The sequence below is a fragment of the Gossypium arboreum genome, chromosome 7 (genome assembly GCF_025698485.1).
Source record: "Gossypium arboreum isolate Shixiya-1 chromosome 7, ASM2569848v2, whole genome shotgun sequence".
Classification (NCBI taxonomy): domain Eukaryota; kingdom Viridiplantae; phylum Streptophyta; class Magnoliopsida; order Malvales; family Malvaceae; genus Gossypium; species Gossypium arboreum.
The window spans coordinates 3,387,408-3,531,586 of NC_069076.1; the positions used below are offsets into that span (position 1 = coordinate 3,387,408).

A 144,179-nucleotide genomic window follows, 5' to 3' on the forward strand; every position below is an offset into this window, starting at 1 on the left:
ATCACGCAAATATTTTATATACATTAGATTATTTCACACAAAAAATTATTTAACAATAGTCAAAACTTTGTATATTAAATCTTTAAATTATTTTATTTCAACATCATATAAAATTATTAAAACGTAAAAATATTATTATAATAATATAATTTATTATTTAGAGTATACTAATTTTCTTCGATTGAATTTGAGTTATCATTTTTTTTACTACTGAATTGATATCCAATTAATTTAAACATTAATACAATAAAAATTTTATAATAAGTATACATAGGATATATTTCAAAATTTGACTTTAGCAACTAAAATACATTAGGGCTTGGCCCCAAAATGGAAAATTTGTTATGCAGGTCCATTAAGAAATGTTTAAATTAGAAATTAATATATAGTGAAATCCTCTTAAAGTAAAAAAGATTCTAGTAAGTCCTTTTATAAAATAATGAAATTATAAAGTAATACATGATAAAATTATATTTTGACCGCTCAAAAATTTATAATTCAATTCCTCCCCTTAAAAAGATTTCTGAATTCAACCCTGACACATAATATGATAAATATGTTTGGCTACAAAGGTTATTAATTTGATTTCTTTTGCATTTGGTCACTATAAAGTTTTTCAATTTAATTTCTTTTTATAGAATTTTAATTATTTAACATGAAGGGTGGTCATTGGATTATTTAAGGGTTTGGACCTAATAGACGCTCTCTATATTTTTTTCTTTTTCTCTTTTCGATGAAAAAAAAAATTTCATTGTAAAGTCGTATGCAATGCACAAAAAAATTTATACATTTGTTCAACTCTATCTTTTTTCTTTCTTATTATTTTTTAGTTATTTTTAGCTTTTCTTCTCGTCTCATCACGTGAGTTAGAAAAACATTTTATTATGTTATATCATTAGGATAATGATCCATCAATCTGTTAGTTCATTTTAAGAGGCACAAATAAAAAAATTTGTTTTAAAAGCAAAAAAAACTACTAAAATTTCACAAAAACCTCACAAAAATTTATGTACAAAGAACGAACAAATTCTTATAAATTATCCGAAAACATAGAAAGAAATATTTACAGATGACCCTAAAATGTGATCTAATTCTCATGAAGATAATTTGAATTTCCGATCACATTGTTTTGAGATAACATGAGAAACTACCATCCTTACTAAATATGAAAAAACATATAGAAGAATAAGATGACGTACGGCGGCGGGGTTGAACATATGGACCCATAAGTGCACAAAGAATGATGCATTTGCCATGTTAAACATGGTGCTTTCTTACCAAAGTGGAAGCCACTTGTTAGTGTAATAATGTAATTAATTTCCTCTGAACGAGGAAAGTGGTTTGAAAAACCATAGATTAGGGACCGACGTTAAATCATTTTTATATTATTACTTTAAACTACAAAATCTACTTTCATCTTAATTTATATAACTCATATTGAATTGAAAATGAATAATTTTTTGAATTCATATAATGGTATGATGGTTAAGTTGTTTATCATCTTAGGTGTGATTTGAATTTGAGTTGCGTTAGTCATATTTATTGCTTGGGCTTTACCCTGGTATTGTAATTCACAAAAAAAAGAGTAATTCTTTTCTTATTTTAATTTTTACATGAGTTAGTCGATGAGTAATAAATTGTTAAAAGTAAGTATTATTTTGAGTTTTAGAGTTATGATTAAATTGACGGGTTTTGTAAATGTTAAGAGCCAAATTTATTGAATTTTTAGAATTAGAACTAAAATAATAAATTTTGTAAACATTAAGGGCTAAATTTGTTAATTTTTATATTTAGGATCAAATTGTTAAAATGTGTAAACATAAGAGCGCTAATTTTGTTACTAGACCAATAAAAAAGCCAACATTAATTCAGAGTGGCTAAAATATTTAATTTCGAATAGTTTAGTGACTAAATTAAAATAAATTAATAGTTAAGTGACTATTTTTATAATTTAGCCATAAATATGATTTTTAACATGAATTTAATGTTCCACGTCGTCATTTAATAAATAGGTTAATTTTCAAATTTAGAAATATATAACTACTAATTTAATATTTTTTAATAAAATGACCGAAATAAAATTCATTTTAAAATATAAGGGCTTTCCTGATACTTTTACATTAGTTTAACTGAATAGGAAACATATGTTACGTGACAAGAGCATGGTCACGTGTGAAGGTGAACAATGGTGTCCCGACCACCATATGTTGACACAGTCCATGCTAATTTGACAATTTATAATTCAGTCCAAACAAGGTAATAAGAATTATGCCCCACAAGACAGACGACTCCAATATTCAGGTTTGTCGTAAATGGTCACTTCCTAGGTTACAACATAGTATATATATATAGTTTAATCACCCAAAGTTATTTCTTATTTAATTAAGTCCTCCATCAGGACTTGACTGCCTCGCATATCCCATTATTATACCGATCATGCGCCGCCATCATCATCTCTGGCGACCAACTAGGGCAACTGTCTTTTTCTTTCCTTTTTTTTTTTTTTTGGTTCAGTAATTCAGCGGTGATGCTGGCTCGTTGGTGACGTGATTGCTGAGTAAATGGGGATCGGTTGGGCTGCCCGCCGGCCGGCTGGGTAAACTTTTATTTCAATTGTTTAGGGCAAGGGTGCAGGAACCAGTGTTTCAACGTAGCTTCGTTTGAGTAATAGTTAGGAGCTTAGCTAATCCATCCATTTAAACAAAAGTCATTTCCATATCATATTAATTCCGAGAAAATATTGTATGAAATAGAGATATTAATATTTTTCAATAGTTTTATATTAAATCAATAATTTTATCTTCAATTTCAAGATTTTTAATTTGGATTTGATTTTTTTCAGGATGAAAATATCAGTAATTCGTGATGAAACGTCACTGTTTCATACAATTTTTTCTTAATTTATACTCCCAACAAAATAAATAATTTTGATTTAATCATTCTAAAAGGCTTAATATATTATTTCATACTCAAGTTTGACACTTTTTTAATATGGTATCTAAGTTTTTTTGAGTCCAAGTTGATATCTCAGTATTTTACAAAAGTTATATATTTTGATATCTAAAGGTAACCATGTTAACTTTTAGTATTTAATATGCGTTTTAGAGTTGATTTGATGAAAGTTAATTTCTAATATTGTTAGGTTTGAATTTTTATGATTTTGTTAATAGAATAAATTTAGTATAAATTGTGAATTTATTTAAATTTGTGTTTGATTTGTTAAATACAGATGATGATGTGATCTAATTCGGTTTTACAGCTTGATTTGATGAAAGTTAATTGCTAATATTATTAATTAATTATGAATTTTCATCAAATCAACTCTAAAATCCAAATTAAAAAAAAAATAAAAAGTTAACATTGTTATCTTCATGTACCAAAATGTATAACCCTTGTCAAATATATGTATCACATTAGAACAAAAAATAAGGCAAGTACCACAATAGAAAATAATGTTAAACTCAGGTACCAAATTATGAGAATGACAACATGAGAATGACAAATCAGTTTTTTCTTCCTTGATTTTTAGCATTTTTAGTTATATTTGATTTTTTTAATGGAAATCAGGAGAAAAAATCTGATTTGTCATTCTCCTATTGGAAAAGGATAGGGATGACGTGGAATCATAGTTTCATACAATCCCTTCTCCCAAATTATGCATTAAGAATTTTTAAAATTATAAAAATATATATTAATGCAACATTAATCTCTACTCCTCCAACAAAATTTTCCGATTTCGCCCTGATTTATCGGTACTAATAACCAAATGACACCCAGAATTTTCTACTCAACTAACCATACAAGAAAACTTTCTCAAAATCCACCTAAAACACAAATTCCATTGCTTTTTATTCTTCTTTTTCCTCTATCAATTTCTCATTTTGTATTGCTTTTTTTTCAATTGCAAAGAGAATTATTCAGTTTAAATGGATTCTTCGGGGTTCAATGAAATTAACCTAAGTTTTCAATTTTTATTTTTTTATTCTGAAAGTAAAATGAAAATTACAATAATTTTTTATTTGTATATTTAATAACGTGACAATAAACATGGAAGGAGCTGATTGGATGAGACTACCAAATCAACAGGATTAACATTTTAGATTATATAATAGCTTGATGTATTTTACAAGCGGCAGATGATACATGGTGAGGTTCTTATCATTGGTGAGGTGATAGGTCTCGACAGGATAAATATCTAGCACAATTCCATCAAAGCAACACAGAGAAGGTAAAACATATAACAATTACCTCCCCTCCTCTAGAGAGTTATAAAGTAGTTTATCTTTGAAAGAGATCAGTTTTCCCGCCGATGGTTCCGCATCGACACCAAGCAAGTTCGGTGGCTCCTCTTCGTGATCCCGGTAAAGAGTAGTCAGTTGCTTCCAAGAATCATTGTTCAGGCTAGAAAGCATTTTATGCTAACTCTTTTTTCTTTTTGTTACTGATCTCACTATTTCAAAGATTAAATAATAATAAATCTAACATCAATTTTTGGCTGCTTACAATTAATGTCAACAAGCGCAATGGCACACATCATTATTTTTGCAAAGAGCATCTCAGTGGTACAAAACTTAAAGCAGTCGCCGTCAGGAGATTGATCATCTTTTCCATGCGTACATGGCCCACGGTGATAATCTGCGCAACATCCCTCACCAACTACTCCCATAATGTCTGTAAATTCAAATGCAAGAACTATTATTTTCCCTGTCATGACTAGGATTGCATACACATGCATCTATTCCTGAATTATATATTCAACTAGAAAATACATCAAATTAAAAAAATTAAATTAAATTAACATGTTTATACAATTTTGTCCACAAAATAATGTCACATACCTACAGATAGGACGAGGACAAAAAGAAGAACAAATAATAAAACTTTTGTTTTTACCAAGTTCATCTTGAATATGCAATTTATAGTACTGTTAAATTTTAATAAATTTCCTTTGATAAAAATTTCAAAAATCCCAATTCATAGCCATAACTACATGCTGGTTTTTTCCAAATTTACTACTCTTGAAAGCATGTGAAACGTAAAATCAACATTTCTAGCTCTAAGTTAATGAATTTGAATAAATAGAATTTTTTTTTTTAAAGTGAGGACTTTGAAATCAATATATATGCAAGTCGCGATTATTCATTTGCTCTGTAGGTTTGGCAAGAGCTTAGAATTAATTGGAGGGTGAATCAAATAGAAGATTCTATGGCTAATTGAGTTCGACCGTATATTCTGGGAACAGTAACCAGCCAAAATTAATAGTCATAACTGCAATTTGGGCAATTTGGCTTTCGAGAAATAAATTAGTTCGTGAAGGAAAGCAGCAATCTAAGATTGAAGTTGGTACTTTCATTTTGGGATACGCTTATGTCAAACATGACATAAGGGATGATTACAGTAAACGTAGAGCCGCCGCCCGCCGAAGGAAAAAAAAAGCCTCATCAGAAATAGCTCTCATGCACGCACCCTCACAAAATTTAGTTCTGAAAAACATAAAACTAGTTATTTTACTACTCTATTCATACACCAGTTTTCAGATATGGTATTGGTGAGCTGATTTTTATAATTAAAGTGGACTAAATCGAAACTTTTGTTCCTCGCCTGAGATTTCAAGGATGTGTGAGAGGAAGTTTCATAACACCCCCCCCCCAAAAAAAAAAAAAAACAAAAATTCCAAGCGCCAAGTATGACTCATCCCATAACTTTATTCACATGGCACATGCATTTGGGGGGCCAAAGACAGTGACCACAATCCATGTCATATATATATAACCCTATACATGTTCTTCTTGATTCATATACTTGAGAAATTGAAACAAAATGGAAGCATCCCAAAGAGGGAAGAGGAAAATGAAGAATGAGATGGAAAATGGGGGAGTTCGATACAGGGGAATCCGCAGGCGACCATGGGGAAAGTTTGCAGCCGAGATTCGTGATCCGACGAGGAATGGGACTCGGCTATGGCTCGGAACTTTCGAGACGGTTGAGGAGGCTGCTAGGGCTTATGACAGGGCTGCTTTTGCTTTCCGGGGTCACTCGGCTATTCTCAACTTCCCAAACGAGTTCCAATGTCAGAATCCAAGCTTACCAGCCTCTTCATCTTGTAATTCAGTTGGAAGAGTAAATCCCCAAAGAGGAGGAGGAAGTGAAGTAATTGAATTTGAGTACTTGGATAACAAGTTGTTAGAGGACCTTCTTGAAACGCAACAAAACATGCATGGTCTATAAAGCAAATCAAAACTTTGAGTTACAAGTTTATTACATTGCATTCATTAATTAACCTTGGAAAGAATAATAGTTGTTGCAATATTTTCTTTCTTTTAAAATCTTTTGTATTCAAAAGGATTTTACATGAATTTCATATTTTTGTAATTTTGAAATTAAAATTCAAAGTTGGGTGTTGAATCTTTTTTTCAAGTGTTGGTTGGATTTTTGCTTTGAAAATTCTTATCGTATGTCCAATGTTCATAACTAATTAGAAATTATTAAATTTTAGATTTGATGAGACTTAGTACCAAGTGTTAATCTAAGTTGGATCAGCTTGTTTAAATTCAAGTAGTTGCAATATATAAATTTATGGATTATTTTATGTATATATTTAGCATTTATATTTATTAAAAATAATTTTATATATTTTGATTATTTTAAGTAAAGATAGAAATGGCGGGGTGGATATTGCTAAATCCTTCACTGCTTTTCGTTATGGATATATACAGGCCCGTTTATGATTGTTTTGGACCTTAGGCAAAACAATAAATTGGGTACCTTTTAAAAAATATATATAAAATATAATATAATAAAACCTGAAAATTTTTGGGCCATAAAAAATGAAGTATTTATGGTGAAAAATTGAAAACCATAGACATTTAATTAATTTATTATAGGTTGAATATTTTTTTCCTCACATTAAAAGTAGAAATTTTTTTTGTTGCCCCTTCCCGTCTTAGGCGACTGGACTCTCAAACAACTCCAGGGTCAAGCCTGGATATATAATATTGAAAATTACTACTACCTTCATGGATGTTGGATGTGTCCATCCTCACCTCATCCTGTGCTGCTTTCAATTTTAATTTTTTATTATTTAATTTTAAAATTTTCAGTCTTTTTAAAGTAAAATAAATATTTAAATATAATTCTTAAAAATAATATATAATTTTTTTATATTATGTTATTACATTTTTACTATTTTAATAGTTTATATATACAAAGATAAAATAATAATTTTATACAGTGAAGTCAGTCATTATTCAAAACAAAAAATTTACCAGGTCTTGAGTTCACTTTTCAAATAAAAAAAATCCAATCCAATCAGAACAGGTGGTTCAAGTTCTAATTTTAATCTAACTTTTTAAGGGTTTTAGTAGTAGGTAGCGGTACTCTATTGACATTACATAAAAAAAGAAGAGCAAAACGAATGATAAAAACTACTGGGGTTCGGTGGCTTGTAAATTGCATTTATATTGTACAAGGCTAGGCAATGTCTAGACTAGGCAATGTCTGTTTTGTGATGGCTGACAAGAATGGAAATGAGTTGGCGTTTACTCTGGCGGTTGCAGGTATTAGAAGACCTGGTTTGTACAAGGCTTGGTGGTGAGTTCTCATTTTGGTTTATGGTAGCTGATTCGGTCTCTGCTGTTTTGAAATAGCTGGTTTCTGCTCCTAGTCTGCTGATTAGATGCTGGTTTTTGTTTTGTGCTCTGTTGTTTTGAAGGTAGTGTTTATGCGGGGGGTGTGATGGCTTTAATGTTTTTCTATTGTATTTAGTTTGTGAGTTTGGATTATGAATTGGGTGTTGGTTTATTCGTGGGGGTGGTCGGTTCTTATTGCTTGTTTCTTTTAGTTTCGGTTTTTATATATGATCTTTGATCGAGCGAAAAAAAAAAAATTTATTATCTTGTCCAACTACATGCTTAGGCACATCTCCTGCTTCCCCTTTAATCTTTAAGTGCAGTTTGTGCAACACTATTAACATCATCTAGTACCAATCTGCATATATCCAAAGGGGTTGACCGAATAATTAAAGATGAAAGATATTGGCATTAGCAACTTTGGCAGATGATCCGCAAGCTAATTGGCCTCTATAAAAATGTGCTTCAACTTGACTTGCAAATCTCTATCGCACAGCCTTTGAACTTCCTTCAGTGTATGTCGATCTTCAAGGCCATTGTTGTGACTGGCAGTTTATAATAAAGCAGTTGATTCTGTAACTCGAATGAATGGTCTTAATCAAAGGCATATTTGAGCCTCCAAGATGCCAAGCATCAATCGGAAGCACATTATAAATGATCTTGTTGTAGTAGTATTATCTTCACAATGGATTAGAATTTATCTTCACAATGGATTAGAATTCTTCAGGAGCCTTCTGTAAACCTAGTCCACAAATCCTTCAACTGCACCTATAAACTCCGGCATAACGGGAAGCCCTTGGTTTAATCTCTCATTTTTTTTATTGAAGTTATATTATCCATTTTTGAGTAAATTAAAAATATTTAATTATTTTAGTCAAGTTAAAAAAAGAAAATAACCCAAAAAATTATAAAAGATTTTATCTTTTATCAATATAATATAATACTAGATTCAAGGGTTTACTTGACCACTATTATTATATAATTTGATTTAATTATTAATTCGTTAAGATGTCGACGCACGTCATTATATAGAATTATAAGAAAAATACGTGTAAAGGTAATTAATATTACGTAAATATAAATTTAATAACTCTTTATCATATATAATATAAGCAAGATTTGAAATTTTATCTTTCAATGCTATTATATAATCAGATTAAACTATTAATTTATTAAGCTGTTAGTGAGCTGTATATAAAATTATAGAAATATACTATTCTGCAGTGAGGGAAGTAGCTTACCAAAAAAAGGGGATGTGAACATAAGAGGTGAAATTATTGTACATTTCCATTATGTGTGAGAAGAGATCCAATACGAGATGAGATGAGATGATGATATAAGGAAGAAGATTGAAGAGTGTGCTTAAATCAATCACCCCACTAAAGCAATGAAATTGACAATAGAAAAGAAGATAGGAAATGGGATTATAGTACCCAAAGCAACCAAGGAGCTGTACTTTCACTCACATGAACTCATTAACAGTTGTTCTAGGTAATCAGCTGTTTTGCTGTTGCCTTAATGCAGCGTCCTTTGGCTTGATTTTCTTGTTCTTGGATCTTTTCCTCAATGAATACCGGTTCTTAAGATCCACCACAGGGGCCCAACCCTTGTCTTCATCACATCGAAACTTGAGTTCCTTAAGCGATGCCTTGACAGCTTCAATGGGGAAATTGAGAGTAGCCAATGCTCCTCTCATTGAAAATGCGGCTTGGTCGTAAGCTAAAGCAGCTGCTTCAGCGCTGTCGAATGTACCAAGCCAAACCCTGGCACCATGTCTGGTTGAATCCCTAATCTCAGCGGCAAATTTGCCCCATGGCCGTTTCCTCACCCCTCTGTAACTCTTCGTTTCCTTTGGGTTCTTCTGAGCTAACCTCTTCCTCCTTTACGCCATCGATGGAGTTGTCGCTACACTCTGACGATGCTTTACCTCTTTCTTCTTCTTCATCACCCAATAAGTCCATCCAAGCCGTTTCTTGGGAGATATTGAACTTGAGAAGGAGCTCATCCCACTCACAGCCGCTGGAAAACACCTCCTCCGATCCAAACGCTAATAATTCTGCATTATTTGAGTATTGAAACAACCAAGACTCCTCCCCCTTAACTGGGTGATTTTTTGCCCAGCTTGTTTTTTTCCTCCTTGACGAGTCACAAACTAGGTTTTGTGTCACAAGATTTGAAGTATGGCACCCTCTATATATACCAGAACTTTGCAGATGTGAACACACTTAAATTATGAAACTATCACACAAATTATTTCACACCAAAAATTGTTTTATTTTTAGAAAATTATTTAACAATAGTAGAAATTTTGTATATTAAATCTTTAATTTTAAATTATTTTATTTAAAGATCATATAAAATTATTAAAATACAAAAATATCATTATAATAATATTAGTTATTATTTACAGTATACTAATTTTCTTCTAATTGAGTTAGCGTTATCATATAAAAAATATATATTAATTTTTGTTTACTACTGAGTTGATATCCGATTAATTTATACATTAATATAATAAAATTTTTATAATAAAGTAATGAGATATATATTATCTTAAAATAAAATTTATATTTACAATAATTATCAATATCTATGATTATAGAAAATTTGCTATGCAGGTTGATTAAGAAATGTTTAAATTAGAAAATTTTCTCTAAATTATGTTAGACTTTTGTGTTTTAAAATTATACGAAAAATATTTAATTTTAGTGTTTTTAGTATTCAATACCTTCTGTCGTTTAAATGCAATGGTAAAATGCATTTTATTTTTAAAGAACGAATTTGAAATTTTCATTCACAGAACATAACATTATTTGAAAATATAGTTACGAGAATTTATTGCTGACAACAGTGACTAATTATTTAAAAAAAGAAATTTTGAAATTGCGAATCACAACTAAATAAATATATAAAGTAATGGAGTTATCATAATATTTTAAACTTTTTCGAAAAAAGAAGAAGGATGGTCATTAGATTATTTAAGGGTCTGGATCTAATAGGTGCATTCTGTATTTTCTTTTTTTTTCGATGAAAAATAGAGAATTTCATTGTAAAGTTATGTACAATGCACAAAAATCTTATACAGTTGTTCAATTTTATATTTTTCCTATATTATTATTCTTTAATTTTTTAAGTTATTTTTCTCGTCTCATTACATGATAGAAGAACTTTTATTATATTATATCATTAGAGTAACGATCTATTAACTTGTTAATTTTTTTAATAAGGCATAAACAGAAGAATTTATTTTAAAAGTGAAAAATTACAAAATTTCATGAACACCTCACATCAGTATATGTACAAAGAACGAATAATATCCTATAAATTGTATCTGAAAATACGAAAAGAAATGTTTACAAATAACCATAAAATGTGATGTAATTTTCATAAAGATAATTTAAACTTCCGATCACATATTTAAGAGATAACATGAGACACAATACTAATTATGAAAAATCATACAGAAGAATAAGATGACGTACGGCGGCGGGGTTGAAACATAAGTGCAAAAAGAATGATGCATTTGCCATGTTAACTTGGTGCTTTCTTACCAAAGTGGAAGCCACTTGCTAGTGTAATAATGTAATTAATTTCCTCTGAACGAGGAAAGTGGTTTGAAAAACCATAGATTAGGGACCGACATTAAATCATTTTTATATTATTACTGTAAACTATAAAATCTACTTTCATCTTAATTTATATAACTCATATTTGACTTTAAAAAGCAATTTCTTTTGTTGCTTTAATTTTCGTATGGTTAACCGATAAGTGATGAAAGGTTAAAACGAAGTTTTCTCTAGTTTTAGAGTTATGATTATATTAGCAGATTTTGTAAATATTAAAAGTTAAATTTATTTTTAAATATTAAAGGTTAAATTTATTAATTTTTTATATTTAAGATAGAATTATTAAAATATGTAAATATTAGAGGCTAATTTTGATACTAGACCAATAAAAAAGTTGACATCAGTTCAGAGTGACTAAGATATTTAATTTGAATAGTTTAGTGACTAAATTGAAATAAATTAATAGTTAAGTAACTAAAATAAAACAAATAGCATAATTTGATGACCATTTTATAATTTACTCATAAAAATAATTTTCAACATGGATTAAATGTTCCATATCATAATTTAACAGATGAGTTAATTTACATTTCATTATGTATAAGAATTAATTTAACTATTTTTGATAAAAGACCGAAATAGAATCAGTCTCTTACTATACTTTTACCTTCATTGAACTGAACAGGAAAATTATGTTACGTGACAAGAGCGTGGTCACGTGTGAAGGTGAGCAATGGTGTCCCGCCAACCGTATGTTGACAGTCTATGCTAATTTGACAATTTATAATTCAGTCCAAACAAGGTAATAAGAATTATGCCCCACAAGACAAAGGAATCCAATATTCAGGTTTGTCGTAAATGGTCACTTCCTAGGTTACAACATAATATATATATTTTAATCACCCAAAGTTATTTCTTATTTAATTAAGTCCTCCATCAGGACTTGACTGCCTCACATATCCATTAAAAAAGAAGAAGAAGGGAAGTAGCTTTTGGCATATCCCATTATTATACCGTTCACGCGCCGCCGTCATCATCTCTGACGACCAACTAGGGCAACTGTCTTTTTCTTTCCTTTTTTTTTTTTTTTGGTTCAGTAATTCAGCGGTGATGCCGACTCGTTGGTGATGTAATAACTGAGTAAGTGGGGATCGGTTGGGCTGCCCGCCGGCCGGCTGGGTAAACTTTATTTTAATTGTTTAGGGCAAGGGTGCAGGAACCAGTGTTCCAACGTAGCATCGTTTGAATAATAGTTAGGAGAAAAAACAAGTGATTTCCTAATAGTTTTTTCTCCTAATAAAGTTTATATCAAATCAGTAAATATATCCTTAATTTCAGGATTTTATTTTGACTTTGACTCTTTTCAAGATGAAATCTCACAAAGTAGTTTATCTTTGAAAAGATCCGTTTCCCCATCGATGGTTCTGCATCGACACCACCCACGTTCGGTGGCTCCTCTTCGTGATCTGGCTAAAGAGTGGTCAGTTGCTTCCAAGAATCATTGCTTAGGCTAGAAAGCATTTTATGCTTATAAAATAATACTAAATCTAACATCATGGATAAATAAATAGATTTAAAAGATTTAAAAAAAAGAGTTTTAAACTTTTGGTTGCTTACAATTAATGTCAACAAGCGCAATGGCACACATCATTATTTTTGCAAAGAGCATCTCAGTGGTACAAAACTTAAAGCAGTCGTCGTTAGGAGCTTGATCATCTTTCCATTCGTACATGGCCCACGGTGATAATCTGTGCAACATCCCTCACCAACCACTCCCTTAATATCTGTAAATTCAAATGCAATAACTATTATTTTCCCTTCCATGACTAGGAATACATACACATGAATCTATTATTTTCCATTCTCAGATGAAAGCATTGATGTGGGTAAGGGCGGTGTATAATGAAGTAATTTTAACTGAAAGTTCTTTTTGGTACCGTCCTTAAAATGCAGGTCTCCTAACAAAACTTATAAGGGCTTGGAGATGAGTTGGCGGTTTCCTCCAAGGGGTTGGCTGAATTTTAATGTATGCGGGGTAGTGTTCGAGGACAAAGCTGGAGGTGGAGGGGTATTGAGAGATGCAGATGGAGTGACGCGATTGGAGTCACGCTTGAGTTATATGAAGGTATGGGATGGGCAACATGTTGTCCATTATTGATTGAAGTTGGTTCCAATGTGGTATTTAAATGGCTTTCAGAAATAGAGTTAAGACCAGGAAAATTACACTATATTTTTGTTGAAATTGAGAGAAGATCGTATTTATCATTTGGGAAAGTAAAAAATATAGGGAATGAAATGATTTTTGCACTGGCAATAGCAGGGGTTAAGCCTTCGGATACCTCTAAAGCATGGTGGTGAAAGTGTTGAAGAGAATGGGAGTATTGGTCTTTGTTTGATTAATTATTTTATTTTTACCGTTATGTATTCAATTAATAAGGAGATTTGACAGAGTTGGTTTTATTGGCTTTGGTAAAATTTATTGTATGCTTCAAGTTTTTGAGATTGGAATGGCTTGTATTCTCCATGACTTTTTTTTTTTTTTTGTAATCGTTAATAATTGAGAAAAAAAAACTACAAAAATACATCAAATTAAAAAATAAATTAATTTAACATGTTTATGCAATATTGCCTACAAAATAATGTCACATACGATAAAAATTTCATAAATCCAATTCATTGCCATAACTACATGCTGGTGCATTTATTTTCCAAATTTACTACTCTTGAAAGCATTTGAAACGTAAAATCAACATTTCTGGCTCTAAGTTAATGAATTTGAATAAATAAATAAAATTTAAAATAAGCCTTTTGTTTGAAGACATATATTTTCACCTTTTTTGAAAGTTATTTTTTAATCAACTTTCAAGAATACGGACAAATGCAATTTGCACCAGATGTGGTGAAGACTTTGAAACCAATATATATGCAAGCCGTGATTATCCACTTACCTTGAAGGTTTGGCAAGAACTTGGAATTAATTGGAGTATAATACCTCATATCCGGCCTAGACATTACGGTCGGATTATGAAAATTACATCGCACATGAGAAATACTGATATCTAATTTTGATGAAAAATTAACTTTTAGCGAATAGGAAATCAATTTGAATAAATCTTTGAAAAATATACCAATTTCTGAAAACACATCTTTAATGGTTTTACTAAAATCAAATCCAATTTACTCAAAACGTTTGCGAGTTAAAACATTTTAGTGATTTTTGACAAAATTTTGGCAACGGACACATTATAACAATTTAGTCTTTATTACCTTTAGTTTATAGTTAGTCGTCTTGTTCCAAATGCCGGTTAAAAACTAAAACTTTAACAAAACAATTACTGAAATAAATCCAAATGTCCAAAACAAGATTAAAATGTCCAAAGTTCCTTAAAAGTCCAAAAATATAAAGTCCGAAACATACAAAATCCAAAAAAGTGTGAAACCCGAGCTCTAATGTCGTCGTTTAATCCTAAGTCTGAGGATCACCTGAAACGAAATATACAAAAGCGTGAGCTTTAAGCCTAATGTGTGGTTTGGCCCACAAATTTCAATACAAATAAATATATATCAAAACGTGACATAGCACAACAGAATTCAAATCAGAGCATAACTTTTAATATTTCATACTGTATTAGATTTCAAGCTAGCTCATATCTTATCATATCATTCGTATCATATCATATCGAATCAAAACATATCATATCATATCATGTCCTATCATCATCCACTACACACCATATCCGACTAGCTAGTCACCACAAATAAGACTACAAGAGTCCATCCATCCAATCACACCAAAATGTGGAGGTGTGCTACTCATAAATATGCAACTAAGCAACCAGACATAAATTTGCGGTCTAACCGCTATAATTATAGTAAAAACTATCATATAATACTTCCTTCATATATTATAAACCACCCAAAAACATAAGCATACTCGTAAACATAATCATAAAATCAACATATACATATTATAAATCATATGTCATGCTTACACGTATATTTTTCTACGGATAATTGTATAGCATATGGTTACTTCAACATAATTTACTTAACATACCTCCTAAGCTTACCCATGTATGTTTATGTGTTAAAACTTACACTTTTCCGGCCCCAAATTATGCCTATAGGCCCAATTTTCTAGTCCCTTAAATGACCCTTAATTTGGCCCTAAATTTGGCCAAAAAGGCCTACACGGCCCATAAAGGCAACCCATATGGCCCACACAGCCTACCTACACGGGTTGCAAGATTTCACACGATTGTGTGCTCCACACGACCAAGCCACACGGGTTGCAAAAACACACATGGCTGTATGGCGCTGGGCAATTTCAAAAACAACTCTTGTTTCACATTTTCTCGAGTTTCAAGCGATAAATCGAGTTAGTCTTACACACCTAGTTACTGATGTGAATATCCACACAACTAACGCACTCCGAAACCTACAATAACTTTCAACGAATTGATTAAACTACAATTCCATCCCGAATTCTCATCCAAGAACACCCATTTTTTCCAAAATTAAACAGCCCCAAAAATCAAAGTTTGGATACTTACCCACCGAAACAGCAAGCAACACAACAATCACACCTTTGGAGGATCCTGATCTCCCAAAGCTTCGCCTATCAAACCATTATAAAAAGCACTAATCACCATATGGAATGGATTATACTAAAAAAAATCCCCTTTTATCCAACGAGTCAAAACTTAATATCATTAACAAAGATCGAAACAAGATATCAAATAGAACTTACATAGCGAATAAGGACGACCCAAACGTAACACTACCCAAGTTTCAATCAATAAATGCCAGAACCACAAGAGTAAGAAGGAAGAAAATAAAGTAATCAAAAGGCAAAAGAAAAAGAAAGAAAAAAAAAAATTTTGGCAAAATTCTTTTAGAATTTAAATTAAACTCAATAACTAGCAAGAGCCTAAGCAAAAATATTCCATACCACAAGATTCAAAATAGGACTAAATGATAAGCTAAAGCCTTACCACTAAACTAGCAAGCTCATTCTATCACAATTTAATGAGAAATAAATGATAAACCCTAAGGCTTAAGCTTAACATAAAACCAAAATAAATAGGGAAGAATTCAAAACATGGTAATCTAACTCAAAACCTTAAGCAAACATTCATGGCACCTAACCACTAAACCAAATCAAATTATTTAACATACTTGCTCAAATTAAAACAAAAAATTTTGGGGCGTTACATGGAGGGTGAATCAAACAGAGGATTCTATGATTAATTAGGTTCGACAATTAATTTTTGGGAGCAATAACCAGCAAAAATTAGTAGTCATAATTGCAATATGGACAATTTAGCTTTCGAGAAATAAATTAGTGCATGAAGGCAAGCAGCAATCTAAGATTGAAGATGTTACTTTCATTTCGGGATACGCTTGTGAGTTGGAACTGTTGACTGGGGAAAGAATTGAACAAGTGACAAGGAGACGCTGGTGTAGTGGTCTCCCTCGAAGCCTTTTGTCTGAGTAAATTTTGATGTAGGTTTCTACAATGAGTTGGAGGCAACGAGTAAGAGGATTATCATTAGAAATAGCACTGGTTTGATAATGGGAGCAACTTGCCTATGGAATAGATATGTATTGAATGCATTGGCGATGGAGGTGTTGGCTAGTACTTAGGCTCTCAAATCCGCACAAGAGTTGGGATTTTGGGCAATGGAGGTTGAAGGGGATTCCTTGGTGGTTATAACGAAGCTTCGAGTGACATATATTGATCGATCGAAAATTAGTAACCACATATGGGAAGTGAAACAGATTGTGCTTGGTTTTGAGAGATGTAAACTTTAACATATCAAGAGAGGGGGCAATCGGGTTGCTCACTTGTTGGCCAAAGAGGGGTTTCACCGGAAACGTGATGTCTGGTGAGTGGAGGATGGCCCAACGATGATTAGGGTCTGGTGGAAGAGGAGAGACAATCCACTCTTCATATCAATTGAGGTCTATTGATACGGCGACAGAGAAGGCTAGAAGATTCCATTATAGGTAGCAATGTCAAATTGCTTCAGAACGGAGCGATTCAACACTAATTTTAAGTATCTGAATCAATATATGACGTGTGGGTTGTGTTCACATATCCTCAATGAATCTTCATTACATGTGCAACATAGGCATTGATTTTGCCAATTAAATTTGATAACGCCAATTTAGGAATTTTAAATTCCAAAGTGTAATGGTTTAACTTATTTGAATGATATAATTGGATTTGAATTGAATTGATTATTTTTTAATGTTCTTAAACATTAAATAAGGGATGATCACAATATACTGTGAAATTAAAAAATTAACATGAATTTGTTCTACTTGCAGGTCCAAAAGGAGATACCAATCCGCTCACCGTAAACGTAGAGTCGCCGCCCGCCGAAGGAAAAAAAAAAAAAGCCTCATCAGAAATAGCTCTCATGCATGCACCCTCACAAAATTTAGTTCCGAAAAACATAAAACTAGTTATTTTACAACTCTATTCATACACCAGTTTCCAGATATGGTATTGGTGAGCTGATTTTTATAATTAAAGTGGACTAAATCGAAACTTTTGTTCCTCACCTGAGATTTCAAGGATGTGTGAGGAAGTTTCATAAACCCCCCCCCCCAAAAAAAAAAAAAAATTCCAAGCGCCAAGTATGACTCATCCCATAGCTTTATTCACATGGCACATGCATTTGGGGGGCCAAAGACAGTGACCACAATCCATGTCATATATATATAACCCTATACATGTTCTTCTTGATTCATATACTTGAGAAATTGAAACAAAATGGAAGCATCCCAAAGAGGGAAGAGGAAAATGAAGAATGAGATGGAAAATGGGGGAGTTCGATACAGGGGAATCCGCAGGCGACCATGGGGAAAGTTTGCAGCCGAGATTCGTGATCCGACGAGGAAAGGGGCACGGCTATGGCTCGGAACTTTCGAGACGGTTGAGGAGGCTGCTAGGGCTTATGACAGGGCTGCTTTTGCTTTCCGGGGTCACTCGGCTATTCTCAACTTCCCAAACGAGTTCCAATGTCAGAATCCAAGCTTTCCAGCCTCTTCATCTTGTAATTCAGTTGGAAGAGTAAATCCCCAAAGAGGAGGAGGAAGTGAAGTAATTGAATTTGAGTACTTGGATAACAAGTTGTTAGAGGACCTTCTTGAAACGCAACAAAACATGCATGGTCTATAAAGTAATTTATTACATTGCATTCATTAATTAACCTTGGAAAGAATAATAGTTGTTGCAATATTTTCTTTCTTTTAAAATCTTTAACTCAGACTGCATTTGTATTCAAATGGTATTTTACATGAATTTCATATTTTTGTAATTTTGAAATTAAAATTCAAAGTTGGGTGTTGAATCTTTTCTTCAAGTGTTGGGGATTAAATGGGATTTTTGCTTTGAAAATTCTTATCCTATGTATAATGTTCATATTAAATTAGAAATTATTAAATTTTAGATTTATGAGACTTTGCACTAAGTGTTAGGTCTAGTTTAGCAATGTTTTTAAAAGTATTTTTAAAAGTTAAAATTTCAGCCAAAATCAATTTATTTAGTACAAATTTTCTTTAAAAAGTACTTTTTTAAACACTACTTAACAAGCCCTTAATCTAAGTTCAATTAGCTCATTTAAATTTAAGTACTTGCAATATAAAAATTTTATTGATTAATTTATGTATTTATTTTGCATTTATATTTATTAAAAATAGTTTTATATATTTTGATTATTTTATGTAAGGATGGCAATGGCAAGTGGATATTGCTAAATTCATTACCGCTTTCCATTATGAATATATAATATTGAAAATCACTACTACCTTAATGGATGTTAGATGCATCCATCCTCATCTCACCCGGTGCTACTTTCAATTTTAATTTTTGCTACTTGTTTAAATTTTTTTTTTAATTTTTTTAAAGTAAAATAAATATTTAATAAAATTTTATGTTTTTAAGGTAACTTTTTTAGGGTGTTAGTAGTAGGTAATAGTACCCTATTGACATTACATAAAAAAATGAAGAGGAAAACGAATGATAAAAACTATTGGGGTCCGGTGCCTTGTAAATTGCATTTATATATGTTATCTTATCCAGCTCCATGCTCAGGCGCATCTCCTGCTTCCCCTTTCATCTTTAAATGCAGTTTGTGCAATACTATTAACATCATCTTGTAACAATCTGCATATATCCAAAGGGGTTGACCGAATAATTAAAGAAGAAAGACATTGGCATTAGCAACTTTGGCGGATTATACGCAACCTTATTGGCCTCTATCAACCTGACTTGCAAATCTCTATCGCACAGCCTTTAAACTTCCTTCAGTGTATGTCTATCTTCAAGGCCATTGTTGTGACTAGCAGTTCATACTAAAGCAGTTGATTCTATAACTCAAATGAAGGGTCTTAATCAAAAGCATACTTGAGCCTCCAAGATGCCAAGCATCAGTCGGAAGCATATTATAAATGATCTTGTTGTAGTAGTATTATCTTCACAATGGATCAGAATTCTTCAGGAGCCGTTTGTAAACCTAGTCCACAAATCCTTCAACTTGCTGTTAACTCGGGCATAGAACGGGAAGCCCTTGGTTTAATCCCTCATTTTTTTTTATTGAAGTTATATTATCTGTTTTGAGTAAATTAAAAAATATTTAATTATTTTATTCAAGTTAAAAAAGAAAACAACTCAAAAAATTATAAAAGATTATATCGTTTTTCAATATAATATAATACAGGCTAAATTTAAAGGTTTATTTAACCACTCGATTTAACTATTAATTCGTTAAGATGTCAGTCACAGGCATATAAAATTATAAGAAAAATACGTGTAAAATTAATTAATATTACATAAATATAAATTTTATAACTCTTTATAATATATAATATAGGTTAGATTCGAAATTTTACCTATTCAATATTATTATATATTCAGATTAAACTATTAATTTGTTAAGCTGTCAGTAAGCTGTGTATAAGATTATAGAAATACATTATTGTGCAATAAGTGGGTGAAGTAGTTAAAAAAAGAAGAAGAAAAAAAAGAGGGATGTGAACATAAAAGGTGAAATTATTGTATATTTCCATGATGTGTGAGTTGTTTCAACTTTACATGAGATGAGATGATGAAATAAGGAAGAATTTGAAGAGTGTGCTTAAATCAATCCCCCCCCCTCCCAACCAAAGCAAAGAAATTGACAACAGAAAAGAAGATAAGAAATGGGATTAAAGTACCCAAAACAACAAAGGAGCGGTACTTTCACTGACATGAACTTATTAACAGTTGTTCTAAGTAATCAGCTCCCAAATCTTCAAAGACCAACAAGTTTTGCTGTTGCCTTAATGCCGCGTCCTTTGGCTTGATTTTCTTGTTCTTGGATCTTTTCCTCAATGAATACCGGTTCTTGAGTTCCACCACAGGGGACCAACCCTTGTCTTCATCACATCGACCCTTGAGTTCCTTAAGCGATGCCTTGACAGCTTCAATGGGGAAATTGAGAGTAGCCAATGGCCCTCTCATTGAAAATGCGGCTTGGTCGTAAGCTAAAGCAGCTGCTTCAGCGCTGTCGAATGTACCAAGCCAAACCCTGGTACCACGTTTGGTTGAATCCCTAATCTCAGCAGCAAATTTGCCCCATGGCCGTTTCCTCACTCCTCTGTAACTCTTCACTTCCTTGGGTTCTTCTGAGCAAACCTCTCCCTCCTTTACACCATTGATGGAGTTGTTGCTACACTCTGACGATACTTTACCCTTTTTTCCTTCTTCTTCTTCTTCATCACCCAATAAGTCCATCCAAGCCGTTTCTTGGGAGATATTGAAGTTGAGAAGAAGCTCATCCCACTCACAGGTACTGGAAAATGCCTCCTCCGATCCAAACCATGATGAATCTGCATTCTTTGAGTATTGAAGCAACCAAGAATCCTCCATATCTGAGTGACTTTTTATTTTTTTGCCCAGCTTTTCTTTTAGTTCTCTCTCATTGAAGACTCACAAATTAGGTTTTGTCTTGCACAAAATTTGAAGTACGGACACCCTCTATTTATACCAGAATTCTTCTGATGTGATCATAGACAAATTAAGAAACTACTATATATGTTGACAATTTGTATCCCGCCAGTCGACTAATAACCAACAAATTTAATTATTTAGAAGCCTGTATAATTTTACATATTATTTGTATTGTATTAGTAAGTATATAATTTTGAATTTTAAAGAAAATATTATTAAAAAAGATTTTATTTTAATATTATTTTTAAGGTAAGTTTGAACGGGCAGTAAGCTGCGTTTAACTTATTTTTTATCTCCCATCGCTATTGTTGTCTTTACGCTAACCGCATCCTCAATCCTAATACTAAGCTTATACTATAAAACAAATTAGAACAATTATTGTCTTACCGAAAATACTTTACTTGTCCTAGTCTATAATTGATAAATTAAAATAGTTTTACAATTAAAATTTTCATATTGATCGAAAATATAATCGGATAAAATTTTAACATTCTCTTTAATATTAAACCGTTTAATTTTATAATAAAGAGATTAATTTATTCTTTTATCGAACTTACTAAATTATTTAATCTATTCAACTAACTCATAAAAAAATGTTTAAAGACTGGATTTTTTAAAAAAGATGTTTTTATGGAATTTTAAAATGTTGATTAACGAAGTGATAAGATTTAAATTAGTAAAATAATATGTGAATGTATATCGTTAATGCAACAAATACATAGTTTTATAAGAACGAAGTAAAAGGAACATAGAAGAATAAGATGACGTACGGCGGCGGAGTGTGGAAGCCACTTGTTAGTATAATATAATGTGTAATTAATTTCCTCTTATGATGGTCGGGTTTGAAGGTTGGTTCGAAAAATGAAATAGTTTAGACAAAAACAATAATGTTTAGCTTTTAAACGAATCAGATTTCGGGTAAGATTTTAAGCTTGACCCAGCTCGATTTTGTTTAAAATTTTCTCCTATTGTTGTTTACTTGTTGTTTTGCTACCATTTTATTATTATATTTGTTATTATTTTATTATTATTTGCTTTCTAAGTTGCAATGTGTTATTTAAGTATAAAAACTTTTTTAATGTATTTTCAATTTGCAGGAAATATTTATTTTAATATTTTAATATATTCGATATATTATATTTTTAAAATTTATTTTATATAAAAATTTAATATGAACTAGCCGAGTTGAACTCAAGTTTAATATTTTTTATTTAGGTCGAACAAATCAGTCAGATATTCAAGTTCAAAGTACACTTCCTAGGTTACAACATAATATTTCTTTTTAATCATCGAGTTTTTCCTTTTATTCATGAAGTCCTCAATCAGGACCTGATTACACTACCTCTCATATCCACTTAAAAGGTATAAATAGTGATGATCCATGTATTTTGAGATTTGTTCTAATACAATACTTTTACTTTTAAAATGTTTAATTTAATACTTAAATTTTAATTTTGTTTATTAACATAATAATTGACTCTTTAACATTGTTAAAAATATTATCAATGCAATCGTGACATTGATTTAAAGAGCTTAGAAGCAAAAAATTGTGGCACGTCTCAATTTACGATTGATTATCATGTCATGTAGTTAAAGATTAGTTATCATCCTGATAAAATTGGATTAAAATTTAAATATTAAATGGGAAGAGATGTCACATTACCTGAATATTATCTCAAACAATAAAAACTTTTGGCATATTCCATCATTTTACCCTCCACGCGCGGCCGTCATCGTCTCAAATTTCTATCAATTTGATCATTTTATGTTATTTGGTACAATACTATATTTAGTCCTTAATATTTATACAATCTATCAATTTGATCCTAATTCTAGATCATTTAACAGGTATAACTCTTACCATTTACAAATTCTATCAATTTGGTCTTCAAATACATCATCATAAATCAAAAACAAAACCCTATAAAATTAAGTATAACTGCAGCTTTGCTTAAAGTTAAAATTTTATCACATATGTTATTCAATATTTTTATTAAAAAAACCTTAAAAGAAAGTATCGGGTTTTTATGATTTTTCTTTTGCAATTCAACCCTTCGAAACGGACTGAATGAATCTTTAAATTATAATTTTAACAGAATATTCAATTTGTTGATCTAACTTTTTAAACATTTCTAAATTGCAATCTATACTTTGATATTAATAGCAAAATGGGACTTGACAACTACTATGTTCGAGCAGGTAATCAGGGTGTAATTTGAGGGGTGGCAGTAGCCTCGGCTCTCCTTTAAAACTTTTAAAATTTTAAATTAGTAAAGGTAAAATTACACTTTTACATTCTTAAAAATAATAAAATTTAATTTAATCTTTTAAAATTATAAATATATAAACTATTAAAATGTTAAAATTATATTTATACTATCATAAAAGTTATAATCTAATTTCTACCCATAAAAATATTTTCTGATATATTATATTAATAGGGACAATCTTATTCAAATTTGGTTGGTTTGTGAAAAATATATAATTGCTTCTCTGTGGGCGTTGAGCTCACATTGGACCTTTCTTTTTGAAGTTTGATTCGAACTGTACGAACATGGGATTATTTTAGCCCCAGTTATTCTTCAAAAGGCTTGGCTTGGTCAACGTTTGACCATATGCATAAATTTTGATCTAATATATAATTTGATAAATGTATTTTAGTTTTGATTCAATTATATTTATTAAATTTTTATTTTGATTCAAATATATATATAGAATTTTGATTTTGATTCAATTATATATATACGGGGTATCTAGGGAGTCTGGCAGGGGCCCGATCTCCCTTAAAATGAAAAATTTTCCATTTAAGCCATTTAAAATTTTTAAAATTTTAAAATTTTAAATTAGTAAAAGTAAAATTGTATTTTGGCCCCCTAAAGTTGATAAAAAATTAATTTAATCCTTTAAATTTTAAAAATATAGGGTATTCAAATGGTGAAATTGCATTTTTACTATCATAAAAATTACGATTTAATTTCGGCCCCCTAAAAATTTTCTGGCTTCACCCCTGTATACACATTTAAAGAAACGACTAAATTAATTTAATTTTATATTATATAAATATACTTATTTGTATATGCAATACGCAAACAAAAAATAGTATTTTATCGATAACAATGCTAATAGTTTATGGAACTCATCAGAAATGGCTCTCATGCATGCACCCTCACAAAATTTGTAGATTCCCACCAATGGCGAAGTCAGTGGGAGTTGGCAAGGCCCCGGTCTCTCTAAAATGAAATTTTATTCATTTAAGCCCCTTTCTAATTTATACAATTTTAAATTAGTAATAGTAAAATTACACTTTGGCTCTCAAAATGATAAAAATTTGATTTAATCCTTTAAAAGAATTATAAAAACATAGGTTATTAAAATTGTGAAATAATATTTTTACTATCGTAAAAAAAAAAACTAATTATTTTAGTACTTTATTCATACACAGTTCTCATATTTGGTCTTGGTTAGCTGATTTTATAATTAACGTGGACTAAATCGAATTTTTATTCTAAGGGCACATGCATTTGGGGGGGGCAAATACAATGACCACAATCCATGTCTTATATAGATATAACCCTATCCATCTGCATTTTCTATACATGTTCTTCTTGATTCATAGACTTGAAATTGAAACAAAATGGAAGCATCCCAAAGAGGGAAGAGGAAAATGAAGAATGAGATGGAAAATGGGGGAGTTCAATACAGGGGAATCCGCAGGCGACCATGGGGAAAGTTCGCAGCCGAGCTTCGTGATCCGTCGAGGAATAAGCACACGGCTATGGCTCGGAACTTTCAAGACGGTTGAAGAGGCTGCTAGGGCTTATGACAGGGCTGCTTTTGCTTTCCGGGGTCACTCGGCAGTTCTCAACTTCCCAAACGAGTTCCAATGTCAGAATCCAAGCTTTTCTTCATCTTGTACTTCAGTTGGAAGAGTAAATCCCCAAAGAGGAGGAGCAAGTGAAGTAATTGAATTTGAGTACTTGGATAACAAGTTGTTGGAGGACCTTCTTGAAACGCAACATGCATGGTCTATAAAGCAAATCAAATTTTTGAGCTAATTGTTTATCATATGGCATTCATTAATTAACCTTGGAAATAATTCTAAAAAAATTAAGGAAATGATATATTACTGTATGTATATTTTATTTGGATTAGTGATTAGAAAAATTTTACTCGGAAAATTAAAAATAAATTTAAATTTTGATTAATTAAATCGAATTATTTGAGTTATTCGATTTTTGAATGAACTCAAATAAATAATTTAGTTTTATGAGTTTAAGTCAAGTTGAGATTTTACAATTTGAATAAAGTAAATTATAAATTGGTGTAAATATACCTTAGGTCACTATCAATTTTGAGAATGAGGATATTGGTCTCTCTCGAAAAAATTACAAAAAAAAACTCAAAACAGTCTTTGTTAGTGACAATTAGAACTATCAATTTTGATGCCAATCACAACTTAAGAAAAAATCGATAAAACATTATAACTTGTCTTATTTGATTGTCTGCTTTAAGAGATCAGTTTGGGCAATTAATTGTTGAATATCAAAGATTATTAACAACTTATTTGAGAAGATTTTATGGACAAGAATCAAGACAAGTAAGATCGAATTTAGACTTTCAATGTAATCAAAGTTCTCCTAAATAAAGGATCTAATTTTTATAGGAGTTTAATTACTAGAAGATTACTGCTAGAGGTGTTCATAGGTCGAGTCAGGTTGATTTTGGATTTGGCTTAAGTATGATATTAACATATTTTATACTTGTCTAAGCTTAATCGGGCCTAAAATATGGACCTAAAATTTTGTCCAAGTCTGTCCATATTTATAAATGGTTAACCCAAGCCCATATAAGATAGCCCATACTAGTTTTTAATCTTTTTTAAAAAAATAATAATTATTTAACAATTATTTTTTTCAATTAATAATATTATATTTATATATATAAGCATCTTAATATTTTTTAATGTTTACATTATAATTGTATATATTACTAAAGATTAATTTTTATATGTTATAAATTGCATAATATATAAAAATAACATAATATAATAAATTACGAACGTAGAAAAATAAGTTTAGTAGGGTCGGGCTTGGGTTGGCCCTTGAGTGCTCAAGCTCAAGCCCTATCCATATTTAAGCGGGCTAATTTTTTTTGCCCAAACCTATTTTTTCAGCATAATATTTTTCTTAAATCGTCCTAAATTTTAAATGAGCTTTTAAGCTTAGACGAGTAACCCGACACATAAACAAATTTAATCATTGTCAATATGCTAATTATTGAAGATCCTTTTAAGCGACTATTCTGAAGGAGTTAAGTGACTATAATTGATTGTATTTCAAGTTTTCACTTTAGTTTTTAAGTACGAATGAAAGAGCACATTACTTGTTTAAGAACTATTTTATTAGTGTAAATTTGTAAGTAAACTGTTCTTTCCCAACTCCCGTGCAGGCTGCAACATCAACCCCAGCTTACGCTCAGCTTTGCATTGCTCCTGCCACAAATTCGGTGATTAAATGTCATTTTTTATTAATTGGATGTTGAAAATAGTCTAATTGTTTTGTTTGTTCTTTTATTAATTGTGAACTACTTAGAGAAACGGGTGGGGGCTGTGATGGTAAAAATCGCATTTTATGTAATGTCTCTACTAATCGAAAGCTTTATTTCTTTTTTTTTTATAATTTAATTTTTTTTATAAAATAGCTTTAAATTTAATGAATATGTGAATCAAAATTCAAACAAATTTTTATTTTGATATTTGATATTGACTGTCAGATCGACTTGGATTGAAGATGTATTTTTTTACTCATTGATGGGTACTAATCAATTGTACCAATCGTCACTTGTAATTCACTGATAAAATTTTTTATAATAAAAGAAATTAACAATTCAATGATTTAAATAAAAAACTTTGAATAGCCGAATGAATTAAATGAAAATTTAGCTTACCTGAAAAACCAAGTATAATAAAGTAGATAAACTGCAAAATCCAAATCAACCAAAACTGCAATACGGGGTCTCCATATAGGCCCCTGTTATGTTACACTACTTTTTTACAATAACTAAATGCAAAGAGGTTATACAGATGGTTTTTGCTTTGCTGACAAAGAAACCATGTTATTTCCCAGGGATAACAACACCCCCTGCTTTATTGCTGAAGCAAGTCAGAGTTAGAGAAAGAAGAAACCACGTGTTTCAGTCTTTCTTAGTGTCTTTATTATCAAAATCAAGGAGTTGCTCTAACAATTCGTCATCCAAGTACTCCAACTCCAAAACTTGTGTGTCATGCTCTCTCTTCCTTTCTGCATTTTCTATGGCTGAAGAAGAAGAAGAAGCCATTGATGAAGAAGGTGGAGGATTGGTGGTGGGTGAAGCCATATGTTCATCTGGGAAGTTTAGAATTGCGGAGGCACCCCTCATTGCAAAAGCTGCTCGATCATAAGCTCGAGCGGCGTCTTCCGCTGTATCAAAGGTTCCTAGCCACAACCGAGGTCCTCCTAGCCTCGTCGAGTCCCGAATCTCCGCTGCGAATTTCCCCCATGGTCGCCTTCTAACACCTCTGTAACGGATGCTGGAATCTCCCTCTCCCGCTTTCTTCCTCTTGTCACCTTCCATGGCCACCTTGAATAACAACCGTGACTTACACTTTGCCATTTATAGTAGGTGGCAATTGGCCCATATTATAACAAAATGGAAGATCCGCTTAAACCTATCCAATTAACCAATGCCAAGAACTTGACCTTTCAATCACATAGATTTTGGTGCAACGAATATGAACGAATCACACCAAGGGAAAAGGTGAATTTACTTTTTGTGTATATTTTAAACATCCTGTCTGCAATTGTTTATTCTTATTGTTCCTTTCCACCAAAAAGTAAAAGAAAAACAACTCTTTATGTTCCTTTATCAATTCCTTATTTTATTTTTCAGTTTGATTCCAACAGGTAAGTTGGTGTTGATGTGAGACGGTAATTATTTCAATTAATTAATTTGATAAATAAACAACTCGAATGGTTCCATAGATTTTTAATCGGTTCGTGCTAAATGGAGTAATTTTTGTTTACAAGTAAATGCGATATGAAGATTTTTAGACACGGTCAATGTATAACTCTATTCTTGTATTAATTTTTAAAGCAATTAAATTCAAATCCTATTATCTTGAGAGGTTAAAATATAATTTTATCATTGTATTAACTTGTAATTTCAAAAACTTTAAAAAGGTTAAAATGAAATTTAATCACTTTGGGTGTTGGGAGAGAGAGAGGCACGACTCCTACATACTCTCTTAGGATTGCGGTTTGATGGTGGACATGAAGCAATTATGATAATTATGGTCGCTTTATCAAATTATCACCCTTATATATATAATTATTAAAAAGGTAAAAATATAAAAAAAAAAGTATTAAAAATCTATTACATTAACAAGGTAGAACAGTGATAAATGTATATAACTCTCATGAAGGTGGTAATAATTCTCAAGATTATACATATAGTAAAGTGGGTGATGAGTAGAGATGTTCATGTGTCAAGTCAGTTTGGCTTAAGCATCATATTAATATACTTTATGTATTATAAAAATTTATATATAGGAATTTAAACATTTTTTAATGTTTACATTATAGTATTATATATTATTGTAAATTTAGATTATGTGTTATAAATTATATAATATATAAAAATAATATAATATAATATAGGAATAAATATCAAAGCTACACATGAACATTGATTTAATATGCAATGTTATACATAAAACTTTAGTTTTATGCAATTTTATATATGAAATTTTGATTTGATTTAATTTTTATAAATCAACGACACCATTATCAAAGTAACACTTTTTATTATATGTTGCATACATAAATAATTATATTTATCTAATGTAAAAATTGATATATTTATTTTTTAATTATATATAATTGAACCAATATCAAAGTTTCAAGTATATATCTGAATCATAATTAAAGTTTCATGTGTATAATTGCATCAAATCAAAGTTGATTTAGTAAATTGCACATTAAATCAAAGTTTATATACAATTTTAAGCTTTATCCGTGTAATATATTATTACAAACTTAGAAAATAAGCTAGAACTGGTGGAGTTCGAGTTTTAAGTATTTGAATTTAAGCACAATTCATATTTTAAATAGATCTATTTTTTTTGTCTAAACTCATTTTTAAACATAATATTTTGCCTAAATTTTTTTCAAATTTTGAATAAATCTTTAAACTTTTTCAAATTTTGAATAAATCTTTAAACTTAAATGAATAACTTAACTTTTGAATAGGTATAATGATAAAGCACAACATATGAACATTAGCCTCCCTTACATCAAAATCCTTAATAGATTTAATAGCAACAACTTTTAAAAGTAAATTTGTACTTTTATTGGTGGGATAATTTCTATTTGCATAAGCATGAGTGATGTTACTCATGAGGTCAGTCCATTACGTTAGCTTAATCCATCGTCATCTTCATAACATCATCTTTATTCTTTAGTTATGGTTTTCACTTTTCATTAATTAAATCGAGAAAACAACAATAATAATAAGATTAAAGAAAACACACACACAGACACACCTATATGTGTAGCATCTAACGAGGTTGGATCTAGTCCTCGGGAAGACTAATTTCTCAATTAAAACAGCATCTGAAATCTGATATTCCGGAGGCGACAATTCTATGGCTTACCTAAGTATATGATTCGTTTGATATACATGGTCATGCTTTCGTGTAAGTGGCTGAGGTAATTTGATGGCGTCAACACGTTTTATCACCATGGTTATGCCAACTGATTCCTTATGTCACTTGATGAAGGGAGTAGGATTTTGAAAGAACCACAATTATTTGTTTAATCGGTTGATTGATTAGTGTTTGATTTGAAATCCTGATTGTTATAGACCAATATAGCAATCAAAATCGAAATGCAAAGATAATATAGCTGAGGTGCTAAAAGCTTTGTTGTCATTAAATTAAATGGAGATGCTGATGTTAATTGCTGGAATCCAACTAATCACGTCACTGATTTAATGATAAATTTATTTAAATTATAATTTAATTAACATGAAATTTAAGGTTTAATCTCTATATTTATATTAAATATTAAAGGAATCCAATACCCTAACTCCCTTCCATACAATATTTGGATGTACTGTTGACATAATAATGGTGGTCCTTCCTTTTTTTATTCGATTTTGCTCTTAAAATTATTTAATCATTGTGCTTTGTATTATTAGAGTATTATATAATAGAGTTGACCCATTAGCAATAATGATCACCCAAAGAGAAGTAGCTCTATAGTTTAGGCAACCCCTTGCATGAATCTTTTTATTATTTTATCCATGGTTGAATGGGGAAATGTTCTTATATTGAAAATAGGGTATAGTGGAAATATAAATGGATTATAATAATTGGTAGGCTGATAATCAATCTATGAGAAAAGGGTCTGTTATCAGTAATATGCATGCACTTGAAATTTGTAAATGCAATCTTCTTTACCATGTGGGCTATTCCACATGTTCCAAGTTCAATGCAGGTTGGCGCTGAGCATTACAAAAAACAAATCAGGAATTTAGCAATTTGGTGGTGGCTTGCAGGTCAGATTTGAGTATAGGGATTTCTATAATATTTTTACCACCTAAAAAGCTCCGCATCCATGTAAAGCCTACCTGCAATCATCTGTTGGAACTAGATGTAAACAGATCATTTACATGGACATTAATTTTCTGTTGGCGTAAGCAAGAGTGATGTTAGCGATGAGGTGGGTCCATTACGTTTGCTTAATCCATCGTCATCTACACAAGCATTATGATTCCTCGTTATGGTTTTCATATATAATATATATATATGTTGGATCTTGTGCTGGGGAAGAGTAATTTCTCAATTAGTCTAACAATGGCTTACCTAAGACTATGATTCGTATGATAGAGATGGTCGTGCTTTGGTGTAAGCAGGTGAGGTAATTTGATGACGTCAACACGTGTTATCACAATGGTTATGCCAATTGGTTCCTTATGTCACTTGAAGAGGACCATCAAAATAATCAAAGTTATCCAACAAGCTGTAATGTAGACCCAAACCCAAATAAAAATAAAGGAGATCACACCAAAAGTCAAGTTACAGAACTAAATCCAAATGACAAGAAAAAAACACCTCACCCTAATATAACATCTCATATTTGAGCTTAGATGCATAAAAGAAGAAGAAGGTGAACATCCAAGCTAGATCCCCACAATTTCATTTTGAAAGTTTCTGGTATGCCTTCAGTACCTACCCACAGCCAAGATCAATAGCCAACTTCCTCCATTAAACAGCCTTAAGTTGAGACCCCAGATGAGAAAACACCCCCAAACAATCCAACCAGAAACTTACAACCATTTCTTAAAAAAAAAAAAAAAGTCCTGCGAAAAAACTCAATTAAGCTATTGTATTAAATTTGCATTCAATTAAGCTCTTTAAAAAAAAAATCAATTAAGTACTTCCGTTAACAGTTTTCATCATTGACAATGTTAACCGTTAAAAAAATTGACAGACCAATCGAATGATGACATATGACGACTTCTAATTTAATCTAATATTTTCCCATAAAAATATTAAAAATCAGAAAAGATAAGAAAAAATCATAAAAATCATTAAATATTAAAGAATATTAAATTTGATATAAACTTATAAAATTAATAAAACTTATAATATTATAAAATAATAAATTATAAACAATTTTAAAATTAATAAAAACATATTTACAATTTTATTAAAAAACCTATAAAACTTCTTAAAACTTATAAAAATCATAAAAATATTGAAAAATATAAAAATAAAATAAAAATGATATAAATTATTAAAAATCATAAAAACATGAATTATGCGAATCAATTGGTTGGACTAGTTGGATCGAAATCGGCAAAGGTACCAATCCAAAGAAAGACATTAGATTGGTTAACCTATAAGCCGAGTAGTTGAACTAATTTTTTTAATATATTCTTTAATTAAATTGGATGGACTGGTCAAACCGACAAACCGGTAGCCTAACTAATTTGACCTCGGTCTAATTTCGAAAACCTTGGTCAATATATTTCATATTGACATACACTAATAGTTGGATAGTGAAATTTTATAAAAATTAATAAAAAAAATTCAAAATTAAGTTTTTTTTAATAAAGTTAGATCAGTGATCAAGCCACCGATTTGTCAATTCATCCAGTTTAATTAAATAAAATATTAAAAATTAATTCAATTTCCTGGCTCCCAAGTCGACCAATCTAATGGCTTTCTCTAGATTGGTACCCTTGTTGATTTCGGTATAATCTGTCCAATCAACTAATTCAGTCTAATTCAAGTTTTTATGATTTTTTAATAATTTTTATAAGATTGTATCGATTTTAATGTTCTTAATATTTTTTATGATTTTTATAAGTTTTAAGAATTTGTATACGTTTTTATAATATTTTAAATATTTTCATTAATTTTTATAAAAGATTTATAATTTATTAAAATTTATTAGATTTTTATAATATTTATAAGTTTTTATTATTTTTTATGATTGTTATAAGTTTATATTAATTTTAAAATATTTTTAATTTTATATTTTATATTTTTTAAGAATTTTAATTATTTTTATAGGAAAATATTAGATAAAATCATAAATAGTCACATGTCACCGTCCGATTGGCTCGTTAATTCTTTTTAACGATCAATATATTCAACGATAAAAATTGATAACAGATGGGCTTAATTAATTTTTTTTTGTTAAAGACAAGACTTTAATTGAATGCAAATTTGATATAAAACTTAATTAATTTTTTTCGTATTTTTTAAGAGCTTTTCAACATATAAACCAAAAAAACAAATAGAGAAAAATTTTATTAATTACTTAAACAAACTTCCATTGAATGAATTAATTGAAGTTTTAACAATTACCCAAACCGAATTTATGAATTAACCCATTCCAAATAATTTTATTTTTGGTTATTTTTGGTTTTACTAAACAAATATGTAGTATCCTATTGAAATCCACGACCATGTTGGCCCATATATACATAAGTCAAAACTAGCTATGAAATAGAAGTTTAAATGTTTTTTTAACTTCATCAATCCGGCCTAGACGTTAGAATTAAACTCGGAAGATTACTTTAGTCACCAATGACTTAGTAAACTATCGGAGTTTATAAAACAATCATATTAAATCATTTGTTTAATTTAAAATAAAAAATTAAATTTTCAGAAAAACTCATCAATTAATTAAAAAAGGGATTAAGTTATATGTTTTCGTATAATGGTGAAACTTAACTAATTCCTAATTTATTTATTACCCCAAATTCAATTATATCCCAGCAGCAAAAAGTGATATTCAATTTAGTTTTTAATAAAATTCAAGGTTCATGTATAAATTAATTAATATTCATAATTTGATATCCTAAAATCAAAATAAATGTCATGCAAGCGATATAAAAAAAAACTCAAATCTTATGTCTTATGTCATAATCCAAAATAAAATAATACAGTCTCTGAATAATAGATGTCGAAACCTTTTTTTTTTGAGAAAACGAGGTCGACTTGATTTTTGAAAAGAAAACGAAAATTGGGAGTCGCCACCAATCTTTTTTTGTTTAGGTGTGATCAGATCACCTAGAAATTTGGTCATTTTAATAAAACATTTTGATTTACTAAAACAACGATTTTGGTCTACGAAATTTGAGAAAACGGGTTTGGGAGTCAGTTACATACGAGGAAGGATTAGCACCCTCGTAACGCCCAAAATCGGTACCTAATTGATTAATTAATGTCTTAATTTCGAAAGTTAAAAGTTCGTAAAGAATTTAAAAATACGATCCTCTCTTTTCATTAACATTAATTTTGCAAATATGTTTAGATAAATAGAAGCAGATGTTAAAGACCTTCTCGTCCCGAAGTAATAAAATGTCACATCCAACACGTTAGGACACAACACTTTAAACCCTCGAGAGTAAGCCAGTCTTTGGATTTTCAAAACTCATGCACCTTAATTTTAGAAGGTTATTCGGTTACTTGGGTCAAACGAAAAAAAATCGAAACTCAGCACGTTAGGGCACGATCTCTCGAATCCCCAAAAAACAGAATATTGCCTTTATTTTTTTAAGAATCCTTTTTATAAGAATTTTGATGAAAGTTGGTGAAATACTTAAAAATGATATACGAGTAGATTATTTAATTATACCTAAAAAGAAATCGTTTCAAACATGAAGAGGGTCATATGTGACTAATAAGGATAGTGCAACATAGATTTGAAATAACAATAGCACAATATGCATAATAAAATATCACATATATAGCCTAAATATTAATAAATCACAAAGTTAATATGCATGAACGATAATATTTATAACAATGAAATAATAACGATAACAATAATAATAATAAATCTAAATTTTGAAGGTACATGAAAAGTAGTAAGTAGATAAATAAAAAAGGGAAGTAAAATGACAATAGCAAAGGCAAAAATAAAATAAATAAGCTAATTTAAAAAGAGTGAGTAAATAAATAAATAAAAGCTAATACAAATTTGAGTTAAGGAGAAATCAAATAAATAAATAAATAAAATATTAAACAATACATTAAATAAAATCATACATTAAATAAAATCATCTTTAAAATAAATAACTAAATAAACAAAAGGGATAAAATAAATAAAAAGAGTCCAAATCTTAAGAGAATAAGGACTTGATTGTAGTTAAAATGAAATTTAGGGTCCAGAATTAAAATAAAATAAATGCAAGGATATAAAAGATTAAATTGGAACCTAAATAAAACTTCAGGTAAGCATTTGAAATAACAAAAACGAAATAAGGGACCAATTCGCAATACGCTAAAAATTCCAGGGAGCAAAAGAGCAAATGTCCCTAGCAACTATGAGCAGCGTTTTATCTGGCAAGGCGACGGATTAAAATAAAAATGAAACAAAATTAAAGGGGCAAATTGGTAAAAATAAAAAAAGAAAAAAAAGGATTAGATTGTGGCGCGCCGCAAAAGCAGAAGGGATGATCACGTAAATAGCCCAAATGTTGCAAAAACACGCGAATCTCTTTGTGGAGTGGGTCGGATCTCGGGTCACCATGCCAAATGGCGTTGTTTTGGCGCTAAAACACCCTAAGTGAAACAACGTCGTTTTGCTTAGGTTATAAAAGCTAATTTTTGACTCAAAAAATTGACTCAGCTTCCATTTTGGAAAAAAAATTCAGAAGCCCTCTCACTCTCTCTCTCGCGCTCCCTGGTCCGATCACCGGACCAACGTCATCCACCGCACAGGCCACAGAACTCGGTGGCCGAAAATCGAAAAAAAAGGTAAAATTTTATTTTATTATATTTATATATAAATATATATATACTGTTTTTAAAAGATAAACTAGAGAAAACATGTATAAAATAGATTCGAAAAGAAAAGAAAGAAAATAAAATAAAAAAGAAAGAAAAAATAATAATAACAGTAACCTTTGGTTTTTTCTCCGAATCTGTTTTGTGGATTTGCTATTCATGTTTTTTAAATCTCCTTTTTTTTTTGTATTGATTGTCTAAAAAAAATTCCCCTTACATTCGAAATGTGATTGCCTTTATAGCCATTTTACAATCCATTTTTTTAATCTATTGCTTGCGTTTGTTTCATTTTTGCAGTTTAGTTGATGGCGGTGGAGCAGGTGGCTGATAGAGGAGTGGCGGCAGGTGGTGGTGGTAGACCTAGGTGCGGCGCACCTAGGGTTTTTTTGTTTTTTCTTTAGTTTTAGGTATTGGGCTAGAGTTTAAAATTGGGCTTAGTTGGGTTTAGGTAGTTGATTTAGGTTTGGGTTTTGGGTTTGTAATTGGCTGATGGGTTTTTAATCTGGGTTTAGGATTGGTTTTGTTCATGGGCCCGGGCAAAATTTGGGCTGTACAATAGAAATATCAAATAAAAAGCCTAAAATATTTTAATAGATAAAACCCGAGCCAAGACCATCCGGATGTTGTGTTCGCATCCTAACTTGGTGAGTTATCTATAGAGAAGGAAATAAAAAGAGAGTAAGCTATGAAGCTCAGAGTGAGTTCCATCATAAGAAAATCAATGCAAACGATTAAGCATATAGAAACAAGACACACAAAATAACTCACAATAGCAATTTCAGATTATCGATATTTCAGATCACTCAACAAAATATATATATAATAACATCATAAATCCTATAATTGTATGCACATGCTTTATGAATGCAAATATAGTTTCGATTTAACAAAACTTGTCTTACCCTACCGCTACACACCACAATGGGAGTTCCCCTGAGCTCCAACCACCTACACATCAGGTTGTGGTTTTAACCACCAATGGTTTGTAGATAAACAACCAATGGATATGAACACACAACCAAAACACCGCCGACAAAATCTTCCTATGACTATGGATACACAACGAAAACACTGCAGATGAAATCTGCCAATGGTTGTGGTTACACAGCAAAATAATGCAGATAAAATTTGTCACTGGCTGTGGATGCACAATATATTTGTAGGTAATAGTTGTCGATGGGTTGTGGATGCATAACATATTTACAATTAATAGGAAAACATTGTCAATGGCTATGGGTGCATAGAAAAATTTGTAAATAAACTACCAATACTTCCTCTGTACATATTGTCCCACCTCATGTAACGCAATAAGGCATGCTCAAAACAAGTTAATACGGTGGCATTTAATATGCTTTTAACAGAACAATATGGTAGCAACCATTATACTTATAACAATTCTATACAGTAGCAAATAATATGTGTATAACCGATAAATTCAATAGCAAAAGACATATTATCATGTGTTTGGTTTAACGGTAACATAATGCATGTTGAACATACAATCAGTAGTACAAATGCAATAGGCATATGTTATTCACATTACATATACAATAATAGTTTGGTTAATTAGAACATGTGTGCATTTCAATATTCATATTCTCATAGATTCAATTAAAATAAATAAATCTCTAAAAACAATTCGGGGACTATCCAGAGACTAAACTGAACAAATTATAAATTTCTGGGTACAATTATAAAATACGAAAAATAGGGATTACGCAGCCATGTGACCAGGCCGTATGAGAGTGGTTGAAGTCGTGTGGAGGAGTTACATTGCCGTGTGGCCAGGCCGTATAACAAACTGTGGCCGTGTGGAATTTGCAAAGTTAAGCTATAGAGGAGACACGACTGTGTGAGAAGCCTAGGGTTTCAGAGGCACATGGTCGTGTGAGGGGTTGTGTGGTCTACATGCCTATGTAGCCCTAATCCTAGGCATAGTTTGCCCTAATTCACTTGTAAAAAAACACACACCTTTCACCGAAAGCCTGAACGACATCCCTTGCAGTCAACTCTGATTCGATGCACCTAAAACAGGTCCTTCAAATGGCGTATTCGCACGAATTAGCAATTGATTTTAAAACTTGATGAGATTAATGGAAAGATCCGACAATAATCGCAAGATAGTGTAATCGAATTGAAAGATTAGCGTGGATCGACGTTATTTCAGATTTTATGAGTTCTACTAATTGATACGAGAATACTTACCGAATTTTTAACGAAGAAGAGCTATGGATGTTGAATTTGACAACTGGTAGAGAAATGGTTTAACGAAATTTGATTTTGATTTAGGAAATGTCAAAATAATTATCAGCAATAAAATGGAGATATGATGAAAAAAAGGGGGGGAAGAAAAGAAAATAAGAAGATATAGAGAAAAGAAGGAGCAATTCTAATTGGAATGAAAAATAAAACAAATTATTGGTTTGTTTGAACTTATTTTTTCTATATAATCAATATTTTTGTTTTCATTAGTCCTTTAATCGATATTTTGAGAATGCATCTTATATAAAATATTTAAAAATCCCAACCAAAAAATATGAATTTGATTATTTGAAATTCAAAAAAAAAAAAAGTTGAAGCATTAATAATGTCACAAAAGGGAGCTCTTGATAAACAAAAACCTCTAAAAAAAAAGTAGATTAGAAAATTTGGGTCATTATTCTATGAATGAGAAAGTTAACAATATAGATATAGATAATAATGAGATTTTACTTTAGAAGAAGAAGACGAAGAGTTATTAGTTAACAAAAACACTTATGTTGATCCCGAAGCTCATTACGAAGACAATCAAGTTGATGAATTAGATGATTCAATTCCTAAAGCAAAAATTATTTATAATCTTCGTAGGTGGACAAATAGCATTGATACAAGCTTGAAAAACCATATAGTAAAAAAAAAAATCCAAATAAAATTGTTGACATAGACTTTCCAAAGAATAATTTTTCAAGACATTTTTCAACTATGCATTATATTTTTTTTTATCGAAACTACGCATTATATTCAAAAGTTGGTAAATTGAAAGAAACATGAAAGAAAATAGTTAGTTTTTTTCAAAGACTTAGACAAAATATTTAATTTTTGTTGTAAATTGTTTAATGTTATGCCTAGTACAAGTAAACTAGCTAGTGAAGATACTAATAATTGCAGAAATCTTAGTATAAAGCTTTAAAACAAACATGAAATAAGTAATGAGCATATTACTAATATGAGTTTGTAGATAGATTTAAATTTAAGATTATTAAAAAGTAAAACAATTGATAAACATGTCCAAGATCGAATAAATAGAGAAAAACAACATTGGTGAAATGTATTTGTAAGAATAATTGATGTTGTAAAAACTTTTGATAAAAATAATTTGGTCTTTCGTGTAAAAAAAGCAAAGGTCTTTTGATACAATTAGAAAAAGTCTTTTTGATGCTATTGTAGATGAAGTAAATAATGTTGGACTTGATATAGATAACATAAGAGAACGAGGATATGATAATAGATCTAATATGAAAGGAAAACGTCTAGGAGTGCAACAAAGATTTTTCAGATATTAATCCTAGATCATTTTTCACTCCATGTGATTGTCATAGTCTAAATTTAGTACTTTGTGATTGTTCCATCCTTTTCTTTAACGAAAAGATGAAAAATTCTATAAAACCATATACCAAGCCTAACTCTTAAATCATTGTCACAAACAAGTTGGGAAAGTTGTATTGAAAGTAGTAAAACTACATTTTAATCTCCATAAATAGGAGATGTTTTATTGAAATTAGTTGAAATTAATGATGATCCTAAAGTCAAATATGAAGCTTGAAATTTGAGTTTTTGTTGTACACGACTAGTTGGTATGAAATAATATTTGCTATGAACTCGATTAGCAAAAATTTACAAACTAAAGATATGCTAAATAATGTAGCTATAAAACAATTAAAAGGTCTTCTTTCATTTTTGTGAAAAATATATAGATTCCAAAAGAGTATGACGTGTGCTAAAGAAATAACTATTGAGATAGCAATAGAACATAAATTTCATAAAGAAAACATATTGTTCGTAGAAATAAACCATTTGATGAGAATGTTGATAATGAAACAATAAAATCTGCTCAAAAAATTTTTAGGATTGATTGTTTTTTATACATAGTAGATCAAACAATTTTTCTCTCCAAAATAGATCGGAACAATTTAAAATATATGAAGATATTATAGCATGATTGAATTGAAATTTGGTTTTTTGTTCTTGCTTGGGGATTTGAACTTGTTGCAGGGTTTAGAATAACGAAGTAGCCAATTTTTGGAATGGAAAAATGTTTTTAGAATAATTACAGAAAAGCTTGTAAGCTTTAGTAATGAATTGATAAAATTTTTAAGGGTAATAATAAATTGAACATTTATTTTAATTAGAGTAATTAAATTAAGAAAAATTAAGTGATTAAAATAGAATGACTCTATTTTAAAGTGATCTTACGTATAGTGAATTCAAAAAATTCTTAACTCATACTAAAAAATAACATTAACATATCAACTTTTGGGTTATCCATTAATGTCATTAATTAAACTGAATTAACTTATAATGAAAATTTTTAAAAATCTCATCAATTAATCCAACAGTTTTTTTAATGGTTAACTCAAATGGCGTAATCAGAAATTTTTTAAGGAAAGTCAAAATTAAATTTTAACTTTTAATAACATGTATCTTTATAATTTTTAAAATATTATATCAAATTTTTATTATTTTTAAGAGACTAAATTATAATTTTATCTTTATTAATTTTAAATTTTTGAAATGCTTAAATCAACCATTTTTTATTTTAGTGGCTAGGCCCGCCAGCCTTAGATACACGACTAGTTAGCTCAGTAACTAAATCGAATTAAAATTTGGTTGGTTAATTGGATTAAAACCAAATAATGAATCCCACACTCACAAACCAGCAAAGACCAACTCCCTTAATGCAATGAACTCACCTATTAGGTTAGTACAAAACAACAACAGTAAACCACTAATGTTACTACGCATTTGTCTTTGAGATTGAACACCTCACCACTTGAACCCGTCTAGAGCACCTTATCTTTGATAAACTCGAGATCGGCCATGGCCAAAACAATCTTTTTACCACGATGGCTATTCCATATGTTCCAAGTTCAATGCACATGGCTGCATGTTGGCCGCTGAGCATTACAATCAAACTTGGTGGGAAAATAAAATTAATAATTGAGAAATGATGGCTCCATACTCAGATCACATGTATGGATAACCTGAACTCTTAACAAAGACATGGCACGGTTGACTCTGGAGTTATGTGATTATAGCCTAACAAAATCTATGTTTTAAGATGGGGATTCTGCTCTTCTTCAACCACCCTTTACCATGCTTGTTACCCTTTTGTTGCATTTAGAGAATTTCATGAGGATAAAATGCAGTTTTAACCCTACCAACCACAAGAAGATGTTAGCTTTAACAATAACTGGAGAACTGAAAATCAAAAGGAGAAAGAAACAACACAATCATCAGTTCTAGATTAAAAAAATCAAAATCACAAACCTTATTTTTCTTTTCAACTCAAATTTTGATCAATACTAAAATTTCATTTCATACTATGGAAGTTATTACATTACAGACAATGGCAATAAACCAAAGACAATGATTCTCAACAACCAAGAGGAATCATCACCAGTCACTTTCGCGTCAGTAGTGCGTATGATCTCCGTTATTGAGTGACCGTTTCCACTGAAGACCTTCCTTACAAGAGAGGGAGAAAACAACAGAACACGAGATTCATCAATCGCTAGTCAGGAGACACCTTGGAGCCACCTTAGAAGATAGTGAAAGCCACCAGCAACAGGAACAGCCACCAAACGGCAGCTGGCATCTGGGGGCTTTTGGGCGCCACCATCCATCCACCACTCGTAGCTGCAGCAAAACTCTCCCCTAAAGCGGGGGACATCATCGGCAACGGAAGACCCCCGGGATATAGAGATGAGCCACGCAAGCTCAGATTCGTACTTGATGATACGAGATTTTGTTATTTTAAATCAAATTTTGATAATTTGTGTCTTAATTATTTTTATTTTTATAATCATATTATAATTGAGATATATTTGCACTGTGTATAGATAAGAAAAACATATAAAGGTAGTGTTAGCTAAGCTTGCAATTTAAAACGCCCCATAACGACTTCGTTGTCTTCCAAATTGGGGAAGTAGTGAAGTAGGAAGTCTTTGAATTCAAAAGCTCTATAGAATGGAGAGTCGTCAACTAGAGATTTCTCTGGCTCTATAATGCTATCCTCGGAAGGGCCAATGAATAAGCCAGCTGAAGTTCTAGCAACCCTCGAGTTCGTTACAACCCGATGTTCAACGCTCTTCAGCTTGTTGTTACTTATAATCTATATATGCATAATCAAGGAATCAGTCTGTATTTCTATATGCTAGTTTTTAAAAAACTGGGGGATCGTAAAACAGATATATACCCACCTGTAACTGGTTGCCAATGTTAACCACAAAAGCATCGTGCAACGGCTCCACACCAATCCATTCCCCATTGTTGAAGACTTGAAGCCCACTTACATCGCCCTGGTGGAGAAGGGTTAAGAGATTAGGGTCGCAATGTTTAGCTACTCCTAGAGTCAAACTCGGGTCTGGACAGGGTGGGTAATGGTTGATTGATAGTATCTCAGATTCACTTAATTTATCCCCAAAGTATCTAGATTCTAGCCCCAACCCTTCTGACACTAACTCCAGGATCCTTAATCCCAATTTCTTCGCTTCAATCGTATATGTAGCCACAACTTCCCTGCAAAGGTTTTTGGTACTGAGAAAACCAAACAAGAGAAAAAATTCAGGGGGGGTTACCTTTACCTGTATCGAGTTGGCTTTTGAGGCCAATGCTTGATGCAACTTTGTAAAGGATGACAAGGGTGTCGCAAATTATCACGCCAATGGTGAATCTTTTCCCGGGCATAGTTTACACTGCTTGTGGAAAGCCTGCAACTATTTTTGGGATCCTCGGAATAGAGCATGGCTTTGTCCTCCCAAGGCATCTCAAAGAACTCCTTGAACACATCCATGCTTTCATTCATCAGACTTTCAGGAACTCCATGGTTAACAACCTGTTTACAAAGATCAATGACGAAGCAAGTAACACTTTAAAAAAAATCAAAATCAAAACAGTTATGGTGATTAGAAATTGATAATAAAGCTTCTTTCAAACTCGTGTTTGACCTGGAAAAATCCATACTCTTGGCCGGCCTTCAAAATCTGTTGAACAGTATGGGTTCGATTTTGACCCTCAGCCTTACTGAGATCGATGACTGGAATGGAATTGCAGGTAGGAACAACGAGATTGCCGGGTCTTGTTTCTGGTGGGAAGATATAAGATTCAGGCAAAGGTTTGTTTTTGCACCAGCTTGAAACTAGCTTCTCCATCTCTTGAATGTGTGAATTTATGATAGATGTTGTTGCAGACAACTTAAAAATCTGGTTAAAGATGAGACTGATCATATAAGAGATCTACAAGTTGTTGTTGAACACAGAGCCAATAAAGAGATAAACAGATGATTTAGAAATTCATGGGCCCCAGCTTTTGTCTTGCTTCATGCTTCGCTCATCCATCACATCACATTGCTGTAAGATATTAAGAAGGGTAAATCACACAATTAGTTACTCAACTTTTAGTAAATTTTCGTTTTAGTCATTTAATTAAAAAAAGTTACAATTTGATTGTTAATGTTCTTTTTTGTAGGCTAACGATGATACTTTTAATTGGTATAATAATAATTTTATTCTTTAATTTTTATATTTTTATTAATTTAACCTTAATTCTATATAAAATAATCTATCTTTATCATTTGGATTTTTAAAATTAATTTAAATGACTTGAATTTGGAAAAGAAAGTTTTGAGGTTATATTAAATTTCAAGATATTATTAATTTAGTTTTTCTCTTTTTAATTAGTTATCGGATTCTATTGAATGATCATTTGCATTCTTGTGCCTCAACTGTAATGCCTTAAATTTATTAACTTTGTTTTTGTGAATTTTGTTATAAATATGTATTTGCTTCAATGGTTAAGTGTTTTGAATGTGTATGAGGTCTTGGATTTAAGTCTCATTTTAGGCAAATTTTGTTATTTTTTATCCTAGCTTTATCTTTGTTGAGTGGGCTTATATTTTATTTTTAGTAAACTCATATTAGAATGAACTTGTTGGTTCAAGTGATAAGGAGTTAGCTTGCCTAAAGGTCTTGTGTTTGATTTTCTGTGTAAGCATGGATGATATTTTTGCTTCGGTTGTGTGATAGAGTCTGGGTGGAGTTAGAATTCTGAGGTAGTTGGTTGTGGTTAGTGGGTAGAATTTTGGGGGATAGGGTGGCTAGTCGATGGAGTGGGGGAATTTTGTTAAAATTTTAATTTTTATTTATTTTTATTATTTTTTTCTTTTCCCAAAAAATTTCCTTTCCACATCTGACGTCTTTTTTTCTCCAAATCCTTCTTCCAACCGTTTTTCCCTGTTTGACTCTGTAAACTTTTTGGGTTCTTCTTTCTTTGATTTCTATTTGCAATACATTCGTTTAATAACTGCGTTTTGGTTCCATGATCCCTATTCGAATTGTGGTAGGTAAGTGTTTTTGAAGTTCGTGCAATTGTGGGTCGTTTTCGGATGTGTTAATATTGTGAATTCTTGTGGTAGGTGTTAATCAAGGGGATCGAAATTCGTCTTCGATCGTGTACTATATGTGGGCTGTCGTAACTATTTTGGCAAGTGATTGAGCCTTTCGATTAAGTAATACTTTCAAGTATGCCGATTGAGGTTTTGATAAATTGGAGTTTTGGTACTTAGAATTGATTGCTTGAATAGTGTTTTTAGGTTTCAGAGATCTCAAGATGCTATAGCATCAGAAACAAACTAGGTGTGTAACAAAAATACGAGAAATAAAGGTTCAGCAAAAGCCAAAAAGTGGCCAGTCGATGCCACATAGGCGTGTACTGACCATGTGGTCGGCCGTGTGCGACACATAGTTATGTGATGGATAAGTGTGTGGCCATGTGGGCCATACGAGCAAGGCCAATTTGGGCGTATGGGCCAAAAATTCTGAAATTATCCCTAGGGTTGCACGTGTCATTCCGATCGACTGTGGGCTTTCCATATGATCGATAAGGGCTAACTAAACCCTATCGCATGAGATCTGTTAATCTGATAGATTAATTGAGTATAGGAAAACCGATATGTATGTCTGACTGATTTGCATAAGTTTGTATGATATTTGTATTCGAGTATGTTAACACTGTTATGTTCGCATATCTGTTTTCTGTATCTATATATGGGGTAGGATTGTATATGTAGATGAAGTGTTTTTTGAGACAACATTTCGCCGACATTTTGACAACTTGACTGTATATTATTTTCATAAGTGTCATACAGACGCTATGTGGTGTGTAGGGATGGGTCGGTGTTTTATACCCCACATTGTGTGTTGGGATAGACGAAGATAGTGTGTAGAGGATAGGGGTGGGATTCTGTATATATGTATATTTCTGATAATTTGATTCTGATATGATCTGATTCTGTTGAGGAATGTCTGCTTCCGTTTTGATATACTGGAAATCTGAATTTTATGCATGTATGTTCCCGTGAGTTACAAACTGAGTTTATGAAAACTCACATCTGTTTGTTGTTTTGTAACATTCGGACTCTTTTTAACAAGTAACTATTCAAGGTTGTATTGAAGTAACATTAGTTTCAAAACTCTTTTCCGTAACACTCCCTGATTCGGCCATAACATCTAGGCCGGGTTTGGGGTATTACATTAATATTGAATGATCTTGAGCTTTATTGCAGTAGAATCTTGAGTTTTCTTATATGAACATTAGTTTTTAGTCCTATTTAAGCTTTATACCATATGAATGTTATGTTAAAGAGATTGAAATTTATTTTTATCCGTTTTCATTATTTTATGGCAATGTTGGAAATTCTTGATTTTTCATATAATTTAAAAAAAAAGAATTGAGTTTTTTATATAATTTTATATAAAATTAAGGTTAAATTGATAAAAAAGTATAAAAGTTAGGACTAAATTTTTTTATACCAACGAAAAAAGTGCAACAATAAGTCGTTTAACAACAAGGTGATTAAAAATAATTTTAAAATATTAATGATCAAATTGTAATTAATTAATAACCAAAATGAGAATTTGTCTATAATTAAGGGATTAATAATGTAATTCACACTATTGCTAATGTGTTTGGACTTTCATGTAATTTCTTCGATTTTCACTCTTTTGCAGTCTTCTCTAATAATAGGAAAGTGCTAATGGATGCTTTAATTACATCTAATTCGGTAGATACGTTAATTAAAATAGAGAAAATATTTAATACATTGTAATTAGAGATTTTAGACTTCACAAGTAAGACCGAAAGTTGAGAAGTGTTTTATAGAAATATAATAAAATATTAAAATAAATAAATACTAACAAAAAAGACATGTGATCATTTTTAAAACTACTTATAGAATATAAAAAAATATATGTTGCTAGTGTATTAAATATTAACCCGTTAAAATAATTACTTAAATATGTCATTGATATATAATTAGAAATAATTATTACCTAATGATGAATTTTCAAAGGGTAAACTACACGATTGATCATCTAATTTTTATAAATTTTCATTTTGAGCATCGAGTAAGAAAGGGCACCGTTTTTACAAATAGTTTTCATTTTGGGCATCTAACGCTAATTTGTGGTTAGGCAATATTATTATACACTCATTTTAGTCACTCAACTTAAATAAGTTTTTATTTTGGTCACACATTTTCTTTTTTAAAATTAATTTTATTTTTTTTCAAAAAAACTTAAATTTTTACGAGAAATTGAGTTATTCAACTACAAAATGGAACATCAGTTTTCCCTATAATTCAATACCCCATAAAAACTCTGGTTTTTCCTAAAAACTCAAGTTTTTCATGTAAAAAACCTAAGGTTTTCCTATTTAATGAAAATTTTAAAATTAATTTTAAAAAGAAAATTTTAAAAATAAAATAGTTTTTCCTATAAAATTCAAGTTTTCCCCATAAAATCCCAGTTAATTCTTAGCGTTTTACTAGAAAAAAAACAAAAATTAATTCTAAAAATAAAAAATTAAAAAGATAAAATAATTTTCCATGTAAAAGCTCATGTTTTTCTCTTTATTGAGAAAAATTAAAATTAATTCTTAAAAATAAAAAATAGAAATTTAATAAAATAAAAGAGTGACTAAAATAAAAACTTATTAAAGTCGGATGACTAAAATGAGTGTATAATAATATTGCATTACCCCAAATAAACGGTGAGTAACCAAAAATTAAAATGGTTTGTAACAACGGATCCCTTTTTATAACTTTATTTTTATTTTTGATGCCCAAAATTTAAACTTATGAAATTGACTTACTAACTATTTTCAAGTGGTTGGATGACTTTTTGAAAAGAAAATTTTTGTTGTTTGACAGATTTTCTTAAAAATAAATTTTTGAAACAAGCACACATTAGAGATTTTCTTATCCATGAAAGTAGGGGTAAGCAAAACTCGAATTCTATTTGAAAGAATCGAAAAAAATTTGAATTTTGAGTTATTAGAATTTTTCGAGTCAACTCAAATAACTCGATTCGAATTTCAAGTTTGAGTCAAATTGAATTTCACAATTCAAATAATTCTGTAATATCCTGATTTTGGGCCTAGTCGGAATAGTGGTTTCGTGACCACAAAATCCGAGATAGAAATAATTATTTTATGATTATTTTAAGGTCTATGATATGATTGCATGATTGTGTGAAAATTTCGTGAAAAAATTTTATGCATAAAGTGCCTAATTTGAAATTTGGGACTAAATTGAATAAATTGCAAAACTTTGTTCTAGAAGTATTTTGCATAAAATTGAATTAGATTATTAATTAGAGGTCCTTAAAGAGTAATTTTACCAATTTCTAAGTCTATGGACAAAATTGGACATGGATGGAATTTTGGAAAGTTTAGTAGTAAGGGCATTTTGGTCATTTAGGGTAAAATGAATTAAAATACAAAATTAAAAGCCAATTTTGCTCATCTTCAACCCCATGGCCGAATATAGCAAGGAGAAACCATGGCTAGGGTTTTCAAGCTTCCAAGCTCGATTGTAAGTCCGTTCTAGCCTCGTTTTAATGATTTTTACGTTTTTGGAGTCCGTAGCTCGATTTAGCTTATGCTAGCAATAATTTAACCTAGGGTTTATATTTGGAAAAATACCCATAGGTGAAATTTGTGTATTTTGGTGTTTTATGATAGAATATGAGGTTTTAAATTATGTTAGACAACTTGTGCTACTCGGTTTTAAGTGAAAAGCGAGCAAAAGGGCTTAATCGGTAAAAATACCTAATAGTCATAAGTACATGTTAGAGTGAGAATTTGATGTTGCCATAGAAGGAAAAATGATCAGCATGTCATAAAACATAAGAAAATAGGCTGAATTTTAATTTACGAGCTTTGGGGCAAAAGTGTAAATATGCAAAAGTTTAGGGCAAAATTGTAATTTTTCCAAAATATGATTTTGGGTCAATTTGAATAATGTGAGTCCTAATTAGACTATATTTTAAATGATAGAGCAAGGAAAACTGAAATTGAGCTAAAATGGGGAAAATACCAAGTTGTGGACGAAATGGTAAAATAGCCATTTTCGCATACGAGGTAAGTTCATATGTAAATGTTGGTAACATAGTTATTATTTTAAATGTTTTAATGTTTTTAAATGATATGATAATTATTATGAAATATTATACTTGTGATAATTGTTTGATAATATGTAATTATGTGAATTACTTGATGAGTATGAACTATCACCGAAGTATCGATTTCGATATTCCGTGGAAGACGGCAAAGATGTGAGATCGAGGAAAAAAAGCCCGTTTGAACCTTAGGAATAGATTAGGATACAAGTGACATGTCACTAGGATGGTTGAGCATCCGAACTCGTTGAGTTGAGTCCGAGTTCACTTATGGATGCGAGCGTCCGAACTCGTTGAGTTGAGTCCGAGTTCATGAGATGTAACTAGGCATCCGAGCTCGTTGAGTTGAGTCCGAGTTCACTTATGGATGCGAACGCCCGAGCTCGTTGAGTTGAGTCCGAGTTCACTTATGGGCGGGTTACATGGTAGCTTGGCTACATTTGTGGCACTTATGTGCAAGTTATCCATGTATCCAAATTATATTCTGATGTGTTCAACGGGTAAAGTTCTACTCAAATGGAGGAATACTCAAGATGAAAGGGACGTATTGGTAAGTGTTGTGAAATGGATAATTTGAACAGGTATGTACTTAACCCTCGGGTTGAAAACTCGATATAACAACAATATGGTAAGATGATAAATGAAAAGGTGATATGAATGTCTTGGTGATGATTATGCAAATGATGTTTTATGTTTGCTTATATGGTTATGTTACTTGCTATTTGCATGTGAGCTTACTAAGCATTTATGCTTACTCCCTCCTTTTCATTCCTTGTAGTGTTGACAAGCCAGCTCGGAAATCGGAAACGGTCGGAGGCACGCTCACACTATCCGTATACCATCTTGGCATAATGGCTTGTATATTTTGAGTATGGCATGTATAGCATTATAATCATTTTGTATATATGGTCTTATGATATGGTTATTGAGTGGTATGGAAATAGAAATGCTTGGTAATGATTAGCCATTGGAATGGCTAATCATGATCATATTTGGTATTATGTATGTCAAATTGCTAGCTAATCCATGGAAACCATGAAATAGGTAAAATTTACCATAAAATAGATTCAGACAGCAGCAGTGACGTGAGTTTGAAAAATCACTAAAAATAGTAGAAATGGAATTAAATAATGAATAAGTTATGGAATCGAAGCTTGATGAGTCTATTTTCATATGGAATAAGCGAAACAGGTATATGAGCTATATTTTATGAGATGTTTAAATTTTTGTGAAACAGGGCCAGAGCAATTTCTGGATCCCCTGTTATGACTTTGGAAATTCACCATAAATTTTACAAAGATAATTAGAAGTCACGCTTTATATGTACAGATTCCTTATTGAGTCTAGTTTTATTAGAGACAAACGGCATAGTCATTGAAGGTCTGTATAGGGAGATATCTGATTCGTAATACACAGAGGTCAGAGTAGTTGAACCCTGAAACAGGGAGACTTTAACTAATAAACTGTACTAATTGGCCTAACCAAAATTCTAGAAAAAATTAGTAGATATATATATGAGTCTAGTTTCAGGAAAAATTTACGGAATTGGATTTCGAGTTTCGTAACTCGAGATATGATTTTTAAAGCGACTGTGATGCAGTTAGCCAGCTTGTCTGGAAATTTTAAAATGAATTGTATGAGCTGTTTAATTAATGAATTAAGTCCGTTAACACCTCGTGTTCAACTCCGGAAACGGTATCGGGTATGGGGTGTTACAAATTCGAATAATAAATTAGTGTAAATACCCGTTTAGTCCCTATCAACTTTGGAAATAAACAAATTGGTCTCCCTCATAACAAAAATTACAAACAAAAATAAAATAATTTTAAAAATTTATAATTTATAATTTATAAAAATTATAAAATTTAAAAAATCTAAAATATATAAAAAGTTAAAATTTTAAAAATTTTTCTAAAATAATAATTTTGGGACCTAATTAATGATTCAAATTTATCATACTCAAGTATCTTATTATTTTATTGTTTTGCTTTGGAATTTGAAAGATTTTTCAAATATATATGATTTCAGATTTACGTACTCTAACATGGAATTAGTTATAATATAACAATATTTTTATTTGATATGTTTACTTTTTTTAATTTAACTCGAATAATTTCACTCGACTTGATTCGAAAAAAATTTAAATTGAATTAGAATGATAAAATAGGAGTCGTGAACTCAACAACTCAAAAAAAAATTACTCGATTAGTTTACCCTAAATGAGATGAATGTGCTTTAAAACTTACAATGAAAACTAAAGTCGCACCACCATAACATCCAAAGAACACAAAACGTACAGTCAACCATACAAGTAATCTATTTCTGTTCCATCTATATGTGCTTTTCACCTAGTTTATTTGCTCTTAATATGGCGTTCAAAATAGCCAAGAAAGCAAGCAAAATTGTGATATCCTTTTACTTAGACCACCAATGGAGGAAGTTGTTGCGCCTTTTGATCTTTTTTTTTTTGCAATTGGCCATGGGTGGACAACCAGGAGCATAGATGTCAACAAGGGCTATTCTACCACAACCTCTAACAACACAGCTCGAGTAGCGGTTGTTTCCACCACCATTCGCACAATTCCCCATAGAAATCACCCGCTTAGGTTTCGGTATTTGGTTGTAAACCCAGCAATAAATCGGAATCAAGTTGAATATTTATAGTGTTTTAATAACTATAAATAAAATTGTATAATTAATTAAAAGTTAAAATTTTTATTATCAGTCAAGAATTATATTATTCAAATAATATTACTTGAATATCTGTTATATTAAATGAATAATTATGTGTCCTTTTAAAATATTATTATTCGAAAAGACACCTATTGAAATATGTTTATATGAAAGAGATATAAAATTCGATAAATAGGAATGAAATTTCATTTGAAAATCACACTAACAAATTCTAATATTCTTTCTGTCCTTCCTTCATTCTTTTAATATTATTAGATTATTTTATAAAGAATTTCTTTCTGTAGAAATTATTTGTAAAAATTGAGTTTCTTGTTATACATTACTCAATGCTTAGTGGACTATTCTCGTCAGTGTAAAATGCAAATAGATATCGGCTTTATTGTATCATCGAGGTTAATTTACTTGAAACTCATTTGCACACCGAATATAGGTGGGGCGGATATAACCTTAAAGATAGTAGCTTGATACACGCTTTGGAACATTGTCCTATTTCTTTATTTTTTGTTCGAGTCTCATTCGTGTATTCGAAATTTTCCTCACCAAAAATTTGCACTGACAATAATAACTCTGAGCAAACGTGTATGAGTTACCGGCAAGGGTAAGATATTTATTTTGTACTAACTCAAAACAAAATGCAAATCTAAATTCATGCAAATAATTAATAAACTCGATCACAAGCAAGGTGAACTTAGGTTTGAGTAGTTTTCTACATGTTTAGACAAACCACTAACAAAGGTTTGAATAGAATAAACATCAATGTTGATACTATATATTGATTATTATCAACCTAATTACTAACACATCAAGCTTATTAGATAATATTAGACTTTATCATGGGTCGAATAGATGCAAAATTTTAGATCCGTTTTCTAGATCTGAGCTCAACCTAAAAATAGGCCTAAAATTCTGTCCAAGCTCTGTCCAGATTATAGATGCTACATTCAAGCCTAACCCGGTTCGCCCGTATTTATTTTTTTAGATTTTTTTTATATAATAACAAACTTAAAAAGTATAATACATCATATACACTAAAAAATATTAAAATAATCTTTTTTCTCAACAAATTGAAAATATATTAAAAAATTCTTTATACTTAAATAACACTAAAATAGTTACAACTCAGCAAGCAAATGCCTTTAAAATAAAAACAAAATTAATAATAAAACAAAAATTGTATAATATCCAAACAATAACAACAAATTAACAAAAAAAAAACAGTAGTGAAACAACAAAATAGTAAGAAAACAACTTATTTGGGTCGAATTGGGCTCGACCTAGACAAAAAATTCTACTCAAGGCTCGGTCCATTTAGAAAACGAGCTTATTTTTTGTTCAAACCTATTTTTCAAGCCTATATTTTTACCCAAACCCTCTTACTTTTCGAGCGTGCCTTTGGGTCTGGACGAGTAGTCCAGCGCATGAAAAAGTCTAGATAGCTCAAACTTAGGGCCCTTTTGGATGGACAGTGCGATTACCTGGTACTAGTGTAAAAATAGTGGTGGCGGTGAGAGTAAATATTGTAACGATAATGCAGCATGAGATAAAAAAAAAAACACTACGCATCGCACCTCACCGGAGGTAAACACTCGGTGCCTTATTCAATGACATGACAAATTTGATATTTGCTAACAAATTTGAGCATGAATAAAGCAGGAAAAATAAAAGCAGTACAATAAATAATGTAAAACAAAGAACGAAATTAAGGAAATGGACTTATTGTTAAAGTCAACAGGAGTACCGTTAGTTAAGCTTTGGGATTCAAAACGCCCCAGTAGACTTCATTGTTGCCCATGTGGCAGAGGTAATAAAGTAGGAAGTCTTTCTATTCAAATGCTCTATAAACTGAAGCTTCGCCAACAAGAGATATCGCTGACTCTATAATGCTATCCTCAGAAGGGGCAATGAAGAAGGCAACTGTTGTTCGAGCGGCCCTTGAGTTTGTTACCACCCGATGTTCACCACTCTTCAGCTTATCGTTACTTATAATCTATATATAAGCAAAAGCAACCAATATATTTTAATCAATGAGTAAACTAGGCTTTTTGGTGTGTTTGAAAATTTCGAATCACCACAGGGGAACTAGCAGTACCTGTAACTGGTTGCCGATGTTAACCACGAAAGCATTGTGCAGCGGTTCAACACCAATCCATTCCTCACTATTGAAGATTTGAAGGCCGTTTACATCTCCCTGGTGGAGAATGGTTAAGAGGATAGAGTCGCAATGTTTGGTTATTCCCAGGGTCAAACTCGGGTCAGGACAGGGTGGGTAATGGTTAACAAATAGGTGCAGAGATTCACTTAATTTATCCCCAAAGTATCCAGATTCTAGCCCCAACCCTTCAGAAAATAACTCCAGATCCTTAAACCCAATTTCTTTGCTTCAATCGAAAATGCAGCCACAACTTCCCTGCAAAGCTCTTGTACTGAGAAAATAAAACAAGGAAGAGGGGTATACCTTTTACCTGTATCGAATTGGCTTTTGAGGCCAATGTTTGATGCAATCTTGTAAAGGATGACAAGGGTGTCTTAGATTGTCACGCCATTGATGAACCTTTTCCCGATCATAGTTTAAGCTGCTTGTCAAAAGCCAGCAAATTTTTTGGGGTCCTCGGAATAGAGCATGACCTTGTCTTCGTCAGGCATTTCAAACAACTCCTTGAACACATCCATGCTTTCATTCATCAAATTTTCTGAAATTCCATGGTTAACAACCTGTTCACAAAGAACCTTTTATGAGGACGAAGCAAATTCAACACAGCAGTTGGTCATAGGAAATTGATAATAAATCTTTCATTTGTGTGTGTTTAACCTGGAAAAATCCATACTCTTGGCTGGGCTTCAAAATCTGCTGAACGATATCGGTTCGATTTCGACCCTCAGCGTTACGGAGATCGATGACTGGAATAGTTTTGCAAGTAGGAACAATAAGGTTGCCGGGTCTTGTTTCCGGTGGGAATTTATAAGATTCAGGCAAAGGTTTGTTTTTGGACCAGCTTGAAACAAGCTTCTACATCTCTTGAATGTGTGCTGCTTTTTCTTTTTCGTTTTTGAGAATTATAAGTCAATGCAACGAAATATTTTATATTTTAATCGCCCCTGCTATAAGATACAAGAAACATTCATGGCGGAAATTATAGATATAGTCGTTTTCAAATAACCTAAAAAATATGAAGAAATTGCATTCTGACTCTGCAAGGACAAGACCTTGATGGTTTTTTTTTTTTAATAAGAAGGATAAAATTAAGATAAGTGAAGTTGAGTTATTCCAGAATAATCATTATGTAGAGGACTTTATCCGAAGATTATATGTAGATATAGGTCTTTTTATCCAATTAACCCCTCAAAAAAATAAATATTTATAAGAACGAGTCAACTTAAAAAATAATGATGGGAATGACTTAAAATGAATAGTGTCAGGTAGTGCCAATAGATACCCAAATCAATCATCCCCCAATCATTAGTTGTTGGTTGTATGGGGGTTTAAAAAAATATTTTTTTTGGTGCTGACACTACAATGTTGGTATTGTGGTGGCTGACACCCATGGCAAGAAAAAAATTTTAGTGTCGGCCTTTCCTCCCCCAGCGTCGGTGTGATTTTTAAATTTTTTTATCAGTGCACTCTAGTTGTCAGGATTAGCCTGTTTGGTTCTTCTTCAAGCTTGGATAATGTGACTCTTAAGTCTTCAGTTGCATGAGAAGAGATTTAAAGAAAATATGCAATATCAGTAGAGAAGAAGCACTGAATATTTGATAAGAAAAAGAAAATGCTTTTGAGTTTAGTTTACTTATTATAACACTTAGTGGGCAAATAAAACAAAAGAAAAATATGGAGAAAAAAAATTCAACAGTCAAGGAAACAAGAGAAGAAAATGAAAGAAATGAAGAATTTGACATTTACGGTTTCATCAAAGAAAAAATAAAGTTGTATATGAAATTGCATTAATAAATTTAATTAGCGGTTTTTTATGGTTTCAGGGCAAGAAGAAATTTAATGTAATTTTATAGTTTCAATGAGAAATAAAGTTGTATATTGTTTAGAATATTTCAATAAAAAATTTGTAATACATTATTTAGAAAATTTCAAATCATACTATTTAAAAATAATAATGCAGTTATATTATATATGGTCCTGGCAATCAGAGCACACCAGGAAAAAAATTAAAAATCGTATCGGTGTTGGCAGAGAGAAGGCGTCAGCTAAAAAATATTATTTTTCCTGTCACAAGTGCTGGCACCAAAAAATTACCAAAAAAAATTAAAGAAAAATTTCTGACGTCGGCCACCTAGGCGGTAACACCTAAAAAAATATTTTTTTGAACTGAGAAATACCCATATTTTTCAAAAAAGTACATAAAAATATATACGAGTGTCGACCATTATAGTGCCAGCACATAAAAATACATGCGGGTGCCGACCATTGTAGTGCCAGCACCAAAAAATATATATTTTTTAAAACTACCCATGCAATGATTGGAGGATGATTGACTTGGGTGCTGGCACCACCCGACACTGTTCATTTTAAGTCATTCCAGTTGTTGTTTTTGAAGTTAGGTCATTCTTGTAAATATTTATTTTTTGGGGTTAGTTGAGTAAAAAAATAGTAGATATACCTACTTAGAGACCTTGAGGACACTATTGATGCCAAACCATCGGCTACATTGGATACCCTCTCTAAATACATGTGTAACCTGAACCATCCAAGAAAATTGGAATAGATTTTTAATAGCTTGTAAGATAGTTAAATGATGTTGTTTTGCTGAATTTGCTTGAATCAAATGAATAGTTGCTGTACTATGCATCTCAAGCACCACCCTTTAATTTTAACCTTAGATTTCAAGCTAGTTGTAGCTCCTCAAGAGCACCCCAAAGCTTAGCATTGAGTACAAAACAACGTCCCATATTTTTAGAAAAACCAACAATCCAATTGCCATGTTGGAAATGAATTAAACCACCAGTTGACACATTTCCAGACACATTGCTAACAACACCATCAATGTTTACATTATACCATCCATCATTAGGTGGAATCCACCTAGCTAATCTGCAAATTTTAGTTTGTTTATGGCTAAATATCTCATATTCATTAGCTCTTCTATAAGAAATTATCACATTCAAAAAAATTTGCATTAAAAACAAAATTGTTTCTTCTAATATAGAGATGCCAGCAAATGACACTAAAAAGGATCAGTCAAACATTAAGATTGTTAGCAAAATAATCGGAATCTAATAGGTTAATATCAAACCAATTCTCCAAGCTAATGTTAAAGAATTCCTGTATTTTATTTTGTTTGACCACCGCCACTCATGTCGCCACAATTGGGGAACAAAATCTCAGAACATGATTAATGGTTTTTGTTGAATTTCCACACACCTTATAGCTTGCATCGAATGTCAAGTGCCTTCTCGCTCACCATCATTAGTAAGGACCCTATTTAAATATGCAAGTCAAAAGAAGATTCGTACCTTTGAGATCCCGGTAAGTGCCAAATTTTATCACTATTGTCCCTCTCCATCTCACAAATAAACACATAAGTAGAACGAACCATAAATGTACACCCCTTATCATTACACTATCCAACAAAATCATCCACGTCATGAACGGAAGGAGACTTATAGGCTGAACTTCTCAAAACCATTGGAGGCGGCAAAAATATTTAATCACATTCCAATTTCAGTCCCCACTCGATGATACCATATCTATTATGAATATGTGGTGAATGCATATATAATCGGGTTAATGGATAAATGATAGATTTTGACAAATGAAAAAGAAATTTTGATTGTAAATTAGAGATAAAAATTTGATTTGATCCCTTTTGTAATATAGGTCTGATTTTAGTAAGGGCCAGTTTGGAAATATTTTTGAGAAGTGCTGTAGAAAAGTGCTTTTAAGAGTGCTTTTGAGAAATGCTTTTGAAAATGTTAAGTGTTTGGTATTCATCACAAAAGTCTTTTGAGAAGTAAAATGTCTATTTTAGACATGATATTATAAAGTAACAAATATGTATTTAAATAATATTCAAATTAGTTAATATTATGGTATTTTAGCAAAAATATAAAAATAATTTATTATAACTTATTGTTAATATTTTAATATATAATATTAATTTTAAATATTTCTAAGTAATTAATATTAATTATTTATTAAATTTAATTAGAATATATAAACAAAAATGGTTGATCACTCAGATATCTACCACACAAATACAAGCCAAGATTAGACCATCACAACTTATTTTATGAGCAAGAAAAACACATCTAGCTAATGGCAAGAGTTACACTGTGTATATTATTTTCACAAGAACAAATAAATTAAACTACAAAGACAAAGATAAATGTTTCTCTTTTAAGCATAATCCTTGCATAACAATGAAAACAAGGGTGAAAGTTCTGTCAAAGATGAAAAGGATAGAACCTCGAATATGAAGAAAAACAGCAGTTGCAGAATGTTGAGAAGATCGAATATGAAGAAAAACAGAATGCCGACGTTACCGGGCTGAAAAAAATGTGAAAAAATTAAACTATATTTCATAATTATTTCATAAAATCAAAGAGAAGAAGATGAGAAGGAAAAGATAAAACTCACTGGTGGTGGAGAAGAAGAACAAACCAGAGAAGAAAAGTAAAGTCCAGACAAGAAAAGGGAAAAAAAATCTTCTAAAGTCTAGAAAAAATAACAAGATTAAAATAATAAAATACCAGTCAAGAAGCACTTTTAGCTAAGAAAAACCAAAAATTTCTCATTTTTCATCTGTACAAAAGTGCTTAATTTAAGTTAAAAAATTCTAACACTTCTATTTGTTCTCTATTGCTTTTAAAGAAAAAAAACTTTTTTGAGTAAAAGCCTACCAGAAAAAGAATGAAGAACGGGGCCCAAGTGCATTTACATGAATCGAAACCTTTGTTAGAACGGGTTCCTCTTGCTCCAATTCCAAGACATACCTTAAAAGAGAACCCGCGGGACGTAACGGGCCAATTTGGCGGGAATACACGTGTCAAGTATAGATAGTAGTGCCAACTTAGATTTCCCGCCACATTATTGCCCTCTTATATTCTCCCACCCTTTCTCGTTCTCCGCCGTAAAGCCCCTCCTCTCTCCGCCGCTAACTCCCACCTCTCTTCGTTATCTTTTGTAATTTTTCCAGACATGAACTCATCAGATTCTCTTCAATCCACCTCTCTGAAATCCAAAAAGTCTCTCAATCTAACCTCCAACTCACCCGTTTCTAAAACCCCCGCCAAGCGCGCCTCTCAGCTTCCCAGTCGCGCTCGCGACCGTAACGCTGCTCTCTCCATCAAGGAGGTCGGGCAAGCTGCCCAGATCCAGCCCCAAACTCAGACCAACCAGATCAAATCGGCTCGAAAACAGATCTTATCATGGACAGCCGAATCTCCCCCTCCCAAAACCTCCAGTGACAGTTCCGATAAGCTCCCTGAAAAGTAAGTCTCACCTCTTCTGACCCAATTTTCCTTTTAAACAATGTATGTTTTTATTGATTGAATATTTGTGAAACAGGTACGAGATTTTGTGCGGGTTTTTCGATAGCTTGGATTCTGCAATCCGGCTGCTAAAACTTAAGGGTTCGATGCCAACTTTTACTAATATCTGCCCCAAAGTAGAGTGCTTAACCGACAGGTAACTCGATTTGGCTTTATCATTTTTATTCTGTGTAAACTGCGTTCTTTACTTATTCATCTTTTGGGGGGTTGATTTACAGGAGGTTTTCATATGGTCACTTGGCCCAATTGAAGCATATTCTACCGGAGGCGATTGAGATAAAGAGATTGCTGATATTTGATGAGAGAACTAGTTGTATGAAACCAGATCTCCACGTTAGCATCATTGCCAATGCGATTGACTGTGGGGATAACTCTAAGTCTGAGACTAAGAATCCGAACATGAGGAGGGTTTTTCGAGCTCGGCTTGCAGGCTATCTCGACGCTCATCCTGAGGTATTCTCTTCAGTTTAGTAATCTTTGTGTGGTTCTTGCTATCATATTTGGATTATTTGGCTTAGTTTTATAATATGAGTAACTCTTTCTAATTAAGCTGTAACTTTTAAGATTGAAGTTTGCTAGATGTAAAATTAAGTACTCAAACTTCATTGTAAAGTATGTGAATAGCTCCCATGGCTGGTATAAACTACCCTTGTTAGTAAGCTCACATTTTGAGGCCTACAAAACGTCTTTAGTGGTCTGGAAACTAAAACTTTACTAATGTTGTTCTAACCATTTTTTTCATGTATCATGTTGTGTTGACTTTAATTGTTGTGCTTTCAGGTTGATGAAATTCCGGAAGATGATCTCCCAGAGCCATTCAATCGTTCAAAGCAAAATTCGCAGTGGAGTTCATCAGCTGAGACAGTGACAGAGCAGCAATCCTTGACATTGCAAGGTGAAGTTCTTAAAGAGGAAGCTCAACCACAACCATCTAAACACACAAATTCCAACTCAAAACTGGATGTGGAGACATTACCTGATGCAGTTAATGACCAGCTACCTGTGGTAGCATCTCATGTATCGAGATCATTTCGAAAGCGCTTTTCCAGGAAAGCCACAAGCAAAGCGCAAGAGGTTGTCGAAAAATGTTCAAAGGTTTCTCTTCAGTCTTCACAAGTTGCAGAAAAATGTGCTCGCAAATCTGTCAACGGCATTGAAACTAACTCTGCTCCAATTCAGTCCCCAACTAAACTTTTATCTAAACCAACTATATGTGAGCCAAGTTCCAAACTTTGCCTCCCTGCAACTCCAGTCAAAGAGATAAATTCACTGGAAACTGAAGATAAGTCCCCTACAAAATCTGGCTGTCTTCAGTCCACACCTGCAAAACTAGCTTCAACTCCTGCTAGGCTGATGACTGCCACACCTACTCTGCAGCCGCAAAAGAGATGTTACATGAGCCCAGATGAGGTTTCTTCCAATCTATCAAGCAAGTTAGTCAGGCGGCCACCGCGCACCAGGTCCTTGAAATTTGACACTCCTGTTAAGGAAGAGAAAGTTGTTGATGAAGTGCGTAAGATTGAAAGCATTCCTGTTGATAATGATGACGACATTCTGTCTACCCTACCTGAGAGCCTTCTGCATTCAGTAAGCCCTCTCTGAATTCACTTTTCTATCATCATTCTAGAGCATGAATTACATCTGCATACATTACTAACTACTCCAAGTAATTGGTCACCTACTGTCTTTTCTTTTGCATTTCCTTTTAGATACAGAATTAGGGACAGTTAATCAATATATAAGATGAGACACCCACTATTCTTATCCTATCGTAACAAGAATGAAGGATCTTCGACAAATGCACTTCTGCATATTAGTTAATGAGCTTAGCAACTGATATATCCTGCAATCTTACTCTTTATTGGCATCATTTAGCATAGTATCTAGTTGGAAGTGAACATTGAATAGCATATGGAACCGTGTGAGTTAGGCTTTGGTATAATTTAAAGTAACCATTAATTATCTTTGCAGATAAGGGAGAAAGAGAGGAAAGCAATGGAGGAGCTAGATCCAGCAATCTCACAAGCAAAAAGACGACAACGGATGATTGCCTGCCTACCTAAGCTCTTCAACATGATTCACTATCTATTTCAGTCCTTAAATCGCTCTGTTATTACCAAAGAAGAGCTAACACACAAAATGATTGCTGGTCATTGCGATATTGCTGATAGAGGTAAGTTTTTATGCTAAACTGATAGCCCAGCTCGTGATATTTGTTTGGTTCATGAAAACATTAGTTGAACCATGTCTTGCCCTGCTTTCCCAGGAGAGGTTGAAGAGCAGCTAAACCTGTTGCTAGAACTAGTTCCTGAATGGATATCTGAAAAGACTGCCTCTGCTGGGGATTTACTTGTTTCGTGAGTATAATTAATTTGATAACTACTATTGCCACCTTTTCCCCTCATTTGGCATGGTGATAGTTGCTGGATTATTGTTCACATATTTACTTATAAAACACAAAAATATTTTCTAAGACATTTAGCACAAAATGTGCTTATTAGAACAAATCATATTCATCATAACATATGTTGGTGAGTTCTAAGAGAACTAACTAATTGACTTTCCATTGATTGGTTTTCCATTGATTGGTTTCAGCATCGATAAAATGTCAAGCCCTGAGTCAATACGAATGCGACTCCAAGAAGCAAAATGAGCTGGGAAATCAGTGCTTAGGTTCGTTAAATTATATAAGAAATCATGTCGTCAGCTGGAGTTCATCCATCATTCAGCTTTTGTGAAGTTTTTGTACAAAGTTTAATGTATGTAGGACCTTATTTAAGTAGAAGATTTATGAATGGTAAGATGAACCCTACTATTGAGTTTGATTAATCTTGTCAAAGCAAGTGCTTTACTTGACTAATATGTGACTTCATAATCTGCAAATTATTCTGAGATGATTTAATAATACTGAATGCAGTATTTCTGATTAACAATTCTCTTCTACTTTAAGAAAAATAGCAGCACTTAAATTTTCATCTTGTTGCTTTGTCTTTTCTTCCCATCCATCCATAACTTTGTTTCTTCAGATTGGTTGGCACCTGAATTTAAACATTATATTTATCTTCCCAAAATAAAAATGGATGTCTACATCATTGAGTTCTTGAAAGAATCGTCTTCCTTTGTCTCCTGTGAGACTAAAAGCCAATTCATATTTCATGTTTCCAAGTTTCCATTTCTACCAAAACACTGGAAAAAGGCCTTTGAATTTGGTTTTTTATCTTTGGTATATATTTCAAATTGGGAGAGGGGAATCACTGGGGTGCCAATAAGGTGTTTAATTAATCACTGCTAATTTATGTTGTTGGCGTTCTAATTTGTCAATTACTTGCAACACTGTAAGATGCTTAATTAATGCAATGATCAGTTTAAATAAAATTTTAGTCATTAAATGTTTAACTTACCAACACTGTTCATTCTATGTTTGCTAAAAGCTGCTGCTGCCAAATTTGGGTTTCCATCCAATATCACCAACCTATAATTCGTACATGGGACTTGCACATACACAAGTTTATCTACATTCGTTTTCGTAAAGCACTCGTATCCGACATTTGTATTCAACACATAGTTGATATGTGTAAGGTATAATCTTTTAAATATATTACAAGCTGTTAAATTGAGTGTACTGTTGTTGTGAACAAACTTAAATTGACACTAACCTCAGAATCTTGATAACATAGGGTTAACATAAGGGTAATAAAGTGAGTCTTGAGATCAAAAGTTAAATATTGGAGGTAAGTCCAATGCAGCCTTGAAATGTTCTCCCATAGAAGATACCAAAGATACTGGTACAAAAGGCCTGGAAGGTGGGCCTAAATTTAAGTACCAAAAAGCAGGAATGAGGCAAAGGGAACTTTTGGAGTTCAGAACTCCACAGCATCCTTCTTTGGGAACCAACAACTGGGGGGGTGCTTCTCCATTGTTAGCAAGAGACATACCAAAGGAATCACTTGAACAAAGGTATCTAAGGCTAAATTCTATTCGCAATCGAGACGAGATCTTTCCCGCCAATGCCGATCATTTCAACTGCAACACTCCAACTCAAGCAGCCAAACATGGACAAGCCCCCACACCAAGCCGTAGAGGCAGAGGCTTCCTATCCAAGCTTATGTTCCCACGGAAAGAGACTGCAACCTTGGGTGCAAATTCGAGTAGAAGGCGATGGTTTCCAAGATGGGATCCCAAAAATAGGTGGCCTCAAGGCTGGTGCTAGAACAGCACATGCATTCAAGTAGCTGCTAAGATCTGTTCTATTAGAGACGTTTTCATTAGCTTTAATTTCCTACTTCTATGTTCCCCCATGTTAAAGTATTACAACTAATGAATGGTGATTGAATCAAAAAAAAAAAGTTCATCATTTGACATATAGAAATTATGCAAATCCCAGGAGTAGACAGACACAATCCTGATTGTAAAAACCAATATATGTGACAGTGAACAATGCTGCTGAACATGTGTCAAATTCATAACCATACAACCATAGCCTGCCATGGGGGGTCCCAAATGCCCCAAAGTGCATTAGGACCTTAGAGCTACCCTACACATGTTTAAGCCTAACTCTTTTATGTTCCGTAGGGAGAAAACGTGGGGGTGGGGGCGGAAGTCAAAGAAGCAAATGATGTATAATCAAAGATGATCTAAAGGGGAATAAAATGGTGGACTTTTGCAGCATAAGGTGGCAAATGTGAAAACTGAAACCGGATTTAGGACAAACTACAAGTGCTTTTGATTGGGCTATGTATTTAAAAATTGGGTTCAGTTCAGCTCTCTTCACTACATTATTAGGTCACTGCTTATGTCAGACTTTGGTGCTAAAAGCAAAGCAAAGCAGCTTCTGTGTTTCACTCTTACAGTTCTTTTAAAAGCATGCATTTTGCATTGTTGCACAGATTATCAGGAAATTGCAAAGGTTATTCATAATTCATGACCAAAAATAAAAACTCCTTGGAAATATGATATCCTTTGTAATACTCTTAAATATAAAAAAATATATATATAACACAATGAAAAAATATCATAAATAATTTTATAAAATAAAATAAAAAAGCCAAAAGATAAACATTGGCATGTCAAGTGAAAGGAAAGACAAGAATTCCTTGAACCCATGTGATGGCTTAATGGTTAAGGTTGTTCACCAGCTGAAGTGTGACTTGGATTTGAGTCACATTAGTTACATTTATTGTTTAGGTTTTGTCCTATTATTATATAAAATTTATATTTATGTTATGTTAGGTAAGGTAAGGTTGGTATTTGAGACACACCCTTAGTGAAAATTTTTAATTTAATAAGAAGTGTTCCAATAGTGCCATGTGTTCCCTTTTCCAATATTATTTTATATATATATATTAAAAGTATATGTCATTGTGGAATATAAATCTTAATTCAAATTTTAGATAAATAATTTTAGAGTTAAAATTAAATTAATATAATAATATTCTACTAATTATGAAAGGAAATAGAAAAAAATTAAAAATAAAATAATTATGACTTAAATACATTGAAAATTGTATAAAAATATCGATTGGGCCTTAACTCTATCAACATGAGTTTGTTGTCAATGTAAGAAGACATGAGTTTGAGTGCACTGAAGCGCATTATTATACTATTTATGTGTTGGAAAGGGGTTACGGGTAATTTTAGGTATTGTCTCAAAAAGAACATATATGATCGAATTTATAATGAAATTATTCAAAAAAAAACTACATAAAAACAAATTAGTATCTTTTAAATTTACAATGTTATTAATTAGTCCAACTAATTAATATTATTAATTATTTGATTAAAAATTACGTAGTTATATAGAATACACGTGGTTAAAAATTACATGGTTAATAGTTAATATGTCTAAATATACATGGCTTCCCATTTCCTTTAAGACAATGGTCAAATTTCAATTTTGGCCTTTAAACTATATTGAAACTTGAGATTTAATCTATATACTTAAATTTTAACGTACTTTAGTCCATCTACTATTGTAAAGTAATTATTTAGTCTAAATAGTTAATTTTATTAACTATTTCAATTAAGATGTTGAGGTCAATTTTTCTTAAAACAATATAATTCCAATAGGAAAAAAATTCTAAGTAAAGGACTATATTCTTGAAAATAAAACCATAAACTAAATTCGAATGTAGAAAGTGTACGGAGACTTAAAACTGATTTTAACTTTTAAATTTTTACTCTACAATTTGAAATAAACAAATAATTAACCTAATAATAATAGAGTTATCTAAAATGAAATTGATAGTATAAATTAGGTTAAATTTGGCCATTAGTCCTTATACTTTGTGAATATTGTGGATCTAGTCTTTATCCTTTAATTTGGTCAAATTTTGTCATTGTACTTTTCAAATATTAAAATTCCAATATTCACCGAACTATAATCATTAAATTCATTAAGTGAAATTTTGCTATTTCGAATCTAATGCGACAAACATACTATCATATGTGTAATGTCATGTCAAATTATTATTTCATCTATTACTTACTAAAAATTAAATTAATGGATTAATAACTATCATATGTGTTTAGATTGAAATTTCAAAATCCCAAAAGTATAAGAACTTAGAATGATCCAAATGGAGAATATGGATTAAATCTACAACTGTTGACATAATACATGACTAGTAATTAAAATTTGACCAAATGAATTTAACTACTATTGTTTGGGTCAGAACTAAAAGTTCAACATTTGAAAATTAAATGGACTACAATTGACCAATTCGAAAAATACAGAGATTAAAATTGATCAAATTAAAATATAAGGACTAAATTCATAACTTTCATAAAGTATAAAGACTAATAGTAGAATTTAACCGTATAAATTATATTCAAGATAAAACATAAAACGGATAGCTTCTTCCCAAATCATAAATAGGAGCACAATGCGCTTTAGTACACTCAAACCCATGTTCTCCTACATTGACAATAATGTCTATACCAATTAAGTTAAGACTCAATCAACAATGCTTTTTTTTTTTAAATGCATGAACAATGGTAGATAAATATATTTGTTTGATTGCAAATTTTTATTTTTTTTCATTAGTTTTTAGAATAATAGTTGTTAATTAGCTTTTTTAGGAAAATGGTTGCTTATAAGAAGTGAAAGTGATTGTTAAAAATAAGCAATTTTTCGATTAAAGTATGTTATAAGTTTTGTATTTTTAGTACATTTAGGATTTAACTTATTTACTTTTATTTTAAAGAATTTAGTCATTTTATTTTTATTTAAAAATACAAGTTCAATTGTTAACATTGATATATATTTTTATTAAATTTAGGTTCATCGTAATATCTTTTTTTTAGTCACTGGCTATTAAAGGAGTATTTTTCTTATTTTAACATGTCACACCAACAAATTTAATTAAAAAATTTAATGTTAACAATAAGACCGAAATTTAAAATCTAAAAAAAATAAGGAGACTAAAATTTTGAAAACAAAATACGAAAACTAAATTTTAAGTTTACAAAAAAAATTATAAGGATTTATAGCATACTCTAAACCCTTTTTTTTTCCCTGACTTGAATGCTCAAGAAGATATGGAACACCTACTCAATGATTGTCAATTTACTCGTATTGTTTGAGATTCAATTTTTGCCTTTGCCAAAGTTCTCCTCATTCCTAGCATAGAATGGGTAGACTGGCTATTAGGTAATCTCTTTGTTAAGTTCTAGCCTTTGAAGTCAAAATTCCCTTGGAATGCGATATTTGTCTTTGCCCAATGGAAAATTTGGCTTACTCGCAATGTACTAGTATATAAGGGTGTTTAATCGGTTAACCGACTCGAATAATTGTTAACCAAATTAATTAATCCTTTTAAACCTTTAACCGTTAACTGAACTACATTTTTTTCAAAAAAAATAACCAAACTAAACTTTTTCTGTTAATTTGATCGGTTAACTGAATTAACCGAAATCTATATTTTTTTTAGTTAAAACATGTATAAAACATATAAAAAATTAACCGACTTAACCGACCGATTAATTTATATTTCTAAAAAATTAACCGAACCGACTGAATACTTATATATTATAATAATATTTATTAAATTTGGTTAATTCGGTTAATCGACCGATTTTGAATCGAATTAACCGTTAACCGAACTTTCAAAAAATTATTAACCGACCCCTGACCGAATTAATTCGGTTATCCGACAGAATTTGGTTAATTGATCGGTTAACCGAATTAATTTGATTTTACCCGAAATTTGCATACCCTTACTAGTATGTAGAAATGATCGCAATAAAGAAAAACTTATTAAGAGAGTCTTTACTGCGGGAATAGAATTCTGTGCTATTTCTCTAGTGATAAATAAGAAAGATTTACCTTGTTTTGTTCCTATGTCTTGGAAACCACCTATGGTGAACTGATTCAAACTTAATATTGATAGATCTTCATTAGGAAACCCTAGTAAAGCGAGGGTTGGGGTTCTCATAAGAAACCATTTTGGTGATTGGATAGTTAGAGCTTATTGCAAGAGTCACAAGTGTTGAGGTGGAATTTTGTGCATTGAGAGATGGTTTATCTTTGGCTAGGGACATAAACATTACTAATCTAGAAATAGAAGTGGATGCAATTACCTTTATACATTTTGTCTCCTGGTAAAGTCTTTAATATTTATTTACCCTCTCTTATTATTAAGTGCAAGATGCTCCTCCATAGTATGACATCTAGGTCACTTAAGCATGTCTATCAGGAAGGAAATAAGTGTACAGATGCTTTAGCTTGACTTGGAAGTAAGTCCCAACATGATGTTTCTATAGTTGAATATGTTTCAATCCACAATTAAATTTGGTTATCTAGCTAGGACTCCTCCTAGTTGTTTAATTTCTTTATTAACTAGTGATATGCAAGGTAATGTCTTGCACCGAACAATATATTAATTTCGATTTAATCACATCTTCCTTTATTTGATCGAACAAAAAAGTATCACTTGTTTATATGGTATAAAGAAAAAAAAAATTAACTAAATATGACATGAGCTATCAAAATTACATATACTAAATTATAGAACACTTATGATATGAATGAAAAACGTTAACTGAAATGGTAAAGTTAATAGTCTAAAACTTATAATGTTTTAAGTTCAAGCTACATCATGTGTGGATTTTTTAATTGAATTGGTATTTAGTTGTCTTATGACACCAACTCAATCAATAGCTTTAAATATAATACGAATAACGTAAACTATAATACAAATATTATATAAATATGAAAATTTTATATAATATGAATTTATTAACATACCTTAACAGACTTTAACACCCTTTTAAACAGACAGGGTGAGATCAAATACTGTAATGATGTTATAGCATAAGACAAAAAGAAAAATTAAACACACTATATTAAAAATAAACCTTCATTCAGAAAACATCCATAATCTTATCAGAAATTATTGGTGGTTTCCAAATTTCTTGTACCTTCCATTTCTATGGTGGGTAGGAGATCAACTTCTTCATTAATATAAAAAAAAAATTACTACAAATATTCAACAGAGCAAATCCAAATCAACTCAAGGTAAATAATAAAATAATAATTTAAATTCAAATCGATTCACTTTCTAATCCTATTATTCTGTGTCATACGCTGATATCAAATCACAATGTTTTTACCTACCTTCAAACTTTTAACCCTACACTATTATTGCTTTTATCTTCTTCCAATCATTGTAGTAAAAAAAAAAGATTAATTGAAAGTTTAATGCAGGTCTTAACTTTCATCTGTTTATTACTACGTGGCTTGGCTTTGTATAAATTACTGTTTTCAATCACACTAATCATGAACCTTTGCTTTATATTAATACCAAAAGATATGTAAATCACAATTGCTAATCATAACTAGATTCCCCCTAATCCATAAATTTATATATTGGGTCACCACCTACTATTTTCTCAGTTTAAGTAGACTAGTTTGAGCTTAAAAGCTTGTGAGAAAGAAAAGTAGGAATGCATAAATAATTTTTTCGGGATCAAAATGTAATTTTATCGTATATTAATTTGAAATTTCAGTATTTGCAAAAGAACTAATCAATGACAGTTTTCTTTTTCTTTTTTAGGAGGTGGAGTTAGGAGTGAATCTAGGGGCTGACGGGGGTCCTGACTCTCCTAAAATATAAAATTACTATTTAGACCCTTGAGATTTTTAAAAAAATTTAAATTAGTAAAGTTAAATTTGTACTTTGGCCCCCCCTAAAATTATAAAAATTTAATTTAATCTTTTAAAAATTATAAAGATATAGACTATAAAAAATTAAAATTTCACCGACTCCCTCTAGAAAATTATTCTGGCTTCGCTCTTGGATGAAATACTAGAGCTTGATAGAAGACACACACGTTAACTTGACATACTAATTAAATTGTTCTTATATTTACCCTATATATACTAACGATATTAATTATTGGAATAAAATTTTTAAATTATAAAAATTAAATCTTAAATTTTGTCACTAATTAGCAGCACATTTTGACCTTATATATAATTCATAATTAAATAACTCTTGTAACTTTTCTTTCTTTCTTTTGAATTTAGAACTTTTGAACTTTTATTTGAAGGATTGGGGTTTTGTTTTTGTTATTTATTAATCTAATCTACTATTTTGATTAAATTTAAGGGTCAATTTAGTATTATTTTAAAAAAATATTTTTGGGATAAAAATATTTTTAAGACAAAAGTATTTTTAAATAAATTAATTTTTAGAGAAAATGCTTCTCTTAAGCTAAAATTAGCCTCAAAATATGTTTTTAGAAACTGAAAATTTTAATTTTTCTTTAAAAACATTTTTGAGAAGTATTCCTAAACTAAGTCTAAATAGGATTAAAAGTTGAAATTGTGAAGCTGATGAGTTGACTACTGTGGATGTTTAAGTAAAATCTTTTTATGTTATGTTTTAAAAAGGGAATTAAAAGGCAGCATGCAGCCTCTAAATCCTTAAGAAGGATAATTAAATTATGGGGTAATGGCCACTAAGCTCACATACATAGAAATCATATGAAAACATTGGATTTCAAATGGGTGGTTCCATTTTCTCGCCCATCTATATTGACCTAAAAAACCCCAAAAAATAAGACTAAAATAAATGAAAAAGCATCAAAACCAACCACTCATGACTATAGAGGCTAATGTGTCAATAGTCATCCGTTTAGATTACATGTTAGTAAAAAGCTAAGCTACAAAATCTAATTGGGATGATTATGGTTTCCCAACCCTCTAGCAACAAAGGAATGAAAGGAAGAAAGAAAGAAAAATTTAAAAAAAAATTAAAGAAAAGAGAAGATTGAATTGATAAAAAAAAAGCTTGATTTTCAAATATATGTATTTTGAAAAAAAAATTTGTGGGTTCAATTCTTATATTTTAATTTGATTATTTTTAGAAATGATAATGGTTAAATTCATTAAGTTTTGTTAATTTCAAACTTTGATACGTCAAACATATTATCATATGTGTAATGTCATATTAGCTTGATATTTTCATATATTACTTATTAAAATTTCAATTAATGGATTAACGTATCACTGCATCTAGAGTGAACTTTCAAATTCATGACTTAGAATGATTCAATTGAAAAATATGGACTCAATCAATAAATAAATTTAACAAATACTATTTGAGTCAAGACTAAAATTTAAAATTTAAAAAGTATAAGAATTAAATCTATAAATTACCAATCCTACTAATTTTTTTGCAGTCACATCTTTTATATATATATATTTAAATCTTTATATATTTGGGAGCATTACATTAGCACTTACACCATGTGGGAATTGAAAGGGCAATAAGGAGGTGTAATGGGTTTATTCAATAAGAGATTAGAAATAATCAAGTTTTTGAAAGAAAGTGAGGTGGAATAAAAGATTGAAAGATGGAGAAAACATGTCTTTACTTGTCTCTTGACATTCACCATCATCATCCTACTATTTCTTCCTATAAACATGACTTCTTCTTTTATCATTTAAAGCCATTTTTGGCTTATTTGTGCATTAAGCCCGCTAGTGCTAGTTGACTCTATTTCTACATGTTAAAATCAATGAAAATCCTTTGGTAGACATTAAATTCATGATAGAAATCAACTGGGGTTTCCCAACTAAGAACCAATAGCAAAATTTAGCATTTCTAAAGGGTTTAATTGGCAGTAAAATAGCAAGTTAAATCAAAGATAATTAATGGTCAATCTTTTACATCATGATTTTGGTAAGTTGATGTTTTGACCCAAAGAAACTTTTTGGATGATAGCAACATCGACAGCAAGTTTATTTCTATCCGATCATCGTATTTTATAAAAATTAGTAAGTTATTTTTATCGAACCCTTGATTTTCTAAAATATGAAAGAAAAATTATAAAAATTTTCCTAAAATAAAGGGATTAAAATTTAAAATTCAATGATTAAATACTTTTAATTTTAATTTTTAAATAAATGTTTTAATTGATTTAGTGTCCCTTTCATGATTTTAACTAAAAATATTATGCCAATAGAAATTTGACTGCAAACCCTATGACTGATTTGAAAAGATAATAATGCTTTCAAAGATAAGAAGAAAAAGTTACATGAAAATGTGCTTTTATAAAAGGATAGATATAAATAATTTTTTTCTAATTTGATTTTATTCTATAAGTTTATGTATCAATATGGTGTTGGGTATAATGGTCATGTACATTATATTTTAAAAGGAGAACGTAAATTTAAATATTAAAAATAACGTTATAAAGAAGAGTAGTTATAAACTTGAATATAAACCGTAAAATGGATAGTTGAAGTTGAATATTATGATTGGAAAAAGAAATGTTTTTATTTGGTGCATGGCTATAATGGCATGCATGGAAAAACATATACATAATGAATAAATCATGATTAGGCATGTTAATATAGGCAGTAAACTAGGTAAAATCTCTTAAATTACATCCGACAAAATTGAATCTTTTAGGCTAAAGCTATTATATATTTATAAAATTGATCACATAATCATTCCATTTTAATTTTTGTTTTGTAATATTGTTGTTGATGGTGAGTAAATTTTGGCCCGACTCTCTTATTTTAATGTCACAAATGGGAACATAATAATAATGAGTTTAGGAAAAGGTGAAAGAAAATGAATAGAGATGAATGGCAATAATTATCAATAAATGCACCACTGAAAAAACATATACTATCATGGGATTCAAAACAAATGATGTTGAATTGGTGTGGTGCAAGAAGCTAAAAAAATTGAATATGTCATCAATTTGAAGATAAAAATATTGGTTGATTTTTAGATTTTATAAATGAGACTGGTTTTAATGTAACTAATTGTTATAATAAACGTCGATAATAGAGGTAGAAAATTTGTAAAGTAATAGAAAAAGAGAAAAATCAGAACATACAAATTTTACGTTAAAACTTTTTTGGAAAAAAAAACCATTAGTAGAGGAGGATAAATTCACTAATGTTAAGAAACGAATGATACAAGAGAAGTTTCGAATACATATATTTAAGGGTTGAAAAATCCTTCTAATCAAAATCAAATAAAAAAAGAACAATTCTATACGGATTCAACTTGTGCTGTATGGTCTATACCGCAATGGGCGGTTGCAACCCTAATCTAGTTTTAAAACTAATTTTTATTTAAATTTTATATTTAAAACTAAAAGAATATATATTTTAACTTTTTTTATTTGTTTTCATATAAATTCATTTAACAAAAGAATTTTTAATAAAATTAGAAATCTTATTTATAAGTAGGGATAAATCTCAAAACTATACATAAACTTGGTTTAATGTGTATACATGAGTTTTGATTTTGTGTAATTTTATATATGAAATTTTGATTTGATTTAATTCTCACAAATTATTAACACAATTATTGACATAACATCATTTTATGTTTATATATTGCATACATGAATAATTATACTTATCCAATATAAAAAAGTTGATGTATTTATTTTTTAAAATTTGTATGATTTAATCTAAATTAAAGTTTTCATGTATACATTTGAACCGCAGTTGTATTTTCATGTGTATAATTATACCAAATTAAAGTTCATGTATAAAATAAACATTAGACTAAATTTTATATATAATTTTGAAATTTATCCCTTATAAATATGATAAATATTTTCACCAAATAATCAATAAAACTAGAATACTTATTTACAATTTCAAAAGGAAATTAAAATGTATGATATAACTTCAAATTTGAGTTGTGTCGAGTTAACTTGTGACATCAATTCAATCAATAACATTATCAATATATGCAATTGATGATGGTAATAACATGTGCATGATAAAATTAAAATGAATAAATAAAACTTCAAAGTAAAATTTTGATTGAGTGATAAATTTAAAGTTTTACTTATATAATTGGTACAATGTAATTGGCACGAGTTCAAATGTCATTATGTGTATACTTTTATTGGTTTTAATAAAAATTAAAATACCATTGAATAATTTAATTTATTTTAAATACGAAAAGACGTCAAAGTAATTTTTCTAACTGAATTGGTGCTCGATTAACTCGTAACACAAATTCAATTAGGATTTTAAACCATGAAGGAAATGAAAATGAAAATTTTTATTACTTAATGTTTTATTTTAATATTTTTATTTAAAAATATTATTTTCTAAATTCTTTGAAAAGGAAAAAAGTGAAAATGAAAATAAAATACATGATATAAAAGCCAATCATATTGAAAGAAAATATTGGTATAGAAAGGAAGATAAGGTGCAAAATCCTATCTTGCTTGGGAAATGATTTTGTTGGCCATAAAATCACCCTTCTTAGACTTACAAAGTGTACTCAATTACTCCCATTTCATAAAATTCTTTTCTTTATACTTAGATTTTCACTCTTATGGAATAAAAATTTATTTTTTAACATAATAATTTAAAATATTATATAATAGATAAATAGTTTTAAAATATCAATCTTGAAATAGATAAAATAATTTATACTTAGATTGTTACAGGTGATGTACCTAATTTACCTTTTTTCTCAGGAAGATACTTTCGTTAGTCCAACCATTAAGTTTATTTAGAAAAAGAGACTTAACCTACAAATTAGTGCCTAAAATATGTCCCTTTTCTTTTTCCATTTTGGTACTTAAATAGTTTTTTGGTCACAACGGTTATTCAAATTCTTAAGTTTAATTAAAAAAATAACCAATTAAAAATTATCATGTGGCAACAACTTCTATATCTATGAGCTTTTTGGGCTTCTTGGTTTTGATCAATGTTTTCAAAATAGAAACTTATGTTGAACCAATTAGGCCATCAATTCTCGGTTTGATTGGTTTATTCAATTAGATCAAATAAATTGTTAAAAAATTACAAAAATAAAAAAATGGAGAAAATCAATTCAACTGGTATTTTAGCTCGATTCAATCAGCTTGTGTCAGCTTGTGAGTTAATCGATTCAACCCCACCCAATTCCCAATCCAACTAGCCTATCAAATTATTAAAACACTAGTTTTGATCGATGAAAGGACTTTTTTAATCTTATTATATCAAGCAAGTAGGTGGCGAAGTTCAAAAACAGAATTAATTGCTAGCGTCTTGAACTTAGGAGGGCAAATTTCGAGCATTGCTGACATTGGTAGACATTATAAAAGAAGAAGGAAAAAAATAGAAAAAATAAAAATAAAGAGAGCTAAATAATGTAAGAAAAAATAAAAAAGTATTTTTAGAGTTTATATGACATGAAAATCTATTATTAACTAGAATTTTTTTAACGGATATAATATTTTTGTGTAAAATGGGTAATGGAAAAATAGTTTAGGTACCACAAGACAAAAAAGTTTAGGTACTAACTTGAGAAAAATGGTATAGTTTAAGTACTAATTTGTGGGTTAAGTCATTTTTTTTAAATAGACTTAACAGTTTGACTAATGGAGGTACCAACTTGAGAAAAAAAAAGGTAGTTTAGGTATCACTTGTGACCCAAAAACAATTTAGGTACCAAGATGAAAAAAATGTTTAGCTTAGTTACCAATTTGTGGATTAAGCCAAATAAAAATATAAGTTTTATAAATTTTAATATTTTTTAAATCATTAAAAAATCAACCTCTTTAATTCTAAAATCATTAGCATGTTCTAAAATTTATCTCCATATTTTTACCTTAAAATCACCATATTTTTAAATTATTGTATTTTAAAAGAAAAATAATTTTTTAAGAATAAAAATGGAGTTAAAAACAAAAATAAAGGTTTATGAGTTAAAAAAAAACCCTTAGGAAAAAAAATAAAAATGCAATTAAGCCTTTTGGGTTTAAGTTCATCCTATTGATCCCTCATGAGAAACAAAAAATAATATGTCGTCTATCAAGTCCAATTGGGAAAATGTTTTGTCTTAAGCTTCGGAGCGGATGACTCCCAGAAGATAGTGACATAGATATGACTGATTGAACTGACAATACATCAGACATGACCCAAGTAGATTATATCTTGAATCTGTTTATGGATTTATTCACTTGTGACGTTTATAGTGTGACATACCTAAATCTTTAGTGGATGATGGACTATGTACACGTAACTCGTATACTTTGATATAAGTAAAAACTTGAGCTCACATAGGTAAGGAATCAAAAGCTAGTACGTTAGGTATACAACTTCTTTAGTATGTAGCATCATTCACAATAGTGAAATTCATAACCCAAGAAATAGGTAAATGATATCCTCTCAATGGAATTACATTATAGATGAAAAGTAAACGTGGCCACAAGTAATTTTTCTTTGTGATAAATGACTTGATCACTAGTTGATAGTAATGATTACCATATGAGTCAATATAAGATCATGTTGGTAGAACAAATTTATCCCAAAGAGATTAAGAACATCCTATGAAGGAACACACTTATGATAAGATCATTGGAGGAGCACTGATAGAGTAGCTTTCATAATAGTAACTAATTAGGGAGAACTTAGTCACGATACTACAGTGGAATAGATTCGTTACTAAATGAGTTCAAAGTAATAGGCGAAAAGTTGGAACTTAATTATAAATCATTTGAGCCCTAATTATACATGTCTAATCGATACCTCTGCTAACTCGATGAAACCAATGGAATCAAATGAACATAAATGGACGAAAATGGTAAATTTAGAAAAATGGGTCACATTCGAAAATGATTGTGTTTTTCTACTAAGTATGTGTAGCACCTCAAACCTAGCCTAGACGTCATGACCAGATCTGGAAGTGTTACCTAAATTCATTCGGAAATCCAGAAACACTTTTGAGACTTATAAAATTAAAAGTATTAGCTTTTGATAAAACAGTTCCATTCATTTAGAAAACACCTTTTCATCATCAAATCATTAAGTTTTTTTTAGGCTAAATTCTTATAAAATATCTTAATTTTACAATGAAATTTCTTATCCAATAGGAATTTTGGAAAACACAATTTGATTTTGGAAATTTGATATTTTGCAGACAAAGTAATGTAATTTTGAAAACGTTCAACCAGTATAAAATGAAAGTATTACCCAAGAATTAAAATAGTTTTAAATGTCCAAAACAGTCCAAAGAAATAAAACAAATTTATCCGAACAAACTTTAAAGAAACACATATTTAAAATGTTTAGCCGAGCTCCTTTCGCACTGATCCGCCTTATGTCTGAGGATTACTTGGGAATCAAACAAACAGAGAGTGAGCTTACAAGCTCAGTGTGTAACTTAAAATAAAATCAACAGTTACAATTTCAAACATGCTTTCAGATTTCAGTTAGTCATATTTCATATACAGAAACATAATCAGAATATATCAGATGCAGATATACAATCCTACCCCAATCTACTACACACCATCTTCGACCATCCATACACATTATATAGGGTATTTAATACCCATCCAGCCCTACACACCGCTAAGTGACTGTATGTCACTTTTCAAAATATTTGCGATCTAGTTGCCAGATCATTAGGCTGCAATCTGCTAGAAATCGATATGCCACCAGATACGACAGATAAATTTAACTACACACACTTCCTCTATAAACATATCTCCCACCCCAATGCACATGTAGAACTAACAGATATCAGAAATGTATATGACATACATGTTTTTTTATAATAGATTCAAATCATATTTACATAATACAGATCAAACCTAACATAGAACTTGTTAATCATGTGTAAATAACTCGTATTTAGCGCTAATAGGACATCAAAAATCATCATTTATAGTTTAATTCATACCATACGGACCCTATGGAAGGCCTACATTCAACTTGAACGACGAGTACAACCATAGGGAAGAATTTCATAAATTGGGCCCACATGTCTTGACACACGATCTCACATATGCCCATGTGACCTACACGGCCTAATTGGCCTAGACTGTATGGCTCACACGATCTAGCACACGGCCGTGTGTCATACATGGTCTACCACACGGCCTGGCACACGATCATGTGGCGTCAACAGTCCCATATTTTGATTTTTTTACGTTTGATATTTTCTCGAGTTTTTGTTACACGTCTGGTCAAATTCCGATGTTGATTCAAAAGTCTAGTAATCCAGTACCTAAATTAACAATTCATACGAACTAATTAACACGATTCTACCAAACCCAAACATTAATTCAATAACCAAAATTGACAAAATCAACGTTGATCGAAGTCGCTACAGAAAAATCAGTCCTTAACATAGCGAATAACCACTTACCCCAGCGAAGATAGCCGCCCACCAACAGGTTCTAACTCATCAAAAGATTGATCGTCTCGTGGACTTCACCTAGAAGACCCAAATGATTATTTAATAGAATTCATAACAACTAAAAATGCTAATTACGAGTAAGAAATCAACTAAACATTGTTAATGGAAACAATGACACTTACGCCAAGATTGCTTATGATCAAACTCCTTGAAAATCGCATAACCACCACACCCAAATCAACAATCATCAACCTAAAACAAAAGCAGAAGAAAAATATTTGAAGGCAAATGAGTGAATGTAAAACAAAAGAAAGAAAAGAACTAACATAGAAACAAAGGCTAAAGCCAAAAGAAATGGCAAAAGGGGAAAGAGGGAAAAACGTGAAACCTGTAGAGAGAATTAGAGGGTTTTTCCTTAAAAATCAAATAAAATCAAAATTGGGATAAAAACTAAAATTTTAAAAGAAAATCTCAGATTTTCTGTTAGCTTGTCAACTGGCCAAAGTTTAAATTTTACCCAAACACCAACCACATGGGCGGCACACGAAGGAATTAGTAAAAAATATTCTCAATTGCTCACGTAGAGATTTGAACACAGAACCAAAGAGTAAGATGAAACTTAACCACTAAACTGGTAAGCTCATTTTTAGCATAAGTTGTGCAAAAATTAATATTAGCCAAATAAACAAAGATAAAACTAAGAGTAAAAATAACTAAATTTTCCCAAAAGAGATATTTGAACCCATGACCTCCAACACACAATCAAGGCCCTTAACTACTGAAACAAATACTTAATTATAACAAACTTTAACAAATCAAAAATTTAAATTTTGGGGCGTTACAGTATGGAAATGACTTGAGAATTAATTTAATTTTTTCAAATTATTATTTAACCAAATAATTGAAGTTTGAATATTGAATTAAATTAATTGTTCATTGTGAATCCATTGAATATGAAAATTAAATATATTTTTTCATAGATTCTCTTACGGTAAAGTTGCAATGACTTTAACAGAATTAAAATTGGATTGAGAAAATTAATTTAATCTAATTAAATTAATTTTAGTAAATAATATTTATTTTAGAAATAGAAAAACATGTATTGGATTGGATTTGATTATAAAGTTCTGGGTTAAAAGCTCAAGAAGTACATATAATTGAACCTAATATAGAAGAGGCCCAAAATCCTCTCAGAATACATATGAGGGATGACAACCCTAGTATATTTAACTAGGCTGTGCCACCCCTTCTCCTAGATAAACTAGGAGACTAGTTTTTCTATCAAATAAGTATTATTTAAGCTCTATTAATTCAACTAGAATTCTCTTATCTCTTCCAATAAATAGATGACATTAGAGGAGCTAAAAACACACAACTTTAAGATATTTTATTCAGCCCGAAAAGAGTGAAAAAAGTATTTTCTAAGTATAAATTATATTTGCTAGGAATAACAATTCTGCCAATTTCTATTGAGAGAGAATTACTTTCCTACTGAAAGTAGGAGATTGTTTTTTGGTTCTATGTTTGATTCAAGATTGTTTGAGCTCACACTCGAAATGATTCATGGTACAAGAATTGCAGAGAAAACTGTTTGATTGAAAGCCGGGAACATCTAGGATCCATCTCGCTCAAAGCAGATATACTTTTCGAGAAAAGTTTATTGCTATAAATATCACAAACCGACTCGATTTTTAAAATTTTAATTTTCCACTGTGACAGGACACCATTTTTAAACCTGATTTTTTTCCAATAGTTGGTTTAAAAAAGAAACCCTATGAGTGAAATCGAATAAAAAAAGATTGTTTGATTTGTGGATTCAAAATTGAAAGTGCAAAATAGATTTAAAGAACCTTAACCCCTTTTTTTTAAATCATTTGAAAAACCATAACTTCTTTTTTTGTACAATTGAATCAGAAAACCCTAACCCTTTTTTTAATCTTAATTTAACTAACCCTAACCTCTTTTTTAATCTTGATTTGATCAAACAAAAACATTTGGATTTCATGAATTGACAATGAAATGCCAAAAAAAATGTTTTATACTATTATTGTTGTTCAATTAATCATGTTAAGTGGCTTGGAATATGTTGGTATTGTTCATGTATGAATGTTATATTTATGGAAAAAGTCATAGTAACCTTTTATGCTTGGAATATCTAGGTTCTATTCATGAAAGAATATTATATTAACCTGTTATGTTAACTTATTGCTATTTTGTTTTGTTTGTGGTTTAAAGTTACACAATATAATGTATACAAACTATTATGTTAACTTAGATAGTTTGCTTAATCATGACGCATTTGACAGTTTTCATAATAAGACTTGGAATTTTTTTTAAAACTCGTTTGTATGTTGAATGAAAGATGAACTAGAAGTCATCTATGTTTTAAATTATTATTATGGTGGGAAATTTGTAACAAAACCTAATTTTGAATATATTAATGGGTTCATAGATAGATCTAATGTTGACCTTAATTTGCTTTCTTATTGGGAATTATTAGAGCATGTTAAGACATTTATGGTACACATTTAAGAAAGAGGAAGAGCCATATTTTTGTTATAGGGTCTATGGTAGTCAATTAAATGGAGTTGGGTTTGTGTTAGTTCACAATGATGTAACTGTGAATCAATTAGTTAAATAATTGACATAAAAATAGCAGTGTAGAAATATATATGGATAATAGAAGTAACGATGTAAAGGTTGGTAAGGGTATTGAAGATACTGGTTAGTGTATGAAAAATGTTGGTGAGGGTATTAAATATGGTTATTAGTGTAGTAATGAGGGTGTAAAGGCCTTAATAAGGGGTGATTGGTGTACAAAGGGTAATAAGGGTGAGGATGTTGACCTTGATACTAATAAAGGTGATGAAGAAGTGTTTTTACATAATGCGGAGCTAGGTGGGGACATTGATAATGAAGTAGAGGAAATTAGATATAATTTGAGAAGTAAGAAAAAAAAAAAGCAAATCTATGAGAGAGCGAGATGGTTTAGAGTCACAGAACAGTGTTAAAGGTTTATGTGAGGGGGATGATGGGTTAGGTCATACTATTGAGGGTAAGTCAGTTTTGTTAGATGATTTAGGGCTTAACGATAGAGGTAGTGATACTAATGGTAACATTGAGGATAAAGGAAATCGGTAGGTTCATGAGAGTGAATACATGTCATCATTTGACCTTGGGGAGTATAGGGATGTTGATCAGTCAGATGATGACATTAGGAAGTTAACAAAAAAGGGGTTGTGGGATGATGTATGATTCCTAATATGTCATTCCTATGTGGGAACAAGGGACGAAGTTTGAGGACAATAATCAATTTAAATAGGTAGTTAAAAAGTAAGCATTTTTAAAAAGTGTCCAGATTAGATTCAAGAAGAATGAACCAAACAGAACTAGGGTAGTTTGTTGGAATGGTGTCCATAGTTCTTGCATGCTAGCTATGATAGGAAGCAATATAACCCTGTGCATAAATGCTTTAGTAGTAATAAGAATATGCTACTTTCATGTATATTTACAAAGTTTTATAGGGATAGGATTATGGATGATCCAAAATTAAAAATTAAGACATTGAAAGATATATGTAAGAGGGAGTTAGGGGTTTATGCTAACTTCAATATGAGTTAAAGGGCTAGGAGGGTAGTGTTGATAGAGATAAAAAAAATGCATATGTAGATAAATTTGCCAATTTAGAGGGGTATGTTGTTGAACTAGTTGGAAGTAACCCTGGTAGTATTGTTTCTATTCAAATATATAAGCATGGTAGTGGTCAAATAATGTTTTATGAGATATTACGTCTATTTACAAGCAATAAAGGAAGGGTTCAAACAAGGAAGTAGACCTTTCTTAGGAATAGATGGATACTTCTTAAAAACTGAGAGAAAAATGGGAGTTCCTTATGGCAATTGGTAGAGATGCCAACAACCAAATGTGTCCACTTGCTTTGGTTATGATTGAAGGGGAATGTGCATCATCATGGAGGTGGTTCTTGAAGAAGGTAATGATTAATGTAGACCATCCAACTAGAGAAGGGATAACACTAATGATAGACTAGCAAAAGGAATATTCTTATATGTTTTAAGTCTTTTATTAATGATGAGTCATTTCTAAATTATCACATGGTTTAACAGGCTGCTTATTATGTTCATTTATTCTATGTAGCACTTAGTTAAATTTCTTTTTAAAGAATATCCAAAAACAAAGTATAGAATGTCTGCAAGACACATTTATGCTAACTGCTAGAAGACATGAAAGGGTATGTATACAAAAAGAAATACATTTCTAGAATGGTGTTAGAAGCACATATGTGGAAGAATTTAATGATAATTTGAAGTAGTTGGAGTCTCTAGGAAAGAAGTCTAAGAAACACTATTGGCCACTCCTGTCCATCATTGGACCAAGGCATACTTCAAAATAACATCCAAGTGTGCTATTGTAGGCAACAACCTAGAAAAGGCCTTTAATGGTTGGATTGTAAATGTAATATGCAAAACAATCATAAGCATGCTTAAAGAAATAAAGGTGATTGTAACACCCCTCGCCCGTATCCAATGCCGAAACAGGGTTTAAGGTGCTACCTAAATTAAACAATAATAGACGAACAAAACCGAGTCATAAATTTGTATTTCAATTTGAAAATTTCTTAAATTTCATCTTTAAGTCCCTAATATGGACTTATGAGGCCCAAAATATGCTTAGGAAGTGAATTGGGACTAAACCAGGAACTTTGGAAACCTTTCCTTGAAAATAGGGGCACACGCCCGTGTGGCCTAGGACATGCCCGTGTGGCCTGCCCGTGGGGCTCCCATGACCGTGGGGCCAGCCCATGGGCAAATTTATCTTATTCACACGACTGTGGGATTAGCCTGTGGGCGATTCTGACTTTCCCACATGGCCTGGGCACACGCCCATGTGACTTGGCCGTGTGAAAACCTGATTTTTCACCATTTTAAAGCAATTTTCACATATCAAACACCTCTAGTTCATGCTCAAAACATTGACTTGTAAATCTTGATCAAATAACATTCATTTATCCATTTCCTGTACTTAAACACAATTATACACTAATAGAATCCAACCTATTAATTATTTCAAGTCAAAACATATATATTTTATTTTCAAACACAAAACATCACATTCAACATACTTTACATACTTAATCATTTACACAATTACATTATCAAATCAACTCCTATACATGCCATGTAAATCAAAAAGTTGTTTAACAAAATCTACCGGAGTAAATCTGGATAGTGTGATCTTTGATGTAGATCCGATTCTCCGTATGTATATAAGTCAATCTACAAAACAAATATCACACACAAGTAAGCTTATATAAACTTAGTAAGCCCATAGGCATAAAAACTAATATCATACACAAATCTTACCAAATATTGTACACAATCATATATTTATTAGTTTAACTAATTCATCCTGCAAATCATAATTTCATTAATAAACTCATTTGGATAATTCCCATGTTACTATTCACAAATTTAACTCCCTTGGGCCCATTTCTCATTTATTTCCATTGTCAAATTAGGGAACAATAAAGGAATTGAGTGCTTCATTATCATATTGTCATAGTAAACTATGAAATTTCACATTGTCACACATCACACACTGAAGCCATAGCCCTGCCATGGTCTTACACGGATCACATATCATACCGATGCCATATCCCAGATATGGTCTTTTACGGAATCACATTATCACATCATACCGATGTCATAGCCCAGCTATGGTCTTATAGGGGAGTACGAATCACATTGTACCGATTCCATAGCCCTGTTATGGTCTTATATGGAAGCACATATCACATCTTTTCCGTCAAATCATTGTGGTCATAAAATGAAAGCACTCAAAACCATTGTTCCAACTAATTTGTTCTTTTAGTCACACATTATTTATTAATTAATACAATTTGTTAGTATTCATCTACAATAAAATACTTTAACAATCATAAGATTTTCATATCAATTATTGAACTTTGTCATATGAACTTACCTGGGCTAATTTTCAAAAGTCGTAGAAATTCAGGGACTATTCTTGAATTTTCTCCTTTTCACGATTCACTTCGTTTTCTTGATCTATAATTATAAAACCATTCCTTCATTAGCATCTATTTCAATTCCATTCTATTTCACAATTTATGCCCTTAAATTTTTAAAATTACACAATCACCCTAAACTTTTCAATTTTTACAATTTAGTCCCTGTTCAACTCATTCATCAATTAAACTAATTCATTTCAAATATCATTTTATCTAAACACAAAAAACTACTTCACAGACTTTGACATTCCAAGCTTCAGCACAAAACCCTAATTCTAACAACTTTCACAATTAGGTCTTAAAATAAATTTCTATGCAAATCTCTTCATAAAATCATCAAATAATAAAATTAAAACTTCAATTCCATGATAAATCATCATAAAATTTCAGCACTTATTCATGGGAACTTTCAAAATTACCCATGAAATCAAAAACTAATGAATTAAACAAGTGGACCTAGTTGTAAAAATCTTAAAAACACAAAAATTACAAGAAATAATCAAGAGTTGAACTTACATACTGTAGAATAGAAAAACCAGCTTCTTAAGAGCTCTCTAATGGTGTTTTAAGCTGATGAAACTTTTAAATTTTTACCCTATTTCCAATTTTTCCCTATTAAATTTTAGCTTCTTAAGAACTTACATCATATTTAACTATTAAATTTTTACCCTATTTCCAATTTTTCCCCTTGTTCACACTTGATGTTTATTTTTTTTGCACACACATTCCGTCCAGCCCAATAATAGGTGTTTAATTGCCTATTTATTTCTCCTTTAATTATTACTAGAGCTATTTAATCACATCTCATAATTTTGCACTTAATTCAATTTAGTTCTTTTTACCCAATTAACTACCGAAACCTTAAAATTTCTTGACGAAACTTTAATACTAACTTATTAACACTCCATAAATATTTATAAAAATATTTATGGCTCGGTTTATGAATTCGAGGTCTCGATACCTCATTTTTATCCCATTTTATATACAACTTCCTTTAATTCATAATTTCACTAATTCAAAATTATTTCTAAAACCACACTTAACATTTTCTTACTAATATCTAAACTCACATGTCAGATTTAGTGATTTCAAATCACTGTTCTGATATCACTTAAATTTGGGCCGTTACAGTGATGATGATGACAAGGATGATTGTAAAGAGGAAATGGGTAGACAAATGGAAGACCAACATCTCATTAGTGGCTTCTAAAACACCCCGTGCCCGACTCGAACTCCGGATTTGAGTATGGAGCGTCACAGGTTGATTCAATCTAAAAACACGTCTATTTACTTTTTCTTTCTAGAAAAGAATATTATCCATATTAGTGGATACCCTCTCTATCAAAGCGATACTCCTTTAATCTAAGTTCACCTATATTTGGAAGCAAGATTTTAGTGTAATAATCCGCCACATTTAAAGAATTAATTATTCTTGGATTTCCCTTTTTCGGCTACTAAATTTACATCTATAAATCATAAATATTGTTATGCCGTCAAGGCTTCTATTAAACATTCAACGTTTCCAAAATTACATTCAATACAAATTAAAATTCTCAACTTGGTAGTTTCTAACAAGTAACCTAACACCCTTAGCAAATACATGTTAACCCCCAAAATTAAGAAGGCTTACAAATAGCCATAGATCTGGGTGTGTCATTTCAATCACCACGCTTAACTTAGGAACCTAAAAGGAAGAAGAAATTGGGTATGTTCATAATGTTCATAAGAACTTAGTAAGTTCATGGGAAGGTCAATATCAGACGTTACAAAAATAAAACAAGGACTTGTCTAGTTCGCCACAGTTGGTGGATACAATACTTAGGTTTTCAATTCAACTAGAGGATAATACCGCAATTCAATTCAACCTATTAACGAACAAGACCAGTTTCTATATTCACATATGACAATCATGGGAACATCTGCTCCGTGAATGCCCTACTTGTGTGGTTTACCCTCTATGATAGACATACTTACTATTCATGCACTCATGCAACGTGCAATACCACATGCACCTTTCTTCTACGTACTCCCTTCCTTATGCTAGCTTTTGATCCTCGGTTCTAAAAGAACCTAATTTTTCATGTACCTTCAAGTCTGCTCATCTGAGCTATATGACAACATGTCCTTCGTATCCTCCTAACTCCCCTCATTGTATGAACACACAAGTGTTCTCTTGCAAGGTCGAGTTTTTTCCAATCACGGTTTGCAACAAATGCTATACTAGAGACAAATTGTATTTTTATGTGTCTTATTTATCATTATATACAACATACCTCTGACACCTCCTTACACTCATCTGGATATGAAGCTTGTACACCAAGGAAGGAGTACTCATACTGTATATATCCAGGTTTTCTGGGCCTGTTTAACCAAAATTAACCATGTATGCATTGACTCTTTGAATGAGACTTCTTAGACATATACATCAGAAATGAATGACTAAGCGACTTACCTAGTTGTATAGAGTTTAAGAGTAAATGAATGAAAACATATACCAGGCATAGGGTACAGAGGAACTTACCAAGATACTTACTTAAAGCTTTATCTACTCTACTGGTTCTTTTCCTTTATCACGGGGAATTTCTCTTATTTTTTAGCTAAATAAAAAAAAAACTTATTTAATCATAAAAACAACCAAAAACTTAAGATACAATAAGAATCTATAAGCATCTAAACGATTTCTGGATAGGAGTTTCCTTTCTACCCAGTATTCAAAGAAATCCTACCAATCATTTCTTATGTTAGTCTCTATCTATCTGGAAAAACTTAAAGTAAGGTTTAAGAATTTACCTGTAGACAACTAGAACAGAAGTTCTCCTAACTTTTGCAGTTAAGAGAAGATGAATCAGAAATATTCTCTCTACTACTATGCTAACCTATTTATAGCTAACCCACGTCCAAATCCCGATCGGAATTATCTCTAATCATTACTTTTTCTCACACGCTTCCATTAATTAATCACATCCTATGAGACTTTACAAGTGTCCTAATTACCTAAACGTTGTCTCACGAGGATGTCAAATGGTTTAAACGTATCCTACAAGCCATCGTACTTACTCAAGTAATGATACTAAAACACGGGTAGTGATCTTATTAGCAGGAAAGTCTGCCTAATAAGGTCTTCACCCTGACTATAGCCTCCCTATCGCTAGGATTGGTATTTCGCAGAACTGGTGAAGTTCTTCATAGCTCTCCACCACGAAGTTATCAAACCGATCCAGTTCACTTAACCAAGGTGTGACAGCTCCGTAGAAGTTGGATAAGAACATGGATACATCAACCCATTTTAGCTTAGCTTGGAATGGTGATATATGATTTGAGGTCATTCATGGGGAAGACCAACACATTGTTGATATGAAGCTGCTTAAATTTACATGCAAGGATAGGAATTGACTGGGATTTCCTACTGCCATGCAATTTGTGCAATGTACCATAACAACCTAAACCCTCAAGAGTTTGTATCTGAATGGTACACTAAATACAAGTATCTTGCAGTTACAATCAAGTGTTGCAACATGCTTGAGGGAATTTTGTTTTTGGCTAAGGACAAATGATCTAATATTACCTCTAGAAGTTAAGGTGCTTCCTAGGAAGCCTAAGAAGAAAATAAAAAAAAAGGCCAAAGATGAATCAGTGAAAAGGAAGCCTAATAAAAAGTGGGGAGGTAGACACTGCAAGGGTTGTAGTAAGGTCGACCATAACATCAAACGTGTCCAACTAGATCCAACCTAAGGCACACTTCAAAACAGGTAAATAACTCAATTTTGGATTTCAAAATTCATTTTTGGAAATGGTGATGCTTTTTACAAACCATTTATTCATTGCGACTAGCAAAATAGTTCACAGTTCACAATAGGTAGTTGTTTAAGGGTTGTTAGACCAAATCCCAATTCGAAAAAGGTGAACAACTCACTCATTATAATTTCATATTTATTAACCAAATTAACTGAAATCATAAAAGTCTTAGGCGTTAATCGAACCAAATTTTTTTCAAAATCTTTTAACTGACTAATATAATTTCAATTAATTTGGACGATTAACCGAATTAAGCGAAATTGTAACATTTTTTTTTTGTTTTGTTCAAATAAGTTTGGAACATTAAAAAATACCATTGTAATGTTATTTTTCTTTGCATTTAATTAAAAAAAAAGGAAATCAAAAGCAACAAATAACACAATAACAACACTAATTTAAAATCATTATAACAAACATTGCATTAAAAACAAAAAAAGTTTGAGACTTGAATGATGAAATGAAAAAGAAAAGATTCAAAGAAGTCGAGAAAAATAGAAGATGGCTTGGTATCAAGCGGTGTCTATCTAGACATTATTTTGAGTTTGGTGATGGAGAGAAAAAAAAAGTTTAGGGCTTCTTTCTTTTATATTTCTATTATCATTTTATGTCCATTATAATAATTTGTATAAATCCAATTAGTTTGAAGTCCGTTCTTTAGTTTTTTATATTGGGCTTATTTAATATATTAGACATATAATATTTTATTGATAATAATTTTGGTTAATAGATTAATTTGGTTAATTATTTAATTTTGAATCGAATTAACCGTTAATTGAAATTTTAAAAAACTCTTAACTGATTCTTAATCGAATTAGATTTGGTGGCTGACCAATTAATCAAAATAATTCAATTTGGGTGTTTATTTCGATTAAAATTGAATTATACACACCCTTAATATTAAAACCTAGAAGCTTTAACATCCCAAGTTTTATTCTCACTCTTGTGAACTATTTGTGGATTCTTCATCCATATTTCATTAGGTTTTTTGTCTCATTACATGTGGACCACATATAAATTTATTTTGACTTAGGTCTAAGTATATTTTGGTTAACCGTTTAATTATACTTTACAATAATTATTTTTGATTATAATTATTTGGATGTATCTTTTGTAATTGTTACTATGCTTAAAATATGCTTATATTAGAATATAGGATAAACTACAAGTATAGTCACTCAACTATTAATTTTCTTTTATTTAGTTACTCAATTTTTGAAATTAAATATTTCATTTACTCTTCTGTTATTTGTGTTAGATGAGTGATGAAAAGTTGACGTGGGCTTTTTTTATTGGTCTAATAAAAATTTACCCTTCAAATTTTATATATTCTAGCAATTTAATCCTAAGTTTAAAAAAATCAATAAATTTAACTCTTAACATTAACAAAATTATTTAATTTAGTTCTAAATCTAAGTTTCAAAAAGAAAAAGAAAAGAAAATATCTAAAAATTTAGTTTTGGATAAAATTATTTAAAAATCTAAAAGTATAAATAAAACCAAAACATATGTATTAAAAAAATAAAAAAGGAAAAAAAGGAAAAAAAATATTAAATGATTCAAAAGAAATGAACATGAAATGCATTGATGGATATGAGAGACACATGAAGTCAGATATCTTATGGGACATGGAATAAACAAAGTTATCTCCATTAATTCAATTTAGCTCGTATTTTCAATTCTTAAACTAGATTTTTTGGGACTTCGGTTGTTTGGCCAACATACTTCGACTACTCAAGTTTGAAATTTATTGATTACATATCCGAGCCGAAAAAATAAGGTGAAAAAAACTTTTTAAAATTTTTCATTTCATGAAAGATTTCATATTATATTATTTTCTTTACTCAAAGATTGCATATTTTTATGATAAGAAAAAAATCAAAATAAGTAACAATTTAAAATTGTTAATTTTTTAGAGGAGTTTAATTAAATAATATGATATTGATCTAAAATATGGCACTTAGTTAGATTTAAGCCAACTTGATTTTTTATCATATTCACCAATGTGACATTAGTTTAAAATAAGTAAAATACGAATAATGTTAAATCCTCTTCTTGTTCAACGAGTTTTGGAGGCATGTTAAGAAATATTTAAAAAATATTTTTTTTTTTTTTTTATTATGAAATTTCTAGAATTAGAACTAAACTGTCAAACTTTGTAATTGTTGAGGTTAAATTTATTGAATTAAAATGTGAACTACAATAACAAATTTTGTAAACATTTAGGATTATATTTGTTGAATTTTTAGATATAAGATCAATTTGATAGAATTTGTAAAGATTAGAAGGTTAAATTTGTTATTATTATATGTGGTCCTTAAGTACTAGGTTCCAATCCCACCATGTGTGGGTATACAACCAAAATTTGAGCTGAATATATATTACAATCTCTAGATAAGTACTTTGATTCTTCTATTTGGTGGATTATCTTGGATTAATGCAAATTACTTCAAGAGTTGTCGAGACTTCATCTTGAAATTGGGTTTGAAGAGATGTTTACTTGATAATTAAATTTGATTTATATTCAAGGGACTTTGGGACTCAATCTTGAATAAAATGTTACTTGATCTTGAAAATTTATTTGGAGAGAGTTTGGATCTAAATATCTTTGAGAGTTAACCTTAGATGAATGATTCTACTTCAAGAGTTTTAAAGATTTGATCTTGGACAGTTGAGTCAACTTCAAAGATCTTTTGGACTATAGATCAGGAATTATCCTTTTCTATAGTACCAATAATTTGAGTAAAAAAAAGTTTTCAATGAATGCAAACTCTACACCTGAAGTAATCCATAAATATTTAAAATTTTTATTTATTATTTGTATTATATAAAAAATATTATTCAAACAATTGAAAAAAAAATTAAGGGATCTAAAATGCGCCGGGTGCGTAGACAAATAAAGCAGCCCAAGGCCTGCGCAGGTTATAAAAAGTTACGCCGCGCCCATTTTTGTCAGATTAATAACCAAAAACAAAAGAGCAGACTAAATGTTGCAGAGAGATTTGGATTCTGTCTTTGTTGAAATTCGCTCCTTTCAACTCTCCATTAACCTTTGATCTTCTGAATTTTGTTCTACTCACTTTTTTCCTACATCTACTATTTCAATTCTTTGTTGAATCTCGTGTCAATTTGAAAAAGATTTGATTTTCAACGAGTTCAACTATCCATGTCGTCAGATATTAGCTAGACTTCTCTGCCATATTTTCCGCCGTCTGTAGTTTTTCACTTGATCTTCAACTACTCGAAAATATTCTCGTTCTAATCCAAAGAAAAGATGGCTAAATGCAGTAACGTCTTCAACGGACTTAATTGCGACGAGAGTTTCATGATTGATCTCTCGAGTTTGATCTTGTAATTGGCATCTGCGACCAAACCATTTGAAAGATCTTTTTTTTTTCTGTTTTTGTTATTGGGAGTAGAGGAATGGGAACGGATAGTTTGTTACTGCCAACGGTTGGACCTCCAATTAAACCGCGAGCGGGGTTGAGGAGAAAACAGGCTGGAAGAGGCTCTTACAGAGGAAGCTAGGGGCTTTATTGCGAACAAAAAATAGGTTGGGGGTGATTTTGATTGAAAATTTGTTGCTTTTAGTTGGAGTTTGGGGAGGGGGAGTTTGAACAAAATAAAAAGTTGGGTTTCTTTTTTTTCTTTGAGGAGAGATAGGGATGGGTAGCAGTACAACTAGCAGTGGATTGTACCAGATACTCAGAAGTCTCTGTCTCAATACTGAGTGGAAATACGCCGTTTTTTGGAAGCTTAAGCATCGAGCTCGAATGTCAGTAAACTGCTTCTTTCTGACCTTTTTTGTTTCTTTTTATTTGATCCCCATTTTCTTTCAATTGATTGATTTGCAGTATCTTGTTTTTAGCGTAGTTTACAAAAAAAGCTTAATGAACATTTTGTCGTGTCCCTTGAGGTCACCTAATTCTGAGTAGGCATGTTATTTAGGGTAGGATGGAATGATCTTTTTTTCCCTTTAAATTTTCAATTTTTATGATTAAAGCATAGAATGTTGGTTTCATTATTTGTTTATTATCCTAAATAAAATGTTATTTAGGTTAGGATGGAATGGCTTTGACCCCTAGAAATCTCCCAACTCTTCAGAAGTTCTTGAAATTGACATATTTGCTTTTAGGGTTATCTTGGGTTCCCCTCCCCCTTTTCACTAATTAGAAACACAATAAGTGGACAAAAATACCAATTGGTTATTTAGGGATTTCCTTTTATGGCGTTCCTTTTAAGTACTAAGATTTTCAGGAGTGAGTTAATCTCTCTGTTTTACCTTTAATTTTGTGGAATGTTATGATGGCCTTGGTGAACATGGGTTGATGTCTTTGCTAAATCTCATTCTTAGTATTGACTTGTTGCAGGGTGCTGACTTTGGAGGATGCATACTACGACAATCATGACCAACGTGATCCTTCTGAGAATAACTGTTTCCGAGATACATTACAAAACTTGCACACAGGATGTTATTCACATGACCCCCTTGGTTTAGCAGTGGCAAATATGTCTTATCATGTATATTCGCTAGGGGAAGGGTATGACTCAATTCACTGATAAATATATTGTTCAGCGTTTGGTATGTGTTTTTGGATGAAATTTATACATATCTTAGATATGTCTAAAATTTATACTGCAATAGTTTGAAAAATATGGTACCAGGATGCAATGGGTTGAAAATAGTGTGTTAAGATATGTAGAAATCTTTGATATTGATTTAGGATTACAATAGGCTGAAATTTAGGTAATTAGTAGATTACCTTTCCTTTTTATGTATAGTTTATTTTCTCTATGTTTGAGGGTAAAGTATGATAAATACATTCGGATTTTCTCTCTTTTTCTCCTTTTCTTTTCTTCCTCTCTTTTCCTCTCACGGCAGCAGCCACTCTTTTTTTGTTCTCTTTCTTTCTTGTCAAATTAACATGGGGTCTTATAACCCCTTCAATCCTATTGCATCTCTTTTTTATTTATCACATCTCCCTCCTTTAAGTATGTACTAATGAAACAATCTCGGTTTATGAAACTCTTGTTTTAATTTTAATTGTGATTATGATAAGAATCAAATTTCTGAATTTGAAAAGAAGCGGGTAATAAACGAGTACATGTAGCTTATGCAACAATTCCCATTAGTATTCATTGCTTGTTTTTACAGGATTGTTGGACAGGTGGCAGTTTCTGGAAAGCATCAGTGGATATTTGCGGATGAGCATGTTAACAGCTCCTGTTCATCATTTGAGGTAAGGAGCTTCACCAAGCGCTGATATCAAACATACTGTTTCAGAGTTGATTTTGTTTTCAATACTCGCATACTCTGTTTTCTGCCTTAATTTTGTTTTAATTTCAGTTCTGTGATGGTTGGCAAAGTCAATTTGAAGCAGGGATCAGGGTATGCATACTTTTAATCCGATCTAAAGAATAGCTAGAGTTCAATGTATTTGACTTGTGAATTGTGATGAACTGATGATTACCGTATTTCAACACATGGAAGTCAACAACTGATTTTTTTTTTTCTTGGACAAAGGTCAAAATTTTGGTAGAGCTTGCATTTTGAGTGAAGGCATTAAATTCCACTTCACTTTTACAATTCATTAGGCTTATTTATTTGACCTTAGCATAAAGTGAATATAAGTTTCGGCTCTTTTAACTTGTATTCTGGGTGTTCGGAAGTAAATGTCTTTCCTAGTGTTTTCTGCAACTGTCTTTTGCCTGAAGTGTATTTCCATTCCATATATATATGGTTATGCTATTAATAGAGGTATTTCTCATTTTGCCTTGTAGACCATTGTTGTTGTTGCTGTTGTTCCACAGGGAGTTGTGCAGCTTGGCTCCTTAAATAAAGTAAGATGAGTTCCAATTATTTTGGTGCTTTCTACTTTATGAATGTTTGTCTAGGTCTTCACTTTAAGTTGATGTTTGTGCAACTTCATTTTGGGGTTTTGGGATGGATATCTTTGACCTCCTAAGATTTTTGTTTTATACAAAAACATCTTGCTTGCTTGAACTTTTTGGTAGTGTCAATGAAGTAGTTGACTTCTGAAAAATTAATATTTTTGTGGCTGGCTTTGTCGATGTAATTTCGATACATTTTCTCCAGCATTTTTGTTACTGCTTGAATTCTTTTGCTTCTGAATTCTGAACTCTATATTTTTGTTTATACTGGATGAAGCACTGAAAAGTATGGGTACGAAAACTCATGCCTTATTTGTAAAATGTGTTTTTAACATGATAAATAGTTACTAAAGTATGTTTTAATATGGTCATGTCCTAGAAGCCTTTTCTGGATTTGAAATTTATCATCATTGGCAAAAGAGTCTGTTGCGTTTTGCTCTAGTTCTTTGAGCTCATAATCTAGACAGCATTATAGTAAAAAAGTTTTATTTATCTGAATGGAGCAGGTATTTGAGGATGTGAAGCTTGTGAGTCACATCAGAGATGTATTTTTTGCTCTTCAAGATTCTTCTGTAGGGCATATTGCCAAGCCTATAGAATGTAGCATGAAGAGTTCAGTTTTTGAGGTATAATTCTCTTTCACCCCCATTTTGTGTATCAGCATGTCTACATGCATGCAGCCTTGCACAAAACTACATATGAATTTACTTATGGTATTAATATTTTTGGATCTTTGTTTTGCAGCCCAGATTACATACAAAACTATTAGATTCAGAAATTATTTCTTTAGATAAAGCTGTAGACAAAGAAGGGCCAGATTTTTTGTTGCCTGAGTTTTCACTTCACCAAAAATGCAGTGATAGTTCATTTGTTTTTCCACTGTCCAGTAATCCTCAGAAAGGGCTTGAGCTATCCGCAGCAGGGCGTGATGAGAGTGCTAAATTGCTGACACCAAGATCAAATGTTTCCAACTTGGAGCATCTAAATCAGTTGGGGAGGAATCTGATAAACAATGTGGTATGCAAAGGGGAGAGTAGTGGGTGGAAAAGTGCACGAATAGGACCAGAAAATGTTTACACAAGCCATCCTGTTGTGGGTAGTACAAATTTATTTAATGTTACAATTCAAGCTGAACAGTCTGGAGCTGAACGTACATGCGGCTCAAACTTCCTTCAACCTGCAATTAGTGATACTGTTAAGTTGGGTGGTTTGAATTCTTATCAAAATGAAGTGTTGGACATTCCTGAATCTTCAGATGTAAAATTTCAAAAGGACCTGAAGTTTGGGAATCTAAATGATTTAAGTGACTTGGACTCTATAAACACTTCCTCAAAGTTTTCTGCTGGTTATGAGCTTTTCGAAGCACTTGGACCAGCTTTTCTGAGAAAGAGTATCTATACTGATTGGCAGGTAGAGAAAACAGAAGCTGGAATTGAAATGCTAGAGGGGATGAGCAGCAGCCAATTAACTTTCGAATCTGGTTCAGAGAATCTCCTAGAAGCTGTAGTGGCAAATGTTTGCCATAGCGGCAGTGATATCAAATGTGAGAGATCATTTTGCAGATCAGCACCATCATTGGTGACTACTGTAAATACACCTGAGCTTTCAAGCCAAACAAATTTTACTATTAATTCAGCAGGTTATTCAATTAATCAGTCTTCTCTAGTGGAAAATAACACACAGCAATTCCTGAATTCGTCAAAGTTATGTGGTGCAATTTCTTCAAATGGGTTTTCTTCTGCTGGCCCTAGCAACTGCAGTGAGCAGTTAGAGAGGTCTTCAGAGCCAGCTAAGAACAATAAAAAGAGGGCTAGACCTGGTGAAAATCCCAGGCCTAGGCCAAGGGACAGACAACTCATTCAAGATCGTATTAAGGAGCTAAGGGAGCTTGTGCCAAATGGAGCAAAGGTAAATTTCTTGCTGTTCAGACGAGTCTTGGATTTTGATAATTTCCTTTTCCATCCTTACAAATGTCACTCTGCTAAAATTTCAAGAAAAATATGCAGTGCAGTATTGATTCATTGCTGGAGCGCACAATCAAGCACATGGTCTTTCTGCAAGGCATCACAAAGCATGCTGACAAGCTCAGTAAATGTGCTGAATCAAAGGTATTGGCCCAGGCAGTTTACTGGTTAACGATCGTTTTTGCTCATATATTAATGAAGATCTCAATGCTCTGTTTGAGTATTGGGGGTAATGAATTAAATGATCTCATTTGAGTTCTATTGGAATTATTTTGTTGGGGGGGGGGTGCTTTACCATTGGGCTTGTAGGCATATATATGTTTGTCATGAAAGGGCAACATAATTACTGTACACCCGCTGAAATAAAGTATTGTCACAGATTTTTGAGCCCCTCTTACTGCAAAACTCGTTTCAAGTTGTCATAAATAATTAGATGTAGTGGAAAAGCTTACCTATTGGAAGGGCCTACCATGTTTTCTTCTATCATACATCTTACTGCTGATTTTGTAGATGCATCACAAGGGAGCTGGCATGCTTGGATCATCCAATTATGAACAAGGTTCAAGCTGGGCAGTGGAAGTGGGAAGCCATCTAAAAGTTTGCTCAATAGTAGTGGAGAATATAAACAAAAATGGGCAGATGCTTGTAGAGGTATGTACAGAGTCTGTGTAGGTTCATGATATTGTTCCAGTTGACTTGATTATTAGTTATTGTTTACTAAGTTTATGATTTCATTGGTGGGTTCAGTGCTTGATGTATGTTATTATTTCACTGGTTATAGTTATTGGTTGACTCGCTGCTTACGGTATTTTAGTTTAGGATATTTGTTCATTATTTCACCTGACTGAAAGAAAAGTAAGAAGACTTGTATAACAAATAGGGAATGAGATTTTATATCCGAATCAAGACTTCACTTGTTACTTTTTTAAATTGGTTTTAATGTTATTTTAGTTTATCCATGCAGCTGTTGTGTGAGGAATGTAGTCATTTTCTTGAGATAGCGGAGGCCATCAGGAGCTTGGGCCTTACAATTTTAAAGGGGGTTACAGAAGCACATGGTGAGAAGACTTGGATATGTTTCGTGGTTGAGGTAGGATTTACTTTCCAGGTTGAGTTCTGGCATTTTATGACATATGCATCAATTTAATTTCCTGTCTATATGATCATTTGGGCATCTTAATTTCCACATTTATTAGTTTAGTATTTGCTAGCCTCAATGTCCAAGCTTTTCTTGTAAATTTATATGTTGAAAAAGTTAGATCTCCTACATGCTGGATGCTGAAGATTGATTTCAAAATTGTATGCATTCGTGGAAGGAACTTGTATAAATGAGTAGAATAGAAAACAAGGGGACATTTTCAACATTTTGTGTTGTGTCCTTTTGCCTTTGCATTTGAGGCTGTGTGTTCCATTGGTTATGTGCCTGCCCAAAACATACTCATTGGCTGCTAATGGTACATGCCAATGACTTCTATTGATATTTATGATATATATTGAATCTGTTATAAGATATATCTCCCCCATGCACGTATGAACTAAATTTTAAGTGCCAAAAGAGTTCAGTTCTTTAATCCTCTTTCAACTTTGTTCCCCGTTTTATAAACTAATTCCAATTATTTAAAAATTACAGGGACAGAACAGAGTTATGCATAGAATGGATATCTTATGGTCGCTTGTGCAAATTCTGCAATCCAAGGCTACAAGCTAGCTGCAATGGCTTGTCAACTCTTGGAAGTAGTAACATTGGCTGTTAGTGTAACATATTGTGCGTGTTTTGAGATTTTAGATTGGCTTTATGGTTTTTGGACCTAGTCTTTGCCCTCCAGCCCCTAAAAGAATATCTAAATTAGGGGAAAAGAAGAGAAGGCATACTTACGAAACATTTACTGAAGATTATTTTTGCTTTTGTTCTTCATGGTTTGTGGAAATGCCATCTACCATTTTCTTTTCTCCTTTCCCAATTTATATTAGACATCATCAGCTATTTGCAAGTTCTGATAATGATCCAATCTCGGGTGCCTTAAGCTGGATATTTTCCAGCAGTTTCTACTTTAAACTTTGGTTCTTTACTTATGAACATGTAGATTCAACATTCACCATTAATGCAGCAACTGCACATGAGAAAGAGGAAATTGGATATCATAGAGTGTTATTAGCTAAGTTAACAGACTACTTTACATCCGTGCTTCTTAAAATGATGGTTAAGTAGTATAATTGCATTGTAAGTTGAAGTGAGGAAGACTTGAGTTTCCGTCCAGACCTTTGGCTCTGAAATAGGCCATGTATTCAGTAACATGAGTTTCCCGATATATAGGTGGATTACTTTCTGTCAGAAGCTCTCTTATTGGTCCATATGGTTTATGTTTATTTTCCGTGCTTGGATAGAAAAAACAGGCCACTGATACCCTTGGTGCTTGTCCTGCTAGCACCCTATGCTCCACACTTTTGAATTTGTCATTTGTGATGAGCTAGTAAAGGAAAAGGAAGAGAAATCTAGTTTGTCATTCTAGATTGGAGAGGAAAAAGAGCTTGCATTTACATATGCATATTTTTGCATTTATTAGGTATAAGAATCACTTTGTAGTGATAATTATAAGACTATACCTGAATGAAGTCGCCAATGTTAATCACAAAAGCGCCTGGAAGAGGAGGAACATCAATCCAGTTACTCTGATGAAGAACTTGGAGGCCTCTGTTATCGTCTTGAAGGAGAATGGTCAGGAAAGATGGGTCCGAATGCTTGGTTGCACCCAGCGTTAATTCTGGCTCAGGGCAAGCAGGATAGTAGTGGCACACAAGCGATTCGGTTTCCATGCACCCTATGCTGGCGAGGTAGTCACTGTGAAGCCCCAAAGTCTCCGATAGAAGTTCAGCCAATGTCGTTCTTAGCTCAATCACGTGTTTTATGTATTCACTTACAGCCTCCCTGAAAATGTTTTTTTTCAAGAATTTTTTAAGTTTGCATCTGTTATTACACTCTTGGTGGTTAAATTGCATTTGTTACAGTAGTACCTGCATATTGGAGGAAAAAGTTGGGGGTCAAGTTGGCCATCATGAAAATCAAATGCTATTGAATCCCTCCAATTTGCAGCTCCTTTGTTTACAAGGAGATCTCCATTGCAGAAATACCTAACAGGTTGCTGCTTATAATTCCTGGAGTACCATTTCATCTTCACATCCTTTGGTTGCTCATGAAATCGGCGTACGGCTTCAACCATGTTGTCCATAATGCCAACAGGAACTCCATGGTTAACCACTTGAAAGAAACCCCATGTTTCTGATGCTGCTAAGATTCCATCCAATATCTCCTTCCGTCGTTGGCCACCTTCGTAGCCTTCCAGATCTATCACCGGAACTTGGAAACAAACTTCACTACTACTGGTAGTATAGTTTAGGAGGCTTTCAGGGCGATGGATGAAGAACTTGGGAATCTTGACAGCACCAGAGTCAACAAGTCCTTTAACCCCAGCTTTTGTTTCATCAAAGTCCTTGACTTCCTTTGCTCTGTCATAACTTGAATCTTCTTCAGAAATCACCTTCAGCTCCATGTCCACAGATAGTACCTGGAAATTGGAAGAGAAATAATGTTAAGCAGAAGCGAAGAAGAGGACCAAAGACGCTTAGACTGAATGAAAAAGAATGGTGTTTAAAAGGGGCACTAAGAAGTGACCATTCATGCATACAATTACGAAGATGCTTAGTTGAATGAACAAATACCTTTGAAATTTAAACAAACTTGGCATGAGAACTGAGCCACTACTACTACTATTATAATAAAATACTGAAAGGAAAGGAGCAGTGGAAATTTATTTAATTTTCACAGTAGGCAAACTAGCGAGATATCCGCATAAGGCATTTCCTTGAAACTCGCACAATCTTTCGTGAGCAGGGTTTAAACAAATAATAAAAATTGTGTATATCTGGCCTTTTCCCAGAATAGAAACACTTCCCCTTCACAGGTTTGGCCTCATATATATAGATTCTGCAGGAAAAAAGAAATGGCATTTTCAATCAAGACAGACATAATTGTTGGCTCTTTTGTCCTGAATGAGCATCTCACATAAAAGCATATAAATATTATAATATGAAAATGAGAAAATGGAGAATGTAATAGCGCAGGCTTTGACTTACTATTGTGAATGAGTTGAGTCCAATACCAAACGACAATTTATAGGCTACATGAATTCAACTTTTATGTGCTTGTAGGAACTGCAGATAAATATTACAATCTTTCTTGCACAAAAGTACTATAACATTATTGTTATCTGTTTTTTCTGAGGGTTTCTAGCGTTGAAACAATTGCTAGAAAGCATTTTGTTGATGAGATTATCAATAAGAGAGAAGATAAGGGGGAGGATGTGATGAGCTGAGGAAAGCCGGTTCACGTTAGCAGCGCGGAGAGCCGATGGTGGTGTATGAAGGTAGGAAGGAGGCTGAGGACTATAGGTATGCTATGTATGCTTAAGAGTCAATCCCCTTTTCTTCATGCTAAATGGTATATACAGTGAAGGTCTCATACTTGGAAGTGTTGACGTGTTAAACCTGCTATCAATAAGTTATCCTTGCGGAGTGCATAGGGGGATATACGTGATGGGCCTCATTCTGTCAATTCTTTTGAGTTGTGGTATAAAGTTGTTACATTCAAGTAGGGTTTGGTGGCCTAAAGGGCATGTTCACAGTAGGAGTGTTCACACCAAAAAAGCGAGTACCTTGAGGAATAGTGGCTTGTTCATAAAGACGGATGGATAAGATCTTTCTGAAGAGAACGGACAATTTATTTGCAAAGACGATTGAGCCGAACCCTTTTGAGAAAATTGGGAGGTTGGATGAAAGTAGGCCTTCCGGGATGTTGTTCATTCGATGACTAGCTGAACAATTATTTTTATTATCGTAAAAGTATACAATTTAATTCCAACCCCTCAACAATTATTTTTTCCTTTTTAGCTTAGCCCTTGAGTAGAGGGTTGCTTGTGAACACTTCTCAGATAGCTTGTTACATTGTCACATATCCGAAGGTATAACACATTTCATTCCATTTTCTATTTTTTTCCTGTTAGAATTAAGTGACCCAAATTCTTATTTAAATAAAATACGATGGAAAATAAAATAAAAGTAAAATCCATATAGAACTAGACTTCTTTTATTTTATTTTAGAATAAGGTTTTTTAAACCTTATTAAACTCCATCTATTTTATATTGATTAGGATAAGGTGTTTCAATCCTACTAGAATATGGCTTTGCAAGCCTATAAATAGACATAGTCTATTCCTCTTGTATTTGAGTAAAAAAAATTTTCGACATAGTGAATTTTCTTCTCCTCTGCCCGTGGTTTTTTTCCCGAAAGGGTTTCCACGTAAAATTTATGTGTTCTTTATTTTTATTTATTTTATTCTATTTTATTTTTCACAAATTGGTATCAGAGCTTCCGGGTTATTCATATCGATCACGGTAATGGCGTCTTTGAAGTATGAAATTCATTGTTGGATCGCAACACCGATTTGCGTTGTGGCAAATTAAGATGCAAGCGCTTCTTGCACGATGGATCTAGAGGATGCCCTGCTAGGATAGATAAGATGCCTTCGACATTAACAGATGAAGAGAAGAAGCGTAAGGATCGAAAGGCATTAACACAATTACATCTCGCATTTGTCCAACGAAATTTTGCGGATGTCATGAAAGAGAAAACTGTCATTGCATTATGGAAGAGGCTAGAACAAATATGTATGTCGAAAACTCTAACAAGCAAGTTGCATATGAAGCGGCGTCTTTATGCTCATCGTTTGGAGGAAGGTGCGTCAGACACGAACACTTAATGTGTTTAAAGAAATTCTCTCAAACTTGGAGGCCATGGAGGTTCAAGATGATAAGGAAGATCTAGGGTTGATTCTACTTTGTTCGTTGCCCCGTCTTATTCAACCTTTAGAGACACGATTTTATATAGCCATGAGTCTCTCACAGTTGATGAGGTTTATGATTCTTTAACCTCGTATGATAAGATGAAGCATCTTGTGGTTAAACCCAACTCTCAGGGAGAGGGTCTCATTGTTCGTGGGAGACAAGACCGGAATGTTGATGATGATCGTGGTAGAACACAGGAACGGAATCCTCGTGGTAAATCTAAGGGTAGATCGAAATCTTCAAACAGAGGTAAAACTTGCAACTTCGCAAGAAGAAAGGGCACATTAAATCTGAAAAGCTATAAGCTACAAAATAAGATTAAAAGGAGGCTGCGAATCAAAAGGGAAAACAACGAAAATTCGATGAAGTGATGTTGTAGAAGACTACAATGATGGTGAACTTCTAGTTGCTTCATCAATGATTCTAAAGTAAGCGAGGAGTGGATACTTGATTCAGTCTGCACTTTCCACATGAGTCCCAATCGGGATTGGTTTACAACTTATGAAACAATGTCTCAAGGTGTTGTTTTGATGGGAAATAATGCTTCATGTAAAATCGCAGTGTTGGAACAATTAAAGTTAAGATGTTTGATGGAGTTGTCGAACACTTAGTGACGTGCGGCATGTTCCGAATTGAAAAGAAATTTAATTTCCTTGAGTACTCTTGATTCAAAAGGGCATGATACACAAACCGAAAGCGGGTTTTAAAATTTCCAAAGGGTCCCTTGTTGTGATGAAAGGGCAAAGAAAGATTGCCAAGTTATATGTTTCTGAGGTTCTATCATTCGGTGATACAAATTGCCGCTTCCTCTTCCTTGTCGATGATGATATTACTAAACTTTGGCATATGCGCCTAGGGCATATGAGTGAGAATGGCATGGCGTAATTAAGCAAAGAGGACTTCTTAATGGGCAAGGAATTTGCAAACCGAATTTCGTGAGCACTGTGTTTTGGGAAGCAAAGAGAGTTCGATTCACTAGAGGAATCCATAACACGAAGGAAACGTTGGAGTATATCCATTCGATCTGTGGGGCCGTCCAGAGTGCCTTCGAGAGGTGGAGCTAATTATATGCTAACCTTTATTGATGATTTTTCCAGAAAAGTTTGGGCGTTCTTCCTGAAGCAGAAAAGCGATGTGTTTTCCATATTTAAGTCTTGGAAAATTATGATTGAAAAACAGACGGAAAAGCAGATAAAATACCTCCGCATGCACAATGGCTTAGAGTTCGCTCGATGAGTTTAATAGATTGTGCAAGTCGAAGGATCATGAGACACTTGACGTTCGTCATACTCCACACAAAAGCGGCGTTGCGAACGAATGAACAGAACGATCATGGAGAAGGTTCGATGTATGTTGTCAAATGCCAACTTACAAGTCATTTTGGGCGTAAGCCTCTCATCGCATGTTTTTGATCAACCGATCTCCATCCGTTGCCATTGAGAAAAAGACTCCACAAGAGGTATGGTCTGGTAATCCTGCTAATTATTCTGATTTAAAGATTTTTGGGTGTCCTGCGTATGCTCATGTTGATAATGGAAAATTGGAACCGAGATCCATTAAATGCGTTTTTCTTGGTTATAAAGCTGGTGTAAAAGGCTATAAGTTATGGTGTCCTGAAAATAGAAAAGTTGTGATTAGCAATGTTGTTTTTGATGAAACTGCTATGCTACCTAACTTATCTCTTAAAGACTCTTCCAATAAAGAAAACCAAAAGCGGTGGAGCATCGATTAATACGTAATCAACTCCTCAAGCCAAGACAAAAATTGAGAATAGAGTTGCTTCTTCACCGCAATACTCTATCGCCAAAAATAGGACAAGAAGAGAAATTAAACCTCTAAAGAAGTATGCCGAGGTTGATCTAGTTGCTTATGCTTTAAATGTGGTGAAGATATAGATGCGAATCAAGAGCCATTTAATTATTCGAGGCGATTAGTCGTGAAGACTCGAAAAGTGGATGTTTGCTATGCAAGAGGAGATGGAATCACTCCACAAAAACAGAACATGGGATCTTGTAAAACTTCCTAAAGGTAAAAAGGCAGTTCGTTGTAAATGGGTGTTTAAAAAGAAAGAAGGGACTCCAAGAGTTGAAGAACCCGGATATAAAGCAAGGCTTGTTGCAAAGGGTTACATCAAATTCGAGTGGACTTCACGATGTGTTCTCTCCGGTTGTTAAGCATAGTTCGATTCGAGCTTTGCTTGGTATTGTTGCCATGCATGATTTGGAGCTTGAGCAGTTAGATGTAAAAACTGCATTTTTGCATAGAGAACTTGAGGAAGATATTTACATGCAACAACCAGAGGGTTTTATAGTCTCAGAAAAAGAGGACTATGTTTGCTTGCTGAAAAAGTCCCTTTACGGTTTGAAACAGTCACCAAGACAGTGGTACAAGAGGTTTGATTCCTTTATGACTTCTCATGATTTCAAAAGAAGTAGTTTTGACAGTTGTGTCTACTTTAAGAAAAATAGTGATGGTTCTTTTGTGTATCTACTTCTTTATGTTGATGACATGTTGATAGCGAAGAAAAGATAAAAGAGAGATAAGAAAGGTTAAAGCCCAACTAAGTGAAGAATTTGAGATGAAAGATTTAGGACCAGCAAAGAAGATACTTGGTATGGAGATTCTCGAGATAGAAAAGCAAGTAAATTGTACCTAAGTCGGAAGGGAACATTGAGAAAGTTCTTTGCGGGTTCAATATGCAGAGTGCTAAGCTGTTAGTACTCCTTTAGCGACCATTTCGACTTTCATCCGCCTTATCTCCTCAATCGATAATGAGATTGAGTACATGTCACATGTTCCATACTCTAGTGCAGAGGATCTCTCATGTATGCTATAGTTTGTTCACGCCCGATTTATCATATGCGATCGGTCGCGGTTAGCGATACATGGCGAATCTCGGTAAAGAACACCGGAAAGCGATTCGATGGATTTTAAGATACTTACGAGGCACTACTAATGTTTGCTTACAGTTTGGAAGAACTAAAGATGGAGTTATAGGGTATGTTGATGCTGATTTTGCTGGAGACCTTGATAGAAGAAGATCTCTCACAGGTTACGTCTTTACAATCGGAGGTTGTGCAATTAGTTGGAAAGCCACTTTGCAAACTACGATCGCTTTGTCTACCACTCGGTGAGTACATGGCGATTCCTGAGGCTTGTAAAGAAGCTATTTGGTTGAAGGGACTATTTAGTGAACTCAATGAAGACCTTCAAATCAGCACAGTATTTTGTGACAGTCAGAGTGCCATCTTTCTTACAAAAGATCAAATGTTTCATGAGAGAACAAAACACATTGATATTCGGTATCATTTTGTTCGTGATATTATTGCTCGTGGTGATATTGTTGTGAGCAAAATTAGCACTCATGAAAATCCTGCAGATATGATGACTAAGTCACTTCCTATAACCAAGTTTGAGCATTGCTTAGACTTGGTTGGTGTTCATTGTTGAAGTTAAACCCTTAAGGGGTTTTTTGGAAGAGGTGAAGAACTTGTTTATTGAAAGTTCGCGATGAAGAACTTGTTCATTGAGAATTTGTGTCAAGGTGGAGATTGTTAGAATTAAGTGACCCAAATTCTTATTTAAATAAAATACGATGGAAAATAAAATAAAAGTAAAATCCATATAGAACTAGACTTCTTTTATTTTATTTTAGAATAAGGTTTTTAAACCTTATTAAACTCCATCTATTTTATATTGATTAGGATAAGGTGTTTCAATCCTACTAGAATATGGCTTTGCAAGCCTATAAATAGACATAGTCTATTCCTCTTGTATTTGAGTAAAAAATTTTTCGACATAGTGAATTTTCTTCTCCTCTGCCCGTGGTTTTTTTCCCGAAAGGGTTTCCACGTAAAATTTATGTGTTCTTTATTTTTATTTATTTTATTCTATTTTATTTTTCACATTTTCATTTTTAATTTATAGTTTGTAAGTTCATATATTAAAAATGCTTTTGTGCATATTGAAAGGGGAACAAATAAATGGAAAGATAAAACCTACTTTAAAACACCAATAAAATGCTGGAAGAGCTATAAATTAACTACAAGGGACACCCATCAACTAGCAAATGCCAAAGTCCATAGATGTTCATTTCATCAATCCATCCTCCCAAATTCTTGTAGCTACTAGTAGATACCATCAGTATGTTCTTTTCACATGCATGTCCCTGTGAAGGTTCGGCTGAAAGCTAGATTTGCTGTTCATGCAGCCGACAAAAAACCAATCCAATAGCATTGCCGGTGAACTCTCAATTAGGTGGTGGCTAAGTGCTACTTGCTTATAAAATTCACATGAATTCGAGTCTCCGAACTAGTACATCTATAAGATGATCTTTATTTGGGCAGTTCTCTTTAGGCGTAGTGTGTGCGTGAGTAGTACGTGTATATCCCTATCATGTATGAGTATTAACTTTTTTATTGTATAATACATAAAAAAAAAAAGTATGGTCGACGATTTTGACTTCTATATCTTCATAATTATCTCTATTATTTTCTTTTGAGTAATTATTGTTTTGTCATTACTTATCGGAGTTAAACAAAATTCACAAATAGAAATAAAAAGATGTCAAATGTTCTTTTAATTATTTAATTATTATTTTATTACACCTAAAAATAAATAACTCGTCTTAAATTCATTTGTGAAGTTTTTTTTATTCCACCAGTGATTTATAAGATAATGATATTTTTTATTTTAACTATTCCAACATGTCTCACTTGATAAACTAAATCATCTCATAAAAGTGGCTTCGTTTGAATGATCAATTACTACGAGTCAATTAGAATTTTAGGGTATAATATTTTTTACACCATGTCACCGCAATGCTTCTTCACTTTTATAAAGATAAAAAGACCTTTTTGATCCCATCCAATTTTGATATTAAGTAAAATGACTTCTCTTAAAAACCGAAACAATTTAGTTTTTTTCAATTTAAAAAATGAGCAACTAAAGATCATTAATCGTGATGTTCACTTCTTTCCTCAGTTTGCCCTACTTTCAATTGGTATAATAACCTCCATTGATTACATATTTTTGTCAAGTTTGTCCTAATTTAAAATATTTAACCCTCAACATTTATATATTCTACCAATTTAGTCCTAATTTTAAATTTGTTGATATCACGTGGGGGTTAAATTTGTTGAATTTTATTCACTAATTATTTGTTGAATTTTATTAGTTGAATAAAATTCAATTATTTCTCTTAAAGGTCACTAATTACACTAATTTAATCACCAATTATTATTTTTTCCTCCTCCCTCAATTTATAAATAATTTCAATTTAATCCTCAAAGTTTAACTTCCTCTTCTGCTGTTGTCTCCACGAAAAGTACGGTGTAATTTACCTTAAACTTAATTCACAATTTATCATTGATATCTAAATTTTAGCAAGTAGAAGAACAGCAAATGGCATGTTTTAGCTAATGATAATTACATTTATTTAAAAATCATTAAATTTCTTATTTGTTATTAGGTTTAACCCACTTAACCCTAGCCATTACTCATTGAGTTACTACTTCTCTACCCTGCATGGATTAGATTAAATGTCTAAGCCTAAAAGCTCACTCAAAATTTAGAAAAATCTGAGTATAAATATTTGGATAATGTACTAATAAAGACTCATTTTCAAAATAATTTATAAAAATAGACTATTTCTAAAAATAATTATGGGCATAAATTAAAAAACCTAAAAATGCGTTGACATGGACACATTTACAAGAAATGACTTAGAAAAATATTTCCACATCAACACTTATTTTCTTGTGTCAAGTAAAAGCGCATTGACTTGGACACACTTTTGCCCATGCTCAGACTAAATTTTCAAAAAAGCTCATTTTTTTTAAATATTACCAAAGTAGACTAATTTTTTGAAAACTTACGAGAATAAACCTTTATATAAACCCAAAGTAACAACACCATTTTTTTTGTGCCACCAATTAATGTAAAAATAAAACTTACAAAACAAATCTTTACCTAAATTCAAAATCTCATTTCCCTTATTTTCTTCAACAATATGAGATGTAAAATATGTGTATATATAGACTCATGAATAAATTTACAGCTTGTTCCTAGATAATGTGAGATTCTTTCCTATTTTAACTAACAACAAAAGATTAAATGCTACACTATATTTTATATTTTTTACAAAATAATTTTTATTTTTATACATATGTAATATAAAATTGTTTTATAAAAATATAAAATATATTTTAGCTTTTAATCTTATGTTTTTAGTTTTAAAAAAAGAACCTCACATTATATAGAAACAAACTGCAAACCAATTCATAAGTTTATATATACACATATCTTACATCTCACATTGTTTAAGAAAACAAGAGAAAGTTATATGAAAATCTGTTTTATAAGTTTTATTTTCATATTAATTGGTGACACAAAAAAAATAGATCTGTCACTTTAGGTCTACATAAAGACTTATTCTCGTAAATTTTAAAAATTAATCTATTTTGTAATATTTAAAAAAATAAACTTCTTTAAAAATTTAGTCCAAACATAAACAAAAATGCCTCTACATCAACATGCTTTTTCCTGACACTAGAAAAAAAAATGAAATAAAGCATTAACATGGAAGTATTTTTAAAGGTTATTTTTAAAAATAACTCATTTCCATAGATAATTTTAGATATAAGAAAATTATCCAAAAATATTAACGTCGCTACAGCTGGCCGCTAATTGAGGCGATTATTTGAAAATTTAAAAATCGACTTTCGATTTTATTAAAAAAGGGTGTTGATTTACGTTCGGTTACTAATTAGAAGAGTTTAGCATGGAAAAAAGGATTTCTTGATAGAATGGAGGATAATGCGGCCGTCCGAGTGTGGTCTGAGAGAACGCAACAAGAGAAAGGAGATAGTTTGACCGAGGGATATGAATCGGAGTTGTGGGATTTCACTCGCATCAGTGTGACTCAGAACGACCTGCAAGAGTTAAGGGATATATGGAATAGTTGGAATGGCAAAGTCAAACAACTCTTTTACTGTAACTACGGCGACCTACCCTATTTGCTTGATGTAAAGGTGGACAAGTACTTGTTCCGGGCCCTCGCCCAATTTTGGAACCCCGCTTACAGTTGCTTCACTTTCGGAGGAGTTGATTTAGTACCTACGGTGGAGGAATACATGGCGTTACTTAATTGCCCGAAGATTCAGGTCGATAGGGCCTATTCAAGACCTGTTAATGTCCCTCCCTTTTTGAAGAATTTGATGAATATCACGGGGATGAGCGAGCAATGGGTTGCGGCCCGCATCAAGTAAAAAGGGGATAGTAAATGTATTCCTTGGAGGAATTTGAGGGATTTTATTCTTGCGCACCCGGATTCGAAGAAAAGGGTTGATGTTTTTGCCTTAAGTCTCTACGGTTTGATCGTCTTTCCTAAAGCACTTGGACACATAGATGAAGCCGTCTCAGATTTATTCGATCGACTTGATAAAGGTACCACACCCGTCCCGGCAATCCTAGCAGAAACTTTCCGATCCTTGAATACATGCCGGAGAGCGGGCGAGGGAAGATTTATTGGTTTCACACAGCTTCTTTTGGCTTGGTTCCACAGTCATTTTTGAAAGGTGGAGAAGGTCTCCTATCGGGTATTCTCTAAGGATTATTCCCCATTAAGAGAATTAGTGGCCACATCGAGGCGGGACGACATCTCTGAAGAGAGGTGGATAACTATTCTCCAAAATTTACGGACTGAAGATGTTGAATGGAGGGCTCCGTGGTTGATTCCTGACGAGATCTTATATAGGTGCAGTGATTTTGACTGGGTCCCTCTGGCTGGAATATGGGGAGCCATTGGATACGCTTCACTGATGGTGTTAAGGTAGTATCGATCAAGGCAGTTTATACCGGTGACACAAGGGTTGGCACAATGTGAGTTCCCCTATAAAGACAACAATTATAAAAAGAGGGTTCGCGAGATATCAGATGCATGGAACCAAACTCGAAGAATGAAAGGATTCACTGCAGGCCCAATGACGACCCCCGAGTATGAATGGTGGTGGGGTAGGAGAGTCAACGAAAACATCCCTAGGCAGAATCAAGGGAACACACAACCGATAGAGGAGCATTTACGGGTCATCTCATCCGAGTTAGATATCATTAAACAAGATTTTGAGAAAAGAAACTCGAAGTTGGGGAAGAAGATAGAGCAGCTAGAAGAAGATAAAATGAAGTTGGGGTTAGACGTCGATATCCACAAGCTAGAGGCCGAGAAGTTAAGGAAAGGAAAGAATAAGGCCGAAGAAGATTTAGATAGTCTGAAAACCGATTACAAGAAGCTTCGTATAACGATAAAAACTGTCGGATTTAGATAGTTCAATGAAAGAATCGAAAGGATGGAAAGAGTCCAGAAGGAATTACAAGAATAACTGGCTAAGTCACAGCAATAAACGAGGGATTTGATAGTAAGATCTCGAGAGGAATCAATTGAACAAAAGGATCAAATAGCTAGAATGATGGAGATGATATCAGTTTTGGTCAAAGGAAAAGGACCCATGCAGAACCCCGATAGTATGGAACCTCAATCAAGAATTAATCATGACCAGGATCCACTCTATCCCCCAAGATTCACTCCACCACATGCCCACGTAGCACAAAGAGGGTATACTCAAGAATCCACAGGCTTGGAACAACGACCTTTGCCATTTGCTCATCTAAGGCAAGGAATATTTATGTCAAATCCCGGTGCAACCCCTGCCAATCCTATAGTTCCAGATTTAGATGATCCAGTCGAAATAGCCAAGTTGAAAATAGATGATCACGAGGCTCAAGAGAAGTATAGGAATTTGGAAGAAAGACTCAAGGCAATAGAAGGCACTGAAGTCTTCTCGGTATTAGGTGCTAAAGAACTCAGTTTGGTACCTGACCTAATCCTGCCTCCGAAGTTCAAGGTGCCTGATTTCAAAAAGTACGATGGGACAAGATGTCCAAAAGCACATCTTGTCATGTTTTGCCGAAAAATGACCGGTTATGTAAACGAAGATAAGCTACTTGTACATTGTTTTCAAGACAGTCTAGTAGGATCGGCTCTTCAGTGGTATAACCAGCTCAGTAAGGAAAGGATCCGATCTTGGAAAGACTTGGCGTTGGCATTCTGTGAGCAGTACAAGTATGTATCAGATATGGTGCCTGATCGGATGACTTTACAAATGATGGAGAAAAAGCCGTCAGAAAATTTTAGACAGTACGCGCAGAGATGGAGGGACGTCTCAGCCCAAGTGGAACCCCCACTAACGAAAATAGAGATAACCGTCCTTTTTATCAACACCTTAAAGATGCCGTTTTATGACAAACTAGTAGGAAGCGCCACGAAGGACTTCGCGAATATTGTAATATCTGGTGAGCTTATAGAGAACGCCGTCAAGAGCGGTAGAATGAAAGGTCAAGAAAGTTTAAGAAGGGTAGCACCCATGAAGAAGAAAGAGCCAGAAGCCCATATGGTGGGAATGGGAAGTCGTTATGCCCTTAATCTATATCCAAACCAACCCCGACCTCGAAGTTATCCACCTTCAAATTTCTATTATCCCCCTCAAACCCTTTACTACCAAGCACCACCTCCTTTCTACCCTGTATAAGCCACGAACAACCAAAGACTCGTCACCACATTCCCACAAAACACGGTACCCGCTCAAAGCCAGCCCAGAAATGAACCAAGACCAGCAAGGCCTAATCCCGAGAGACCGCAATTTATTCCTATCCCTATGTCGTATGGGGAATTGTACCCAAAACTTCTGGAGAAACATCTGATTTCTCCCCATTACATGGCACCCCTTAAACCTCCATACCCAAAGTGGTACGATCCAAACGCTAGTAGTGCATACCACACAGGGAACCAGGGGCATTCCACGGAGAATTGCCTAGCCTTTAAGAGGAGAGTTCAAGGACTCATTGACGCGGGTATCCTACGGTTCGATAGTGCCAGTAACGCAACTGGGAACCCGTTCCCTAACCATGCTGAAGGGAACGTGAGCACAGTGGGGAAAGAAGACGAATGGAAAGTCAGAAGATATGTTTCAGAAATAAGGACGCCTCTGCAAAAAATCTGGGAGGTACTGGTTAAGAAAGAATTGCTTTGTCACCTCGATAGAATTCTCGAAGAAGAAGGTCAAAGTTTTTGCAATTTCTATGGAATTGTAGGACACGACATTCAGTCGTGTGAGGAATTTAAAAGGTTGCTTCAAGATCGGATGGATAATAAGGAGATTAAGGTCCTTAATAAGAGGGAAGAGACCAACAAAAGAGAAGTATGCACCTCTGACAACCAGTCATCAAGTCTCCCTTATAGCACGAATCGACCGTTAATAATTTATTACGACGCGATAAAAGAGCCGGTGAAACCAAAAATGATAATCGAAGTACCGTCTCCTTTCCCGTACAAGGACGACAAAGCCGTACCATGGAAATATGACATCAATATCGTCACACCGGAAGATGAAAAGCTCAAAGCCATAACTGGAGATGTTGGAGAGGTAGGTCATTTTACCCGAAGTGGAAGATGTTACTCGAAAGAGGTCGAACCAGTGAAGAAGAACAGTAACTGGAAGCAAAAAGGGAAAGCAGTGATGCATGAGGCCAAAGTCGAGCAAGAAATTCTACCTGTGCAAGAAACTAAAAAGCCTGTGGATGAGGAAGAAGCACAGGAGTTCTTGAAATTTATCAAACACAGTGAATACAATGTGGTGGAACAATTGAATAAGCAACTAGCACGAATCTCGGTTTTATCTCTGCTGCTAAATTTGGAGCCACACCGGAACGCTTTGCTGAAGGTGTTGAATCAAGCTTACGTGGCAAACAATATATCCGTGGAGAAGCTGGACAGATGGGTGAACAACTTGAATGCGAATAATTTTATTTCTTTTAGTGATGATGAAATACCACCCAATGGTAGAGGCTCCGTGAAAGTACATGTTACGACGCGTTGCAAGGGCTACATAATACCGAATGTGCTTATCGATAATGGTTCGGCACTCAATGTCATGCCTTTGGCCACGCTTTCTAGAATTCCGATAGATCTGTCCTATTTAAGGCCCTGTCATTCCACGGTAAGGGCATTCGATGGGACAAGGCGTGAAGTTATGGGAAAGATTGATATCCCTTTAGAAGTGGGCCCTTACATTTACAATGTCGAGTTCCAAGTCATGGACATCACACCTCAGATAATCGCTTTCCGAAGACCTCGGATCCATTCTGCTGGAGCAGTTCCATCCTCTTTCCATCAAAAAGTAAAGTTTATCATGGATGGTTGTTTGGTCACTATCGGGGGAGAAGAAGACATTATCGCATCTATCTCTGCTGATGCGCCATATCTTGAAGTAAAGACGTAGTGGAATGTTCCTTCTGATCCATTGAATTTGTCAATGCCACTTTTGTCGCTGAGGGAAATAGAATTTTGGTACCAAAACTGTCGAGAAATACCAGAATGGGTGTCAAGTTGACTATAGGAAGGGGAGCTCGAGTGAGAAGAGGTTTAGGGAGATATCTGCAAGGAATAGTCAGGGCTCTAAAGCCAGTACACTACAAGGATCGATACGATTTAGGGTTCCAGCCGGACATGCGTCAAAGAAGAAAGCAGTGGAAGAAAGATCAAGAAAGAAGGATCGCGAGAACATTAGGCCGAGAACCAGAATGGGAGCCCATGGAATTCCCTCATTTGTCAAGAACATTTACGTCTACGGGAATGATATACCCAGGGCAGTATAATGCACAAAGCACAATGATAATGATCGAAGAGGGTTTTCAGAATATTAGTATAAATGTCATTGACAAAGGAGCTGACGCGAATAAAGACGTCTCAAAGATACGCCCTTGTCCCCCAGGTTTCATGTTGAACAATTGGACTGTCGAGGATCTTCTTGTAGTTTATAAGTCTTCAGAGTAATGCTCAAATGTTAACATTCTGTTGTGTCCTTAGATATAATAGAATTCTTTTGTAAGATCTTGCATTCGCTCTTTATCATTTAAATGAATATTAATGAAGATGCATTTTGTCAAGATTTTTTGCATTATCACTAATTTCATAATCATTTCATAGCCTATCTTTACATTTGCCTCATGCCATACCATAACATTCAGTTTGTTGGTTTCAATATTTGGATGCCCCTCTATAGTTTCCTTTTCCATTCAACTTTCAGGTGCTCAGATATCAATTGCATGAACAAACCCATTACGAGTCCTGAAATCGATTTTGAGAAGGCTATTTGTTTAGGAGAATTCAAAGCCAAAGAAAATGCTGAAGACTATGTCTCGTCTCCTGACTTGCTAAGAATGGTAGAACAAGAGCATAAACAGATTTTGCCTCATCAAGAATTTGTTGAAACAATAAACTTGGGAGCTGAAGAAAGGAAGTAAGAAGTGAAGATTGGGACCTCTATTTCAGGGGGCACCAAGCATAATTTGATTACTTTGCTCCGTGAGTACAAAGATGTATTCGCATGGTCATATCAGAATATGCCAGGATTGGATGAAGATGTAATGGTCCATAAGCTCCAATTGAAGCCAGAATGCAAACCCATTCAACAAAAGCTAAGACGGATGAGACCTGAGATGTTGTTTAAAATAAAAAAGGAAGTCAAGAAGAAATTTGATGCTGGTTTCCTACAAACCTCCGAATATCCAGAGTGGGTGGCCAACATAGTTTCGGTACCAAAGAAAGATGGCAAAGTACGAATGTACGTAGATTATCGTGACCTGAATCGAGCAAGTCCCAAAGATAATTTTCCCTTACCACACATTGATACGTTGGTGGATAACACAGCAAAACATTCATTGTTTTCTTTCATGGATGGATTCTCGAGGTATAATCAGATCAAGATGGCCCCTGAGGATATGGAGAAAACTACCTTCGTAACAATGTGGGGAACATTCTGCTACAAGGTGATGCCATTTGGGTTAAAGAATGCTGGGGCAACATATCAGAGGGCTATAGTGACGTTATTCCATGACATGATGCATAAAGAAATAGAGGTCTATGTCGACAATATGATTGCTAAATCCCGAGGGGAAGAAGAGCATGTAGTAAACCTGAAGAAGTTGTTCGACAGACTGAGAAAGTTCCAGCTGAAGCTCAATCCGGCCAAATGTACGTTTGGGGCTACCTCAGGAAAATTGCATGGCTTCATTGTCAGCGAGAGAGGCATTGAAGTTGATCCAGATAAAATAAAAGCCATTCAAGAGTTACCACATCTGCGCACGCAAAAGGAAGTCAGAGAATTTTTAGGGAGATTAAACTACATCGTCCGATTTATTGCTCAACTTACCAACCAATGCGACCCAATCTTTCGACTCCTTCGAAAACGTAATCCCGGAGAATGGAACGAGGAGTGCCAAGTGGCTTTTAACAAGATAAAACAGTATTTGTCTAGTCCTTCAGTGCTAGTACCACCAATACCGGGAAGACCATTGAAATTGTATTTGACTGTGTTCGAGAAATCAATGGGTTGCTTACTGGGACAACATGACGAGTCCGGAAAGAAAGAAAAGGCGATCTACTACCTCAGCAAAAAGTTCACTGAATATGAGGCAAAGTATTCGTCCATAGAAAAATCTTATTAGCTCTGGTTTGGGTAGCTCAAGACTCGTGCAATATATGTTTGTATCATACGACATGGCTAATTTCAAAGTTGGACCCAATAAAGTACATGATGGAATCACCTGCACTCTCAGGAAGAATGGCACGATGGCAGATCTTACTATCAGAATATGATATCGTCTATGTGAGCCAAAAGTCGATAAAAGGGAGCGCAATAGCTGACTTCTTAGCAACTCGAACAACGGAGGAATACGAGCCATTGAGATTTGATTTCCCAGATGAAGACTTGATGTGCATTACAGAAAAAAAATGTGAGTCATCAAAAGAAAAGTCATGGAAGATGAGCTTTGATGGTGCATCGAATGCATTGGGGCATGGGATTGGAGCAGTCTTAGTATCACCAGAAGGAAACCATTACCCACTCACTGCCAAGCTGAACTTTTTCTATACCAACAACATAGCAGAATATGAGGTTTGTATTATGGGACTTCGTGCAGCAATTAGACGAAACATCAAAACTTTAGAGGTATACGGAGACTCAGCCTTGGTGATATACCAAATCCGTGGAGATTGGGAAGTGAAAGATTCGAAACTGGTCAAATACAGTGATCTAGTGGCAGAGCTGATTAAAGAATTTGAAGAAATAACTTTTAATTACCTCCCACGAGAAGAAAACCAATTGGCTGATGCCCTAGCTACTTTGGCTTCAATGTTCAAAGTAAACAGAGAACCAGAAATAATGCCTCTTCAAATGAGCATATATGAAGTCCCTGCACATTGTTTCAGCATTGAAAAAGAGCCAGATGGACGACCATGGTTCCATGATATCTTAGAATATGTCAAGAACCAAAAGCATCCCGAACAAGCAAATGAGAATGACAAACGAACAATCAGAAGGATGGCAGTGGGATTTGTTCTTGATGGGAACATCCTGTACAAAAGAGGAAAAGATCAAGTGCTCTTGAGATGCGTAGATGCTATTGAAGCCAGAAAAATACTTGAAGATGTCTACGAGGGAATTTGTGGGACACATGCCAATGGTTTCACTATGGCCAGGAAGATTATGAGACTCAGTTACTACTGGCTGACGATGGAAAGCGATTGCATTAGTTTTGCAAGAAAATACCACAAATGTCAAATTTATGGCGATAAGATTCATGTAGCCCCTTCGCCCCTTCATGTCATGACTTCTCCGTGGCCCTTTTCTATGTGGGGCATGGATGTTATAGGGCCAATTTCCCCAAAAGCTTCTAATGGACACTGGTTTATTTTTGTGGTTATTGATTACTTCACAAAATGGATAAAAGCTGCTTCGTTTGCCAATGTGACAAAGACTGCAGTTTGCAGATTTTTGAAAAAGGAAATCATTTGTCGATATGATTTGCCTGAGAGAATCATTTCAGATAACGCCTTGAATCTAAACAACAAAATGATAAAGGAAGTGTGTGAGCAGTTTCAAATAAAGCATCATAACTCGTCACCCTATCGCCCGAAAATGAACGGAGCTGTTGAAGCAGCCAACAAGAATATTAAGAAGATTATTGGGAAAATGACTGAGACATATAAAGATTGGCACGAGAAGCTAGCATTTGCTTTGTATGCATATCGTACATCTATACGGACATCTATGGGGGCAACTCCTTTCTCTCTGGTTTATGGAATAGAAGCTGTGCTACCTATCGAAGTTGAGATCCCCTCTTTACGAGTCTTAATGGATTCAAAACTAGAGGAGGCAGAATGGGTTCGAGCTCAATATGACCAGTTAAACCTCATCGAAGAAAAATGTTTAAAGGCAATTTGTCACGGAAAGATGTACCAGAAGAGAATGATCGCGGCCCATGACAAGAAAATACGGCCAAAAGAATTCCAAGAAGGAGAAATCATGCTGAGAAAGATTCTTCCAATACAGAAGGACTTACGAGGAAAATGGGCACCAAACTGGGAAGGACCATATGTCGTAAAGAAGGCATTCTCGGGCGAAGCTTTGATTCTCACTGAGATGGATGGGAAGGAGTTACCGAATCCAGTGAATTCAGATACTGTGAAGAAATATTATTCTTAAAAAAGGAAAATCAAGATGAAAACCCGAAAAAGGGCATCTTAAGAAAAAAAGAGAAAAGAAAAGAAAAAAGAAAAAGAGAGAGGGATCAAGGTGAAAACTTGAAAAGGACGTCTTGATTAACACAAAAGATTAGGATGAAAACCCTAAAGGGCGTTCTAATGAACCAAGCACTGGCTTAAAAAGTAAGGCATTTTGAATGGTGGGTCAAACAGAGAGACTACAGTATTTGAAGCATTTCTGAAAACTCGAAATCTCTTACGCAAGAAAGCCATGCTCGAAAAGATTCTTGATTGAGGAACGTGGAAGAGTTCATGCGTTGAATATCTAGAGCATTTGTATTTGTTGAAATGCGATCCCCTTTCTCTTTATGACACTTTTTTACTATCATTGATTAACTTTCTTTGTTTGCTACATTTGAAATGAATAAATGTGAGGTATCCTTTTGTCCCTACCTGACCATTTTCATGCATCTCATTATGTGGTTCATTTGCATGATAAATAGTGAAATGACATACTCTAAACAAAAGAAGTGCTAAGCATTACCCGGACAAGAATTTGATAAGTACAAGAGCCTCAAAGCAAGGACAAAGTTTAACCAGGGGCAAAAGAGCGATATCTGAGGAACGCAGATTAGTCGTGAAGCTAGAGGATGGGTACAGGGCCTGAAGAGAAAGTCAAGAGTCAAAGCAATGAACGCAGATCATCAAAAATCATGACGGAAAGGGACATATGACAAGCAAGCCCAAGGCACATAGCATGATCATGTAGGCATAAAGGCATTTAAGACAAACATGTGTATTTCATGATAACATCATGCATGACATATACATGTATTTCAACAGAACAAGAGATTTCGATGATAGCTGTACTGAATCAAAGGAAAGGACACCTGAGTTCCACCAGATGACATCTTTTGGTATTTTGATGTTTTTATTTCTATCTTTCAAAAAAATCAACTCATATTGCGAGAGGTGAGTTGGGCCTCAGGTCACATGCTGAGTGATAGCTGTCGATTCCACCAATATAAACCTACACCTAGTTTGCAAATTAAAGCAGTATAGGGAGTAGGGTCGATCCCACAGAGACTGGAATTACTTAAAATTGTTTGTTTCTTGACCAGATTAGTGTCTGGGCAGTTGTCGTGCCCGCGACGTTTAGGGGGGAAATAAAATATGAAACCTAAAATAAACACAAGAAAACGTAAAAAGTAAAAAGTAAAAGATGAAATAAAAATAAAAAGATAAAATAAAAATAAATAACAAAATAATTTAAAGGAAAATCAATAAAACTTAGCTCAGCCTTAAGCACGGGTTTTCCCGTCTTCGACCCGTTCCTCGAAATTAGGTGAACTCCTCTTTTTCGATAAGCTAGTTATAGCTACCAAAGACGCCTCGGACACCAACTCTTCCTTGTATAAATTAGTTATGGAACGTCCTATAACTAACCCTTACCGATCGAACAACCTACAAAACATTCGTGATTTAGAACTCCGGCAGCTTTGCGTTCTAGAAGAGCCTAGCTCGAACCAATGCCCTCAAACATTGAGACATTTAAATTCGGTTACTACTTCCCTTGATGGAACCAAACAGCAATCCCCACTTGGCACGCCAATGTGTTCACGGAAGACCAATTAGACAATCGATCCTTTGAATTCCAAGCTGACGCGTCTAGCCACACTAACTCAAACGACGTCTTTTTTGACTTAGTATTGACTTGACTTTGTGAGTTGACAAAGTCATACTCTTAATCCGGAGAAATAATAAATATTGAAAGTTGGGAGTTAAACAGCTCGGGTTCGTAACTCATGGGTATTTTGACGAGGTTAACACCGGCTTAAAGCTGAAAGGGGTTTAGTGTGGCATGAATTTAATCATGCTTGAAGGTTATGGAAATGATAGAAATTATATGAAAAAGGTAGTGGAAATGGATAGGAAAAATTGCAAAGAGAATTAGACAAATTTTGTAAAAAGAAGACAAAATAATCTAATGGTCAATTGATTTAAGAAAAAGAAAACAAAGTGGATAATGGAATTCCAAAATGAAATAGGAATGTAAAGACAATTGATTAATGGATGATTTCCTAAGAACTAAAGCCCCCTATTTATATAGATAGGGTTTACTAAAAATAGCTTAAGAATATAAAATCTAAAATAATAATAATTAAAAATAAATAAAATTAAAATAAACTTAAAATAGAATTTCCTATTTTTGGCTTTTTTACAAAGTCAAATTTATGACTAGTCCTTGGCTTGCTCCATCTTTTCGCTTTGGCCTATTCCAATAATTTTCTTCTAATTTGGCCCTTTTTCAGCTTGCTTTTAATCAATTGCATCTCTGACAAGAATTAAATCATAAAAACACTTAATTAGTAGGATTCAGTTCATCAATAAACCAAATTAAGCATAAAAAATATGCAATTTGACATGTTTATCACTGAGGTATTTTCAATTTCCATTTTTTCAATTTATGCTTTTCAAAAATCAACTCATATTACGAGAGGTGAGCTGAGCCTCGGGGCACGCCGAGGTATTTTTAATTTCTGTTTTTCAATTTCTGCTTTTAATTTCTATTTTTCAAAAATTAACTCATATTGCGAGAGGTGAGTTGAGCCTCAGGGCACGCTGAGGTATTTTCAATTTCTGTTTTTCAATTTTTGCCTTACAAATTCTACTTTTCAAATCAACTCATATTGCGAGAGGTGAGTTGAGCCTTAGGACACGCTGAGGTATTTTCAATTTTCATTTTTTTAATTTATGTTTCTAAAAAAAATCAACTCATATTGCGAGAAGTGAGTTGAGCCTCAGGACACGCTGAGGTAATTTCAATTTTTGTTTGTCAAAACTCAACTCATATTGCAAGAGGTGAGTTGAGCCTCAAGACACGTTGAGGTATTTTCAATTTCTGTTTTTCAAAAAATCAACTCATATTGCGATAGGTGAGTTGAGCCTCGTGACACGCCGAGGTAATTTCAATTTTGTTTGTCAAAATCAACTCATATTGCGAGAGGTGAATTGAGCCTCAAGACACGTTGAGGTATTTTCAATTTCTGTCTTTAAAAAAAATCAGCTCATATTGCGAGAGGTAAGTTGAACCTCCAGACACGTTGAGGTTTTTTCAATTTCTGTTTTTCAAAAAAATCAACTCATATTGCGATAGGTGAGTTGAACCTCAAGACGCTGAGGTAATTTCAATTTTTATTTGTCAAAAATCAACTCATATTGCGAAAGGTGAGTTGAGCCTCAGGACACATTGAGGTATTTTCAATTTCTGTCTTTAAAAAAAAATCAGCTCATATTGTGAGAGGTGAGTTGAACCTTAAGACGCTGAGGTGTTTTCCATTTCTGTTCTTCAATTTCTGTGTTTCAAAAAAAATCAGCTCATATTGCAAGAGGTGAGTTGAACCTCAAGACGCTAAGGTGTTTTCCATTTCTGTTCTTCAATTTCTGTGTTTCAAAAAAAATCAGCTCATATTGCGAGTGGTGAGTTGAGCCTTGACTCACACGCTGAGGTATTTTCAAATTCTGTTTTTCAAATTTTGTTTTTCCAAAAATTAACTCATATTATGAGAGGTGAGTTCACCTCGGGACATCTTGAGATATTTTCAATTTCTTTTTTTTTTCAATTTATGTTTGTTAAAAAAATCAACTCATATTGCGAGAGGTGAGTTGAGCTTCAGATCACACGCTGAGGTATTTTCAATTGATTTTTTTTTCAATTTATGCTTTGCAAAAATCAACTCATATTACGAGAGGTGAGTTGAGCCTCAGGTCACATACCGAGGTATTTTCAAAATCTATTTTACAAATTTTGTTTTAAAAATCAACTCATATTGTGAGAAGTGAGTTGAGTCTTGGCTCACGTGCTGAGCTATTTTCAATTTCTGTTTTTAATGTTTAGTTTTAAAGAGTCAATTCATATTGCGAGAAATAAGTTAAGCTCAGGATCACATGCCGAGTAAAGAATAAAGACTGGAATTAATCGAAGACACATATTTTATATCCCTGAAGTTACAGTGAAGCTAATTGAAGTTGCAGTGGAGCTGATCGATGATATCAAATCTTACATTTCTAAAAGTTGCAGAAGAGAAGACCACAAATTTTATCTGACTAAAGCGATGGAAGAGCAGATTGAAGCTGTCGATCTTATCTTTTTGAAGTCACCTTGGAGTAAATCGAAGCTACAAGGCATATATCAGAAGATGCAGTGGATTTGATCAAGACAACAAGAAACAGTGGTTTGGAAAGAGACTACCTGGATGAGAAGAGCACCAAAGAAGTCCATACTTAGTAAGACCGGGCAAAATTGGCCTTTCTTTGTGTCTTTGCTTTATTCCCGTTACACGATAATAAGTAAAGAGAGGCAGCTGTTGTAGGCCAATTTTAACCCATTTATATCAAAACCCAATTTAACCCACTAAAATTAAACCCAAAACCCAAAATCTTAACTACCTAAAGCTCAATTTACATCAAAACCCCAATGACCCAAACCCTAAGCCCAAATCAAAATAAAAAACCCTAGCCCACAACCTAAACTTTTCTCAACTAAATCCTAGCCTTTGCCACCACCAACTCCACTAGCCACACTTGCTCCACCACCTACTCCATTAGTCACACTTGCTCCACCACCACTTGTACCTACAAATGAAGACATAAACAATAAAAAAATTTGGTAAATGGCTATATAAGCCTTCTCATATTTTATATTTAGGGGAGAAAGAAGTTTTGGGGGAGAAAATTATTGTAAAGGGTTTTAAGAGGTTTTTTTAGAGTAATCAAGGAGAAAAGTTATTGTAAAGGCTAGTTTTTGGAGAGACTAATTTTTTTTGAGATTAATCAAATATCAAAGCAAAAAATATTTCTTGGTCTATTCTCGTTTTAAGTTCTTTGTTTGCTTATTGTTTTCCTTTCAGTTATAGACCAAGAAACTTCTTTTGCTTTGATATTTGATTAATCTCCAAAAAAAAACTAACATCTCCAAAAACTAGCCTTTACAATAACTTTTCTCCTTGATTACTCTTAAAAAACCTCTTAAAAATCTTTTACAATAACTTTCTGCCCCAAAACTTCTTCCTCCCTTAAATACAAAATATGAGAAGGCTTATATAACCATTTACCAAATATTTTTTATTGTTTATGTCTTCATTTGTAGGTACAAGTGGTGGTGGAACAAGTGTAGCTAATGGAATAAGTGGTGGAGCAAGTGTGGCTAGTGGAGTTGGTGGTGGCAAAAGTTAAGATTTAATTGAGAAAAATTTAAGTTGTGGACTAGGATTTTTTATTTTGATTTGGGCTTAAGATTTGAGCCATTAAAATTTTGATGTAAATTGAGCTTTAGGTAATTAAGATTTTAGATTTTGAATTTAATTTTGATGAATTAAGTAAAATTAAATTAAATTTTGATGTAAATGGGTTAAAATTGACCTACAACAATTAAACTTTGAAAAAAAAAAACTTAAAAAAAAAATTAAGATATTTAAAATATTAGCCAAGACTCAGGTTTAAAAACATTCATGAATCCAGCCCAACCCAACTCAAAATTGAGTCAACCAAAACTCATGAGCTAATTAATTCATACACATGGAGGAATCCTTACGTTCAGTGTTTCATCCCCAATATCACTTCAGAGGAAAAACATGGATATCCCTTACCAATTTCCTTCATGTTCATCACATTAGGAGAACAAAAAATATATGAAAGAGAATGATCAGATAGAGCTAATACTGAAGTTGCCATCATCACGGCAATCAAACCAATAGGGAAACAATATCACATTCATCATTTCATTCTCCCACAACACCAACAACAACAAAATGTTAAATCAATCAAGTGAGCAATGTTCAAAGGTCCATTTTTAGATCCAATACCAAAATTAACAGTCTTGAAACAGGGAGTATAATAACAAAGTCTGAAGCTTTGTCAAAAACCATATCAAAAACCACAACTTTTTTTTTTTACAAGGTAAAGAGAATGATCAGATAGAGCTAATACGTTAAGGTTGCCATCATCACGGCAATCAAACCAATAGGGAAAATTCTGTTCATCATTTCATTCTCCAACACCCTTGTTTTTGGAAGAAAAAGAAAAAACCAAACACTTAAGAATTTTGAACCAGAAAAACAAGCATCAGAACTAGAAATAAATATAATCTGAAACAAACAGGGCAACCAAAGTAGAAGAAAGAAATACTATGTCGAAACGGCTTGTCTCTGCAGCTGCTTTTGGTGGCTAAACCCTAAGAACAAAAGAGTAATTTATAGGAAGAACTGACTAATGAGTTAGAAACTTTAAAAACCCTAGTTAGCACTAACTATTCAGACAAGTCTGTTGGACTTGGACTTATTCTTAGGCCCAAAAGCTAAACCCATGGTGGGCGGTGGCCGAAAGCCTGCTGTCTTTGCATAAATCTTTATTCTGTTCTTTCAATCCGTCTCTGTAGATTATTAACATGGAATTATCTCCCTTTGTCGTTTGTTTTCTATTGAAGGCTAAACTATTAGTGAAAATCTCAACTTTACCAACTCATGATAGTGAAAGGAGGAGCATCAAAGATAGGACAGGAATTGGCTGAAACGGGGTTACAACTTGAGCTGGTTAAGCAGCTGGATCTGGATACGACACTTTTGTGCAGTTTTCATGAGAACAATGTAAAATCCTTGAAGCTCTACGAGGAAAAGTTCACTCTTTCTCTCTTTATTTTATTTTATTTTCATCTTTTAATAATTGGGTTTCTTGGTTTTGTTGCTCATTTTGATTAAAAGATGGAAACTTGTTATAGTTTTAATGCCGTTCTTAACCGGTTTCAGTCACAATCTTCAAAAGCAATAATGGGTTTTAAGTACAAATTTTGGTGTTGGAGATCATGTAGATTGATGAAAGCTTAAACTTCTGCTTTTGCGATATGCATATGTACTTCTAGGCCAAAGAGTGTTGGGATCAAATCTGCCCATTTTGCTTCCATTACTCATGTAGACCTCTCCTTGCTTTACTAATTTGCAATATTTGTTTTTCTTTAACAAATGCTGTATCAATCAATGTGAAGAGATGGTGCTTAAACATTACCACAGGAATTACATAGATGATGCTTTACCACATGTAGTAAAAGGGTTTGCCTTTTTCTTTGATGAAAACATTTCCAGTCTACATACCAGACAAGCATGGTCCTTTTTCTTGTTGCTTCATCTGATACTGGCAGAAGCAAATCACTGTCACACATACCACTACTAGGTAATTCCTGCAATTCCATCCCACTGAGTATGGAGTGAACATCCTTGACCAATGGGCCAAACACCGGAGTTGTTTGCAACTTTGAGAAAATGCTTCTATGTGTAGCGAGGAAGTTGCTATGTGTTCTTGAATCTTGAAAGCAGGTTTATATAATATTACCCTGAATTTCATTGTGCTATGCATGGTAAGGTGTATGAGTCCACCGGCAATAGACACTGTGTGCACCAATTATACGTCTCCACTCGACAGTATTTGTTGTTGGGGGTTACCTGGTAGCCATAAAGCTCTAACCCTACTCTATCCCCTGCTTTGCTTTGCATTGCTAAAGCCCCTGCCATTTCAGCTGTAATGATGCCAAATTCCTTCCACAAACATCTTACTTTATTGTGCTTGCTTTTAGCGACTTCAAGGTTAGCAATGGAACAGATCCTTTCTTTAAATAATGAAACATAAGCTATCCAATACTAGGACATAGCATTTCCCATAAATGATGATCACCAGGCTTCCCTACCCTCCAGCCTACGATTGGGAAATTCTCAAATAGTTTTTCTTTCTCAAGGAATTCTTAAAATTGTTAGTAATTTGAAAGTAAAAGTTTCCATGGCCAGGTCGGGTCAAGCTAGATTTGGGTCCATGTATGTTATCAACATGCTTCATATTTGTTTAAGTTTAGTTCAACTTGAAACATGGATATCAAAGTTTTGTCAAGTTCATTTATATTTTCTAAATGATTAATCTAAACTCACTTTAAATCCGGCTCTATTATTTTTATTTACAAAATTTATGATATCTTTAATTTGATATTTAATAATTTAAATTTCAAATTTTGGACAAATTCAAGTTTTGATGAATAACTCATCAAAATTTTATAATTTAATTTTAGATTATCTATTCATGCTATTATTGTTTTTATTCATTTATATAATTACTTCTTTTTTCTCTCATATGATATATCTTTTATTACTTTATGAACTCTTTGCAACTTTCAACGAAGTCAAGACACAAAATACGGAGATAAATTGAACATAGACATCTTAAGCCAAATATCAAATATGTTGAAGAGATTCGTTGACTGTTGACGGAAAATATTTTTGTGGACTTCTCTCTAAACAATCAAAATCTTAAGGAATATGATTAAGCCATACATAATAACAAAACCATCTCTTTCACTTTGTGTGTGTGTGTTAATTTTCTAGATGGTAACCTGAGGATTGATAATGGCCGCCCTTAAGCTAATCTAGAGCTTATTGGTCCCTATTTTTAAGGTTTGGACTTTGAAATCTTGCCCCTTATTCAAAGTACATCCAAATATTATAATCATACTTGATTAGTGACTTAAACCATCCTAATCATACTTTAAATATAAATTTACTTGTGAAAATGAAGGTTTCAGCTCCTGTTTCAATCATCAAGCAACCACATTTTCGTCGCTTCCTTTTAGAAATGGACATCTTGGACGTCTAGAATAGCATCTTAATAAAATATATAATTTAATCATTTTAAATTCACTAATTCTCACGCATTTATAGAAACCCTAAATCTTATACCATATAATGAATCCACACGTAAAAATGGCCCCATATGTACGATGGGTGTCGGCTTGACCAGTCTTTCCAAGGATACAAAGATTACTATGTTAGCATCACTCAAACACCTGTTTTTTCTACAGACCAACTCCTCCTTTTTCTTCTTTCTAAATTTTGTTTTGAAAAACAAGAAATAATATGGTGTTTGAATCACTTGCATGGATCAATGGCTTGAAGAGGTAAATCAGACCCATGAACTTGAAAGAGAAAACATGGAAAGTTTATCAAAAACTGATAATTGCATGGATTTTTGGTAATTGTTGGATAATAATTCCAACAAAAGTCCAAAGAACTTGGTCTTAATTTGTCTTCTGCCAGTCTTTGCATATACCCTATTTTGAAGAGTCATAATATAGTATTTGTCTTCAAGAGTCATTGCCTCCCACTATAAAATAATGGGATAAATATCAAATTTGTATATATATTTTGATTTAGGGTCTGAAAGAGAAATCGGTCCCCGTACAATAGATAATTTTTCATTTAAGTCATTTATAATTTATAAAATTTTAAATTAATCCTCTAAAAAGTATAAATATATAGACTATTAAAATGGTAAATTTACATTTTACTATCATAAAAATATATAATTTAATTCCACCCTCCTAATTTTTTTTACTTACCGCCCTCTCACCCCAAAGTTCTATTTCTAGATCCGCCACTGATTATCCGCACACACACACACGTATATATATGAAACTTGAATTGTAGTTTATATGTATACATGAAATTTTGATTTTGATTCAACTATATACATTTAAAGAAATGAATACATATTAATATAATTATTTGTGTATGCAATATATTAACATAAAATTGTGCTAATTCGATAATATTATCAATGATTTGTAAAAATTAAATAAAATATATAAAATTACACAAAAATCAAAGTTGATGTATATCCTAAAATAATTAATGCACCATTGCTAAGATGATGATATCAACCTTATTTGTAGAACCCTTCAATAATTATATTCAACAAATTCAATTTAAATATTGAAAATAAATATTTTAAATATGAGGTATTGTTTTTTATATAATATTAAAAATAGAAAAAAATAATACAATTTAAATTTATACTAAACAAATGTCTAATAAAAACTTTAACTATTACTTCATAATTAAAAAGTTTATATTAAATGAACTATATATTATACTACACTTTTGGGTTTTTTTTGCATGATCACTTAATATAAATTATGATTTATTTCTGAAAAAAAAAAGATTTGTGTGTAACTTTATTATAATATAATTTATTTACCTCCGAGTGCCATACTCTGCCTTGTACTTTAAGCTGACACAGGCATTGAGTTTAAAGAGATTCCGTTGCTCTCAATATTTGATAGCAACTAGCGAATAATTGGACGGAGCAATTATGCACTGTGGTTGTTTATGGGTGGGGTCGAGTTAGATTTAGATTACGATTAAATATGATATTAATATATTTTATATTTATTTAAAATCGGTTTAAATTGAAATATAAATTTAAAATTTTATTTAAATTTATTCATATTTGTAAAAGATTAACCTAAATCCATTTAGGTCTATCCATATTATTTTTTAGATAAAAAAGTATTTATATTATGTTATTTTAATATTTGCATCATAATAGTATTATATATTTAGTACAAGATTATTTTTTTAATGTGTTCTAAATTACATAATATATAAAAATAATATAACATAAAGTATTATAAACTTAAAAACGTGCTTGAGCCTTGAATTTTTAAGTCTGAGCCCGACCCATATTTTAAATGGGCCTAATTTTTTTTTTTGCTTGAATTCATTTTTTAGGTCTAATATTTTTACCGAAACCTTCCTAAATTTTGAACGGACCTAGACGAATAGCCTGACCCATTAACATATCTAATGCAAAGGATGTTGTCAATATAAACATACATAAAATATATATATATATATATATATATAACTTTTTCATTTTAAACTAAATATGAAAGTATATATATTCATCTTGTATTTATATAATTTTGTTTATTATAATTAAAGATTATTATTTGGTATATAGATGATGGAGTTTTTAACATGTAAATTGAATTAAAAAATTGAGAGGTGTTCCATTTATTCTTATTTTATTTTTAATATTAATTAAAGATTTTCTTAATGTCGTTTGTAGACTTCAAAATTTCACCTATCTATGTATCGAATAATTATCCTCATAACTAATGATATATGTGTTTATGTTATTTTATTATCATAAATATTCACACTTTATTAATAAATTTACTCAATTTGAGATTAGTTAAGCTTTGTTAATGTTCTATTTTTTAAATCCAAAATCTTGTTAGGAATTTGGGAGGGCTTGACTAAAAATATTAGGTTTGAAAAATAAATTTGGACAAAAAAGGCTCACTTAGAATATAATCGAGCTTAGACTCCAACATTCAACGTCAAAGTCCAATTTGACCCGATTCATTTTCTAATATATTTAATATAAATATGATGTAATTTACATCACTTAAATCTAAATATGTAATAATATAAAATACCATAATGTAAACATAAAAATATGTTGTCTATATTTAAAATTTTAGTAAAAATGTTGATTGAGTCTTAACTTGATTAGTATGAAAATTGTTGCTAATACAGGAGAACGTGGGTTCAAGTGTGCTGAAACACATTATCTTTCTATTTATAGATTGAGATGAGCTATAAATAATTATAGAGTAAACTTAAACAAAAGTACTATATATAAACTTAACCCAAACATGATGGAGTTCCACGCATACCCCCTTCTAACTCAACCCTTTCCTACGTTATTCTTTAAGGTGATTAATATTTTAATAATGGATTAGTCTTTCATGCACATACCTTCTTGTCCGAAAGATTAGTCTTTCGTTTCTAATGGATTAAGTGGGCAACAAGTACAAATGACCTAAAAGTTTATATATATTTATATATATATTGTCGAATGGAAGATCGGATAATGGTTTAGCCCTGTCATTAGCCCATGCTATTGCTTTAAGAGAAGGGTTTAGCCAATAATAGCTCATCGAAATATGTCAAGTTGGGGAAGGGTCAGTCATTATTATTAGGGGTTAGGGTTGTGGGGCCAAAAGGGGCAACCTCTCATGTGGGTGCCTAACAAGCTTTGCTACTTAATTATAAAGATAAGTTGATGATGTTGATGATGATGATGATAAATAGTGTATAAATTGGTCATGTGTGGGAAGCACTAATAAAATTTACCAACACACTGCTATTGGGGGTTCTTTCACCTGAGTATAAACCCATAATGTTGTATTAATTGCAGTGTCACTATCTTTTGTTTCATTCATTTTTGGAATATATGCTCTCTTTCTTTTTTATCTGCCACCCTTTTTGCACTCTCATTATCTGTACTCGAACAGCTATGATGGAGTATTCCACCATTTCATGTCTAATATTTACAATATATATTTTTCCTTAATGATTGACCACAACAGATACCTGATTTATTAGTATTTGTTTTCTTTGTTATTTCTTGGCAAAACATCCCCATATACCATTTTAGTTTTGTGTCACTACAAATCCACATGATTAATCAGCTTTTAGTGTGGCTGCTAATGAATTTGAAAAATTTGCATCAACATGGTTTTTTTTTTTTTTAAACCTCGGATATCTTTTAGTCATAAAAATAAAAATGGGAAAAGACAACTTTATCAGGTGGATTATAGCAAGCAAAGGAAGAGGGACCACTATTTCAACCCTAGAGATTATAATCATATCCGTATTAGCAATAGGGTAGGGACTAGGGACTAGGGGCTAGAGACCCTCTTGTATATACAGATCTTTTATAAGTCACCAACATCACACTATTCCATTCTAAGAGTTTTCATTTCTTTTATAAGGATTAGATTAGTTTTAATCCAAGATTGAAACACAAATCTTTTGAAATTAAGTGAACTTCTTTTTTGGTTTTGGTTAGATAACATTATTTAATCTCCACTTAGTCAGGCAGTTTGTTATATTATACTTATATAAATATATAAATCATCAATGTAAACTGAAGCTTGCTCTGATTGGTATATATATTTGATTTAACTAATAATGAGCCACACATGCTGCAAACTGCAGAGCTGAAACAATGAAAATGATCATCTAATTAAAGTGAGCTTCACATGTTAGAAGGGTTCATGATCAGTTCATTATTAAACTTCCGAAACTGATTGGTTCTTTTTTGTCTTATTTCCCAGCACGACAATGCTTTAGATTAAAACTCTGCAATCTTTGAATATATCCCAAGAAAAGTTTAGATAGATTAGAGCTCATCGAGACTTATATATCTGTAATAGCAGTGTTTGTTATAGGAATATATGAGTATATTTTATGTTGTAGACTCAGAAACCAAAAAGTTTTAACTGTATTTAATGATGGATGGAATGTCTATCTTAGGTTCTAATAATGATTTAGATGGTAACACTTGAATTTAGATTCTACTAGTGACAATATAGATTATACATGGAAGGGTGGGAGAGGGGTTTTAAAACGAAAATGTAAATAAAAAAAGAAAAGAAAAGAAATGTGTAGCCCAATAAGGGGACCAAATGTAATAAAGAAATGATTATTAAATGATCCACCTTACACTTCCACTGGTGTTTTATAAGGTCCTCGTTCAAACCTCTCCTGTCTGTAAGAACAAAAAGGAAATTAACCAAGAAAATAAAGAGTTCAAAATGACAGGTTCTGGTTCCCCTTGTGGTGCCTGCAAGTTTTTGAGAAGAAAATGTGTTAGAGGGTGTGTTTTTGCACCTTATTTCTCACATGAACAAGGTGCAACCCATTTTGCAGCCATCCACAAGGTTTTTGGTGCAAGCAATGTGTCGAAGCTGCTTGCTCACCTCCCTGTTACTGACCGCTGTGAAGCTGCTGTCACAATCTCATACGAAGCTCAAGCTAGGCTTCAGGACCCCGTTTATGGCTGTGTTTCTCATATCTTTGCTCTCCAACAGCAGGTTTTCTTCTTCTTCTTTTTTTAAACCACCCTTTGACCTTGTTTGATGCAATAAGCTGATCATGTTGCCAAATTCCTACAGGTTGCTAAACTAGAAGCACAACTTGCTTCTCTTACGGAGCAAGCATCTCAAAGCATTGTAAATGGCTCGGTTACATCAAACCCTAATGATGGAAAGCTTCCTTGTTCTCAGCTCCCAGATGTTCAAAGTTGGTTTCACCCTGATAATTCAAGCCTGGCACCAAATTTTAACCAGAGTTCATACGGTGAAAATGGGTTCTCGAATCCAAACTCATCAGGGATCTATTATGAGAATTCAATGGTCTCATCAGAAGAAGATCATATCTCGTTTACTACTTTTGTAGAGGCTCCTCATTCAATGTCTTCCTCCCTTGACATGCAAACAAATAACAGACAATGGAGTTTCCAGGATGTTGATGACCTTCAATCAATGGCCTTCGGGTATGCGCAAAATTCCAGATGAAGGGGGCTCAATGGAGAGGAAACAGTTCATGAAGACACCATGGACCTTCCAGTTTTGAATTGAATGCTGCTATGCTCCTGCATATTTTGAAGCATATGCACTTTTAGGAACCATAATAAATTAATGTTCATACAATATCTCAAACCCTATATCATCTACCCTACCATTATTTTCTGTAATCTAGAAAGAAATCTGTCTATGGCCTTATTGAGGACATCAATTTTTTTTGACATGATAAATTTACCGTCGTGAAAATGACCGATCAGGTTAATTATTTACTATTTGCAAGAAAATTATACTGATCAGGTAGCTAGTAATGGCTTGCTTATAGAGCACATATATATACTGTCATGAAACATTGAACTGGCTGTCTACTAATGGCTTGAATGTAGTTTACTCATGACTGAAGTGAACAATAATAATTAGCTTTGGTTATAGGTCAAAAGTCACTTTTGTTTTTCTTAGATTTCATTTTAGTCACTTATATTATTGTGTTGTAATATTTTAGTTACTAAATCGTTAATTACCGTTAAGGTGTAACGGTAAGCTGACGTAGTATCATTATTTCAAACAAAAATTTTAGGTTAAACTATACAATTGGTCTTCATTTTTTTTTGAGCAATTTTTTTAACTTTTCCTTTTTCTTTCTTTATTTTTCATTCTTTTCTGCTTTCCCTTCTATTTTCTTCCATTCTTCATCTTTTTTAAACGTAAAAGAATAAAATTAAATTACTCAAAACGAAAAATAAGAGGGACTAATTTGTAATTTAATCTAAAATTTTGGTTTAAATGATGATTTAACATGCTACGTCAGCTTATTATCACACCGTTAATGGCAATTAACGTTCAGTGACTAAAATGCAACTTAAATGAAATAAAAATGACTATTTTAAAATTTACCCATTATTAATATAAAAAAATTTAATATTAATATTAATGTTGTTATTCATTTTTCAATGCAAAGCAGATTTTTTGACTTGTCGTTGGAAATAAATTAATGATCCGCCCAATTTATTTATTTTTCCTACTTTATATATAAAATAATTTGAAATAATAAAAATTTTGAGTATTTTGAGATTTCAAATTTGAATTTTGTTCATAATTATTTTAAATTAATTATATAATTTAGAATTTATTTTTCAACTTAAACCGTACATAGAACACTCATATACAAATTTCACCGAAGACCCAATCAAATGCAACAATTAAAATAATAAAAGAAAATTTTGTTCCTATACACGTAGGGTTCGGCACCCATGATGTAGATGTAGATATTGGTTCTCAGCTTAGAAAGGATCAAAAATTTATCTCAAAGTGACTAAAGTCCCTTACCCCTCTCAAAGGTTCGCACCCCAACTCGATCGAATGTTAAAATTAGATAGTACAGGGACGTGGGTCCAAAACCCCAAGTTGTAAGAATTTTCAATTTCTCTTCTTAAAAATGGAAGTAGACTTTCTAATATTTTTATAGTATTAAAAATAATATTAAAAAAATTATTCTTAAAAAAAAACAAATGAAAAATCTTCTTGAATAAATTGGAACTTACACTGTTTCTTTCAAATGATTTCATCCTTTATTTGTTTTTACTTTCTTAATTACTGCAAAATAAATACAAGTTTGAGCTTTATAGGGTCTTGATATTGGTATTTTCATCAATCAAGGTATATACTCTTAATTTACTAGTGTGCCATTTTTTTAATGAGAAAGAGGTATTTAGATGTCTCGATAGTTTATTAGTTGAATTTGGGAAATCAATTTACACGTAAAAGTTTAATATTTTTGAGATGCTAGTTAGATATATGTTGTTGTCACGCTTCAAAATTAGTGAAATAGTTATTTGCAGTAGAAACTTATTTATAATGAGATCCATTACTGAAACTACTATTTGTCATGGTTGGTATGCTTTTGGTAATAATTTACAAAATGTGATAGTTTCATTTTTTTTTTCTATGTTTTTCTCATTGTTGAATCAGCTCCATATAGCTAACGATACATGGTTTTTTTTTTTTTTTTACTCATTGTTGAATCCAATAGAAAGTTATTTTTCTAATGTTTTTTTGTGTTGGTTTTGGTTGATTTTTAAGCTGTTGTCATTTTTTTTTATGTTTTTCTCATTGTTGAATTGGGTCCATATAGCTAATGAAACTACAATTTTTTTTATGTTTTTTTCCTCATTGTTGAATCCAATAGAAATTTTTTTTTTTATGTTGGTTTTGGTTGATTTTTATGCTATTGTCTTTTTTTTTAATGTTTTTCTCATTGTTGAATCGGGTCCACTACCGAAATTACTATTTTTTTTCTCCTTTTAGTGTTAATTCTTTATTTACCATTTATTTTTTTGTCCATACGTGTGACTTGCTATTCCTTGTTTCACTTGTTTTCAGTGAAGTCTTCTCATTTTTTAGAATTCTAATTGTTGGAGGATGTTATAGTCATTTTATTTTATTTTTATAATTTTATAAAATTAAATTTTAAGTCGATTGTAAAAAAAATGAAGAAGGTAAAGATATTTGATACTTTTTTTTAAGAGGAAAGTAGTGATGCTTGTGATGCTAGTCTACCAGTAATCAATGAAGATTCTCCAACTATCAAATTTTAGCTTACCCTTCCCCCCATATTAACATGGCTCCGCCATTGCCTGAAGCCTCCTTAGGTATCGATACATAGGCCCTTGACAGTGCCATGACACTATTTTGTTGAAATTGAGACCTTCAAGGCTCATATTTAGTCCTGAACGCTTTCAAACATCTAAAATTCATTTCTAAATGGTTTAAACATGATTTTAAAAATTCAAAAATTGATTTTATCTATTTTATATAATTGTTTTAATATTCAATTTCTTAAATAAATCTAAGATTATTGTCACGAAAATGCTCTAATGACACCTCTCATTTATATTGTATGTTGGGACAAGTGAGAAGTATTACACTTAATAATTTTAAAATCCCCATTAATAACCTAAAGAATATTAGATTAAATCACAGAACCAAATTTAGCAAAAAATCCTGCCTTTCAGTTTACTTGTTAAGACCATACACATTCATAAACTCGCATTTATGATTCAAATGCTTTAACAACCTATAGGAGAGAACAAGCTTTCTTATAAGTAAGTTCTACTAAATTCAAATGAATAAGGAGAAAAAAGATTTGAGGAGAAGTCAATTGATATGGGAATTAGTCTAGATGGTGACATGACAGAGGAAGAAATGGTATATGGCATGAAAACGGTGTATGGTTTTGTTGAAGAGGAATTCTTGCATCTACTTGAAGGGTGTTTGTAGGTATGGCAAGGGATGTACCACCCCTTACTGGTTCGGTCGCCAGTCCCGAGCTACGGAATGCTACAATTAAAGTTGGAAGAGAAGACATTCAATTCATGTCGATTATTTCAAACAAACATGGAATTTCTTCATAATTACATAATTAACATTCAATTTAAACATGAATACATAATTGTAATCAATTCAATGCATAATCACCAAATATAATTTTGGTCGGGCCTTATACTATCTTATGTATGCTCTAATATCAACCTAGAATTTAATTAAGACTAATTTGCAACATTTCCAAAATTATAGATCAATTATATCATAAATAAATCTTTTAAATAATCAATCATGTCTTAAACATTTAAATATTATTATATACAATTAAATTCAAGTCTTAATCGAGCTTACAAAAACTCTTAAGTTGACCCGAGAACTATAAGGATCAAATTGAGACATTTTCAAACGATAAAGGCACTTATGCAAAACAGGGGGCACACGACCGTGTATCTTATTGAGGCTGTGTGGATCAAATTGTAAAATTTCATCAAAAGTCACACGGTCGTGTAACAAACTGAAGCCGTGTGTATAAAAAAATTTACTAGATCTATAGTATATTGGGCTTGTAGCCAGCCCGTGTGGGTCACATGATTGTGTGCCAACTCGTGTGGCACAAAAAAATGTCATTTACTAGATCTATAGTCATCTTCCTCTTTCATCCATTTTCAACCGAAAAACATCATAGAATTGCTTGCATGGTAAGTGATTTTGATCTCATTTTTAATGAATTTTATGTTTTTGAAGTCATTTTAGCTTAATTTAGTTAACCCGAGGGTTAATTTATGAAACTATTAAAAGTTTAGAGACTTACCATAAATGAATTAGGTGTGTTTGTTATTTAATTGATAGATTTTAAGTTTAATAGCTAAATAAAAGTATTTTGTTAAGTGAATTTTAGTAATTTTAATGTTTAAGGATTAAATAGTTTAAATAATAAGTTAATATTGTGAAATGATGATAAAAATGAGTTGATTATGAATCCTATAGAATTCCGCTAGCTGGTATTATGATTAAATTTGGATAATTCATAAATTTTGAGGTTAAGAATTAAAGTGTATAAAGGTTAAAATGTCAAGGGTAATTTTGTAAATTCACATTGATAAGAGCTATAGGCTTGAATTAATTATGTAAGTTATTTGAATTATTTAATTGAATGAAAATTATTATATAGATAAATAAACAGGCCAATCAGATTTAAATCATGGAAAATCTAAAGTATCGAACTAGCCGTCGGCTTCGTTTTTACAACTGTTTTCGTCGATGTAAGTTTGTATAATAGTTAATTCATTTCTTGTAGAATTGTTAAATGCTAATGAATAGCTAATTTAGGTAACTTAAATGTTTAATGTACACTATATGCTAAATTAAATTACATTGCCATAATAATCAATTGTTGAAATTGTTGATAATATGGATTACATGTATATGAGAGTGAAATGTTATAATGGAAATGAAGTTTAAGGATAAGGGTATGAAAGGTGTCCCATTTGAATCTTGTGAACACCTAGGATACAAATGACATGTCATTAGGGGTTATACACTTTCAGGTTAGTCTTGGATGTCTTACCAATAGCTGAGGTCCTGCATTTGTTGTGAATTCTCCACAGCTCGTGTGAGCAGCATCATGTAGCTTTATATTCTGACCTACAGCTCGTGTGAGCATTACATATATAGGCACAAAAGTGTGTGAGCATGGTTCCCATGTATCCAATGTTGTTTCATTTGGTTCAACGGGTAATAAATACTTAATCAAGTGAGCTTAATTATATGAAATGTTTTGGTTTGGATGAGTAATGTAAATTGGTAATGTTTTGGGAAAAAGGTATATTTGATAAGTTACTATTATGTGCTTTATGACATGATAAGATTATGTATTTTCCTGTTGAGCTCACTAACTTATGAGACTTGTGATGTATATGGGATTTAATGAATCATGAGCATGAGAATGAAATTATGCATCACTTATTTTAAATTGAGCCTAATAGGTAAGTTTACGTTTTTGGTTATACGAGTTTACTAAGTATTATTTGCTTATGGGTTGTTTTTCCTTTCTTGTAGATCATCAGAAGGCTCGATCGGTTGGAATCTAGTCACAGTAAATTCGCACTATCCATCCATCACTTTGATAGATATTTTGTAATTTTGTTGATGGTTATAAATGGCACATAATAGGAGCTTTATGCTATTTTTTCAATATGGTATGGTTTGAGTTTATGTCTAGCTTACTTGTAAATATATGATCTTATTTTTGGGTTTGTAAATGTCTGTGTAAATATGTGACTTGGTTGCTTATTTATGCCTTATGAAAGTAGATAGTTGATGGTGGAATAAATTGTGGATGAATTGGTGATAAACCGTAATCTATACATATTTTTACCTCATACTTGGGATATTTATGAATGATTTTTCCTTGGTTTTAGTGAATTTGATGCTCCTAATCTTTTAATTTCGTGTTTTATACTCAAGAGAACTAAAGATAGCAAAAAAAGTGAGAAACGGGCCAAAAACTGACAAATTGGGCTTAAAACAGTGTTTCACACGGCCTAGGCACTTCCACACGGGTAGACCACACGCTCGTGTGAGACACACGGGTAGGCCACACGCCCGTGTGTCATGGCCGTGTCGACATCAATCCAAGTCAGAATTGTATACGGTTTGAGCACTTGCACACAGGCATGGCATACGGCCGTGTCCCTGTCGAGGCCAAGTCTAGTTCTACTCGAAAAAGGCCACTTTTAAGGGTTTAAAGCATTCTAAAGCCTATATAAACACCCTAGAAGAGGATTAAAGGGGACACGCAGAGTGGAAGACAGAAAATACTCGAGAATTGCCATCGGAATCACCTCGGAGCCAGGATCTACATCAAGAGTGAAGACTTCCATCCAATTTCCTAGAAGTTCTTTGGGTTTCTTTATGTTTTGTTGTTTTCCAAACTTTGGAATGTTTTCCATTAATATTATGAACTAAACTCCTTAAATACCTAAGGGCGATGAAACCTAAGATGAATCTTATTACTCTTTGATTTATATGATAAATACTTGTTCTTGTTCTTAATTGTGAATTTTAATTCTTGCTTTAATATTCCAGGTATTAATTCATGTTTTTAATGTGCTTATTCAGTGGATCAAAAGTCTCTGTTTAAGAGTAGATCATTCATAATTAAGCGGAGTAGCATGCAATCCTATAGATAGGATGACATAAATCTACCGGATTAGAGTCAAATCTAATAAGGGAATCCATAGATCAGGTTAATGCGACAATAGGGGTTTTAATTAGAAAGTGATTTCAATTAATCAACCTAGAGTCAGTTGTTTTTAGTCTCGAAATGGATATTAACATAAATCAGGGATTTCTACGAAATAAGTCAAATGAATAAATCATCTAAGTCAAAAGTAATAAGTGAAGTCTAGGTGGATTCTTTCTTGGGTATTATCTTCTCAACCGGTTTTCAAAAGTATTTTCCAACTTTAATCTCTGTCGTTACTTTAGTTAATTAGATAATTAGTTTAGATAAAACATTCTCTTAAATTTTAGGCTAGATAATAAAAAGATAGTAATTACTAGTACTTTTAGTCCTCGTGGATACGATATTTCCGGTCTCACCATAACTATACTACTGTTCGATAGGTGCGCTTGCCTTAAGTCAAATTTTTAGTTAGTTTCACGACCATCAAGTTTTTGGCGCCGTTGCCGGGGACTAAGATATTAGGAACACTTATTTTTTATTACTTTCGCCATTTTTTATTTTTATTGCAATTTAATTTTAATTTTTCTTAAATTACTAAATTTTCTCTTATTTACTTCTGGCAGGTTTTTATAGTTTATAACTAGAAGAAACCCATCAGGACCTCTACTTTTTGATAGTGAGATCGAAAGCATTGCTCGTAGAAACAGAAGGGAAATAAGGCGAAGCCTACAATACATAGAGGAAGGACAAAAAGACGATATTCAAACCATAACTGAGGAGATGATTGATAATCAAAATAATCTATTACCTCCTGTGGCTGTTGCAAACCCAGTAAATCAGGATCCTGCTCCTCGTACTATGTATGATTATGCTAAACCTACATTAACATGAGCTGAATCGAGTATAGTTAGACTTGCTATTGCTGCAAATAATTTTGAACTGAAAATTAACACAATTCAAATGATACAACAGTTTGTTCAGTTTGATGGTTTGCAGGATGAGGATCCAAACACTCATTTAGTAAATTTTCTGGAACTCTGCGACACTTTTAAGATCAATTGCGTTTCTGACGATGCCATTCGCCTTCGGTTGTTTCCATTCTCATTGAGGAATAAAGCTAAACAGTGGTTACATTCGTTACCACGAGGGTCAATCACTACTTGGGAACAAATAACTGAAAAATTTTTACTTAAATATTTTTCGCTGGCCGAAACGGCTAAATTGAGGAATGATATCTCTTCTTTTGTACAGATGGATCTAGAAACTCTGTATGATGCATGGGAGAGATACAAGGACTTATTAAGAAGGTGCCCTTACTATGGGTTACCTCTATAGCTGCAGGTTCAGACATTTTACAACAGTGTGAACCCCTCAACAAGGCAACTAATCGACACAACCGTCGGTAGAACATTGAACGAAAAAACACCTGAAGAGGCTTATGAATTTATTGAAGAGATGTCACTGAATAACTATCAGTGGCAAGTCATGAGAACAAAGCTGATGAAAGCTGCTGGTGTTTTCAACCTCAATGCAGTTACTATGCTATCTAACCAGGTAGAACTTTTAAATAAGAAGATTGTTGGTTTGTATGGTTCTACTCAGTAACATCCAGTGATGAGGTGTGATTCAAATGGAGGAGGGGTACACCACACAGAATATCAATTCTTTAACCCTACCACCGAGGAGGAACAAGTCCACTATATGGGTAATAATAATTCTAGACCTTAAAATAACCCATACAGTAACACTTATAATGTAGGTTGGAGGAAACATCCCAATTTCTCGTGGGGTGGTCAAGGAAATCAAAGGCCACAACATCCCCTAGGTTTTCAATAACCGCCTTACCAGCAGGAAAAGAAGCTGAACCTTGAAGACATGCTAACGAAATTCATCTTGGTGTTAGAAACGCATTTTCAGAATACCGATACAGCTCTTAAAAATCAGCAAGTGTCGATTCAAGGGCTCGAAACTCAAATAGGACAGCTTACTAAGTTGATTTCTGAACAACTACAAGGGAGCTTGCCGAGTAATACTGAAACTAACCAAAGGGAACAACTTAATGTGATTACTATTCAAGATGAAGAAGGGTTAGTTGAACTTGAACCAGAACTGAGGCAAAGAATTGTAGTAAGTAAAAGTAAGGATGAGGTGGACCATAGTGAGCAAAAATCGGTAAGTAGAGAATATAAACCCCGTGTGCCATACCCTAAGGTGACAAGAAAAGACCACATGGACAAACAATTTGGTAGATTCCTTAAATTATTAAAGAAATTACATATTAACTTACCGTTTATTGAAGCTCATTCGTAGATGCGAAATGCAGTTAAATTTTTAAAAGAGCTTTTAGCAAATAAGCGAAAGTTGGATGAGGCGTCGCATGTGGAGTTGAACGCAGTTTGCTCAGCCATTCTATAAAATAAGCTACCTAACAAGTTGAAAGATTCAGGGATTTTTATGATTCCTTATTTAATTGGTAGTTTAAATGTTAACAATGCTTTGGCTGATTTAGGGGCAAGTATTAATGTCATGCCCTATAAAATGTTTAAACAACTCGGTCTTGGGAAATTCAAACAAACTAGAATGAGCATTCAATTAGCAGATAAAACAATTAGATTTCCTAGAGTTATTATTGAAGACGTGCTGGTCAAAATTGATAAATTTATATTTCCAGTTGACTTTGTTGTCTTAGACATGGATGAGGATAGTGACATACCTTTAATTTTAGGAAGAACCTTTTTAGCAACTGCTAGATCTATCATTGGTGTTGGCACAGGTGAATTGATACTTCGTGTAGGTGATGACACGATTACTCTCCAAGCTCGTGATTCTACTAAAATATCTAGTAATCGACATGATTCAGTTAATTTAAATAATGTTACAACTCAAACTTCTATGCAAAAGTCCCCTAGGAAGAACGTGATGGAGTATCATTCTAATCCATGCCACAAAAACGGAGCTACTCACGAAGAATGAAAGCTTCAGATCGATGAACTAGATGAATGGCGAACACATGTCAATGAGAAACCAAAAGCACACGAAAAATCAAAGAGACACCACGATGAGCGCAGGGATGAAACAAAGCAAATTAAAGTTGGGGATAAAGTATTGTTAGATGAAAAGGACCCCTGAATTGTAACTTTAGAGCACAATACAGAAGGAGTGACTCCCTTCACGGTAATAAACATCTTCCCACATGGTACAGTCGAGGTAATACATACTAAATTCAAAACTTTTAAGGTAAATAATACTTGAATCAAACCTTATTTTGGTAAAATTAATAGCAGAAGCGAGGAGTTTCAACTCCTCAATCCACTGTAATCATGCGAATAAAAGGTAAGTCGAGTTTAGACTCTAAATAAGCGCTTCTCGGGAGGCAACCCGAGCACTAACACTACTGACTAGTTTATTTTAGCTATTTTTAGTATTTTTGTGTAGGTACAGTGGCCCACACGGCCTGGACACACGGGCGAGTCCTTTGGCATTATGGAAACAGGGCTAAAAATCCCTTAAGTATCGAGCCACATGGCCATGAAGTCGATCCACACGGCCGTGTGAAGAACACGGCCTAGACACACAGGCGTGTCCTAGGCCGTGTGAAAATTGGAGCTAATTTTTTAAAATTTAAATAAGTTAGGGAGCCACACGGGCAAGGCACACGGTCATGTGTTCGGACACATGGGTGTGTGGGGTACCACACGGGGGTGGGAGAAGCGAACAACATTGCACACGGTCATGTGAACCACACGAGTCAGCCATACGGGCGTGTCCTCAGGCCATGTGACGATTAGAAATTCAAATTTTGCGATAAACACGGGCTGGACGAGAGCCACACAGGCCTTTTTATAACCCTCTCAAACCCTAATTTTTTCCCCTTGTCTTCTTCCCCAATTCTCTCCCCTTAGCCGCCGCAGCCTTCCAAACTCCCCTCACGCCTGTGCACCCATTCCGATGACCAATAGCTTCTACCAGCGTCTCCACCACCGGCTGACCCCCTTCTTCAAACCCCCTCTCTTTTTTTCCCTTCCATCTTCGCGCCACACCCCCACGCCCTCACATTGCGCCACACGGCCTACCTCTCCATGCCCGTGTCCCGCCCCCCACCATTGGGAACAGTACCGACTCTGACCAGCAGCTCCGTCCACTGCCGTGCACACCCTGACTACTGTTTTTAGGCATATAATGACAAGCACACGAGGCAAGAAAATTTCTTTTCTCGCTTCAAAAAAGCGGAAGGGCCCTGGCACAACCTCCTCAGGCGCCTCGACCGAAGCTCGCCATCCTCTGCTTCAGTTCTCGTCAGACCCACAAAATGACTTGTTTCAGCTACTACGTGTACGACCATTGGGAGTGGGCCGATGTATTGACTGGGCTGTGTTGGAACAGGTCCAACTTGCTCACTTTGTTCACTTCCATCTCGATACTGAGCCATGGGATCGGTTCTTTGCAATCATCGAGCCCATCTATTCAGAGCTGACATTGGAGTTCTGCACTACCTTCCACTTACAGCACGTGATGAACACACATGACGAGGTTGGTACTATTGTTTTCAGACTTGGTGGACTTGTCAAGCATATGAGTGTACCGGAGTTTGGAGCTACTTTGGGCCTCTATACGGAAGAGTTCATGGCTTCAGAGAATTTTCTACAACTTCATCGACACATACACTATTCACCATATTGCTGTTAGACCGACCTTAAGGCGAGCACGGTTCCCTATGACACGAGTCGCTCAAAAGTAACCTCTCTTCCTCCAACACTATGCTACATCCATGCCATCTTGGCTCACACTTTTACTGGAGGAGAGAGAGTAACGGAGTAGTTAGCACCACTAACGCGTACTTCCTATGAAGCATGGCGACTGGCCATGTATTTTACTTAGCATATTTTATCGCCCTCGCCTTTCACCACTAAATAGATCACCATAGGAGGGGCCCTATCTGCCTTGGCCCTTACGTGACTCGCCTCGCTCGACATTTCGGCCTCTTCGACACTTCAGAGATGTCATCGACACTCACATTAGTCGGCCAGATGTCTCCTCAAAGAATTTTCAATATGATCCACATGATGATGATAGAGCGACGTCGTGGAGTCGACCCTCTTCAGTACAGACTCAACCACTCTGATGACCAGGATGAGCCAGAGGACATTTCTGACAATGTTCATCCCTTTACGAGGACCTACCCCCACCACCACCACCGCATCACCAACCTCCTGCTACCACTTTAACAGACTTATCCGAGCGATTCACTCGCTTTGAGCAGCAGTGCTTCGAGCGATTCGACAGTATCGACGCCACTCTCTGACAGATTTGCCACCACCTCCATATTTCTTCTTCAGTGCCACCGGTCCACGACTCTGATGATGAGAACCTTTGAGTCCTTTTATTTTATTTTTATTTTTATTTTTATTTAAATTTTATTTTCTCTTATTTATTTTTGAAGACTTATGTTTTATATTTTTAAACCCTACTTATCTTTATGATTATTATTGAATTATCCCTTAATTCTCTTCCACAGTGGTGTTTATTTTCTTATTAGTACCTCAGAATCATGTCTTTTATTCAGCTTTCTCTACAATTCTTGCTCTCGTTACTCCAAGGATCTCATCCAAATATTCAGGGCAATTTTGCTACTCTCCCTCTCTTCTGATATTATGCTTATATTGTTATTAACTATCTTTGTACATTGAGGACAATGGACATCTTAAGTGTGGGGAGGTTATTTATGTGATTATCAGAAAATATCTGAATTTTTATCTTGTTCTCAAATAATTTTCTCATATCATTATTAGAGTAAATTTTAATTGATCTATGATTTTTATTGATATGTTTTGAATTAAATCATAAGTAACTGTGCATTGATTGTTTCAACTATAAGACATTAGAAAATCGAGTATGATAAGTTGAAATTTTTTAGAATTAAAATTGCTAGGTTGTTTCCCTGAATTGAGGTATTATCTTGAAGTTCTGAATTTACAGGATTGACATCAAATACCCATAATTCTCGTGAGATTTTGAGCCTTTTAAGAGCATATATATTTCTTGCTCACTGATTTTATTGGTTAGGAGTGTGTCAACATTGAATTGTTATTCTAGAACTTGTATCGATTATGTATGTCAAGACCACACCTTTGATTTGATATACTAAAATGATAAAGGCACTTAGGTTTTAACCCATTTACCCCATAAAAAGCCTACCCTCATAATTAACCCTTAGTGAACCCCTTTGAGGTTAACAAACTATTTTTTTTAAGTTACCCTAAATTGTAACCCCTATATCATACTTTTTGATTCGTTGAGAATTTTTCCTAATTTATTGAGGCCTTTTTTGTCAAGATTTGATTTGGTTAATTGCCTAACTATTTTCTTTGAATGTTATAATTTCCTCTTATACTTGTACTTGTTCTTATTCTTAAAAAAAAACATATATATTAGTAGTAATTCTTTGTTTTTGAGCGTAAGTATTTAATTCCATATTCTGAGAAGAAGCTCATGTTTATTTAATTGATGTTAGTTATTTTTTCAGTTAGGTAATTTATCAATTTAATCTCGATTCTAACCCTTTCTTTGTTAGTCTGTATCCACACTTTTAACCCAAAGCCCCGTTACAACCCTTTAAAGACCTTTTGATTTGTGTGTCATCCAATTTATAGTGGTGGAGATTCGATTTTCATGCAAGCCTATGGTAATAACTTTTCGTGTTTGACTAATAAGTGCTTAATCATTGAACCTTAAACACATTGAGTGATTTGAGTGAACTTTTAGCGAGGATGTCAATAAATGTCAATTTGGAATTAAAGATAATTACTTAGATAAATGGGGGTGCCTATAATTTTATGATTGAAATGCTCAACTTTGACTATTAGAAACTTTAACGTTCTTTTAGTTAAATTTTCAATGTATGACTTCTTGTGGATTATTTTGAATCATTATTGATGAGAATTATAAGTTGAGAAGAATTTATTTTGATTGTGAGTTGAGGATTTTGCTTGAGGACAAGCAAATGCTTAAGTGTGGGGATATTTGATAAACCATAATCTATACATATTTTTACCTCATGCTTGACATATTTATGAATGATTTTTCCTTGGTTTTAGTGAATTTGATGCTCCTAATCCTTTAATTTCATGTTTTATACTCAGGAGAACTAAAGATAGCAAAAAGAGCGAGA

The 144,179-nt window shown here is 32.6% G+C and overlaps 9 protein-coding genes, 2 long non-coding RNA genes, 3 other non-coding genes and 3 pseudogenes across 17 annotated transcripts; 7 read left to right on the top strand and 10 right to left on the bottom strand.

The window, feature by feature from the left end:
* Positions 1-5,804: 5,804 nt before the first annotated feature.
* On the top strand, positions 5,805-6,228 carry LOC108476706 (ethylene-responsive transcription factor ERF098-like). Its single transcript, XM_017778987.2, has one exon. The coding sequence runs from the start codon at positions 5,821-5,823 to the stop codon at positions 6,226-6,228; it is 408 nt and encodes a 135-aa protein (XP_017634476.2). The 5' UTR covers positions 5,805-5,820.
* Positions 6,229-8,898: 2,670 nt separating this feature from the next.
* Positions 8,899-9,884, bottom strand: LOC108476697 (ethylene-response factor C3-like; annotated as a pseudogene).
* An 8,091-nt stretch (positions 9,885-17,975) lies between these two features.
* LOC108476689 (ethylene-responsive transcription factor ERF098-like) lies at positions 17,976-18,383 on the top strand. Its single transcript, XM_017778963.2, has one exon. The coding sequence runs from the start codon at positions 17,976-17,978 to the stop codon at positions 18,381-18,383; it is 408 nt and encodes a 135-aa protein (XP_017634452.2).
* A 2,061-nt stretch (positions 18,384-20,444) lies between these two features.
* LOC108476678 (ethylene-response factor C3-like) lies at positions 20,445-21,113 on the bottom strand. Its single transcript, XM_017778951.1, has one exon. It carries the CDS (start codon positions 21,111-21,113, stop codon positions 20,445-20,447), a length of 669 nt encoding a protein of 222 aa, XP_017634440.1.
* A 3,715-nt stretch (positions 21,114-24,828) lies between these two features.
* LOC108476668 (ethylene-responsive transcription factor ERF098-like) lies at positions 24,829-25,249 on the top strand (annotated as a pseudogene).
* A 1,860-nt stretch (positions 25,250-27,109) lies between these two features.
* Positions 27,110-27,837, bottom strand: LOC108476657 (ethylene-responsive transcription factor ERF098-like). The gene has a single exon (XM_017778931.2). The coding sequence runs from the start codon at positions 27,804-27,806 to the stop codon at positions 27,387-27,389; it is 420 nt and encodes a 139-aa protein (XP_017634420.1). The 5' UTR covers positions 27,807-27,837; the 3' UTR covers positions 27,110-27,386.
* Positions 27,838-35,373: 7,536 nt separating this feature from the next.
* Positions 35,374-36,138, top strand: LOC128295185 (uncharacterized). The gene is made up of 2 exons (XR_008285520.1): positions 35,374-35,508; positions 35,836-36,138. It is a non-coding gene; the product is annotated as an uncharacterized LOC128295185 (long non-coding RNA).
* Positions 36,139-41,065: 4,927 nt separating this feature from the next.
* On the bottom strand, positions 41,066-43,071 carry LOC108489819 (protein DOWNY MILDEW RESISTANCE 6-like). The gene is made up of 4 exons (XM_017794543.2): positions 42,744-43,071; positions 42,381-42,631; positions 41,997-42,315; positions 41,066-41,908 (listed from the first exon to the last, which is right to left on the bottom strand). Exons 1-4 carry the CDS (start codon positions 43,020-43,022, stop codon positions 41,666-41,668), a joined length of 1,092 nt encoding a protein of 363 aa, XP_017650032.1. The 5' UTR covers positions 43,023-43,071; the 3' UTR covers positions 41,066-41,665.
* Positions 43,072-52,767: 9,696 nt separating this feature from the next.
* LOC108476648 (protein DMR6-LIKE OXYGENASE 1-like) lies at positions 52,768-53,958 on the bottom strand (annotated as a pseudogene).
* Positions 53,959-57,857: 3,899 nt separating this feature from the next.
* LOC108464255 (CDT1-like protein a, chloroplastic) lies at positions 57,858-61,378 on the top strand. The gene is made up of 7 exons (XM_017764482.2): positions 57,858-58,385; positions 58,462-58,581; positions 58,664-58,898; positions 59,226-60,032; positions 60,417-60,618; positions 60,712-60,802; positions 61,041-61,378. The coding sequence occupies exons 1-7, from the start codon at positions 58,093-58,095 to the stop codon at positions 61,096-61,098; spliced, it is 1,806 nt and encodes a 601-aa protein (XP_017619971.1). The 5' UTR covers positions 57,858-58,092; the 3' UTR covers positions 61,099-61,378.
* A 28,440-nt stretch (positions 61,379-89,818) lies between these two features.
* Positions 89,819-96,760, top strand: LOC108456817 (transcription factor bHLH155-like). Of its 2 annotated transcripts, none has more exons than XM_017755507.2 (11): positions 89,819-90,678; positions 91,274-91,444; positions 92,059-92,143; positions 92,251-92,292; positions 92,685-92,744; positions 93,302-93,421; positions 93,540-94,703; positions 94,802-94,903; positions 95,270-95,410; positions 95,724-95,849; positions 96,390-96,760. In XM_017755507.2, exons 1-11 carry the CDS (start codon positions 90,569-90,571, stop codon positions 96,465-96,467), a joined length of 2,199 nt encoding a protein of 732 aa, XP_017610996.1. In that variant the 5' UTR covers positions 89,819-90,568; the 3' UTR covers positions 96,468-96,760. The 2 variants fall into 2 exon arrangements, with proteins under 2 accessions (XP_017610996.1, XP_017611014.1); XM_017755525.2 differs by lacking the exon at positions 89,819-90,678 and adding an exon at positions 90,722-90,852.
* On the bottom strand, positions 96,449-98,660 carry LOC108456838 (1-aminocyclopropane-1-carboxylate oxidase homolog 12-like). 3 transcript variants are annotated; one of them, XM_053030669.1, is made up of 4 exons: positions 98,430-98,660; positions 97,772-98,322; positions 97,364-97,685; positions 96,449-97,227 (listed from the first exon to the last, which is right to left on the bottom strand). In XM_053030669.1, the coding sequence occupies exons 1-4, from the start codon at positions 98,430-98,432 to the stop codon at positions 96,961-96,963; spliced, it is 1,143 nt and encodes a 380-aa protein (XP_052886629.1). In that variant the 5' UTR covers positions 98,433-98,660; the 3' UTR covers positions 96,449-96,960. The 3 variants fall into 3 exon arrangements, with proteins under 3 accessions (XP_052886629.1, XP_017611035.1, XP_017611044.1); XM_017755546.2 differs by having other exon boundaries at positions 98,477-98,659; XM_017755555.2 differs by having other exon boundaries at positions 97,772-98,660.
* Positions 98,661-120,230: 21,570 nt separating this feature from the next.
* Positions 120,231-122,661, bottom strand: LOC128295210 (uncharacterized). The gene is made up of 2 exons (XR_008285550.1): positions 120,508-122,661; positions 120,231-120,433 (listed from the first exon to the last, which is right to left on the bottom strand). It is a non-coding gene; the product is annotated as an uncharacterized LOC128295210 (long non-coding RNA).
* Positions 121,954-122,041, bottom strand: LOC128295740 (small nucleolar RNA Z102/R77). The gene has a single exon (XR_008286298.1). It is a non-coding gene; the product is annotated as a small nucleolar RNA Z102/R77 (small nucleolar RNA).
* On the bottom strand, positions 122,221-122,306 carry LOC128295741 (small nucleolar RNA Z102/R77). Its single transcript, XR_008286299.1, has one exon. It is a non-coding gene; the product is annotated as a small nucleolar RNA Z102/R77 (small nucleolar RNA).
* Positions 122,662-129,699: 7,038 nt separating the features above from the next.
* Positions 129,700-130,497, top strand: LOC108476638 (LOB domain-containing protein 29-like). Its single transcript, XM_017778912.2, has 2 exons — positions 129,700-130,014; positions 130,096-130,497. The coding sequence occupies exons 1-2, from the start codon at positions 129,736-129,738 to the stop codon at positions 130,495-130,497; spliced, it is 681 nt and encodes a 226-aa protein (XP_017634401.1). The 5' UTR covers positions 129,700-129,735.
* Positions 130,498-138,229: 7,732 nt separating this feature from the next.
* Positions 138,230-138,336, bottom strand: LOC128295878 (small nucleolar RNA R71). The gene has a single exon (XR_008286427.1). It is a non-coding gene; the product is annotated as a small nucleolar RNA R71 (small nucleolar RNA).
* Positions 138,337-144,179: the final 5,843 nt, after the last annotated feature.

What these genes read in the sequence shown, in the direction of transcription:
- LOC108456817 (XM_017755507.2), top strand. Translation starts at nt 90,569, where the DNA reads ATGGGTAGCAGTACAACTAGCAGTGGATTGTACCAGATACTCAGAAGT. An exon ending in CTTAAGCATCGAGCTCGAAT is followed by an intron (nt 90,679 to 91,273) that starts GTCAGTAAACTG and finishes GACTTGTTGCAG; the next exon opens with GGTGCTGACTTTGGAGGATG. An exon ending in AATTTGAAGCAGGGATCAGG is followed by an intron (nt 92,293 to 92,684) that starts GTATGCATACTT and finishes TTTGCCTTGTAG; the next exon opens with ACCATTGTTGTTGTTGCTGT.
- LOC108489819 (XM_017794543.2), bottom strand. Translation starts at nt 43,022, where the DNA reads ATGATCAGTCTCATCTTTAACCAGATTTTTAAGTTGTCTGCAACAACA. An exon ending in AAGAGTATGGATTTTTCCAG is followed by an intron (nt 42,632 to 42,743) that starts GTCAAACACGAG and finishes CTTTGTAAACAG; the next exon opens with GTTGTTAACCATGGAGTTCC. An exon ending in ACATTGGCAACCAGTTACAG is followed by an intron (nt 41,909 to 41,996) that starts GTGGGTATATAT and finishes ATGCATATATAG; the next exon opens with ATTATAAGTAACAACAAGCT.
- LOC108456838 (XM_053030669.1), bottom strand. An exon ending in CTTTTTCCTCCAATATGCAG is followed by an intron (nt 97,686 to 97,771) that starts GTACTACTGTAA and finishes AAACATTTTCAG; the next exon opens with GGAGGCTGTAAGTGAATACA. An exon ending in ACATTGGCGACTTCATTCAG is followed by an intron (nt 97,228 to 97,363) that starts GTATAGTCTTAT and finishes TTCCTTTACTAG; the next exon opens with CTCATCACAAATGACAAATT.
- LOC108476706 (XM_017778987.2), top strand. Translation starts at nt 5,821, where the DNA reads ATGGAAGCATCCCAAAGAGGGAAGAGGAAAATGAAGAATGAGATGGAA.
- LOC108476638 (XM_017778912.2), top strand. Translation starts at nt 129,736, where the DNA reads ATGACAGGTTCTGGTTCCCCTTGTGGTGCCTGCAAGTTTTTGAGAAGA. An exon ending in TCTTTGCTCTCCAACAGCAG is followed by an intron (nt 130,015 to 130,095) that starts GTTTTCTTCTTC and finishes AAATTCCTACAG; the next exon opens with GTTGCTAAACTAGAAGCACA.
- LOC108476678 (XM_017778951.1), bottom strand. Translation starts at nt 21,113, where the DNA reads ATGGAGGATTCTTGGTTGCTTCAATACTCAAAGAATGCAGATTCATCA.
- LOC108476689 (XM_017778963.2), top strand. Translation starts at nt 17,976, where the DNA reads ATGGAAGCATCCCAAAGAGGGAAGAGGAAAATGAAGAATGAGATGGAA.
- LOC108476657 (XM_017778931.2), bottom strand. Translation starts at nt 27,806, where the DNA reads ATGGAAGGTGACAAGAGGAAGAAAGCGGGAGAGGGAGATTCCAGCATC.
- LOC108464255 (XM_017764482.2), top strand. Translation starts at nt 58,093, where the DNA reads ATGAACTCATCAGATTCTCTTCAATCCACCTCTCTGAAATCCAAAAAG. An exon ending in GTAGAGTGCTTAACCGACAG is followed by an intron (nt 58,582 to 58,663) that starts GTAACTCGATTT and finishes GTTGATTTACAG; the next exon opens with GAGGTTTTCATATGGTCACT. An exon ending in GCTGGGGATTTACTTGTTTC is followed by an intron (nt 60,803 to 61,040) that starts GTGAGTATAATT and finishes GATTGGTTTCAG; the next exon opens with CATCGATAAAATGTCAAGCC.